The 121,896-nt window shown below is 53.3% G+C and overlaps 1 protein-coding gene across 8 annotated transcripts; it reads right to left on the bottom strand.

Annotated features, from left to right (window-relative positions):
• Positions 1-11,055: 11,055 nt before the first annotated feature.
• CACNA1E (calcium voltage-gated channel subunit alpha1 E) lies at positions 11,056-120,588 on the bottom strand. Of its 8 annotated transcripts, none has more exons than XM_038144565.1 (49): positions 120,162-120,562; positions 101,466-101,732; positions 93,009-93,114; positions 92,451-92,590; positions 81,602-81,705; positions 80,212-80,364; positions 79,487-79,668; positions 65,998-66,101; positions 54,990-55,105; positions 53,976-54,029; positions 53,515-53,640; positions 53,051-53,260; positions 51,695-51,807; positions 51,349-51,461; positions 51,103-51,234; positions 50,719-50,791; positions 50,227-50,344; positions 49,894-49,961; positions 48,208-48,305; positions 45,231-45,287; positions 43,779-44,363; positions 43,394-43,668; positions 42,645-42,804; positions 41,996-42,125; positions 41,417-41,476; positions 41,027-41,133; positions 37,240-37,251; positions 35,804-35,900; positions 34,542-34,702; positions 34,020-34,157; positions 33,288-33,489; positions 32,928-33,092; positions 32,331-32,441; positions 30,800-30,883; positions 30,592-30,717; positions 30,340-30,405; positions 28,560-28,651; positions 28,257-28,422; positions 27,926-28,053; positions 20,987-21,083; positions 19,192-19,297; positions 17,691-17,798; positions 17,093-17,193; positions 16,726-16,832; positions 16,058-16,166; positions 14,512-14,640; positions 12,947-13,127; positions 12,669-12,859; positions 11,242-11,781 (listed from the first exon to the last, which is right to left on the bottom strand). In XM_038144565.1, the coding sequence occupies exons 1-49, from the start codon at positions 120,560-120,562 to the stop codon at positions 11,242-11,244; spliced, it is 7,269 nt and encodes a 2,422-aa protein (XP_038000493.1). The 8 variants fall into 8 exon arrangements, 7 of the variants coding, with proteins under 7 accessions (XP_038000500.1, XP_038000493.1, XP_038000495.1 ...); XM_038144567.1 differs by lacking the exon at positions 20,987-21,083 and adding an exon at positions 25,508-25,604; XM_038144571.1 differs by lacking the exon at positions 120,162-120,562 and adding an exon at positions 102,268-102,673.
• Positions 120,589-121,896: the final 1,308 nt, after the last annotated feature.

Consider the following 121,896-nt stretch of genomic DNA (forward strand, 5'->3'; position numbering starts at 1 on the left):
AGCAAAACAGCGCTGGGTACAGTGGGGGAAGTTTTCCCTCCAACTGCACAACGATGGTTGGGGCGTACAGATATTTATAGGGGCACACATAAGCTTTTCTCAGCAGTTTCTCTTCTCAATTTTTACGTCACAATTCTATACACTATTGTGAGTTAGTTTTTCTCAGGGTATATCCCAGAAAGGTGTATCCCCAGATGGTGGGGTCCGACTTCCGAAAGAAGAAAGAGGTCTTCCAGCTGGTGCGGTGCAGACTCCAGATGTGGGGCCACCTTTTAATGGCAAAGACTATAAATCTCATTACAGTGATTTCCAGCTTCCCTTGGTCGAAGCCATCAATCCTTGGGTTGATGTTAATCTTCCTTTCTCAAGCTGCTTTTTACTGTTTTGCTAAGGTGTTGTGATAAGCATGTTTCCTTTACATATATTCTAAACTTATATTTTCAAAGCTCCTTACTACAAGCAATATTCTAAAATACTTCAAAAGGTTATTATTGCAAAGCTGTTTAATCCTTAGCTACGTGCAAAAAGTTCCTGTCTAGCAGCAACATCCTTAAAGCTTTATTTCAGATATAATATTTTTATTTTATTAAAAGTTAATTGCAAACAAAGGATAAGTTCAAAGGCCTTCTTCCATGCTTTACTCCCTCAGTTATTTTTTTTGGAATTCATCCTTTAATTGTCCTATGATCAGTTTCCACACATATCACAATCACAAGCACACATGCTGCCTGTGTGTACCTGACACGAAACACAGCTTTGCATCTCACACTGCCCGGGGAGGTGGTGGAGTCACCATCCCTGGGTGTGTTTAACAAAGCCTGGGTGTGGCACTGGGTGCCAGGGTTTAGCTGAGGTGCTGGGGCTGGGTTGGACTCCATGATCTGGGAGGTCTCTTCCAACCCTGTGAATTCTGTGAAGGGGTGACAGAGACAGAGCTTCTAAGGGCAGCAGCTTTACGACCAGGGGTGACAATGCAAAAAGGGTTTTCCCCTGAGAGCTCCTGGGCTCTGCAGCACCCAGGGAGGCTTTCCTGGGCACACTGTAGAGGGAAGCCAGCCCTACTCAGAGCCATCCCACCCAGACAGCGCTGGTTGTGTCAAACACCAAATCGCTGTCATTAGCACAGTCTGGAGGAGTCAGTGCAGGGAAAAAAGAGGCTAAGACAAGGAGAGTGCTGGCACATGTGACTGCTAATCCCATCTGCCCTAGGTCTTTCTGCCCTCCTGTGTCACAAAAGTGGGTGGGAAGACGTCCCTCTTCCCAAACCTTCATTTTTGAGTCAGAAATAACATGGACTCCAAAAGCAATCAGAAGGCAAAAAGCCTCATGTTTATTGAGACATCTTCTTTTACAGCCTCGTCTGACACAGGTGGATCTGGTAATTTAACCAATACATTTCACATGATTGGCTAATTAAGACAACACCCCTTGGGAGTAAACAACTTGTTACAAGTACTAGGTGCAGCTTGCTTAGAATTCTTTCTCTCCAGCTTTCTAGAGTTTCCCAGACCGATTCATGGGAAAGTTTATCTAGCTTTCCCTCTCTCTGACCTGACTATTGCATCCAGAAAACCAGCACTGGGCAAAGCAGGGATTTGCCAACATTCATCCAAAAAATATGAAGAGAAGAGTGTGAGCTTTTCCTGCCTTTTTAAAAATTTTTTTAACGTCTCCTTGTTCTTTGATCCAGTGGAACATCTCCCACCTCTGTGTGATGCTGAGGATGAGAATGTCTGTCCTGGCAGAGGGGATGTCCATCTTCCACAGGGACATGTGGGGACCTCAGAGCCCCTGTTCCCAGGGCTGTGGGTGGCATGGTGGCCGTGCCCTGTGTCCTGGGGAGTGTAAGAGCCGAAATGAGAGATGCGGGACTCCAGTTGGCTCTTCAAGATGCAGTTTATTACATTCAAGACATTACAGCAGTCCAGGGTTGTGGGCCTATAGCTGTCAGCTCCAGCTGCAGGCAGGCCTGGAAGCCCTTTGGTTTTGGTTACAATACATTATATACTTTTCTTTGCTGAGCATCTTAACACAGTTAACTTTTATCTATAGCCTATCACAACTACTATAATTACCGTATTCATGTTACTATTCTCTAATCACTACAAGTTAGTACATTACACTTTAAGCTAGAAGTTCTTTTTCAGTTTTCTTGCAGTGGAAAATTCTGAGACCTTTTTTTTTCTACTCGCAACATCGGCAGGCTTGTTTGTCTGTGCGATCTTACTGCTTGGTAAAAAGATCTTGTTTGAGGTGGGTTTATCCTTTGCTCTAAGCCATAAAAACCCCTTCTAACTAACATACCCTTTGCCTCCTTGGTTATCCACTAAGACTGGCTCAGCAGTTCTTTTCTTCTATATCAACACTTGCTTCCATCTCTATTCCTTCTTCAGATTCTACATTCAAAAATCTTTCTGCTAAGCATACGTATCTGTGAGACTTTCTTGTCAAACTTTCATCCTTCCCAACAGGGGAGGATGCAGGGATCCCTGCTCGTCTCCCCCGTGCCACTCCAGCTCCTGCTGCAGGAGGCAGCTGCAGCTATTCCGGCTGGGAGGTGGAAGAGGAGCCTTTGCCAAGGGGCAGAGGAGGCTCTGCTCGTTCGCAGCTCCTTCGCACAGCTCACACTGGTTTCCTAACGCGCTCCTGGCTGCTAAGGAGGTGAGACTTGCTGATCCAGCACAATGTCACATGCTGGAGGAAGAGGGGCTCAAGCTGGGACAAGTCCTGGAAAACCTATGGCTGTGTAAATGGGGGCCACACTTTGATCAGTGAGAAAAAACCAAAATAAAATTTTAAAATGAAAACAAACAACCCCCCTAAAAACCCCCAAAACCAAACAAACACCTAAAAAAAAAAAGAAAAACAAACAAAAGAAATGCTTGATTGCACTTCTTCCCTCCCACCCCGAAGTAAATTATTATAAAGGATATTTACAGGCCCCTGTCAACACTTCAGAGGCCAAGGGAAGGGGCAGCTGGGACTTGTGGCTCTGCTTGATGGTCCTGCACACTGCATCCCTCATCCAGAGGCCCCAGAGATGTACAAATCCCCTTTATTTGCCGTGATACCATAGGATTAAACTTTGCTGGGAAACATAACCGTGGATTTATTTTCTTCCCTGCTCTTCCTCTTTTGGAAGGAAAAAAAAAAACCTGAACAACTCCTCACATCATTCACGATGGCCATGATTCTGTAGATCTGTGAAAATCAGTCTGAAGATCACATCATCTGAGGCAGAGTGTTCCATAAATTCAGAGTCCCTGGGGAGCATGTGTGGGAGCCAGAGAGAGTCTGGCCTAGGCCTGGCTTTAAAAAATAACCCATCCTTATCCCTGATCCCTCTGCCTTGCACCCCAAGCATCACTGGTACCTCTGCTGAGGTCTGGAGCTGCCCACTGGGCGCGGCAGTGGGCATCCACTCATGGCAGGATCCCTGTGGCAGCTCATCCATGCACTGGGACACTGCAGGGACACCCAGCTCAGCCCTGCAATGCCTCTGTGGAGGCACCCCAAACAGAGCGCGGTTTGGGGTGATTTTGGCTGCAAATCACTCCTGCTGGGTTTCCACCCATTCACCCAGCCCTCCCAGCATCCAACTGCCCAATGTCAGGGACACTTGGAGAGCCCTGCTGTGGGGACTGGGAGGTGCCAGCTGGGGAAGGAGACCAAGTCATGCTTTTTGGCATTCATTTAGAAGCCAGAATTGTGTTGTTTGGGGTTATTTTTTATTATCTATGCAGAAATAGCAAAGTCAAATGAACAGTGGGCTCTTTCCTGCTCAGTGGAGTTCCAGCAGGAGATGGGATTGTGAGAGCAGACAAGCTCAGCCCTGCCTACCCCCTTGCTCCCTGCTGCCTCTCAAGCCAAAAGGTGACACAAAAGAGCTCCTAAAAACCTCCTGGGAGTCAGCAATACCAGCTGGCTCTTCTGTGCATGGTAGGGGGAAGTTTCCAGGGAATTCCATAGGATTTCACCTGCTCACCAGACCCCTGCTCCCCGTGGTGTCTGGCAAACACAGCCAGTGCAGATGTGCAGAACTACATCACTGAGCAAGGCAGATCAGTGCCAGGAGACAGAAATAAATGAGAAGAACAAAAAATAGAGGTGCTGAGCCAGGCCAGGCTGTTCCAGCCCTGCGGGGAGGACAGTCCCGGTGGGGAACACAGGGAAAAGGAGTGGGGTTGTATGGGGTGGTTTGTCAGTGGAGTGCTCACCTGTGGGGGATGCTCATCCATGGGATGATGCTCACCTGTGGGAGTGAGAGGAATGAGGGATTTTTCTTTACAAACGGACTCTGGGTCTGCTGGTAGATAAAACTAGCACTGAGAGATAGAAGAAACAATGGGAAGGATTCCACTGTTTGATGACTGGAATGAGAGAGATTTGTCTTTACAAACAAACCATGGGTCTGCTGCTAAAGAAAGTTAGATACAGAGAGGTGAAAGAAACAATGGGAAGAACCATAAATTCCACAGGAATTCCACTGGTTGACACAAGGAAAAGAAAAAGGGGATATACATTAAGGGGGGGTCTTAGGTAGTAGGCATTTTGGGAAGTCTGTACCTCTCAAGTAGCTCAGCCAATGGGGAAAGAGAGAGAGAAATTATGATAAAAATGAGGCTGCGTCCTCTGAAAATTTGAGAGACCCCACGGGAAATGCCCATGACATCTGCCTTTTTTTCCTATAAAGTTACAGGACTCCTCTGTCTCCTTTTCGGACATAAACCTCTGGTGTTTGTGGGTAAATGTTCCTGGCTCGAGGGAGATGCTCCTCCATGGGCGAATGCTGTCCCAAGGAACTGCCGGTGCTGGCAGCCCACGAGCCGGCAACTCCCCGTGGCTGCCGCTGTGAGTAAGCATCAGCCCCTCTTCAGAGCCCACGCACATCCTTGGTGTGCTGTAAGTGCCACCAGAGGAAGGAAAGGGAAGGAGGCGGACGAGAGCCACCCCGGCGGCTCCGATCTGAGCCATCAGCTGTGCCCCCAGCGGGAGCAAACCCTGCCCCCTCCTCCTTGAACCGATGGATTTTAAACACCTCGCTAGGATGGGGAAAAGGAAGAGAAAAGGTTTCATTTGTTCGAGTTCCTGCCCCCTCCTCTTGTCCTTTGCACCCCAAAGGAGCTTGGGTTTGGCTTCAGCAGCCTCATAGCCCTTGTTTTGCTGGAGGAGTGAGCAGAGTCACCAGCAGTTTGACCAAAGGACCAGAGCCAGGCTTTCCTTGCAGGGATGCACAATTGCTGACATGCTGCCTATAAAATAATTCAGGAAGCCTTTAGAGAAGTGCCCGTGCCTGCAGAGCTACAGACATACCCGGTGCCATGGGCTTTCATTTGGCTTTGCAGGAGGGAAAGCGAGGCAGAGAGAAAAAAAATCCAGCATGATGAGGAATCCATCCTTCTCTTCCCAGGAAGATCTTTTCCCAGGAGGAAGCCCCAGGTTTCGAGGTGATGACCTGCAGCTGTCCCAGGACAGGACTGTTCATGTCCCCCAGGCCACGCATAACGCAGGGCTGCCAGGGGCTGGGATTGCTCCCTCATCCCGGGAGCCTGAGCAGTTCTGCCAGGACAGGGGCTTGGAAGGGTCCTGAAGCACGCAGGGCAAGCTGAAAGGAGCACTTACAGACCAGGTTTTTGGGCTCTGGTGGCCCTGCCCCCAGTGGCTCCTCAAGGAGGAGCAGCCCCAGCACTTCTGGCAGCCGCATGTTTCTGGGGTACTTTTGTTCCCAATTTATCCCCTGTCTCCTGGAGCTATTATAAGCAGGTACAATCTGCATCTCCATTGTTATTCAGATGATGTACAGATAATTTTAACCTTTCTGTTCCATTTGTCAAGGGGCTTTTTTTAGCCTCTATGCCTGCCAAGCGGAGCTCTGGCTCTCCAACAGCAAAGGCTCCCTGTTTTGCAGCATCAGTTTCCCTTGTGAGGGTGAAGCTCTGCCTCTGCATTGCTCTGGGTGTCTTCTCTATGGCCCCATATATTTTAGAGGATTTGGGGAAATGAGCTAGAGCTGGTCATGCACTCAAGGAGCTGCATCCACCACTCATCCTCACATGAGCATCTGAGGTGGGGTTCCATGGGATGTCCATCAGAGACCCGCACACTCCAAAGGCTTTCAGAGCTTTTGGAGCAGCTCATACTTAAAACAGTCACTTTGAGGAATGTTAATGCAGTACTTCTGGCCCACACAGGAGGACATCCTCTCCTCAAACTGCTTCCAACAGCACTGCAGGCCTCAGAGCTGAAGGTGGCATTACCACCCTGCAGAGCCTTCCCCACCATCAGGACTGCAGATCACTTTTTTTGGCTATAAAATGGGAACTCAGTTCCCAGCCTGGAAAAATGCTGGGCTGTCATTGCATTCATTGCCTCGGGAAGTGCTCTCAAAGCTGGGCCATCTCCTGGAACTCCACACTTCCCACTGAAAACTTCTTATCACTTCATGAGCCAGAGAATTGAAAAGCAGATCTGTCAGCATTTGGGAAATAAAGGGAAATTTGCACCAAGTGAAGGGCAGGATAAAACCAGTCCCTACTACAGGTCATTTGGGCTTAGTCCTTGTGAAACACATAGGGTAAAGCTCAGCTCAGGGGCATCCAGAGAAGGCGACTGCCTTCATCCTCCCCTGAGCTCTTCTTGGCACAGTACAAGGAAAGAAGGACAGTGTTCTTGAAAAGCCATAAACCATCCCCGTCACCCCAGCTCAGCCTGGAGGCTGCCACAGGCTGCTGTCTCACTTCTGGCTGCCAGAGAACCTTTCATGCTTTAAACACTCCTGCAAAAAAAGAAGTCGTGACTTCAGCGTCTTTGCTTGAGGACTCACCCACAAGCTTTGGACCAGGCAACAACATCTGCAGCCACCTGAGATGGAGGGGTGGCCAAGCTCTTTGGATGCCCCCAAGGCACAGATCCCAGCAGGGTTTCCAAGCTCAATGTGCAGGCTGCTGCTCCCTTGCATTCCTGCAGTGACATGATGTCACCGTGATGCTCTTGGCCAGTTAGCTGCAGTGTCACCATTAACAGCTCCTCAGGCTCCTGCCCCTGGCTCTCCCAGCTCCCCCAGAGCCCAGTACCCCTCAGCCCCCATGCCTGCAAGCAGCCAGGTCCGAGCCACAGCTAACCTAGGATATCTCAAATATCCTTCCTGCCCCCCTCTTCCACAGCCCCCGCCCTGCCTGGGGTTGCAGAACACCCCATTGCATGTGATGGCAGTGCAAGCACAGGCTGTGTGCCTCTCCCTCCCCTCCCCTCCCATTTTCAGGGGTCCATGACATGACCCAGAGTCCCCATGCACCCCCCCCTCCCCCCAGCAAGGGGGCTGCCAATGAGACCAAGCCTGCAGCAGTTCTTTACAACAAGGTTTTATTTTTCTTTCCTTTTGACAAAAAACATTGAGGAGTTGTACATTGTTGGTGGTCAGCTCGGTTCCCTGTTTGGGTCCAAACGAGCAGCTTATGTTACAACATCCCACCCCAGAGCCTGGGGGATGAAGGCAGAGCATCTCCCACCCACCCTCCCACGGCCCCAGGAGACACCAGCCCCACGCCTGGGGGGGCTCTGCCATCCAAGGCCTCCTGGGGGGACAGGAGGATGGTGCTGGGACAGCCAGCCTGGAGGGGACAGCTGGGCTCTGTGTGCCAGGGCTGCCACAGCTCCTCACACACCCACCACAGCCCCCCAGGAGATTTGCAGGGCTTCAAATCCAGTCCCAGCACTGAACTGGGTACCAGTTGCATGCCACTGGTGAACTCCTACCTGGCCAGGGCATGTCCTGTGCAGGCAGAGGTTGAAATACATCCCCCCCTCCCCATCCTGCCTCCCGTGGCCCAGCATGGCCAGCAGCCACCGAGTGGCACAGTCCTGGTGTCTGGGAGGCTGCAGAAATTTCCAAAATTCCACAGAGGAGAGATTGCACAGCAGCAAAGCCAAGTCCAGCGCCTTGAAAAGCAAGGCACAGGCTTCAGTGGTGCCTCAGGGCTGGTTTGCCTCCCCCTCGGCACAGTCCTTCCCGTGGTTCTCCTGGGGGTTGTTTTTGGTTTCAGAGACACGCTGTGGAGGTGCCACCGTGTCCCCGCAGGTCCCTGCCTGTCCCCACCGCGGGAGCAGCGCTGCGGCTGCTTCAGGAGAGGTAAAAGCCGGGCGTTTTCAGACCCTTTCCGGGTGAAAAGGGGCTGTGTTTTGTTCCACACAGTTTCTGTACGTTAGTTAAACACAGGGCTGACATGCCAAAAAGCTCAGGTTCGGGCACCGCAGCCTGGGGTGGCATCCCCCCGGGGGGCGCCCCGGGGGCTGTGCCCCATCCTGTGCCACCACTGCGGAGCATCACCAACACCGCTCGCCGGCCCGATGCCCGGGGCTGGAGGAAAGAAAAGCGCCCAAAAAGCTCGAAATCCGCATGAAACGTGCCCCCGCTTGGAGAGCATCGCTGCCTCCCTCCCACCCGCCAGGCACAGACACAAAAAGCCGCCTCCTCTCCCCCCTCCGCGGGCTCTTACTCAGAGCCCGGCGCATTGTCAGACACCTTTCCGCATTTAGAAGGAGACGATACCGACACCTATATTTAGAGCAGGTATGGCATCGCCTTCCCCGGCCCCCAGCAGCACCGCTTCCCTGTCCCCGGTCCCACACGATCCCACGCTGCCCGCCAGACCCGGCTCTTCCAAATTCCAAAGCTCCAGAAGCTCCAAGGTGAAGCCACGAACTGCTCCTGGATGGCTGGAAGGGAACAGGTGATGCCCATGTCCCGAGCCACCAACAAGGTGGACCTTCCCCACGGCGGCATGGGACATGGTTTGTTCCCAACAGCCCAGAGGGGGGATATGCAGGATCTGAGACGAAGGCAGGGAGAGGTCTGCCTGTGGAATTTTTGGACCCCTGGGCAGGTGGAAGGTCTGTTTGGGAAGCAGCAGGGACAGCAGAGGTGCCCCCCACCATGAGGGACAGCTGGAGGCAGGAGAAGCTTTGGGCCCGGTAAGGGGGGCACAGAGGGCACTTTGGCCATGAGAAGGAGGGGGTTTGGTCCATGCACGAGCCCTGGAGCAGGAAGCCTTCAGAGCCCCTGGGATTTGCTTCTCACAAAGCAGAGCTCCCTCGGGGGAGCTCACAAAGCGATCAGGGCATGATCTGCACATGCAGGAGCAGGGCAGTTTGTGCATCTTTCCATCAGGAGAAGACATGAGCTATCCAGGACCAAAGCAAAGCCTGGCTAGAGCTGCTGCTCAGCTGGACAACAGCCCCAAAGACTCAGACCACAACAACCTGCAGCAAAGCAAAGCTGTGGGCAGGAGGAAGGGCAGGGTGAGGGCTGTGCTGCCTTCACCTGCCCATCCCCATGTCCCACCTCCACTCGTGGCCACCACACCCAGTCCAAACGCACCGAGCATCCCCCACCCCTCAGAACAAACCCTTCCCTGAGGCTCCAAAGGCACAGCACCCTCCAGCTCCCCAGGACCATGCTGGGGCTGGCACCAGACACAACTCATAGCAGAAACACACCACTAGTCACCAGGGTGAGCCACCCATCACCACGGGCCACCAGCAGCACCTCCCCGGGCTGGCAGGCACAGCACTGCCCCCACAGCATGGATCCTTGAGAGCTGACAGCACATAATTAGCAGATTAATGAATGATGCTGCTGGACTGGCCCTGTTCTGCATTCTCAGTGTTTGCAGGAGGGCTGAGCCACCCTGCTCAGGACAATGCTCCTTCCCCAAGTCTCCCCAGCTCTTGGACACCCACCTGCTCCCACACCGGGGCCATGGGGTTTGCACAGCCAGCCCCTCATGGCAGCCCTTCTCCAAAGGGATGCCAGGCCCCTGGAGAGGGCACAGGCCATGGCTGCAGGGGAAACTGAGGCAGGGCTGGTGCCAAAGCCTCTGCCCGGAGGAAAGATCTTAAAGATCTTTCTTAAAGATCATGCACTCACAACATCTTCACTCCCCTTCAGACATGGATTTCTTCTTTTCCTGGGAAAACAAGCAAAGAGGCCTCTGAGAGGGAGGTTTGCCATCAACCTCTTGGCAGTCTGTTCTCCCTGGGACAGCTCTGTCCTCATCCCTTGGGCATCCCCCTCCTGCAGGCACCGAGCTGCCCAAGGAGCCCTCACCACAGCCATCTCTAAGAGAGAAAATGCGATTCCCAGCGCTGGAAACACCTGGGAGAGGGAGCAAGGTGACATTCCCAATGCTCTGTACAGCAGCTCCCCAGGGAGGCTCAGTCTTGCCCCCACCAAAGCAGGGTGCAGGCAGCAGGAGCCCCAAGGGGCTCGCCAGCATTGTCAGGTAATTAAAACAAATCTATGTATGTGTATATCTTTATATATACAGCATATAAATATATATACACACACATCCCCCGTATATACACACACAGGCACACCTAGAGTTCTCCGTATATAAATAAATATATGTCGGTGGGATACAGGGTACATTCGGCAGCACTGAGCTCCCCACCCCCAGTACAAAGCAGTTTTGCCCGCTCTGGCAGCCAGAGCTGCTCTGGTCTGTCTGGGTGCATCCCAACGCCTCATCCCCTGCCCCCGCCATCGCATCTTGCCTCTTTTCCTGGCAGGATGAGACCCTCGGGAGGGAAATTCAAAGCCACAACAGCACAAGCCCAAGCAACAGAGCAAAGGGGGTCCTTTGCATCCCTTTGCTGGGATTCTCCAGCCATAGGGAGCAAAAAAACCCTCGGGATGAGCTTTCCCGGGGATCCCTCATGGGGCAGGGAGCAGGGCTGCAGCTGGGGGGGGGGCTCTCCCTTGTCCCCCAGCACACCAACCCGGCCAGGCTGCTCTGCTGCCCATCAAATGCTTCTCTGTGCAGAAAAAAAAAAAAAAAAGTGATAGTAATAAATGAAAGTCGACATATTTTAATTTTTTTTTTTTTGCACAAAGACTTTTTCCCCCCGTTTCTTTTCTTTTTCTTTTCCTTTTTTTTTTTGTTTTTGTTTGTTTTGTTTGTTTTGTTTAGGTTTTTTGGGGGTTTTTTCCCCTCTCCTTTTCCTTCCCCCTCTGTTCCGGTCGGTTTGGGGTGGTTTTTTTTGTTTTTTTTTTGTTTTTTTTTTTTTTTTTTGGTTGGTTGGTTGGTTTTTTTTTGTTTTCCCCCTGCGTTTGGTTTTGGTTTTTAGTTTCATTCCCAGGCGTGGCAAAGAGCATGCATTGGAGAAGGGCAGGGCGGGACGGGGGGCAGCCGAGGTGGGGTCGGGGCGCGGGTTTGAGGCTCGGGGCGGGGGGGGCAGCTTCTAGCACTTGTCATCTTCCTCGGTGTCGCTGAGCACGTCGATGCTGGCGCCGCACATGACGCCCTGCGCTGCCCCTCGCCGCCGCCGCCGGTAGTGCCCGTTGGGCATCTGCCAGCCGTGCCGCAGCGGCGGCGCCGAGCCGATGGTGTTGGAGCGGCCCAGGCTGGTGGCCACGGCCGCCTCGAAGGTGAGCGTCTCCTCCTCACCGCAGTCTGAGGCGTGCGAGTCGTCGTGCAGCGCCAGGTAGGGCTCCGAGATGTAGCGCTGCGGCGTGGACTGCCGGCTCTGCTTGCCCGCCGGAGAGCTGGAAGACTCGGCCGGACCGGCCGTGTTGGGATCCAGGGTGGAGGAGAGCAGGGGAGAGCCGCCCTCGCTCTCGTCGGCGGGAGGAGAGGTGTCCCCGGCGTGTCGCAGCATGGAGGCATAGGACAGGAGGGGACGCGGCTTGGGGGGCACCGGCGGCAGCTGGCGGCGGCCTCGCCGGGGCGTGCTGGTGTCCGAGATGGAGGGGATGGAGCTTTCGCTCAGGGAGCCCATGCCCTGAAACGCACCGGGACACGCTGGGGAATGCAGGCAGCACCACACCACACTGCACACCACAGCACACCACAGCACACACACACCACAGCACACACACACCACACTGCACACCACAGCACACCACACACCCTCTCCCTGCACACTGGGCTGCTGTGGAAGCTGCTCTGTCTTGAAAGGGCAATTCTGCCCCATCTCTGCCCCACGAGCTCATCGTGGTCTGCGGCTTCCTCACAAAGGGAAGCACACGGGCAAGCACCGATCTTCCTGGTGACCAGTGACACGATCCAAGGGAACAGCGTGAAGCTGTGCCAGTGGAGGTTTAGGTTGGATATTTGGAAAAAGTGCTTCATCCAGAGGGTGGTCAGGCATTGGAAAAGGCTTCCCAAGGAAGTGGTCACAGCACCAGGACTGACAGAGCTCAAGAAGCTTTCAGACAATGCTCTTGGGCACATGGTGGGATTCTGAGTTGGACTCAATGACACTTGTGCTCTGTTCCAACTCAGGATACTCTATGATTCTATAGAGTGGTGGTCAAAAGCAAAAAGCACTCCCAAACCCACCCTAGGAAGAGCTGATGGCTCACCATCTGCTGCTCTCCACGGGTGGCATCTCCATGGGTGGCTTCAAGCTCACTCAAGCACTGGCACCTCCAGGCTGGGACAGCTTGACCTTGGCAGGGAGTGGATGCCATAGCAGCAAGAGGATCAGCATGAGATCCACCCCTGTCCCTAAATACTTTGCAGGGTGCCTGAGCAGCCCCAACCTGCTCTGCTCACGGGAGACACAGAGATGCCACCACCAGGAGATGAGACGGTTCAGAGCTCCCAGAATTGGGGCTTATCTTCCCGTTTTTTCTTTACACTTAGGAAGGGATCTCTGTCACCCACCTGCCTGCTGGGTGTCTGTGATCTGCCCTCGCTGGGTGACCGGGACTCGCGCCGCCGCTCCGGCGACTCCTCCTGTGCCTGGGGACTCCTCTCCTCGGAGTTGCAGCGGGAGATGTCAGGAGACAGCAGGTGCTTGCGCTCTTTGGATCGGCCCCGCTCCCTGCCCGAGCGGTGCCCCTCGGACCGGTGGCCTGCAGGACACCCAAGTCAGTCCCCAGTGCCAGCCCCTCTGCAGCAGCTCAGCTCTGGAGGGTTTTTTGAGGGTTTTTTGGGCTCACCCGAGTCAGCATTGAGGCGCCGGGCAGACAGCTGGAGCGAGGAATGGTAGCTGCGCCGGCGGGACTTGTAGGTGTTGTCGCTGCTGCGCTCCATGGAAAACTCATCCAGCCAGGAGCTGTTGGGCCGCTTGTCCCGGATGGTGGAGAACGATCTCCGCATGGAGCTGGTGTCTGTCACCACCTGCAAGTAACCCCGGCCAGCCGGGGACAGCATTAGCGCCAGGCTGGGCTGGGGGTCAAGTGTGACTGGGTCACCCCCACCACGGGGATGGCCACACTGTGGGATGGGGAAATTCGGGATGGGGGGCAGTCAGCCTGAGAACAGCTTCCCCTCAGATAACCTCTGCACAAATCAGGGGTGGGAGGAAAGTGGGGTTTAGCCTTGGAGCTTGTGGGCTGCCCTTCCCCAGTGGGCTGGAGCTGTGCTGCACAGGCAAAGCCAAGCCCAGGGGCTGGGGGGAGAGCAGCAGCACCTCCTGCTGTGTGTGGGGACACGGAGGGCACCAGAGCATTGCCCCCAGGCTGCCTCCCCAGCATCCCTCCCCACTAGGAAAGCAGGGTCAAGAGGAGCAATCCTTGAAAAGATTGTTGTCAGAGAGGGGTCCCCCAGTGCCCCTTGCTCTGTGTTCATTTTTCCAGCTGCCACCACTTTTCCACACACCTCCCTACTCTTCCTTTATTCCCACATCCCCAACCCTTTCCCCTGCACTCATTCCCTATCTCCCCGCTCATGCTGTTGTTTTATCTTCCCTTTCCTTTTCTTTCTCCCTCCCATGCTTCTCCTTCCTACCTTCTCCCCTCGTTACACCCTGTGTTTTCACATGTTATAGGGAAAACATCACCTCCTTCCATACTTCCTTTGCTTAGTTCTAGCAGCTTTTTGCCACTGTAACCTCAGGCTGTTCTCCATCTCCTCTCACCTTTCCTTCTCCCATCCTCTCCTCCTGGTCATCTCCTTTGCTGCTGAATGACCAAGAAAGCCCACGAGACAAAGCCTCCCTTTGTCTTCACATCCCCACAAAGTGCCACACCAGGACTTGGTGCCTGCACCAAGGTGAGACAGCAGAGCCAGAGACTTCACAGCAACACCAAACCCCAAAAAACATCTGTGTCTTGGGGGAGGCTGAGCACAGGACAGAACAACAGAGAAACCAGGCAGACAGATGAGGAGGTGAGACGTGGCCTGGGTTCCCCTGGACAGACAGAGAAGGGCACGTGTTGGGATGATGGGAAAGGACAGGGAAGGCATTTCATCACCTGTGGTCATCTGACAGCTGGGCTGGGGCTCCTCAAACCTCAGCCAGTGCCCAGGGCTGGAGGAAAGGAGGGGGAGAACATGATCCTGGACCTCCCCCACGAGCCAGGAGATGGATCTCCCAGGCTGCTCTCTGCTGCCAGCAACCCCCTTGTAGGGCAACAGCAGCTCTCCCCCTTGTGCAGCACCCAAAGATGGGGAGAAGCTCCGGTATCAGGGTGCTGGGGATGCCATGGGGCTCAGCACAGAGAGAAGCCCCAGCGTTATCTGGCAGGCTTTGATCACCTGTTGGGGCTTTGCTTGGTTTTACCTGGGGATCCACAGTGAGACGAGGCATGGAGGAGGCCCTCCCAGAGACAGCATGGTCCTGAGTGTCCACGGGAAGGTAGCTGCCACGGTTAGAGGGCTGCACTCTTTGAAACTCCCTAACCTCTGGCTCCTGGAAATAAACACACAGCCAAGCTCTTGGGATGGGCTTGGAGCAGGGCAGCATGCTGCTTTGACCCTCTGGGCAGGGGACAGCCCTGCTTGCTCAGCCAGGGGCAGAATTTAAGTTGGCCAAGAACAGGTGGTAAAACACTAGCACGGGTTGCCCAGAGAGGTGGTGGATTCTCCCTCCCTGGAAGTGTTCAAGGCCAGGTTGGATGGGGCTCTGAGCAACCTGATCTGGTTGAAGATGTCCCTGCCCATGGCAGGAGGGTTGGAAATAGATGAGCTTTAAAAAGTCCTTTCTGACCCAAACTATTTGATGATTCTATGAAAAGCAGAGTCTAAGCCAGCAGAATTTATCACATTGCCACTGAAAAATACCCTCCAGTTCACAGTCCCCAGGTGAGCCCTGATGTGGTGCTTCAGGCTTGCCCGATGGCCAGCTGCCCTTGCACTTCTACAGTGACAGTGGGTTTGAAACCCTGCCTGCATCTGGGGGTACCCTGATTCCTCAGGATTTAACTCCTTCTTCTGCCAGGAGGGGACAAATGGATTTTCAAAAAAAATCAAAGCTTCCTGCCCACATCCCTGTTAAAAAAGCATATACTGCCCATAGCACTTAAATGCTTTGGTTAATTCCCAGATTTTAGGGGACTCTGTAGATGCTCACGTTCACTCACAGTGTCAAGGAGACGGACACAGAGTGACCATGGGGGTCACTGGAAGGTGACTTTATGGGGGCAGGGGGAGTCTGATCTGCCCCCTCTCCTCGTGGCTGGGGTGGCCGAGGCAGGGGACACCTGCCTGTGCCGTACACAGGTGACACAGAGCTACAGACCCTGGGGACACAGAGCGGGCTGGGGACGCACGGTGGTGCCACACTGCGTCGGGTGGTGCAGGAACGCAGACATATAGAGATGTGTGATATATATAGATGTGTGATATATATAAATATGTGAGATATATATATACACACACAGACAGACAGGAGGCCAGAGAGGGCTGCTCCTGCTGGAGACAAGTTTGACAGCTTGGCTGGGGACTGGGGATTCCACCACTGACAACAAAATGGACACGAATCCGAAAACATCAGATACCATCACTCAGCACGGGGTAACCCACTGACATGAGTGCTCAGTGGAAAAAATGGCCTGTGGAGAGAAGGATATTTTACTGCAGGACATTGGTCATGGCTCTCACCCCAAAAGCACTTGTGCTGCCTGGCCCCATGGGTCAGGGCAGGTGCAGGGATGGCTGTGTCCCCAGCGCCAGAGGCGAGGGACAGGACATCCAGGGATATTTGTCCCCTGTTTTGGATCTGTGCATCACCCAGCAGCTGCCATCCCTGAGCTGTGCTCACTCCCCACACCTCCCTGTACCCACCAGCATCCATGCTGGGGCTGCAGAGGAGCAGTGCATGACTTTACCAGAGACTGGTGCTCCTGGAGCTGCTCCTGGGCTGGATCCATGCATGCCAGCTGGAAGATCTCCTGTGGCGAGAGCGGGCTCAGCGAGGGGAACCCGCCTCGGCTGCTCCTGCAAACACAGCCCAGCTTCAGGGAGGCCGCGACCCTTGGATCGCCTCTCCTGCAGCTCAGAGCTGGGTAGCCCTGTGCCTGCTCCCCCAGGCTGTTGAGACCCCATGTTTGAGCAAACATCATCTTCCCTGAAGAGCTGAAGTGGTGCCCCAAGGCAGGAGAGGCCACCAGTGCCCCGAGTCCTGCAGCAGCATTGGGACATCCCAAGAGCAGTGACAGAAACCCTTATCACCTCATTCCCACCAGCCAGGGTGCTGGAATCCCTCACTGACCCTGCACTGCTCAACAGCTCCCGGGGTCCAGCTTCACCCTGGGTGAAGAATGCCAGGATGATCCTGCAGGAAGAGCATCCACAGACCCCTGGGCATCCCCTTTTCCCACTTCGGCTGCTGCTGGCGATGCTGACACACACCAGATACTTGGAATCCTGCAAAAGCTTTGTGCCAGGAGATTTCTCCCTGCTCCCAGCAGCAATTTAACCCTTTCTGCAGTCCAGTGCCAGCTCCAAGGAGGAAAGAAGGGCTGCAGGAACAGAAAAGTGACAAGGCAGCACTCACAGGCCTGAGAGGGTGTCCTGCTGGAGGTACGGCAGAGCCTTGGCATTGGAGATGATCTCCTGCGGCAGAGAGGACGGCTCCATGCGCTGGAACATGGGGGCATTTTTCTGCGTTGGAGAAAGGAAGAAACTGAGCCTGTAGGAAACATGGATGAACGTCCAGTGCTTCCCCAGCCAAGCTCCCACCACTCAGAAAGAGGACACCGTGCTTGTGTTCCCTGTCAAGGACTGAGGATGACCACAGACACGCCTTGTAGTCCCCAAACCCTGACCTGTGTTGTTGTTTTCATCCCAGCTGGCTGCATGTTTGGGCTGGGAGGTGGTGGGAAGCAGAGAGGGTGATCTGTCCTGCCCTGGCTGAGCCTCACCTGCTCCTCCAGCTGCTGCCGCTGCTTCTTCGCCTTGCTCTGCTTGTAGTAATCCATGATCATCATGGCTGCATATATTTTCCCAACAGTCAGGTCAGAGGCTGGGAGCATGAGAGGGAACAAAATGGGGTCACGTGTTGTAAGAGAAGGCACTGACCTGGATCTTGGGAAGAGCCCTGCTCTGGGATACCCTGGTGACCCTCAAACTCTTCTCACTGCTCCAAAAGAGAGAGTGCTGAGCACCCAGACACTCCCCACAGAGATAAAATAGGTGGAGACGGCCTGAAATCATTATCACCCTAAGCCACCAAGGCACACATCCTCATCATCTCATCAGGTGCGCTCAGCTCCCTGCCATGCTCCAGAGAGGATTCACAGGAAACTGTGGCTTTGGCAGGAGTAGATCCCTGCAAACTGGGTGCTTTTCCAGAGAGTTCCCAAGCAGCCAAGCAGAACAAGGCAGAACAAACCCTTCCCCCACTTCTCCTTGATATGGGGATGGGTCTGGCCAGTCCCCACCTTCCTTTGGGAAGAAGTTGCTGTGGGGATGAGAGGAGTTTGAAAGCAACGACAGCCCCTCCCCCCCTCCGAGACTCACTTTTTGGCATGGGTACCAACAAGTCAAGCATCTTCTGAGAGAGGTGAGGCCAAATGGTCAGGATCTCCTTTTGAAGCTCAGAGTCCAACTGCTGCCAATCTGCACCACCTTCAACAGCAGGGAGCAAAAACAGCCCAAACACATCAAACCTCGGCACCAGTGTCCAACCAGCCCCCCTTTCCCATCCTGAAGTGAGGTTCCACCTCAGCATCCATCTCTCTGGGCTGGGAGGGCCATCTTGCATCAGCGAGCCTGGTCTTCTGCTCCCACAGGGAAACCTTCCTACCATCCCTTCCATATGTGCCTCCATCTCCTCATCCCCTGCCCTCCCACTCAAAGCTGCCACCTTCAAGCTTGCCTTGGGTCCATCTCTGCAGCTCCAATCCTACTCCAGCCCACACACACCTGCTGCTGCCCCACTTTCTTTTTGCTGGTGAGCAGATCATGTGCTGGTGGAAGAGCAGCTCCGCTTGGTAAACCCTGAAATGTTCAGTGAGGCTGTGCACGGAGAGCAGAGTTCTCTGGCCAGGGCTTTGCTGAGCTTAGGAAGCCCCAAGAGCATCAGAAGCTGTCAACGTGCCCCAGCAGAGCCACCCAAGCACAGGGGCAATTTGGGTGAGCTGTAGGACACCCAGGTTCAAATCTCTGCTTTGTCTGGAGGGGTTTGAACCCATCCTTGTTGTTTGAGCATGGGGCTTTGGATGACATCTTACCCTGGGCTGGGTTTTTTCCCAATAGCTGAGCTGTTCCTAGGGGATGTTTTATTGAAAATGCCATGTTTCTGCAGGAAGTTTTTGATCTGATGAATCACAGCCTTTCCAGTAACAACAACAAAGGAGGTTTTCCTGCTCTGAACATTTTATCTTCCCTGAGAGGTTTCTTTTCCCCACAGCCTCAGGAAGCCAAGCATGTCTTTTCCACCCTTGGTTTGGCTTTTTACATGGGGAGGTGGGGGAATTCTCTCTCTCCTCCATTATACAGTGGACATCGAGCTGTTTCTTTTCTCTAGAAACAGCTTCTGATGAAGAATTCTCCACCTCTTCCCTAAAGAGATGGGGTTTTTTTTTAACAGAAAGTGGCAGAAATTTGCCTGTTCAATGTATTTGCTCCCATCCGTGTGCATCGAAATTAGCCAAATCCCAAATTAGCTGTGAGGTCCTCAGCCTGGTCAAAGAGAAAGGGACTTCTTTGTGAGGTGATAAGACAAGGAAGAAGGATTTTAAGCCGAGTGAGGGTAGATTGAGCTTGGATATTAGGAAGAAATTCAGAAGGTGGTGAGGCCCTGGAACAGATTGCCCAGAGAAGCTGTGGATGCCCCATCCCTGGAAGTGTCCAAGCCAGGCTGGATGGGTGGTGGGAGGTGTCCCTGCCCATGGCAGGGGGGTGGAACAGGATTGTCTTTAAGGCTCTTTCCAACACAAACCCATGCTGGGATTCTACAAAAGGACCATGGGCAGTCTGCAAAAGGCTGCAGAGTCCGCCTCTCTGCCACAGCCTTTACCTTTGGCAATTTTGATGTCCAAGGCCGTGCGGATCAGGGCCATGAGAGTGGAGGTGAAGTGGACTGTCATGTCCTCAGCCACGGGCATGTTCATCAGCACCAGTCTCTGCACAAGAGAGAGAAGAAAACAGCGGACGGAAAACAATATCGAAAAACACATCGACCAGGCTGGAGGAAAAGAAATTAAACATTAAACAAAAGGGCGTGGAAAAAAAAAGAATCAAAATTTAAAAAAAATAAATTAAAAGAAATAAAAAGCAACAAGGAGTGTCAAAACAGCACAGCCAAAAAATAAGGGCAAGGATCACCCCACCGCCCCCCCACCTCCCCGGCTCCTTCCACCCCAGGACACCGGCTCACTGCCTTCCAGGGCTCCTCCTGCACCCCAGGAACGGCCCCTGAGCCCCCCTCCCCATGGCACCGGGGCTGTCACAGCAGCCCCTGGTACTTTTGGGAAGACACACCTGATCCGTCAGGGATGCGGGCATGTGGGGTGTGCGGGAGGGGGAGATGGGCTCAGGTTTCCGTTCCTAGGTGGTTTGGCTTTCCAGCTCTCAACCCTTCCCAGCTGGGGCAGGGGAGAGGAGGGTCCCTAACCTTCAGGGACTTCTGATCGGCTGGATTCCTCTAGCATGCTACATCCTGGCACTCCCTTTTTGCGTCTTTCAGAGATGAAGTTTGCCAGCACATGCAGGGGGTCCAAATTATCCATGGGTAGGGAAGGGAAAGAAAGGGAAGGGGAGGGTGGAAAAAGTGCAGAAGGAAAGAGAAAAGGGCAACCAAGGCAGGTTAGACACGCCATGCTCCTTCCCCACCCTGGCAAGGCGGGGTGCAAACCGAAGTGACCAGATCCACTTTCCAGAGAGTATATTTTGCTTTGTTAATACCTTGGGTCAGCCCTTCCCTGCCCATTCCTTTTCACCCAGCTTCTCACATCCCTTTCCTGCTTTCAAGCCTCCCTTTTACCCCTGGAAAAGCGTGATGGTGGATGTACGCTTGTGTGAACACACACGTGAGAGCCGGAGAGGGTGGAAGCGTGTTTGGAAGTATGCAGGAACCCCTTTGTGCTAACCCTGCTAAAAGGCCAAGAACAACCCTAATTTCCTCCTTGACAACATATCCTCCTGTAGCTCTGGGCCTTGTCCTGGCAGCTGCTGCCCTCAGAAAGCTACACTGCTCCCACTGCACATCCTCCGCGGCTTCCCATGCTCCTGATCCGTGCCTACGCAGCTGGGACCTGACTGACAGCCACCACTCTGGGAGGGACAACTCAGCTGACATTGGAGGACCCCTGGCTTTGCCTTGCACTAGCAAGTGAAAGGGCTTGGATAGCCCCTGCTGATGGTCCTGGCTCCTCACGCACAGCAGGCCTGCTCCTATGGGATTTGGGATCTGTCCCACTGCTTCCCATCTCCATGGCCTCCTGCACCGGCTGGGATGAGAATGGTTCCAAGCCCCTGGGCACGAACTCCTGAGGACATCTCACCCTCATAACTGTGCTACAGGGCTGTTCCTCACCTCACCTCGCCTCGCCTCACCTCGCCTCGCCTCCTGCAGCCCTCCCACTACTGCTGATCCTGCCCCTCCTTTTCCCCTCGGAGCTGTGAGCGAGCACGGCAGTGTCACACACATGGGGACCAGCCAGCGTGGCCAGGGCTCTTGTGGGCACACCAGGCTCCCCTGGAGTGAGCCAAACACATGTTGGACACCCCAACAACTCCCCAGCTTCCCACCTCCCGCAGGTGCCCCGGCTCCTGCTGGGCTCTAACCCCCAGAGAAGGAAGGGTTGATCTACCTTATAGGCCACTTTGGAAGGACATCTCTTGCCGAGGCCTAGCGGTGGTGACATAAGAGTCAGCATTTCATACATCTCAGTGTAATGGATTCGGCCACTGCTCATGGAGGGGGAAGGGGAGGGAGGGAGGTGCAGAGAGAGGAGGCATTCCCAGAGAGCGGAAAAAACGTACGAACGGAAAATAGTACAGGAAAAAACAGGAGAGAAAAAAAAAATAAAAAAAAAAACAAACGGACAAACAGGAAAAGAACAGGAAACCCGTTAATCAAGGCAAATCATACATGAGATACTGTCCTGATGTGGATTTATAGCACTGCTCACACAGACCCAGGAATGCTGGCAGAAAGCGACTCGCCCCTCTCCTCTCTGCTGCTGGCCTCAAACACCTGTCTTGCTACCAGCCTGGGATGACTCCTCCGCTCTCAACCCCTCTCCTAAAGCCCTCCAGCAGCCCCCACCTCGTCCCACAGGTTCCAGGGCTGTGTGCGAGTGGTATAAATCAGATACACGGCACTCAAGCCATGGGTTATTTGAGATAAAGGTGGTTTGCACCACGGTGCTCTGTGGCCTCTGGAGCGTCTTCCCTCCCGGGGGTGCCTGGTATTTGCTTGGCATGGCCACCTAACCCATAGCCAAAGGCTGTGTATCCCCAGCTGGTGGGGTCTATGCAATTGGGAGGCAGCATCTTGCATAGAAGGCAGTGGGCCAGGGTCACTTGTCAAATAAAAATGCCCAGTTGCTTCCGTCTGGCTCTGCGGATGGACCACTTTCCCACCATGCACCAGTGCAAAAAAGGCATGCTGAATCGGCTGGAAAAAAAAAAAAACCAGGAGGAAAAGTTGGGCATGCCATGCTCCCGCCCTGGCTCTCTCCCACATGCGGCTGCAAGTTCCACCAGGTTGGAGTTTAAAGAGTCTCAGCAGAGGCAGCTGTTTGGGCCTTCCAACATTGGGGTTTGTTTGGGTTTCCCATGGGAGCACTTAGGGCGGGACACCCCCCCTGCCTTGCACTCCTCTGCTCCATAAGGACCTGCCTGGGATTGCTGAGTGAGGAATGCCACCAAAAATGGGCCATCCCAGGCTGCCCTCTGCCAGGCTGGGATAGCTGGGCTGTGCCTCCCTCTTTCTGCACGTCCACATCTCCCAGGGATCCTGGGCTTGATCACCTCTTCTTCCCCTCATGCCAGGCCCCCATCCTGCCACTGCAGACTTTGGGATGGTAAATGGGCTGGGGCAACCTCGTGACACCAAAGGCATTGACCCTCACTGCTGGACAGGAGCCCATCTCAGCTGGGGTGCCCTGTGAGAGAGGGCACTGCCAAAAAAGCTAAGCATCCCCACAGGATCTTGGCTTCTTCCCTAGAATGTGCTGAAAGCAGTGTGAAAAGGGTAGATGAGATCTCAGGGTTTGGAAGCAGCCCCCTGGTCAAAAAGGCCCCTACCAAGATATGTCCTGGCATTTCATGTGTGAACAGAACTGGTGACAGGACCTGTTTGGGGTGCAGGCACCCCAAAAGATGGTTGATAAGAACTCTGGAGAATGATGAGCAGGATGATCAAGAGGATATATCTAGGAGTCAGCAAGCAGTACCTTGGCAGGGCTAGATGAGCATCAGCACAGGTTGAGATGACTAAAATTTTCATACATTAATTCAGTGCAAAAAAGGAAGCAAGACAGTGATCTTCCAGCTATCCTTCCTTGCAGGGGGAATTTTGGGGAACCCAGCACAAAACAGGCACTGCCTTTTAGACTGAGATTCTCCACACAATGAAGAAGGAATGGAGTCCAGGAAAGGAAGACTTTGTCTCAGTGAACAAGAGGGATGCCATGAGAATTGCACACTTTGCTGCTCCTCAGAGCAGAGATCTTGGAGCTTTCTGAGCAGCACAGCTGTGCCCAGACACCATTTCCCCACAGAGTGAAGCACAGGCAGGCACATGGAATGGAATCCATCTGAGCAGGATTGATGCTTGTGAAGGCTGGCCTGGAACAGAGGCTGAACGGAGCTAAAGAATAAAGTGGGGATTTATTTAAAGGCCTCAATGGATCCACCTTGGGCAGCACAAGAGCCCAGCCAGGGATACATCCCAGGTGAACCCAAAATGGTCACAAAATGCATGACTGGTCACGGGGTCTCTCACTTTTATAAGTTCTGCTCCATTTGCATATGGAGTTAATTGTCCAGTTACAGCTCCAGCCCATGCAGTCACATCCTTCCTGTTTTTCTCTCTTCAGTCCACGTTGTTTGTGCTCTTGGGCTGAGATTTGGATCATTTGTCCTTGGTCCCCAGCTAGAGCAGGAATTGTTTTGTCTCCCTGCTCTGTGCAGAGAGCTCACCATCCCCTGATATGAAGCCCAGACCCACACACTAAAGCAGCACAGAATCTGAAAAACATAAAAGCTCAAACCTGAGGCATCGGGATGACTCCCAAGAGCTGGTCCAAGCACAGGCACACCCAGGATGGGGGATCTGACCCATCTATCTATATCTGGACAGATATATGACCCACAGCTACAGCACAAGGTGGCCACTAGGGATTAAACCCTGTAAAACCACCAGGCATTAATGGCTCGGCCCTGAGAGAAGCCCATGAGTGGCAGAGGAGGAAATGTGGGAGACGGGACATCTGTCCTCCTGTGGTTGGGAAATAAGTGCTGTGCCACACAGGCTGTTAGGAAGGGAGCAGCAGAGCACTGTGAGAGTAGACTCAGGAAGAGGTGAAGTCCACAGGGATATTATCGGTGGAGCATTCACCTGGCAGGCAGGGTAGGCCCACTGAACTGAAAGGTGTCTGCAAGCTGACTTGGCATTTTGGGATCTGGCAAGATGCAACAACCACAAGGATTTTTTTTTTTTTCATCTTTTGGGAATTGTTCCAGGGCAATAGGAATTCCTGAAAATCTTGTGTTCTTGAAGTATCTCCTGCACAGGGAGGAGGAGACTGAGGTAACACAAGGTAGAGATGGGGATGGTCTCCCCCACATGGCAACAGAAGCTGTTCTCAGTACTCTTTGCTTCTGCCTCTCCTTGAGTTTATCCACCTTCACTGCTCTGCCCATCCACAGTCAGCAGAAATCTGATTGCTCTGAGACTCCCTCTTCCAAGGAAGCATTGCAGGTAACCCTCTGAGCCCCAGGTGATACAGCTTGGGAGAGCAGCATCTGACAGTCGAGCCCTATTGAGAAGGGCTCAGCACTCCACCCAAAGATGTCTTCTGCCTGCAGCGACCTGAGCAAGTGTCCTCAGCCACGCTGCCATCTTCTGCCAGGGATGCAGCAGCAGAGAAGAGTGAAAAGACTCCAAGTAGCCCTTCCTGGAACAGATGACCCCATCTGAGATTCTTGCAAGAAATCTCCCGTTCCTAAATCCATCTTCCTAAATGAGGTGACCAATCTTCCCAGCCTTGTGTTCTTTGTGCTGCTTTGCCTCTGGCAAAACTGTCCCCACGTCCAGCTGTGGAGGGTGACAGAGCTGTTCCAGGGGTGGCATCTGGAAGGAAAGCTTTCTGATGTTTGCAGAAGGATGTGGTGACTTCACCATACTGCAGCAAGGAACCCTGCTCCTCTGTAGAGGCAAGAGCAAGGGCTGGGGTTGTCTGAGTTCCCTTGTGTGCCTCAAAAGCCGTGAGGGATGCAGAAGGAAGAGCAAGCTCTGTGAATCATCCTTTTGTGCCATAGGCACAGACAAAGGTGTCATGGCACTTCAGAGAATGCAGCAGATGTGGGATTTTGCTCAGCTGTCATCCCAAAATAAAATTTTTAAAAAGCCCCTTCAAGTCAGAGAGACACAAGGAGACCAAATCGCTGCCCTGGACTCATGGCCAGCAGCCAGGTGCTGGACTCATGGCCAGCAGCCAGGAGCTGAGCTCAAGGGAGAGGAGTTGCCAAGCTCCAGAGGTGTGCCCTGGTGTCACCATCTCCAAGGCAGATCCAGCAAGCTATGTGCAAGACCAGCAAAAGTCCTGCTCCTCAGAAACGTGATTGTTTGTCCTGCAAAGTGCCACACTTGAGGACAGGGCTGTTGGGTACAGCACAGCATCCACCAGGGACAGGGGTCACGGGTCACCCTGGCCTCCTCGTCCTCCCCCAGCCCTCACTGTCCAAAACAACAGCAAAGTCCCCAACATCCTCCAGCCTTTGCTCCCTCCTTCCCTCCTGAGGAGCAAACCCTCCCAAAAACCTCGTTGTCCCCTGTGAGATGCTTTGAGAAGTTGAGCAGGGACAGTGACATTTGGCCTGGTTCCTCTCGGGGCTCTCTGCACCGGTGGAACTGGGGTGGGGGGCTGGCTGGGGGGCACAATTTGTCACAACCCACACAGGAGGCTCTGAGCCCCCTTGCCCCACTGATGCCTGCCCTGGAGGGGAACAGCTGCTGGCTCTGGGAGGCAGTGGACCTCTTTAAACTCGAAGGAAAGCAACATCAGGGTTCCCTGGGGAGGCGCGGTGGCAGTGGAGCGGGAGAAGGAGGGGTGGATGGTGTGTCCCGTGGCCAGGTTGTGGCGGAGGACTGGGAGGCAAACCTTGCACGCCACCCTGTAGGGGCAGTTCTCTCCTAGGCCCAGAGGAGGCGAGATCACCCGTACTAATTTGTACATATCCTTATACGAGATCCTGCCGCTGCAAAGGAAGCACAGGTGGGTTAATAGGACACTGAGAGGGTGGAGGGGAGGATGGAGAGCTTAATGGGGGGATGCTGGGGCCATCTGTGGGGCAAGACCCCCAGCAGAGCACAGCTCTTCTCCTTCTGGCTCTGTCAGACCCAGAGAGAAGAAAAAGCTGTGATCATCAGCTACTGCCCTTTCCACCATGACAGTTGGCTCTTATCTCCTCACACTGTCCCATCCTCACCCTGGAGAAGGACAGTTTTGATGGTGGACACCATCCCACGACCCTTCCTCATTGTGCCTCTGACCCCTGCGCCTGGTGGGAGAGGGCTGGGATTTTACACAGGGTGAGCCTGCAGCTTGGTGGAGTTCTAACCCACAGAGTTGTGCCCCACCACATCACCAGAGCCCCTGTCCTCACACAGCCAACCCTCTGAGACCCACGAGGTTGGCAGCTGAGCCACTTGTGCCTCCAAGATCTGGGGAACCTGAGACAGGGAGGGATAATGTGACCAGCTGGTGGCTGTGGCACCTGGCTCTCTCCAGTCCAGTCCTGTGCTCTGACCACCAGCCCAGCTCTGCCAAGGGTGCACATTATGAGAAGCAAACCTCCCCAAACACACACCCCCCTTTCCTCCCACGGAAGCACATGTGCCCAGAGCCGGTGCAGCCATCCCAGGATACAGCCGTATCCTCTGGCACCACCGGAACGAGGAAGCAGCCGAGGCAAAGAGCTGGCAGGAGGGGGTGCAGGATGCTGAGCTCTCCACTCTGCTCCAGCCCAGAGCCCTTGGGGAAGCGTGGGGTGGAAGTGCTGAGGTGCAGCTGCTGCAGCCTCCTGGGCATCCTTGGACAAGCTTGAAGGGAAACCACACGGGGAGGCAAAGAGCGGCATCACTGTCCTACCCGGCACCTTTGCCTCTGGTTTCTTTCTCCTCGCTCCTCTCCCGTTCCCTTTCTATTGCTGGCCAGAGACAAAGAACCAACCAGACCCCAACCATGTGGAAAAAACCCATCCCTGCTCCCCCCTGGTGCCACAGTTTGCTGGTGCCACTGTCGGAATGCAGTGGGAGCTGTTGGGATGTACTCACCCGTTCCTGCCCTGGCACTGGGGCCAGGGCTGCCACCACTGTCTCCCGTGTCCCCTAACCACTGGCTACAAGCACAGCTTGGCAGGAATCAGAGGGGCACATGGCATGGACAGGACAGCGCAGGCTTGTTTTACAGCGGCTCCTGGACACCAAGGCCACCATCATGGGCGATCATAAACTGGCCACCAGCCACTATCAAGTACCCAGTGTAAACAAACCCTTCCCAAGAGCCACCCCAGAGCAAACACCTCATCTCATTTCTCTGGTTGGAGCTGATATTGGGAATAAAAAAATACCTTGGCTGGGGCTGGTCTCCTGAGGGCAGGACATGGAGGCAAAGAGTGTGTGGGGGTGCCAAGGCCAAGAGTTGCGATGGCACAGGTTCCCTGGCAGTGGTGGATCATGGCCCCAAAGAGTCCCTGGGCTCTGGAAAGGGCCACACAAGGCACCCTGGTGTGGCTGGGGCTGAGTGAAGGGCAAACACATTCCCAGAGCTTCCACAGGTCCCCCAGCACTCTAGAAATGCTTGGGACTGTCTGAGGAGGAGGAGCAGTGGAGATCAAGGCCTCTGCAGCAGCAGCAGGAGGAGCAGAGCCAAAATCTGGCCACCCAGGGTGTGTATGGGCCTTGTGAGCCCTCACCACTGCTGGGAACAGGCTGCTGCCTCCAAACAGGAGCCCTGTTCTCCAAGGTCTTCATCAGCAAGGGCAGGAGTGCAGCAGCCAAAGCCCTCCCACCTCCAGAGGGGTGAGTGGGCTGGCCAGCACAGAACACAGCTCCCCAAACATGTCCCAGAGAAGGTCCTGTGAAGGTGGTTTGGCAGGAGCCCAGCAGATCCCAACAGTGGGAACAAGCCCCCCTCAGCCCTGCCCTTATCAGGAGCTGTGAGTGCTGGGGAGGAAGGGATGGAGCCAGTCTCAGGGCAAAGGCTCCCAGCTGGTGCATGGGGACAGGAAAGGAGGCTGAGAGGGGACTGCCTGCTGGGCAGGGAGGAGAGGAAGAGCAGGAACGTCCAGCACTCAGGATGAACACCCCATGGCAAACTGAACATCACCCAAGACGCCTGTGCCACCAACCAGTACAAGAACCACCTGCTGCCCTTGTAATGACCACAGGTGACAGCAGCACATCCCTGACCATCCCAGACTCACTGAGAACTACACTTCCTGTAGGAGAACACAGAGACCCTGGTTTAAAACCAGCTCTGAGAGGTTACTTGGGAGAGAAGGAGCTGGCTACATACCACGCTGCTCGGTCATACTCTGCCCAGATCCGGACAAACTCATCCAGATGGTGAGGGCCCAGGATGGAGGAATCCCGTGTCAGGTATTCAAAGTTGTCCATGATGACTGCCACAAACAGGTTGAGCATCTAAATGAAAGGGGCAGAGAGAAGGGAAGGTGAAGGGAAAGGGAGTAGAGAAGGGAAGGGAGAGAGTGGGGGGAAAGTGGGGGAGAGAGGGAGCAGAGAAGGGAAGAGAAGAAAGAGTGATTGTGGGAAGGTGATGGAAAATGACCTGATGGCTGGGGTGCTGACAAGAGGGATTCACAGAGCCCTCAGAGGAGGCAACTCACCAGGAAGGAGCAGAAGAAGATGAAGGACACGAAGTAAACGTAGGCTAGATCAGTGCCGCAGCGCTCATTCTCGTTCTGCCCGGACGTGGCCGTGGTGTCTGGCTCACAGCCTTTGCCCTCCAGGCAGGACAGCATGATCTCCTGCCACGCCTCTCCAGTGGCACTCCTGCTCCCAACACAGCCCTGTCAGCAGCTCGTGGTGGCATGGGACGGAGCCAGGATGCCCCCAGGAGAAACCTCACCACCCCCTGACCAAATTAAACATCTCTGGCACGCAGAGGAACGTTTTCCACTGGTGCTCACCTGAAGAGGAGCATGAGGGAGCCCAGAAAGCTGCGGAAGTTGTTGTGCCGGTTAATGTGGCTTTCCTCATCAAGTTTGATATTGCCAAAAACCTGCAGAAGGGAGAAAAAGAGCTCAGCTCTTCAGGCAAGAGCTCGTCAGCCAGGGAAGCAGCTGCACGTTCGCATTCCCGTCCTTGAGAACATTCCAGATTGGGTTGGACAGGGCTCCGAGCAACCTGATCTAGCTGAAGATGTCCCTGCCATGGGGCTGGACAAGGTGGCCTTTAAAGTCCCTTCCAACCCAAAGCATTCCCTAACTCTGTGATTGCACGAAAAGTACCCCAGGAAACACAGGCTGGCACACAGCCAGCATGCCAAGGAGCTGATGCCAGGCAGCCATCGGGGAAGGAGACTCTCCTCTCCTTGGCAGGGATTTGCTGTGGGTGGCAAAGGCTGCAAGAGGCTGAGCTACCATGGAAACAGGAGCATGGAGGGCCTGGGATCAGCTGAGTCCAACCATTCCACATCCATCCCTCGATGCCATCTGAGCACCACATGGCACCCAGCGACCCCAGCCATGCTGGAGGTGCAAGGACAAGGTCCCACCGTCCTGGGTGGGTGCTGGGGCACACTCCTGGACATTCCCAGGAGCTTTTCCCTTGGTGGAGAAATGGTCTGTGAAGCTGGGGTCAGGCACAGCTCTGCAAACAGGGTGGGGAAGGGCTCAGGGATGAAGGGACAGGCCCCACCATCCCCAGGGCCAAGAGAGGCAACAAAGATCAAACTATGGGCAATATTCTAACAACAACCCGTAGCCAAGGCTGTGGTAAGACATACCGAACATTCGTAAAGTGCCTCAAATTGAAAATATGTGCTGTTATTACTGTTAAATATTTATTCCCCTTTCCCTGAACCTAAAAATATACCAACGGCAGAGTATTTTTTCCCTGTACAGGTTTTTTGGAATGTGTAATTGTAGAATATTTTCTGCCTCCAGCTATTTTGCTCAAATAACGCCCACAGACTTTACTGCCTGGGGATTTGTTCACAATGGTGTTAAAAAAAAAATCTAATACTACCACATGGCAGAGAGGGGGGCTGAGTCAGATGGTGGCTGTTTAGGAGAACACCTGGAGCCGATGCTGAGGTGAGTAGGACAGGGTGGCAAAAATCAGCCGCTGGAAGATCTTGTGCCAAGCAGCACAAGCCAGGGCCTCGGTCACCCCAAAATGAGGCATTGGGTACTGTGGCAGCTCATTGGGCAGCTCCACATCCCCAGTGCTCGCCGTCAAGGATGCTTTGTCACATCTCCAGCGTGGGATTTAGTCACAGCAGAGGCGAGCCAGCACTGCAGCACGTGTGGAGCTGAAGGATTTGGCTCACATGCCTCTTATTCACCAGCTGGAGCCCGTGACGCCAACCCCTCCCTGTGCTCTGCAGACCCCCCAGCAGCTGGGAGATCACAGCAGGGCCCCAAATGTGAGCACCCAAACAGACTGACAGCGGCACAGTTACAGGGACAAGATGGATGGCAGGCGCCCAGCTGAGTCCCCAGGGCCACATCTCCAAAGGTACCAGTTGGGAAGGCAGTTTTGGAGCTTGACTGAACAAGCCCATGGCAGTTTCCCCAGGGGCCTGCAGCTTCCAGAGAAGCTGTTCCATCCTCATCACCCTCTGGGCACTGCGACTGGGTGCAGCAATGACAGGCAGGCACAAGGCTGGCTCCTGTGTTCTATACTAGGGACATGTCAGTGTCACTGTCTGTGCCAGGGGGACACACACGGACACGTCTGTCTCACCTGCATCCCAATGATGGCGTAGATGAAGAAAAGCATGGCAATCAGCAGGCAGACGTAGGGGAGTGCCTGCAAGAGAAGCAGATGAGTCATCTCATCTATCACTCTGGTGATAGATGTACTCCAGAGGAGTACAGAACACACAGGTGAGCTGTGCTGGTCCATTTCTCCTACAAAGCCTTAGGAACAGCCCGTATTTGGGAGCAGCACCACATCCCTGTGGCCTGGGGAGAGGCCAGGACACACAAGACTGACCTTGAAGGACTGCACAAACGTCCAGAGCAGGATGCGGATGGTGTAACCCTGGCGGAGCAGCTTGATGAGCCGAGCAGCCCGGAAAAGCTTCAGGAAGCTCATGTTGAAGCTGCTGGTGTTCACCAGCTGGGAGGAAATGAGAGGGTGAGAGGGAGGTGGGAGCTCCTGCCACCACCCCACAGCCCACTGCTCCCAGCCCCTGCTTCACCTTGGTGTCCGTCAGGATAATCTCCGTTATGCTGCCGATGACCGTGATGAAGTCAAAGATGTTCCAGGTGTCCCGGAAATAATTCTGCAAAAGAAAGAGGGAGAGAGAGAACATGGATTTGAGCTCAGAGGTGGCATATCTGAAGGGTGCTGGGGCACGGGCCAAAGCTGCTCTGGACAGTAGTGGAGACCTCACAGCCCATTTGTATGCAGCCACAGTCCAGAACACTGTCCTGTGTCTGAGACAGTGAGCATGCCTGCAGCAAGCAGCTTTTACTGGGAGATGATTCATGCCTCCAACAGACCACCCTGGCAAATGGGAGCAGGAAAAGTCAGGCTGCAACAGCTCGCCACATGACCCTCACTGCCAGGAGGGTGCTTTGCCCTCTTCTTCACAGACACCTGGACACATCTCAGCCCCTGCTATTTGTGCAGCAGTGTGGGAAATAGTTCAGGTAAGAAGATTTTCAGAAAGCTGTAAAATCAGGCCTTAGGAACAGAAAGAACAGTGAAATTAGAACTAGCTACAGCTGCAAAGTCTGAAAGTAGAAAACGTTACAATAGTATAGCAAGCAAGGACATGAAACAATAGCTTGAGTTTTAGGCTTGGCTAAGACAGACCTTAAGACTGCAGAAAAATATGCTTAGCAAGATAGTAGAAGGTTTTAATCTTAATAATGAAGTATTGTGTATTGTTAATAGAGAGCAGACAAGCAAGCATTGAAGCAGGTGTACGTGTGCTTTTAATGATTGGCTAGAACAATTGTCTGTAAGCTTTAGCAATGTGCTATTGGCTAGAAAGTTTTTAAAATGCTCTGTAACAAAGAAATTTTCTTTGGCTGTTGTTGGCAAGACGTGAGCTTTTCCCATCTTTCTATTGTCTCAAGCATGTAATGAGGCTGATGCTGCAATAAAGCTCAAGGAATGTATCCCAACAGTCCTGTCCCATTCGTGAAAAACTCCGAACACACAGCAGCTGGCACAAGACCAAACGTGACCATGACTGGTGCTACTGGGAGCAAGGAGGGTGTCTAGAAATCCTCCTGCCAGTGGACTTTGTCTCCCATAAGCAGCAAAGAATAGCTGAAGAAACAGCAATCTGTGGTTTCAGATCCCAAATGAGCAGCTGGGAGCTTGAGGACTGTGAATCAGTCAGGTAGATCTCACTGCTGCTCAGGTACAGCACAAGGACAGAAGTGCAGCAGCACCTCCTGACTTGTGGGGACAAGAGAGCACAGCCCCCAGCATGTGCAGCAGCACTGGGCTCTGACAGAGCAGCAGCACAGAACATGCACAGTCCAGGCACAGAGCACAAGGCAAGAAGTAAAGCAGCAGTGTGGCTTCTTCCACCAGCAGCATCCAGCACTGGGAAGTGCAATGAGAACCAAAGGACTCCAGCCCAAAAGCAGCTCTCAGGCCAGGATCCAAAATAAGTAGCAGCAACCTCACATTATTAACACCTTCCCTCCATGATCTGTGCGCTGCCAAAGTGCAAATTAACACCCTCATACAGAACAGGAGCAGGCACTCACCAGGAAGCCAAAGGCAATGATCTTGAGTACGCACTCCAAGGAGAACACCATGGTGAAGGCAATGTTCAGGTACTTCAGGGCCAGCTCATAGGTGTATGGAGCAGAATAGTACTGATGGAAACAGAGACAGCACTAGCTAGGAGGAGGTCTGCCAGCCTCGTGGCTGATGACTGTCCCAGCACAGACCTGACACGGCCTATGTTTGCTGCCCTGGCTGCCTTCAGAATTCCTTCCTTTCCTCACCCCTCCCTCAGGACAGGCCTGTGGTGGTCCATGTTCCTTGCCTTGGGGGCATCAAGAAAATCATCCTTACTCTCTCCACCCCTCTCCCAGGACAGATGCCACTCCTTTTAAGAAGGAAGCACAGAGGAAATACAGATATGCCTGCAGTAGTTAAGAGGTCTAAATAATTTGGGTCATTTCCTTTAGAAAAGGTGCCACCCCCATTTCGGGTCCTGTGTTGTTTCATGGGGATGCGCCCGGGTAATTCACACACTGTCGCAAAGCATCTCCACAACCAAAATTCCCTCTACTCCCATCCTGACTGATTCTACTGCTCCAGACGAAGAGGACAGCCTCCCTCTGACCCCAGCTCACCTTCATCATGAGCACCACAGTGTTGAGGGCTATCATGGCCATGATGGTGTACTCGAAGGACGGGGACACCACGAAGTGCCACACGCGGTACTGGAAGGTGTGTCTATTCTGGGGCATGTATCGCGTCAGGGGCTTGGCACTGATGGCAAAGTCAATGCAGGCCCTCTGCAACAAAATAACACCATCAGACCCCCACAGACACCTGGGAGGAGCTGGTGGCTGCCACAAATCTTTCCTTCATGATCTGGGAAGGCAGCTGGCTAATGAGTTTCTCACCTTTTTGATAGCAAGGGAGTTCCAAGCTCCCAAATTGCTAAAAACCCCATGGAAATGTCCTAGTTCCCCCTCCCCAGACCATACCTCGTTCTTCTCCAGGCTGCACTCCTCCATCATTTTGTCTCCTTGCTCTTGGAATGTGATGATGATGAGAGCCACGAAAATGTTGACGAAGAAGAAAGGGAAGACCACAAAGTAGACGACATAAAAAATGGACATCTCCATGCGGTTGCTGCGGCTGGGCCCGCGGTCCTCCTCTGTCACATCCACTGAGTGCTGCAGCACCCTGTGGGCAGAGAGGTGAAGAAAAGCAACCAGGGATACATCCATCACTTCCAATGGGACCCAGGTCTGTCTGTCCATGCTTGTGTAATGACAAGGTAAAGCTCTGTCCTAATCTGCTTTCAAGGATGACCCATTTAAATGGCTACAACTTGTTTTATAGTGCTTTGCTGTGTCCCTGATGGAAAATGGATTTTCCTGTGCTCTGCACACAGAGAAAAAAATATTGCCCGAGCGCACATGAGCATTTAGAGAGGTCCAGTCCTACCGTTATCCCTAATAATTGACTTAAAATATGTCTCCAGGCCAGGCAGAAAAGACATTCTCCATCATTCACTCCCTAAGGAAGAAGCTAACCCCAGCCACGGCCCCCGCCTCATAGCAGGGCTAAAACTTATTTTGTGCTGGTATAATTTGTTATTCTCTCCACCTCCCTGCCCAGCTTCTCCTCTTCTGGTCTCACTGGGTGTAACCTGACCACCCCAACAGGGTGACCACCCCTATTCAAGGGGACAGATGGAGCAGAATACTCACTGGGGCCACCCCTCACCGGTGGACACCGTGAACAGGGTGAGCAGAGCCCAGATGATATTGTCATAGTGAAACTCATGCCGCTTCCACTCCCGGCATTTCACCTCCATCTTGTTCTTCTCATGGTCCACGTAGTTCCCTCTGCAAGGTGGAGAGGGAGCAGTGACCTTGGGTTTTTGGGCTGCCAGAGTATGGGATGGTGGGTTTGAACCCTGGGGGCCACATGGGTGTGTGCGGGGGTCACCTCTCCTCCCACAGGGAGAAGTTGGATAGCAACCATGAGGAAGGGGAGGGAGAAGGGGAAAGTAAAACAGAAGAGAGAAGGAGGAAAGAACAGGAGCAAATTAAGGGCTCTGCATGCCACAGAAGGATGGGCCACAGCAGTGGGGACGGGGCTTAGCCCATGCTGTCCCCAGGAGCAAGTCATGGCCAAGGACTTAACAGGGACCCACAGCAGACATGACCCAGCGCCTTGCCCTTGCCAGAGGGGTCAGAAGCACCAGAGCTACTCCACAGGGCACCCACATGCAGTCCTTCTGTGTGTCCTTGGAGCTGTCAGTGCAGTAGAAGAACTTCCCCTTGAAAAGCTGCACGGCGATGACGGCGAAGATGAACATGAAGAGCTTGTAGACAATGAGGATGTTGAAGACGTTCTTGAGAGATGTCACGACACAGTCAAAAACAGCCTGGAAGAGAGGGCAGAGCTCACCCTGGGGAACCCACAGCCCTGGACCAAGACCAGGTTACTTGCTGGGAAAAGAGGGAAAGAGCTGGGCCTTCTCCCTGGCCAAAAGTTATTTTGTGAACAAGATTAATATCCAGAGTACCCACAGCACACGTGTAGGCACTATGCAGCCCCTGAGACAGCGCCAGAGATGGATATTTGTGTCCTCAGTGTTCTCTGCAACCAGGGAAGCAGATGGGGGACCATCCTAATGATGCCATTAGCAGCACTCAAGACTAATTAGAGAGCACTTCATCATTTTGCATCACCCCGAATAACGAGGCAGAGCAAATACCTCTGCCTGCCACAGCAGCACGTTCCTTAGTGCTCTCAGCCCTGGCTCTCACAGCACTTCAAGTGGGGATTGTTTCCCAATCCCTATTTCATGATGGAGACAGGCACTTCCAGAAAGGAACGGACACGGGCTGACTCCATCCACTGATCAGGAAGAAAAGCTGGGGTCAACCCCCATGTTTCTGGGGTGCCACCCTGGGTCTCATCAATCGGCCAAACCACTTACAAGTGGAAAAAAAAGGGCTTACTTTGTCTCATACTCTTTTTGGCTCTGTACCCCATCAGCTAAGGCAGGGAAATTCATAATCCTACCTGTGATGCAGAAATACTGCCATTACTGAGATGGGAAATCCCTCTCCAGTGCAACACCGCGACAGCACAGCAGACAAAACCCCGAGCTGTTTGCAACCTGCTATGGTGGGATAGATGAAAAACTTTCCAAAGAGATTTGAGCTCTCCAAAACCAGGGCAGCCTATTTTTCAGAAGAACATCTGGGCTTTGCTCCATTTTGTCTACTCAAGCCCCACTTTCCCTGGCAGAGGAACTACTTCTGGACACCTTGCAGTGGTCCACACTTGCTTTTAAAAACTCACTGAACCTCCGGACACAAAGCAGCCTGAAGGGTGTGGTGGTTGCAGACAGGGCTCCTAGAACACCCCAAAAGCTTTGAAAACAACTTGTTTATTGCTCACGAGCAAATCACTGGGGTGGTCCCTGCTCCCAGGGAAGAGGAGAAGAGACTGTAAGGCAGGAGATGGAGCTCATTACCTTCAGCTTGGGCAGTCTCTTGATGGTTTTCAGGGGCCTCAAGACCCGCAGCACACGGAGAGACTTGATGGTCTTGATATCCCGGCCCTTGTTGGTCCTGCCATGTCGGAGGGAGGCACATACACCCAAAAATGGAACAGAGAGACAATAACCCTGTAGACTTGGGTGTCCTTGGGAGCTGAACTGCCAACAACACCCCCCCAGCACGTGTGAAGATGGGAACAGGAGGGGCACAAACACTACTGAGCTCTCAGCCCACCTAAATGCAGCTCCTCCAACACGTGCTGACAGCCAGCAGAGATGGAAAACAAGGCAATCCTCTCTTTCCCAGGATGACCTCAACAGTGACCTCAACAAACCCCTTGCTGTGGGAAGCAGTGCCAGGGCTGGGGCAGGCAGTGCCAGGAGCTTTTCAGGGCACTGGTTTTGCTTCCCTCCTTCAGGCACATGCTGTTTGCAAATGGGGCTTGCGCAGGGTCACCACCGCTGCAAATTGTTTCCTACCCATTGCAAGAAATGCAGAATAAAATGAGGGAGGTTTGCTCAATGGGGTTTACATTGCCAGGGAAATTGTGGGTGACTCAACCTTGGAAGTGTTCCAGGCAAAGTTAGATGGAGTCCTGACAGCCTGGTCTAGTGGAAGGTGTCCCTGACCGAGGCACAGGGGTTGGACCCTTGGGAGGGTCTCTGAGGTCTCTCCAGATGAGAGGGCTACTCTTGCCTTCACCCCAAGTCAGCTGAGGGAGGCGGAGCTTACCAGCAGAATTCTTTAGAAAAGCCCCCTCATGACCCTCATTTCATGAATATGATGATTATTCCCTAACCACAATACCAGTTTGGTTTTTTTTCTTGTCTTTTAACTAAAGACTGGATCTCAGGGTGGAGCAGCAAGGTCCTGGTGAAGGTGGCACAGCTTGGATCCACCAGGCACCCTTGAAAAACGTCAAGGAAATTACTTGCAACAACAGATGCTCCCAATTACACAGCTCCTTGGCAAGGGTTAATGCAACAGGGAGTACAATAATGGGCTTAATTATTACAAGATGTAAACAAACCCACTAATTAATAGCCCTCCCTAGGAGCACAGCCCTCACATGCATGGGAAGCAACTGTACAGACGGACCTAAAACTCACTTTGCTCCTGTTTTGCTCAGAAATAGGGCCTGGATAAAGGCCTGGGGCATCTGACTGAGGGCTAGGGTGAGGGTCTGAGGGCAGCACTCAGCTGGTGCAAGGTGTCACCAAGGACACCCCAACTGACACCTGCTGAGGGAGGATCCCTTCAGCCCTCAGGAGCGCCTGCGGAGCAGCGTGCTGCAGACACTGAAAACGCAGCTGAGGGTCAGCCCAGGTGTGGGATAGACTGGCCTCCATCTGCACCCCTCCCCCGCATTCCCAGGAGCAGCATCCCACAAGATCTTGAGCACCATAGTTACCCCAAAGCATTCCTGTCGGCGATCCAGCCCAGCAGCCACCGAGCAGCACCAGCAGAGAGATGGAAAAAGAGAGAGAGGAGGAAGGTAAGAAAAGGGTCAGGGGAGCTGCATGGGGACCGTGCAGCAGCTGCCCACCACCCCAGACCTCAGGAGAAAGGCATGGCCTGTAGACCATGTTGTACCCTTCAGCATGGGGCACATCCCCAGGGAGGGACTCATCCAGAAGCCCCTCCTGCCCTCCCTGCTGGAGGTTTTGGGTGGGGGGCACGTGGTGAAAGCTCTGCTGCAAGAGGAACCTGCATGGAGTGGGACAGTGGGCAACAGCAGGAAGGCACATGGTCCTCCTCAGCCAGGAGTTGTGGGGTCAGTGAGCCAAAGCCAGGTACTTCCAAGGGAACCTACCTGCAAGCCACAATAGTTCCCATCCAAATTCTGCTAAATCACCTCTACTGAAAGCTCCACTGAGCCTGAGCTGCAGTGCAGGATCTCCTGCAAGCCAGCAGGACGCTCAATTGGACAAGCCAAGGTGGGCTCCAAGGTCCCTGGTAACCTGATAACCAAGCCCCTGTCCCTGTTTGAGCCAAGTCCCTGCCACATGCACAGTGCTCAGCACTGGGGACAAAGCCTGTAAGTAAAATTTTTCCTAAAACACATAAAACTCGCCCCAGCCCCTGGCTGTGTGTCAGTCCAACATGTGAGAGGTGTGCTGAAAAGGTGACAATTTTTATCTTTGCAGCACTTCTGTGGTGGGACTTCTGCCCTGACCTGCCTCACCCCAGGTTATTTTGCAGTACCTAGGGGTCCTTCTTTCTTCCAGACCCTGGTGCCAATGGGCACAAGGAGATGCTGCAAGGAAAGAGGCCCTGCACACAAAGGGCTCTACACTGGCCACTCAACCTCTCCACCAACCTTTCCACCAGCCCTGGACAGTTCCGCAGAACTGCTGTGAACTGCAGCCTCAGAGGGAGGCAAAGGCAAGCAGGGTCTTTAGTTGTGGTTCTGGTTATTTCAGCTAATTTAATTTGAGCTCTTGGGAGATTTACAGCTTTTTATTTAGGCTGTGTATGGATTGATGCATTAGCTTTCCATGTGGAGAGCTACAGATGAACGGAGACAGCCTCTCTCAGGATTTGTGGCCTCTGAGGGAGCAGTGGACAAGCCACAATGGCTCACAAAGAGATGGCTTTGTGGGTGGACACTTGCTGATCAGTGATTTGAATGTGGCACAGACAGCCTGTGGGTGGTGGTGGCACTGCTGAACCAGCTCAATGATCTCCTGCTGTGCCCATGGCCACCCCTGTGGGAAAACAGAGTGCAGAGGGGAGGCAAGAGTGCCAGGAAATCTGCATGGCACATCCCAGCATTCCTACTGGGAAGTGCTGGACTTGGGCACCAGCTGCTCTCATCCAGGTAATCGCCACACTCCACAGGCACTGCTGTTCCCACCCAGCACCATGGAGGAGAAGGAGAAGGAGAAGAAGGAGGAGAACACTGCCCCTGCCCTGGCCTCACATCAAAGAGCTCACAGAGGGAGAATAAAAGGAGATACATTGGAACATCACCACCAGAGTTTTCCCCTGGAGATCAGCAGGGAGGCTGTGAGGGAGGGTGGCAGGCTGGGACATGGAGAGCTGGTGAATATACTGCAGCTCCTGCGGCTGTGGCAGTGCTGGACTGCTGAGGGGAGAGGCAGGTGTTCTTATAAATGCTTTATAATGTATGAACCCATCAGAAATCACCGTGGTGCCTTTGTTCCCTTCACTGCCGAAGCCATGAGCTCATCTTCTCCAGCAGGAGCCACACTGGAGGCGGGGCAGACGGACAGTCCTGCGGGTTTACATGACAAAAAGCCCTGTCCATGGCACAAGCAGCTCAGTATCGACCCCACTACAGCTGCAGGAGAGAGCAGGAGACACCAGTGCTTGCTGCAGACGTGTGTGGAGATGCCAAGGCCTTCTCCACAGGCAGGGCTTCGGTGCCACAGCCCATGGGGGTGCTCACCCTCGAGAATTCAGCTGCCCCATGCCCAGAGGGAACATCATTCCCTCAGGAGGAGGGGTGGGGGCAGGCAGGTGGCAAACAGGGCTGGAAGGTGCCGGGCAGCTCCCCCACATGCTTGGTGCTGCGCCCTGCCAGCAGGGCCACCGCAGCAATTGTGCCACCCTTGTGGGGCGAGGACAAGTAAACAATTCCTGTGCAATGGTGAGGACACCCCTCCACCCAGGAGCAGGCTGAGCCAACAACCTGTGTTCCTTCAGCCATCAAATTCTTGATGGAAGTCACCTTGGAAGGAAAAGGCTCCCTTGTCCTCCTCCTCAAACCACTCAGTGCGTCTTCAGGCTGCTGCTGCCCTTGAGCCATGCCAGACACACTCCAAGGGGCTGTCTCGGCAGAGCAGGGATAAGCCAGACCCTGGAGATCCTCAATCCACCCTCGTGGTGGCCTGTGTGGCCTTCCAGAGGCTCAGAGCATTGTTCCCAGGCAGCAAACCTGCCTCAAGCTCCTTCCCCTTGCTGGGGTCTGCGGTCAGCCCTCTGCCCTGCCCAGGGGCTGCTTCATCCCTGTGCTGGGTGAGCTGAATTCTCCTGTGCTCTCCCCAAGGAGACAGCAGGGGCTGGAAGCACCGGGTGAGGAATGGGGTGAGGATGGTGAGGAAGGCACAAGCAACGAGCCAGAGGGGCACAAGTGGTGAGAACCAGGAGAAGGAGCTGCTGCCCAGTCCGGGGTGAGGTGGGAGGGACGGGTTACGGGTTGTAATCCATCGAGGGACCTCATGGGCACCCCAAGAGCCCCACACAGTACCTGAGCTGTGGACAAGGCCAAGACTCCCGTCTGCGTGGCTGCCAGACCCTCCCCTGTCACCAGCCACTGCTGCCAGTGTCACAGGCACAAAGAGAGAAACACAGCATGACAAAGGAGCCTGAGCCTCTCCTCTCTGCTCCTCTCTGTCCTCAGGCACCAATGGGGCAGCACAGCCCTGGGGACCAGGTGATGCCCCTTCCCTGCAAGCATCACCTTGGCCCCACACATTCCTCCCTGAGCTCACTGCACCCCCTGCCCCAGCCAACAGTGCAGGGCACATCAGAGCAGCAGGAAACTCATCCCTGAGTGCTCCTGCCCTCCATGGCATGGGCACCATGGACATCCCAGTAGCCGCAGGTGCCACAAGCTCAGTGCCAGAGCCCAATCTCCAAGCAAAGCTCACGGGGGACGCTGCAGGGCAAGCACACAAGCCCTCTCCGTGATGCCTCAGAGGACACTGGCACAAACCCCACCAGGCCTCACCCCCATTCCTGCAGGGCTCCAGAGCAATGTCCCCCTCAGACCAGAGGAAAAGTCACCAGCCAGGGGTACCATTTCCAGCAAAAACGTGTTCAAAGGGCAGCTCCACCTGGCAGGCCGCTGCTTTTGCTGTCTCTGTGCACCCCAAGATGCATAGCAGGCATGTAACTCCAGCTCTGGCACCTTTAGGCCATTTCCCCCCTCTCTAACAGACCCTTCTGCTCTGTTTCAAATCCACTTGCACCACCAACTTCTTCCTAGCATCTCCAGCTTGCCCTGCCTTGCTTCCTGCCTGCTTTCTCACCAGCTTCTGACAAACAAGGAGAAACATATCTCTGGAGCAGCCACACGCCACTGCCAGGAGCCGCACCAGAAGCAGAGCAGAAGGGTACAGAGAAATAAAATACAAAAGGAAATCAGAATCTAGTAGCCATAACACAGTTTCATCCTTCTTCCAGCCCAGCCCAAGGAAGGCAGGGAGTTGATAAGGACAAGGGCCACTTACGCCAAGGCAAAAGCCACCAGCGCTCCCACCACCACAATGAAATCCAGGATGTTCCAGAGGTCTCGGAAGTAGGAGCCATCCTGCAGGATCAAGCCCTGATCAATCATCTGGAGGGGAGATACAGAGAGAAAAACAGGCAGGGAATGAGCAGCTCAGACACCAAGCAGAAGGGACAAGCTGGGGGACAGGGACACTGCAGACACATCGCAGTGTCCTGCATGAAGGACTTGGTATTTTGTGGAACCCTCGAGGCTGATAAAGGAGGTGCTGAACACTCTGGACCAGCACTGCTAAGAACCAGACTTTAAGGTCTCCACCATCTAAATTGAGGACCAGAACTGCAAAACTGAGCTATTTCCAAGGGATGCTGCATCCTCTCAGGGCTCTTACCTTGATCACCATCTCGAAGGTGAAGACACCAGTGAAGACGTAGTCAAAATACCTCAGCACCTGCAGAGGGCACAGGTGCTCTGTAGCTGCTGCTGAGCAAACTGTGCCCACCCAGACACCCAGCTACAGCAGCTTGCCTGGCTCAGAGGAAAAATGGGGTTGGTTTGATTGTCCCAATCCCAGCCTCATCCCTAAGAGTTCAGGACAGCCCCAAACCCAGCTTGTGCAGGCAGGAGGGAATCATTCCCCATGCAAATGGCTTGGAAATGATGCTGCTAGCCAGGATCACATGCCCCACACCAGTGCCTGTATCAGTATCTCCTCAGTCCAAGCCACTTTAGAGCTGACCAGGCATACTGGTCTTTCCTCAGGCTCTAAACCCCATGTGTGGGAAGCTGGGGCTCTAAACCCCACGTGTGAACCATGACTCCCATGGTTCACAAAGGAAGCTGATGGGGAAGAAATCAGATTCCACAGCACGGTGCAAGTGCCACCACCGGCTGCCCTGATCCTACAGAGCTAAAATCCTGCAGGAGCTCTGCCTGCACTGGTGGGGGAGCAGGAGGGGGTTGCAATCACTTTGTTGCGGTCGGAGTTGGTGAGGACAGGATCCTCAGCAGCAAGGGCGATGCTGCTGGCAGCGATCACCAGGAGGATGCACATCTCGAAGTAGCGCAGGTTCACGATGTAGTGGCAGGCCCTCCTCACCCTGCAAGGACACAGCCCACACCCCATCTGTGAGCCCCTGGCAGACCACAGCCACAGCCCTTGTGCAAAGCCCACCCCATAATGCCACCTTCCAGGGTGGGGAGATGGGCAGCAAAGCCTGAGGAGCAGCAGAAGGGAGCCCAAGGGGTGTTTGGGCTTGTTGATCCCTCTTCTCAGCTGTCTCAGCCCCACAGCAAGGCAGGGAGAGTCCCCAAGAAACTGGGGTGCTTACTCTTCCAGGCTGCTGAGTCTGGGGAAGAGCTACAGAGCAGCAGAAAACTGCAGGTAAATATAACAAACAATGAATAAAAATCCCAGTTTAGAAATCAGCAGTTGGGAGAGAGCCATGAGCCATGCCACAGAGAGAGAGCTATGTGGGGCTTGGGGAACTCTGTGGCTGCTTATCAAGCCTGTTTGGGAGACACTGAGCTCCCTTCTCACAGGGATTCCCTGGTTTTGGTGATGTCTGGGGTCCTTCCCCTTGCAGCCCTCCCCAGTCCCAGTGTGAAAAACGTCTCACGGGTTGGTGGTGCTGAAGATGAACATGGAGCTGTGCGGCACCATGGCTTTGCCCGTCTCACTCTTTTCCTTCTTCCTCTTCTTCTTCTCCATTTCTTCCTCATCCTCTTTGGTCTCAGCCTCCTTTAAGGGGCTGGCTTCGCCGTCTGTCTTGTTGCTAACTGCAGGAAAGCGAGAGCCTTTGCCCGACCTTGCACCCAGAAAACACCCTGGGGTGTTCCTGCCACCCGGACAACCCCCCTCTGAATTCCTACTTTTAATCCCTATGCTGTCACAGGAAGAGGGACTAGGCAGGAAAACACACCAGCTGCTGGGATGGAGCAGATAAAATGGGTTTAACAAGGCCAGTTTTCACCTTGCTGGTTAATTAATAACACTGTTTAAAGCAGCTCACCTTGACAGCCAGGATGCCACTAAGGGGTTTGAGTGACAGTGAGCTGCCGGAGGCTACAGATGTTCCAGGAAAAACAGGGAATGCGAGAGTTTTGCCCAGGCAGAGAGGAAGGGGAAATGATGGATCAGATGATGGGGTGGATGGGAAGAGGTGAGAAAGGGACACAGGCCCCAGGGGATGCTGGCGCATCAGCATTTGGGCTCCCCTGCAAAACTGGGGTGAGGTGCTGCAAGGAGCAGCACGGAGATCCCCCCATCTGATGGATGAGGACAGAAAAAGCCATGCACATGGCTTTCCATCCCCGCAGGTCCCCAAGGGCTGGGAGAGGGGCTCAGGAAAGAGAGACGGGTCCTCACTCTGTACCACAGCGGAGTCGTGGACATCGATCATGATGGTGGTGCTCTCGGTGGCCTTCTCGGTGTTGGGGGTGATGGAGGAGAGGTCGGGCTCACTGCGGCTCACGGTGCGGCTGGGCTCCAGCAGCGCCTGCTCGCTTGTGTCCGGGCTGCTGCAGTCCTGCTCCGTCAGGGTGCCCGTCTTCCCCTGGGAGAGCTCGGGTGCAATGTGTGAGGGGCTGCCCTTCTTGGTGGTCCCAATCAGATCGGCATCGCCAGCAGGGACTCCGTTTGTCCTGCAGTAGGGACAAGGAAGAAAAGGAGGTGTCAGGACACCATGGGGACAGGAGAAGAAGAGAATACAAGAAGCTGTGAGGATGGCAAGATGCCCTCTGCAGGTACCAACCTGATGGACTCTCCGCTCGCTTCTGGCTCCCCTGGAATCAGCGCCTCTGCCGCAGCCACGTCCCCATGCCGGTCCCCATCCTGTGTCCCCTCTGCAGTGCTGGCCTCCTCCAGCCCCATCTCCTGGCTGGCTGAGCGGCTCCCCAAGATGCCAGCCGTGTCCTTGCCTTCCATGCGGGCTCTGCGGTGCCGGCTGCGTCGCTGGCTCTGCCTCATCCTGGCCCTGTCCTCGATGCTGCCTCCTGCCCCATCCTGTTCCCCTGGCTCACAGTTCCCATGGCAAGACTTCTGCTGCCACACGTCCCGTTTGGCCCGGGGTGATGTCCTGTCCTCCCCACCGCCAGGGTTGGCCCCTGGGACTGGCTGCTCAGGTCCCTCGCACTCTCCCTTGCCCTGCTCCTCAGCACATTTCTCCAGGGTGACACCCTCCCCGGGTCTCTTCCTGCGGAAGATGCTGGCATGGGGATTGATGAGGGGTGGCTCGTCCTTGTTGATGCCCTCCTGGCTGGACATCTGCATGTGCCGTCGCAGTTGGCTCGTGCGCTGCTCCCACACCGACATGTGGTGCCTCCGGCGACGCTCCCGCCTGCAATAGGGGACGGCGAGGTGTCACCATCCCGGCTGCCCACAGGGTCCCCCTGGTGAAGCACCTACCCTGGATTTAATCTGGGAATCCGAGGCAGAAGGAAGTGCCACCACCAGGGTTACAGGCTGTGCTAAGGCTTTGTCAGTATCCCTCTGGTGCTGGTAATGGGGCTGGGAGTATGCTTGTGCCCCTTCAGGAAGCATCAGGCTGATGGATGACCAGTCCCAGCAGCCTTGCTGCTGCCCTGTAGCTTTCAGGCAACACATCCAGCTTCTGGGAGTAGCCAGCATCCTGGTTTGCACTATCCCAGACAGGCAGAGACCACCTTCCTCTTGTGTGACTGCCTGGGGGCACCTTAGATACAGGCCCTCTTGCTGCATCCAGGGACCTCTCCTCGCCTCTCTCCCAGCACATCCTGGGTATAAAGCCTGCCCTGAGGCTTGAGGAGCAGCGATTTTAAGGGGAAGGAGCTGCACTGGGCTTCTGGGTTACTCCACGAACCCTTTGCACCGTGGTAAAACAACACCCTGGAGAAGACAAGACGTGCCCTTCCCGACACCCCCGTGGCACAGAGAACACCCAGGAGCACACACCGGCACAGGCACTGCTCGCACCCACCGCACACCCACGGGCAGTGAGCAACGGGCGCCGGCACCGCGGCACTGCGCACAGGGTATCCGCACACAGCGAGGGGAGCACAGGGCACACGGATACAGCGCGCACACACACACACACACACACAATGAATTCCCACTCCCATCCCTGCCGGCCAGGCCGGAGGGGAGCGGGGTGTGCCCCGGCCCCGCGGACGGACGCACAGACAGCACAGGAGGCACAGACGGACACGCGCCCCCGCCGCCCACATACAGGTGGCTGCTGCGTGGCTCCCACATCGACATGTGGTGTCTCCTCCGCCTGTCTCTTCTGCGGAGGAAAAACAAACGGGTTCAATGCCCTCCTTCCACTTGTGTGGGCAGCGCACAGAGCTGTCCCCCCTCCCAGGGCAGGGCTCATCCTGGCCCTGCGCTTCCACGGTGAGCCCCCATGGGCGTGCTGGTCACGGGCTGCCCACACTCACGCTGGCACACTGTTCCCTGGGAGCCTTCCCCATGCCATGCACAGGGAGAGCAGTGCAGGCTCCAGTCCTTCAGAACCTCCAAGACATCCTTGGATACTTAACTGCTGTCTCAAACTTCTCCAAATTCACTTCTCCCAAAAAACACATGGCAATTGGAAAGAGGAAGCAATGCATCAGGCCAGCCCTGAGCTGCTCAGAGCCACCCCCATGAGCTGATGCTGCCCTGGGAGCACAGAGGGGAACATGAACTTCCCCAGCAAACACAAGGCACAAGGCCAGGTTGAGATGCCACAGAGCTGCTGCCATCTGAGCAGCCCCCACACAGAGCAAGTTAACAGGGTGAGATTCCAGGCTTTAACCTTTGCCTCAGCATAGAAAAGATTCGGATACACACAGCTCCAAGAACACTACCCTGAGAATATGCGATCATAGAAACACAGAACAACCTGAGTTCAAAGGGACCCACAAGGATCACTGAATCCAGCTCCCAGCCCTGCACAGGACAATCCCAAGAATCCCACCATGTGCCTGAGAGCACTGTCCAAATACTTCTTGAGCTCTGGCAGGCTCGCTGTTGTGACCACTTCCCAACAGTTTGAAGGCATTCCCCTTTGTCCTATCACTTGTCAAAAAAACACCTTGTCAGAAGTTCCTCTTCAGCTCTCTCAAGGTGCTCCAAGATCTCCAGGCTGAACAACCTCAATCCTCGCAGCTCACAGGAGAGATGCTCCAGTCATGCCAGTGATTATGGTGTACATGGATCCTTGTGCATAGGAAGGCCTCAGTGCCACACTCAAGGCAGGGCTGGAGCTGCCAGCACCCACAGCATTCCCTCAACAAGGCCGCAGAGCCTCCAGACGCATCCATGCAGCACGTCCGGCACCAATGCATGCTGGTGCATTGTTCAGCGCGCACCAACGCCCGCAGCGCCCACCTGGCAGCCCCGAGCCATCTGCACAGAGCTCCCATGGGCACCAGAGCCACCCTGGCAACATGGGAACACCCGTCCATGCCCACAGTGCCAGTGGGAACGCCCGCGCCAGCCTGCATGCACCAGGTACCCGCGGGGAAATGGTGCCACCAAAGGCAGAACCCAGCTCTGAGCTCCCTTCTGTGCCAGCTCTGCTCTGCCTTGGCCACCACTGTGTGGTCCCTCCACAAGCTCAGCACCACCAAAAGCACACCAAACCTGAGGATGACTATACCATCAAGCCTAACTCATGGCATCTACTGCCTGGGCCTGACCCCAATCCATCCTGGTGAGTGGGAAGAGCTGGAAAAAAGCCCCATGAATATCAATACCTCCCCTTTCAATGCCACCAGAACAACAAGGAAAGGTTGAAAAGATCTCTTTTCCCAACCAGCTCTATCTGGCAATGACTAGAGAGCTCTATCAGGGATGTGCAGTATGGGTAAATCCTTTACTGCCCTAATATATTCCATCTCCCCCTCTTCCTCTCTCCTATCTGTCCATTCCTCAGCCTCTCCCGCAGCCTAAAGCTCTCTATTCCCTCACTTTATCCAACACATTCCCCCTGGTATCCAGAAACAGAGCCAACATACAGACTTCACCACCTCTCCCCCAAACCTCTCTAGTACTTGGGCGGACAGATTTATTACGAACACCCCATCAGCCCCAACCAGGGTAAAATCTGTGGCTGCTGGGGGGATCAGGCAGGCCTTACAAGCACACCCCATTCCTGCTGCCCCTAAAACCATCAGGATGCAGGACCACAGCATCCCACCACTGCCAAACCACGGAGGGGGCTGTTCCCAAGGCTGCCTCAGACCCCCCCAAATCAGCACTCTCCTGAAGATAGCAGTTTCTCTCAGCAAATCTGCAAGAGATTCTGCCATGTACAAGCTTGGCTGGGTTTCAAAGCATAATGAAACCTAAAATTCCCTGGGAAGGGATTCTATTAAAAAAAAAAAAAAAAAAAAGAGGGGAAAAAAAATAACCCCTTCAGCTGTAATGTACTGTTTTGGGAAACAAATCAAAACGCCTCGTTCCAATGTTGACTTTGAAAGTTTTATGTGATTTAGACCATATGATACCACAAAATAAAGAGAAAAAAGGCAGCTAGGAAGAAAAAACAGAAATTTCTCCTGTTGAAATGCAGAGACAAGGCTTCTTAACACCATGCTGAAGGTTTATGTGGTTTGGGGCCTTTTTTTTCTCACCCAAATCAAATTTTTGAACAATCAAACATGGTTTCACAAACCCGCTCCATCTTTCCTAACTGCATTCGCTCCGAAGGAGGAAGCCCGAGGGAGATTTCTGACACCACTGCTCCCTTCTCCCCCAGCCCTGGCTGCTCTCCTGCAGCTCTGCCATGAAGAAACACTCCCCAGGAACAAATATCACCCCTCCTCAAGAATAACTTACAATATCTTCCTCCTCCCCAGCCTTCTAGCATCAGCCCTGAGTGCTTGAGCTCCATATTTGGGGCAGAAAACCTCTTTTAGAATATTTTTGCCATGCCCAAGCACTGAGGCCGCAGCTTGGTGTAGAGGGTGGCAATTTCAGGACCTCCCTAGAGAGCCGTCACCTCCCTAAAAGCACTCCTGCTCATGGGGAGCACACTCCTAGACCTCCATCCATCTTCAGGAAGATGCCCAGAGAGGGAGTCACCCCATTTGGGGACCCCTTTTTTGTTGTTGGTAACCCCCCCAGCCAGCCAGGCCAGGCTCTGCTGCAGCTCTGTGCCCTTCTAAGCCTGGCTGGGCTCGAGGGGGTCACCAGGGTGGTGATGGGGAGTCACTCACTCGATAGCAGGCATGTTTGGGGCAGACATGGGGCTGACTTCTTTGGCTTTCTGAAGGGCGTGCTTCTGGTTAAAGGCTTCCTCTTCCTCCTGCTCATCCTGCAGAGAAAAGAGGAGCATTGTTCAATGGGATGTTTGGGTTCTGAGGGAAAGCTCAGCCATTGGGAGCAGTGAGGGATGTGCAGGGCAACCCTTGATGCCAAGGCTCAAGGGATTGAGGGAGACCTGTACTTCTGATGCCTTAAGGTTAAGAGGATGAAGTGGGTATTTATTAAAGGCCTTCAATAGGTGCACTTTGGGCAGTCAAAAGCCTCGCAGAGCAGCTACACCCAAGATGGACAATGGCCACGAGTTTTTCAGACAATTATAATTTTGGTCCATTTACATATCAGGGTTAACCCTGCAATTACAGCTTCAGGTCATGAAGCCATTTACCCCCAGTTTGCTCCCCCAACTCACTTTTGTTTATACTTTTTGGGGCCTGAGGCAGTAGGGTGTCCTTGAGTTTCAGGCCCAGAGGTATTGTTTTGTCTGACCAAAATATGAAGACAGTAGCTAAGACTCTGTATGGAGTTTAGAGTTATACACTAACTCAGTACAGGATTTGAATAATACAAAATTTTAAGGCATCACTTCCAGAGACACTTCATTTCCCCTGTGCTCTGGGGATGCAGGTTCCCCACTACACCAGATCTTCCCCAAGGCATTAGGGTTGCTCAAGTAAGTGAACCCAGCCCACTCCAGGCACGAGCTGGGCTGAGCATGGTGGGACAACACCAGACAGTACAGACCAGCTCAGCCCTCCCTTCTTCACAGCCCCAGGGGCCAGACAGGCATCCCCCAAACCTAGTGGGAGGTAAGGCATCCATGAATGACCCCGGCAGAGACCGGATTGCTTTAATGAGTACGGTTGTGTCTCCGGAGCAAAGAATGTCATTAGGAGTCATTAGCGAGCATTCAGCCTTTTCAAAAACTCAGCGCTCTCTTAATTGATGCCCGTGGGACTCTCCCATCCCTCGCACCCCAGCGGCAACCGGCAGCCCCTGGAGGTGCCATCTGCACCCTCCCACCGTGGGAGGACCCCTGCACATACCCCTCAGGCAAACCAGCACCATGCCCCGTTTGGGGTCAGATTTACACCTGCGTGGAAGCCTCCCGGTGAGTCCCCAGGGATGTGAGTAATAGCACGGGTTCCACAAAAATCTGGGCACCCCAGGATCACTGGTCTGCTCCAAAGAATGGACACGACCCTTGCAGCTCTCTCCTACTCACTATTATCCAGATAGTGTCCCAACAATTTTGAGTTCCCCGAATATTCCCCAGCATGGTCTTAAAAGCAGCTGAGCACCAGCCTAAATTGCATCCTAAATCACATCTGCTGCCCTCATCTGTGGGCAAATGGGGAGTAAATATTGACACCACTGGAAAATGCTTCCCACTCCACATCTCCGGAGTGCTCAGGCAGATAATAGTCCCCACATCAGGTGCCACCCAACAGATGAGGGTTATCTCCATCTGACTGATGGCAAACAGGACTGGGGAGTTTAAATGGAGAAATAAAGCCCTACTTGAAGTCTGGGTGTTCCTGGAAGGTCCAGCAGGTTTAGGCGTTTTCCTAAATCAAAGCCTAAATGGCTTTGCCCCCACTCTCTACAGGGGAGAAGGAAAAGGAGCAGCAGGAACATACCTTGGTGAGCTCCTGAGCGTTGGCCAGGTTGTCCACGGCAATGGCCAAGAAGACGTTCAGCAGAGTATCTGAGAGCAGCTAAGGATGCACAAGCCGCGTGTTAAGGACATGTGTATCTGCAGCTCCCAAGGAGCCCAGCCAAAGGCACAAACTCCTCACCCATCCCACAGCCCTCAGTGCACCTCCCCACAGCCTCTTCTCTGCCTTTCGGACACCCACAGGTGCGTGGTGGGTGTCCCTCAGCTGGGAGGGGAAGAAGGGGAGGGGGATGCCTACAGAGGGGGTGAGGAGGTGGGGTTGTCAGCACTGAAAGCACAGAAGTCCAGTGGATACAGTTTCCAAACAAGGTGAGGACGATGAAGTAGATGGAGGACCACATCCCTGAGCGCACACCTCCCTGGGAGCGGATGCCATTGTACATCACCTCGTTCCAGTCCTCGCCTGTCAGGATCTGCGGGGACACAAGGCAGCAGCTCTGTCACCTGCATTGCCCATCACCTGCGCATCTGTGCCACCAACACGCAGGCACCATGTACAGGGACCCCGTGCAGTGCATAACCCAGCTCTGCAGCACCTGAGGGAGATCCCACTGCACACTGATGAGGATTTAAAGCCTCCTCAGAAGAGTTTTGAAATTCTTCACCTTCTGTAACAGAGGTGGAAGAGTTTTCACCTCTTTCATCCACTTTGTTGTGCAGGAGAGGGAGGAAGCAACAGCTGATAAAGGGGAACTTGTTTGGTGTAAAGAGCCCCTCCTAGCCACGGGGGAGAAACCAGGAGGTGCTAAGTCCCTTTGCTTGAGTCTCCAGGCAGCCCAGTTCTTACCTGAAACACCGTCATGATGGCTGCAGGGAAGGTGTCAAAGTTGGCTGACGGAGTCCCATCCATGAAGTTAAACCTGGAAAGGGAACCAGGTGGGTGAAATACCAATGTCACCAAACCCCTGACTGTTGCTGTGCTGCCAGTTCTCCTGTATTTAGGAGGACCTTTCCCCACTCTAGAAAAGGTCTCCTGAGCATTTGGTGGCAGAAACCAGAAGGTCTCCTGGCTAGAAGAGCCCACACCGCCCAAAAGCAGCCCTTGAGCAGGGATTTTTGTGGGGGAGGAGACTGAGGGGGAAGGTAGAGTCTTGCTGGGCCCCTGAAGAGGCTGTCATCACTTGGCTTTAACACCAAGAAGCTCCTGTTCCTCAGTCTTGAAATTACATACCTTCCTCCAAACAGCTGCATTCCCAGCAGGGCAAAGACTACAATGAAGAGGAAAAGGAGGAAGAGCAGACTGATAATAGATTTCATGGAGCTCATCAGCGAGACCACCAAATTCCTCAGGGATGCCCAGTACCTAGAAAGCAGAGATATTGCTGGAGCACTGCCAGTGATGCTGGAGAGCAGAAGGGACTGGATCTGGGCTGCAGCCACAGTCTGAGGGTAACAGGCACTGACGGTGGGTACGCACTTGGTTATTTTAAATATCCGCAGGAGACGAAGAGCTCGTAGGACACTGATCCCAAAGGAGGTTCCTGGTCTGAATATAGCCCAAACCACTTCAAAGATGCTTCCCACTGTGACCTGAGAAGCAGACACAGCCACAAGTCAAAGACAGGCTCAGGATGGGCTGCTGCAGGTAATCTTAACATCCTCTAAAACGAGGCACCCACCACCCAGTCCAGAGCCTGGTGTCTCAGGCAGTAAGTGCTCCCTGCCCACTGTGAGGGCCATCCCGATCCCCTGCTTGGTGCATTGCATTGCAGACCCCTGCCAAGCATCCCACTCACACCCACAGCATCCCTGGGGCCGCTCACCCCACAGTCGAAGCAGTTGAAGGAAGAATGGAAATAAAGGCGTGGCCCCATCCCGTACATCTTTAAGGACATCTCCAGAAGGAAGAGCCCAAGAAACAGAAACTCTGCATAGTCTGGAAGACAAAACCCAAGCATGCTTGAGGCACTGAGCTGTGTAAAGCACACTGCATGCACCCACCAGCTGAGCATCCAGCACACCGCAGAGATGGGACAAGTCAAGTACCACACTGCATCCCTAAATCTCAGGGTTTGGGATGAGGGAATTTGATCTGTGAGGAGAAAAACCATGTGTAACAGAGCATCAGGCTCATGCGTTAATCATTCAGGGAAGATGCACCAGTGTCCCAGGGGATTGAGAGGACCAGACATGGCCAGCACGGAGCAGAGCAGCTCTTTGACATTAAACCACAGTGTCTGAGGAGCCTACAAAGGCATAAACCACACAACTCTGTAGGGGAATATTATCAACCTGGATTAAAATCATTGCATGGCTGGAATTTGGCCAGGGAAACAGAGCCAAACAGCCAAGAGCTGGTGAAAAGCCTTTCCAACTTTTTCATGAACATTTAGCAGGCAAGAGCCTGGCTTTTCACCTTTCCCAGAAGATGCTTCTCACCATGACCAGCTGCCATACCACGCTGCAGCGTGCTGGGAGCTCGGCAGGCCTCAGCTTACTGCTGCAGATTTGGATAGAGCTGGGGCTTGACAGGGACATTTTCAAGGTGAGGAAGAATAATAAATCTGCTGCACTGCAGCAGCTCAGGAGTGACACATGTGGGGCTGACCACACTGCTCTGCAGTAGGCCACCCTGCAGTGCTTCCGAGACCTGACCTTGTGCCCTGGCCCATGCTGGGCTCAGGGAGGCTCCATAACTGGGAGTCTCCAAGCCTGGGATTCCCTCACCATGCTCTGCACAAGGATTTAACCAGGGTGTTCTGCTATGACCAGTCCCATCCTTGCAAATTTATATCTTTCCAGCAATGGCTTGTGCACATTCAAAGGTGGTTCTCTCCATCACCACTGTTCACAATTTTGGGATAAACTCCACTGAGACTGGCAGTGTTTCTCTCTCGTGACAAACACATCAGACTTGAAGGACACAGAGCCTCTGTGTTTGCTCAAAAGGCTGAGACAGCCCTCAGTGGCCATGGGGCCAAGGGCGAAGCTGAATTAAACACCTCCACATGGTCATTTGTTATCAACAATAACAACATAACCATGGATGGAGCTGAGCTTATTCCCCACCCAGCTCCACACCAGCACAACTGTGGTGGGACTCATCCCTGTGTGCCTCGAAGCAAGCCATGAAGGTGTGCTGCAACACTCTCCCACCTACACCAAGCCCCAGGACTCACAGAGGAAGTGGGTGAGCCAGGCTGGCTGGTTGTGATGGACGATGGCCACGCAGGCAGTGTTGAGAGCCACCAGGCTCAGGACGATCCAGTAGAAGACCTGGGATTTGACCATGTGGCGGACAGAGATGCGCAGGAGTCGCTCCTTGTGCCGTAAGTAGGAGGCACCATCCACCCTGGCGCCTTTGAGGCCAGAGTGACTCGAGGGGTTACCTAAAGGAAAAAGAAAGGGAACAAGGAGTTGGACGCTCCAGCCTCTCCTGTGATATGAGACAGGACAGATGGCTCACGGACATTGCTCTTATGGGGCACAACTCATCCAGAGAATTTTTATGTGGCAGCAGGAGGTTTGCCGCTAAACTAGCAGAGATGTCTGGTTTGTGACACTCTCGATGTGATTGGTGGGACTCCAGGAACCCAACCAGCTGACAGATCTTAGGGGGAAGCAAGCTGCAGACTGCACTGACCCAAGGTTGGATGGAGGGGTCTCCTCTGCGCCAGCCTCCTCTCGCCCACGGAGGAGATGTCAACACAGTGCTCATCACCCGACGTGGCATCCGTGCGGTTCCGCTTGATGGTGGCTCGCCTGAGCACTGGGAAGGCAAGAGGAACAAGTGTTGGAGTCTCAATGGCCCAACTCTGACAGTAGCCAGCCTGTTGGATCAGGACCTGGTGATCAGTACTCAGATCTGGTAACAGGATGAAGAGACTCAGGTGATCCTAGTCCAGAGTTGTCCCTTGCGGGGATCAGACACCTCCCAGCCTCCACACTCTCTCAGGAGTTACGGTGCCAATCTACCTCCCCTCACCCCTCTCTTGGGCTCCAGACCCCGCTGGGCCTCCCCATCACAGCTGGAGGGTCTGAGCCTCCAGCTCTAGGCAGGCAGAAGGAAGGGCAGGCAGATTTTAAGGGCATTGCTGGTCTTACCGTCTAAGGCTGAGGTCCCCGAATTTTTGTTCTCTTCAGCCAGCATGACTTCCTCTACGCAAAACACACAGTTCAGCATCAGGAGACAAGGCACTGTCACATGTCACTGCCTGCTACTTAAGAACTTCCCCCAGCCCAGAGGCTGGCTCTAGATTGCAAACTCTTACCAAGTATTGGTTAAGGGCCCAAAAGCAAATTCTGGAGGGTGACAAGTGGCAGCTACCAAACATCACATCAGAAAGAAGAATTACTTATGATCAGCCCTTCTCCCTCTACTGCCATTAAGCTCATGGAAGAAGTTGAAAATTCTAGGCAGGTCTGAGGCTCAAGCAACCCAGCCCAGGGCTAAAACTGAGGTCTGGTGCTCAGGAGTCATTTGAAGACATCCATCTTTTACAAGTCTGAATTCTGGATGAAAGTGTAAATCTTCCCTTCCTGGAGCTGAATGCACTGGCCTCATTCCTAGGAGGAGCAAGCAAGGGCATGGACTGTGGCAGTTTGGGGCCCAACACCCATGGGCTGTCATGCCTGGTGTCAGGAGGAAGCCTGGAAACTCCACTACCCCCAGCCCAGGTCCAGGAGTCCCAAGGTAGGAACCAGTAAGTTCATCCCCTCCAGATGGCTCCAGGAGGAGATTTAACTAGAAACCCCTTCTCCCTGTTGACTGCTTTTCTTTCCCACTGCCCACCGCTGCAGGGGACTCCAGCAAATGCCGGGAGAGAGGAAACCATGGCAGAGCACAGCTGACAGCTGTGTTGCTCACAGCCTCCCTGGAGATGTAGCGTGCTTCATGCACAGAATGTGACAATTTCATGCCACAGAACATGAGGACTCACCAGAGGTTGGTGATGTCCTTGCCTGCAGCCTGGTAGGACCAAGCTCACCCATGCACTCAACATCACCACATGAGCACCTTGGACATTTCAGAACTCAGGAATTCCTTTCTGTCCCTACCACCCCACACGACCAGCAGTCTGTTGTCCTCCCAGATGTCCCCTGGCCACCATCCTTTACCTGCTTTGTCTATCCACGCCCGGTAGCCATTGAGCTCCCGCTCGATCTGCTGCTGCCGCCGCAGCTTCATGAAGGCTCGGCGGTTCTCCACACGCTCTCTCTCTTTGGCAAACTCCCTGGGGAAGGGCAGATGGGAGGGCTGAGAGCAGGGCAGCAGGATGCCCAGGGGGCTGAGGAACCATGGCACAGAAAGCAGGGACCAAGGTGGTTGTTGTGGACAGGCACAGTTACCTCCAGCCAAAGTGTGGCCAGAGGATGGGTGAATGATCAGGGAGGAGAAAAGCAGGACTGGATGGATGTGAGCAAACACCCTGCTTGATTGCTCAGTCCTGCATGCTCCAGCTGGGAGCTGCTGCTGCTCAGGGAGGATGATCCCAGTGCCACCCAACTCCAGAGCCAGCTCAGCTTCTGTGTGTCCCTTCAGGGAATAAAAACTGGGCACTGTGAGGAGGCACTGAGGGATGGAGGAGGGAAGGTCCTGTCCCTTGCCTTCACCTCCTCCCCTGAATCCCTTTCCTTTCCAGCCTCTCCTTGGTGAGTTTTCCCAGGACTTGAGACATGCCTGTCCTCCTCTGGATCTCAGGGTGTCACAAGAGCTGTCCAGGTGTGATGACCAGCACAGAGACTCCCTGCATCTCCGGAACTCCAGCCCACACCCTCAGCCCCTTTCCAGTCCCAGGATGCTCCAAGGGAAGCATGATTACAAAGAGCAAATGGCACTGTTCTCTCTGTGAGAGGAACATCTCTCTCCCCAGAGACCAGCAGCAATTGCAGGCCTCAGAAAAATAAAAACTATTCCAAAGAACGGAAGGAGCTGGTCTGTCTGCTGCAGAGAGCGTTCAAGTGCATTACCCCAGCTGAGCTATTACACCCTGATGCTGTGTGGGCTTTTGCATGTGTGTGTGTGTGTGTGTGTGAGTGTGTTTGTGTGGAAAGCCCGGAATGTTCCCTGCATCTCTTGTTTCATATCTCCAGACAATTCAAGCGCTTTTAATTCCACCCCAGGAAGGTGAAGTTTCCTGCCGCTCTGGCATTAAGTGGCAAATGACTCCCCCTCCAGTACTGGCTTTCAGACTGAAATGAGACTTTCTTCCTGGGGCAGGGAAGCGGGGCGGGGAAACAAAAGGCAAGGAAGAGAAAAGCAGCCTAAGTGAAGGGAAGGGGGGTAGGAGGAGATGGGGGAGAAGGAAGGACCTTCCCAGCCAACAGTGAAATGCACTCTCAGTTTTGGGCATGCCATGCCAAAGCACCTCCTTGCTCTAGCTGGAGGAAAGGCAAGAGCATTTTGGCTGTGCAATTACCCCTCACCACCCTTTGTTTGCAAATTTGGGATGTCAAGGAATGAGAAAATGCTGTTTGGAGTCAGAGCTGATGGGGAAGTTGCCTGTCCTCTGGTTAGGTCCTCCAGTCCCCCCAAGCTCTGCCCCACAGGCCAGAATTCCATGGCAGCCTTGGCAGCACTTTTCCCAGACCCCATAGATACCAAATCCTAGAATGATTTGTGTTGGAAAGGACCTTAAAGACCATCTCATTCCTTGCCATGGACAGGGACACCTTCCATTACCCAAGGCTGCTGAGACTCCCATCCAACCTGGCCTTGAACTCTTCCAAGCCACAGCTTCTCTGGGCACCCTGTGCCAGGGCCCCACCACCCTCACAGGCAAGAATTTGTCCCCAGTATCTAATCCAACCCTGCTCTCTGTCAGTGGGTAGCCATCCCCCCTTGTCTTATAATTACATGACCTTGTCCAAAGTCCCTCTCAAGCTCTCTTGAAGCCTCTTTAGACCCTGGAAGGGGCTCTAAGGTCTCCCCAGAGTCCTCTCCACTCCAGGCTGAACAACCCCAGCTCTCTCAGCTTGTGGGAAACTTGGAGAACTTGGGAAGCTCCTCCTGATTTTTATCAGCTGGGAACCCAGCCACTCTGCTGCCTCCTGCTTTCCCATCCCTCTGTCCTCCAGCTCCTTTTGCTGCATGGCAAGAGAAACCACCAACATGTTCCCACAGTGAAAGCCACCCAGAAGGACCAGCTGAGCCTCAGGCCACCTCTTCCTGCAGAAGGGAATGGGGGCATTGGAAAAGGTGCTCATCAAGCAACACTTTCCCCCTTTTCCTGAGCCAGGCCTTTTGCTCATGGAGCACTAATTTACAGGAGGCTGGTGCCACACACACTCAGGGACAGGGTCCGTGCAGCTGCGCCAGTGTCTCGGAGGGAGCCACTTCCCACTCACTTGATCCCTAATGGAGCTTAATTGCTTTTGTCCATTAGAAGGAGGAAAGGGTGGCAGAAAGGGAGGGGGGGGGGGTGTTTAAAAAAAGTTAATCTCAACTTAATGAATTATTACATTTCAGAGAGACGTGTTCCCAAGGAGGGCAGCAGCGGGGGCTGGTGACATCTGAGAGTGGGTAGGCGATGCTGACAGATCAAGGATTGCTCAGAGCCAATTTGCAGCAGCGGGTAGAGATAATACTGTGTGTGAGTGAGAACAGGGCCAGCCATGGTGACTGACAACGCTTGGGAAGGCTCCAAGTCACAGGCAGGGCAGCCTGGCATCGCCCAGAGAGCGGGTGCTATCTCCCATTGAAGGGCTCTGCTCCTGCTCTCTTAGGGTTACATCACCAGGGATGGCCAAATTCTGCCCTGCAAAGAGCCCAGGGTGATGCTACCCCATGGGGTCCCTGCAAGGGGGCTCAGAGCATCCCCGAAGATCGCACACTCCACCTCTGCTTGTCCACCTGCATCTTCTGGCTCTAAATCCCGATGGCTCCAGCTTGAAAACATCCACCCCTGGCAGCCAAGATCCGTGATGCCAACCTTGTGCCACTACAGCCCCTCTCTGCCCAGCCTCGTGAAACCAAAGACACTCAGAGAGCTCTAGAGGCAATTGCTGAAGGCCCTGGTGGGGTTAGGGGATCAATGTGCCATCTGTCCTCCTGCTCCCCAGGGTGCCATTCCCTCACACCCTGTGCCCAGCCTGCTGGGGCAATGGGAGCACAGATGCTTCGCTCCTCCTCTGCCTGCAAATTCTCCTCCACAGCCTTGGCATTTTCCTCACGTGGCCTGAGGGCATCTCTACTCCTGGCAGGAGACCCTTGGGCACACCACCATGTTCAGCCACATTCCTCTCCAGGCCCCCCAGCCACCCTCACACCAGGAAAGAAATGGTTTTAGTCCAACGTTATCTGCCCTAAGGACTGGAAAGCCCATGTCTGGTTTCAAGGGGAGAACCACTTCTGGAAGCATCCAGCTTGAAAATGGGTCCCTTCTTGAGGAAAAACAAAAACAAACCACAAGAAAACAGGAAAATACCCTAAACAACCAATTACAAGAAAACCAAGAACCAAAAACAAGTTAAGAGAAAAGAGTATCAGAGCCACTGCAATCCATTTTTTTTTCTACATTTTAGGCCATTTTTGAGTTCAAAGCAGGTAAATAGTGCTGGTCACATCAATATTGTGGCCTCCATGCTTTGAGACAACAAACCATCTATCTTCAAACCCACCAATTCATCACCTCTCCCCTCTATTATAAAGATAATTCCAGCAAACCAGTTATCAAATCAGCCTTAAGACAACTTGAGGCAGCAGAAAGGACAGGATGTAGAGAAATCAGAGAAGTACTAGATTACACACTGAGGATGAGGCAGCAGCACCACTCTGCTATGAAAAAAATCCAAATATAATGGGATGCACAACAAGAGAAACCCTCTGTAAGACATCAGGTAACACTACTGTCTCCTCAGGTCTCGGCTCATGGCTCCACTTCAGGTTTGAGCACCATAATCCGAGGAAAAACTGCCTCTGAGCCTCCAGGAGGGTGTCAGAGGTGGTTATGGGACAGAACTGACAACAGACGGTGTGGCAAACACAGCTGAGACAGTTGCAAAGTGGGGGGATCAGATGGTATTTACCCAAGAGGTGTACAGGAACTGAAGTGAGAGTGTTGAACTGACTGAGCAGTCTGTAACCTGGAGCCTGAGCTTAAACAGATGGTGACAGCAGAACTGGCACTGCAGACTGGGATTATTGCGCTGAACCCATGGCAGAGGCAGCAGTAGGGTGTCTAAAAGGTACCAAAACCTCTGCAGGGGTTAGGTGCCTGCTCTGAAGGAGACCACAAGTTTTTCAGTGAGGGTAATTGCTTGATTTAAGTTCACTTGAAGTGCCAGAGTCAGAGAAGATCGAAGGCCAGGCTGGATGGAGCTCTGAGCAACCTGATCTCGTTGAAGATGTCCCTGCTCATTGCAGGGGTTAGACCAGATAGCCTTTAAAGGTCCCTTCCAACCCAAACCCTTCTGTGATTCCTTAACAAAGCTGTGCTGTCTCAAGAAAGTCTACTCTGAACTTGAAAGAGAGGGGACACAAGAAGAAAGGCAAACAGCAGCACCCCATTTCTTGTACTGCCTGTCCATCACCTTTGATCAGCCCCATGCACTGGGGCAGGAGCTCTGTGTCACCATGGGGTGACAGAGCTGCAGTGGGAGCGTGCAGCTGACGCTGCTGAGGAGAGCACATTTATAGAGAGCTGGCAGTCACACGAGCTGGGGAAGGGAAAGCTGACAAGCTGTTGGTGACATGAAATGGTGAAACGGGAAGGAGCTGGGAGATACCAGCCCTGACATGACCCGTTACATCACTGTCCCAGTTAAGAAGGGGCAGATGCTGATGGGTACCTTCTACCTTGTGGAAAGCTTGTGGTTGTTCACCTGGATTTCTCCAAGGCCAAGTGTGCTGATACCAAACTGAGTGGGGAAGTGATAACTTCCGAAGGGAGAACAATCCTGCAGGAAGACCTGGGCAGGCTGGAAGGGTGGGCTAACAAGAACCTTATGAAGAGAAGCTGAGGCTGCTCCATCCCTGGAAGTGTTCAAGGCTGGATGGGGCTGGGAACAACCTGGTCTAGGGGAAGTGTCCCTGTCCATGGCAGGAGGGTTGGAATGAGATGATCTTTACAAGGTCCTTTCCAACCCAGGCATTCTCTGATTCAAATGTAAGGTCTTGGACATGGGAAAACAAAATTCAGGAGGGCAGCACAGGCTGGGATCTACCCTGCTTGGGACCAGCTCTGTGGATAGGGACTTGCAGGTCCTGGGGACGAGTTCAGTATGAGTGGGCAGCAAAGAAAGCCAGCAGGTTTCTGGGCTGCATCAACCAGGGCAGAGAAGAGCGCTACAAACATTCTAGCTGTAGACTCTCATCATTTTTCCATAAGGATAACACCACCGAGGTTTGCATTGCTGTCCCGCTGCCCAGAGAACTCTGTCTGCAATGCTGCACCAAAGGCAGCAATAGCACGCTCAGCCCACGCTGCAAAGAAGCTGCAGAAGGGTGGCAGAGGGTCTGGTAGCCCCAGCAACAAGGAGCAGAGATTGGGAGCTTGAGATTGTGTTTCACTCTTATCAGACAGGGCTGGCATAAGCAGCGCAGCTTCAATGCTTCAAAAGCCCCGGGCTGTGTTCACAACCACTCCCACTGGCTCATGCAATGCTGGGAAAATGTCACTCCTCCCTTTCCCTCCAATGCTCCAGTTTTTGTCCCCTCTGTAAACAGAGAACATTTTTATAGTCTCCTTTTGCATGTGACAGCAATCCGCAGATGAAAGGTGTGTGGTCAGTACCGCAGATGAGATGTAGTATGGAAAGAAAATCCCACTTCAATTTTCAACCTTTCATCACATTAACTTCCCAGGAGCTTCCAGCACTCCAGTCGACACCTTCTTCACCTAACAGCACCCCCTTGCCAGGGTGGAGCTGCTCCTGGAGGAACTGGGCATCTCCAAAACCATCCACTGGCTCAAATCGCTGGAGCCACACAATTGCTGCCATCAACCAGGAGGACAGAAATTACCATAATCTGGAACAAACAACTCCAAAAGCAATCTGTAAGCAAGCACTGTCTGCTGAGTGCCTTGTTGAGAGGATCAAAACGGAGCCTTTTCACCCACAGCCCGCAGACCACAGGCAGTCCACGGAGCAGATTTGCAAGGAGGCAGGAATAAGAGCAATTTTGAAGCAACAGAGACATGCTGGCAAATAATTTGCCAGGAGAAATCAAAGGGGAAAGTCAGCGAGTCATCTTTTTGTTGTGGATTTTTTTTTCCCTTCTCACCCAGCTGGCTGTAAGAGGAGTCATTATTCCCTGTAACAGCAGAGGATCCGGCACAGCAGCCATGCATGCCTCTTGTCAGGCACCTTGTTTGCACAGGGCTTGGAGCCCTTGGCAGAAAGGCGGCCCAGCAGAGCACAGCAGAGAGGCATGAATATGTATGCCCACCTGCCTGCTGAATAGAGATGAAGGTCCCCCAGACTCCTCTGCCCGACCTGTGCTCAAAGACCACAGTGATGACAAAGAGCTTCCCCACAACCAACATGAGCATGGACATCGCTCATGGTGGTGCTGGGGGGCCTGGGAGGGGCATCACTGCCCCTCCCTGTGACACCCACTCCTCCCATCAAAAGGGGTCTCAGCCACTGAGTTCCCAAGCACAACACAAGTTCAGACATCTCACATCTCATCCCAGCCATGCCCTGAGATGCTACAACCATTCCAGAAAAAAGCCAACGTGAATGTTCCAAGCTTTCGTACTTCCAACCCCATATTTCTTGGGGGTAGAAGCACAGAGTCATTCAAGTTTGAAAAGCTGAGTATCCTCAAATCCACCATGTTTACCACTATAGAACATCCCTACATGTCACATCCACATGTTTTTTGAACACTTTCAGGGATGGTAGTGTGATGATCCCACTACTTCCCTGAGCAGCCTGGTCCAATGCCTGACCATTCTTACGGCAAAGAATTTTGTTTGTTGACATCTTGCTGGGAATTTATGGCCTCCCCACAAGCTTTCCTGTATTTCCTGCATGTCCCCCACTCCTTCCTCCAGGAATCCTTGAGACATTAATCCTCTTCCCAACATTTATGGCTTCAAAGCACCAGATCCCACTCAACTGTGTGGGGCCCAGATTTTTGTGTGGAGCTGGCAAACAGAACCCTCTTTCTACTGAAAATGTACACTTGTTCCCTCAACACCCTTATTATTAATTGCTACAAAACTTAATTTTATTCATCATTTGTTATGCATCCAAATTGGATGGGGAAAAAAATTCAAATTAACTGAAGTGAAAAGATTTCAGAAGATGGTACAGAAGGCTCCTGAAGGAACTGAAGAAAACTCTCCGGAGACTGGGAACGCAGTGCTAACCCAACCTGAAAGAAAGATCTTAAGACAAAGAAATCTTTCCAATTTGATCCTTTAATTATAACATTAGTAGTTTCTTTCAAAGGCTTAGTGTAAGAGCTGGGGGTGGGGGGCAGAAAAGACTTAAAGGGAGAAAAGACTTAACATCACCAGGATGAGTGGAAGCAATTAGGAGGATTTAAATTATTCTCTCGTTTGGTACAAGGCAGATAGATTTCATTTTTTCTTGCCACTGTGCTTGACTTCTTGCTCTGCTGTTAGCTTCCAGAGGTCTTCTCCTTGGCTGGCCTGAGGGCCCAGGTCTTCCCAGGCCAGGCAGCATCTCCTTCCACTCTGCACCCACTCTATTTCTGCAGACCAGTGACTGTAACAGCTCTGACGCCCTGGAAAGGGGCTGGATGCACAAGACTGGGTATGGGGATGGAGTGTCCCAGCTCTCAGCAGAAGGATGATGCTGCAAAGAATGGAGGAGGGTGATTGCAAACCAAATTTTTTCTGCAGAGGCTGCAGAAAGGGAGGTGGGAAACAGTCAAAATGCAGCCTGTTTGGTACTGAAGCTCTGTATGAGTCCTCAGGCTGTGGCCACTCCTGGGGTGGCACTACTGCCACTGGCACATGACATCAGCTGCAGGGACAGGGCAGTGTGGCTCTCACTGGGTCTCTGCTGCTCCAGAGAAAGAGCCCAAACACACACGTTCAATTTGTTTTATGTGAGAAACAGCTGAGGGAAAAAAAACCCTCCAAACCGCCACAATTTCACAAAAAAAGGGAGAGCAGATCTTTGCAAATCTCCAGCACATGCAATTCCTCAAGCCACAAGGCAGCCTCAGGTAGAAAATGGTATTTCAGTGGATGCTCCATCCTCAACATGCTCCATCCTCACTGGCTCCCACTGACTCTCCTCTGCCAGGATTATCTCAGTAGCTCGTGTAGCTTTAAAAGCTGAGCAGTCACATCTCCTTGGGCTCCATACCTGCTCCCAAAGAGGAACAGGGCCAATTTTTTTATCTTTTCCTGCTTTCAGTCAGAATTAATTGATCCGTAATTGCGCCCATAGAGAGGGAAAGTTAATAGACATGGTAATAAATGCCAAAGCCACAGCAGAACTGGCTCTCCAAGACCCTGGCTGGAGGAGCTCCATCTCTTCTTAATAGAGTCTGCATGAGATTCCAGTGCATGTGTGCCTGTTTGTATTTAAGGAGAAAAACTGAGGAGCCTGCCTATGATGAAAATCATTTCTTTTCCTCTCCCACATACTTTGTGCTTACAGAGCAGATGGATCCAGGCTGTTTACATCACAGAGGTCATGCCTCAGCTTAACAGTTGGGGAGCCGACTGTTGGGAGAGATGCTCATCGCAACCAGGAGACTGCTAAATCTGGGCTCCGGCAAACTTCTGCTGGTGGCAATTGAAACACACAAATGTCCTCCTGCAGCCTCTTCTCATTGGGGGCCCACCCTGGCTGTTGGGCTGTTTCCCCAAAGGGAGCCTCTGCTGAGACGAGGCGAGGGCAGAGGCAGCTCAGCAGCAGCTCCTGAGCGTGAACCTTGAGGAGAATGCTGGAAATCCCGAGTGGACCTTGTTATCCAGTGATGCAGATGATGCAGTTTGCAAGCTACGTGGGGCCAGCTTTCTTCAAGGAGCCTCCCAGTGGCCATGACTTCAGCTGAGCATGGCCTGGCTTCCCCAAAAGCACTGGTGTAACTGCCAGGGAAAGAATTCCTTCAGTGGAAGAGTTTCCATGGAGCCCATTCCCAAAGTGACCATCTCTTCTCAGTTCAGCACAGCCACACGATGAGTGGGAGTATCTGGCCAGGCCCTGCCTGTTCATTCAGCTGAGAGCTGGGCAATGGACAGGTCACACCTCCCTTCCCCCAGCAGGGCCAAGTACTCTCTTCCAGCACAAGAGGATTGTGGTGAGTGCTAAAAACAAGAAGAACTCAGCAAACAGAGCAAGGAGCAAGGCCCTTCCTGCTGCACTCGAGGACACACAGCATTTATGTGCACAAGTACCTTCTCCTGCCCTTAGGTCCTACTCCTCCACAGCTTCAGCAGTACCTTTGGATGATTCACCCAGCCAAGGTGCTGCATCCACTGAGCCACAGAGGAAGTGGCCGTGCCCAGGCAGGGGGACACGCACAGTGGCCTTGCCGTAGAGTGGCAGAGCCCAGCTGGCCACCTGAGGTCACCTCACTCAGCCCTCCGGGGAGCTGAGCAGTCCTGCTTTACCCTGGATGTCTGCCACGCCACAAGAGCATCTCTGTTGCCAATTAGGCCACCTACCCACTTGCATCTTTCCCCAGTACAAACCCTACTAGCAATAAACAAACAGTGGAAATGCCAGCCGGTGCCTGGGAAGAGTCCTAGACAAGCGCTTCCAACTCAGTGGGCATGGGAACAGCTGCCTCGGGCAGCCCTTGTGCAGGGAAGCACCAAGGTGGACCAGGGCATGGCCAGGCATTCCACCAGCCCCACTGTGGGCCTCTGGCCAGTGTCTGGCTTGTATCCCCAAGCTGCTTTCAGCATCACCCCAGCACCAAAAGCCTCGGTGTCCACACAACACACTACACTGACACGATCCAACGTTGTAATAACATTGTTCCGATCTTCCTAACTTTCCTTCTCCAGATTTTTGTAGGAAAGCTCTTGCTTGACATTGAGACCCAGTTGGACTTTGCCCAAATGCCCAAGCTGGATGTGGCATAAGAAGTACAAATTCCATCTAAGGCTGCTTGGATATCTTCGTCCTCTATAAGAATTCCCTCCCTGCAAGGCAAAGTGAGGCCCTTCCTGCAGCCTGTCCCCAGAGCCCCTGGACCCAGCCAGACTCCAGAATGAGAGCTGGGAAAATTCAGCCCAACAACAGACCCCAACCTGCCACTCTAGAAACTCCTGAAATCACCACCATCACACTAGGACTTCCAGGGACACTCAAGAAAGGGACAGAGACGACCAAGGCCATTTTCCACCCTGACCCTTGCACCTAAGGGCTTTCCATCTGGCCAAACCAGCGCTGTGATGACTTTTGCATTTTGCCATGATGCATAATTAGCTAAAAAATGACCTGCTTCAGTCAGAACAGAGGAGCCCACATCTTCCCCCAGTGCAGGAGAGGGCACGCTCTCGCTGTTTACCAGCCCCTGCCAGCAGCTGAGGATGTGCTGGTGCAACCACAGTTCATTGTCATGGAGACAAGAAGAGTTTTTGTCTCCAAATCCAGCTTAATGGCTTGGATTAAAATTGCCTTCCCCTTGAGAAGTGCAGGAAAGGGACAGTTGCTTTGTCCCTACTTCCTTATCTTATATCTTTTTATCCATATCTTATCTTCTGGGATTATCCACGTGCACCCCAAGCATCCCTGTCCTCACTAGCTTGTACCCCACCAGTGCAGGGCACATCCTGCTGGTCACAACACAGAGGTGTTCTGTATCACTCCCCAAACCCATCCCAACCCACACACACCCCACCACCAACAGCTTGGACTCAAACACATTTTCACAGACCACCACCCCCCCTCCCATGTCTCTCCCCTCTTGCAGGAGCCAAGCAGCCAGAAGATCTCCAGTGACCATTTCTCGCACGGGAACCAAAAGCAAAAGATCTTCAGCAAGGTGAAATAACAGTAATAATAAATATCTTCAAGGCTGTCCCTTTCCCAGCTCCCCAGGTTGAGGAAGAACCAAGCACAGCCAGGGAGCAATCCCTTGCTGTGGGGCAGGCAGGTATGGAGGGGATGGAGGGACACAGGACCAGCCTGAGGTGCCACAAAGGTGTGACAGGCACAGCCCGGAGGGAATGACCACTCTGCTTACCCTGACAGCACTCCCAGGACAAGATTGAGGACGAAGAAGGATCCAATGATGATGAGGGGGATGAAGTACAGCCAGTTCCAGGTGGCTCCTAAGGCATCATTGGTCTGGAGGGGAAAGAAAAAAAACACATGTGACATCACCTCCAACACCAGCGACGGGGCAGAGGAAGGATGTGTTAATTTCAGTGCTCCAGGCTGACCACACCAGGCTCCTCAGGGTGACTTAGCCATGCCTGCCAAGCCTTGGTGGGCACCCTTCCCCACCACAAGAGCCCTGGCACCCCTCAGCACCCTGCCCCAGCCATACTCTCCAGTCTCCAGCCCTCATCAGGCAGGATAGCTCTACTCTGCCCCCTCCAACCATCCCTGCAGAGACTGTAAGAGATGGGTATAGCTGGAGGTGCAGGGTCCTGCAGCCCAAAACTGGGGTGCTGAGAGCGAGGGGTCACCCTGAGCATGTTTTTCCCAGCATTTTGGTTCAGGGCTCCCATGCACATCCACTAGGATGGGGCAAAGCAGCCCACAGAAGCAAGGTCTGCCCTGCACAGATTTATAGGGTGCCTTAAGACCAGGGAAGGTGGCATCTAAAGAAGAGGCAGGCAGTGTTTGTCCCTTCATGCATGGTGGGAAACCTCCAAACAGGCATTTTGCTGCTGGCATTGTCACTGACACGTTGCAGAAACCCTCCCACCACAGGCACATCCCCCAAAGCCACAGAGCTGAGACCAGACGGGAGCTCTGAGCACGGGGCACAGCCCGACAGCTGCAAAGGCTCCTGATGAGCCCTGCTCAATCCCTCCAGACATTAATCCACCAGAGGTTTTAATAAAGCAGTGACCCTCTGTCCCTCCCAGGCCCCATTTGTCCTCGGGTGTCAGGCACAGTGCGCATGACGCCGGGCTGAGGGTGATGCGGCAGAACGTGACTGTCTGGGGGAGGTGGTATCAATCTTCTTGCAATGAAAGACTCTTTCTCTTTTCTCTCTCTTCCCCCCTCTCCCTGTGCTAATTAAGCCCTCATCTTCATCTGAGTCATTGGCACCACATCTCCTGGTCGGCCAGCGCAGGAGCTGAGGCGAGGCTTTGCGACGGGAGAAGCGTGGTTCCGAGGAGCAAAGAAAGTATGTGCTGGAGCCTTCCTCCAGTGGAAACTTCAGCTGGGTGTCCCCATCACCCTGACACCGAGCCCAAGGCAGGAAGGGTGACACCAGCCCAGCCCAGCATAGGCACTGACCACAGCACTGGTACAGGGAATGTGGGCAGCGATCTCAGTGACAAGGCATGCAACAGGCATAAAGGCTCTGAAAGCAGATGGAAGAACTCACTGCTCTCCCCCTTTGGCACTAGGGAAACCACACATATCCTCTCAAGATCCTGCTCTTTCAACAGCCACAGTTCACCTCCAGCTCCTTTCTTTAGAGCCATGGGAGAAGCAGGCACAGGGAGGAAGAAAAGATGCACGGGAATTCCTGACAGCCAATGTTCACCACAGCCCTCCAGAGACACCCAGGGCACTGTGCTCTGCTCTGGCAGCACCATCTCCCATGGCATCGGTCTTCAAGGCATCGTGCAACCCTCAGCCCAAGCTTGGCAGGGCTTCAGCGCACTGCCAAGATGCCACTGGGTACCTGCCACTCATGTCAGGATTGCTTGCCTTTGAAACTGGCTCCTGCCCAAAAAAACACGGGCTTTTCCCGTGGTCTTTGTCCCAGGGAATACAAAACACAGGAGCTCCTTTCCTACAGAAGAACAAGACATCTTCCCTGCAGAACTGAGCTATCACCATCCCTTCTTTAGCCATCTCAGCAGGAGAGAGAGGGGGAAATAGGCAGTTTTCCCAGAGTTATCAGTGCCCAGAACTCTTCCCTCTCCATTTTTCAGGCACAGCAAAGCTGGTGGCACTGAGGACCTGCAGCAGGGACAGCTGAGGTGGGGAATTGGCAGGATTCTGGTGGCATGGGCTAACTGTGATCCCAACCTCTGTGCATTTGAGTGCCTGGCTCCTCTGGAGGCAGAGACAAAGGGGCTTGAAGAGATTTTTAAGGGGGTTTGGGAGGTCACAGAATCACTTGCACCCAGCAGCTGCAGGAGGGGCACTTCTAGGGCAGAGGAGGAGAGGGGGAGCTGTGGCCATGGACCTACATACTCAAGGACACAGCACTGGCCACAGTGAGCTCAGGGATGGTCCCAACCACCCAGGCTGCCACCAGCAGCCCCAGGAACAGCACGGCCACCAGCAGCCATATGGGTCCCCCTGGCTGGTGCCAGCTTTGCTGGCATCCCCAGCCCCAACATGAAATTTCTCAGGGGACATCCCAGTGCTCCCTACAAACCCAGGACCTGGTGGTGCCCAGTCTGGATGCAGTGGCTCCAGACTATCATCTGGTACTTGCTCAGCCACTCAGGCTGCCAAAAACTCACTATCCCCACTGGAAGCCTCCTCAAGCAGATGCCCCAATGGCTGCTGTAATTTCCAGCCTAAATTTATTTGTGGTCATTTTCTATACCGCACCGTTCTTTTGCCAGCACTGGTCTTTGGCTGAAATAACTCTTCCTTCCTCTTTCCATCCTATCTAGGATGATCTATTTCTAGACAGCAATCACAGCCATCTCCAGCCTCTGCTTTGCTGGCCAAAACAAGGTTCTTCCAGTTCTCTCTTGCCCAACTGTCTCTCCTGTCCTATTTTATCCACTAGACCCCTTCCTGCTCCAGCCCAAGCTCAGTTCATTCTTCCTGGACACAGGAGACCTGAGGAGCAATTTGATGGGTCACACTCCATCCCTGCGTGATGCCACAGAGACTTCACCATCTCACCTGCATCCCACCATCCTCCCTCCTCCTTTGTGCCACCCCTGCCCTGCAGGCACCTTGTGGCCACCCCGATGACACCCGTTCACCCTCTCCTCCTCCATGCCGCTGCTTCCCAGCCAACAAGACCTGAGTTCCAAGGAGAGATCTTTGCTTCTCCTCAACAAGTGCTTGGATTTCTATCTCACTGCATCCAACATCTCAAAGGCCTCCCAGCCCAGGATGGCAGCCTCTGTCCCTCCAGCTTGGGGAAGCCAGTGGATGATGGAGGCAGGAAAGCCCATGACTCATCCCCAAGGACTCCACGAGTCAATGACATCCCCTCTGTCCCCTCAACACAATCCCAGCACTGCTCACTTCCCTGCCAGACTCACAGAGCCCCTCATCGGGGTGGTGTGTCTTGTTGGGACTCAGATGTTTATTAGTTCTTATCTCTGTTACAGTCTCACAGACCCTGAGCTCTACAGCACTTCACTCTAACAAACTAAAAAATGGAGCCGTGTCTCTCTCTTTACAAGGCCTTTTCAGGATAAACTGTCCAACTAAGAAATGACACCTAAATTATTTTTACTTTTAACCCAATAATCAACCACCCATGGCCCACAATGCGGACTTTTTTATCCAATTACACAAAACCACCCAAACCCATGGAGAAGAAGGTGAAGAAGAAGGACCAGCCTCTGTCCTAAAACATCCATCTTGCTTTGTATAAATTACTATATTCTAAAACTTTAAACTCTAAGTTTTCCACCCTGTGATATTACACACTTCTATTTAAACTACACACCCACAATCCCAGTTCTATCATTCGGTTTTGGAAGCCTTCTCCAAGGCCTCAGGTCAAATGCAGTGTTCTCTTGGGGGTCAGTGCCTGTCAGCAGAGAAAGTCTAAAATTCTCAGCAACCAGGGGTTCCAACTCGTCCCCTTCCCCTCTCCCCCTCCCCAATACATTTTCCCACAGCAAACCCTTTATGACAAGGAGCAGCCCTACGACGTCTCCAGGCCTGTGACGCCAGGTTAGCCCGGCATGACCTACCTTTGACAAACCCATTATTCACTTTTCTCCCTTGCCTCCCAAATCTGTTCTGAAATGGCATGAGATCGAGGCCAGCCTCGCAGTCCTATTCCTGCCTGCCTTACTTTTCCTCCCCTCCTCCCCCCGATTTTAAATATAGGCACCGCATTCGCTATTCTCCAGTCAGATGGTGCCTCCCCCAACTCGATGGAGCTGTTAAAAATACTTGTTACCAGACCTGCCATTTCATGTGCCAGCTCCCTCTGAGCTGGGGGGGAAGTCATCCCAAGCACCCAGGCTGGTGGGCACAGTGGTCTCAGCACTGGGCTTCCATGGCTTCCACCTTGGCCGTGCCCTCATTGCTGGTATCGTGCCTTTTGCTGTTTTGTGTTGACCAAAAGTGGGGCTGAAATGTCCATCCATGCCCGAATCTCTCCAGATGTCATTTCACTGGGCCTTGCTTTCACCTGCAGAGTTGAGGAACTGCTCGCTGCTCCTCCAGGAGATCTGTGCCAGCACAGCTTTGCCACAGCCCTCATAGCACTTCCCAGCTTTTTTGGCACTAAGATGTTGTCTTGATGGAGCAGCCTCTTTTACCATTCCTTTGGGGCATCATTTGTTCTCGATATCCCTGTGTAGTTCATCATCTTGGTCCACTGTGCCTTCCCACAGTTTTTTTTTTCCCTTTGTTGAAGGTATCAGGATGTTGCTGTTTGCAGAATTCAGGGTAGACACAGGAATTTTAATCCCTAAATTACACCAACTCCTTTAATGAAGAAATTCCAGGTTCCTGCCCTGCTCCCTGCACAGATGAGCAGGTCCCATCACTCACCCAAGCACTTTGAGACAGGCTTTTTATATTCCTTTGGGAAATGGAGGAGCTGCTTGGTGCCAAATCTTTGCTGCGTCTTCCCTTCCCTTTGAGAGGCCTCCTTCTCATTATGCACCCCACCACCCACCAAACTCTTCTGTGGCCACCAGACCAAGAACCACCATGCTCACACGTTGGCATGACCCCTCCTGCTGCCAGGAATGCCCTCTGAGCCTACAAATGACACCACCAAGGTGTGGGAGCAGGACCCTCCTGAGGGAAAGAGCCCCCAGCAGCTCCTGCTTCTCAACCCCCAAGCACAAGGTTATTTTTTAGGCAGCTCTTGTGGTGTTTGTTTGGTTTTTTTTTTTTGGGTTTTTTTTTTTTTCCCCCCCAAAGGGCAGGAAAAGGCGCAGGAAGCTGCAAAAGCAGGTCTCACTCGGGGGGCCAGAAATCTAAAGAAATCTAAATATATCCTCAAGTTGAATGCACAGCACAAGCTCACAGCCCACACATCCCCTCCCTCGGGCTGCAGTGCATGGGAACCTTCAGGATTTCTTTGCTATAAGGGAAGGGAGGGGGGAAAACCTCAATAAACCCCTTAAACTCAGTCTGTCCTGGCTAAAAATAAACAGAGAGCAGGTTCAGTCTGTGCAGGGAGCCTTCGTGGCTTACTCCGTTGCTCACCAGGGAGCAGTTCCCTCACTGGGGAGGGGAACTGGGGACCTGTGGGCACCCAAAGCTTTCAGGGAGCAGCAGGATGTGGATTTCATTCACAGAGAGGTTTGGGGATGATGGGAAAAGCCATGGATCTCAAAGACCTTTGCCCTGGGAGATGTGCCTGCCTTCCCCAGCACTTCTCAGGTGCTTGCAGAGTGGGACAGGAGGTGCAAAACCACCACGGTTTCCAGGATTTGCACTCCAAATAGTTGGCTTGGCAACTTCCAATGGTCTTTGCCTGGTGGTGACACCCATCATGGCCCTGCCATGGGTGATTGTGTCCCCCAGCATCACCTCCCCAGCCCCTGACCTGCTCCTCAGCTGCATCCACCTGAGAATCACACACACGCCAGCAGCCACAGCCTCACAGCCCAGCAAAAGGGGGAGAAAATGAATTATAAAAATTCCTCTCAGCAGATTCCCTGGCCTAAGCAGCTCCCTGCAGACCCTGACACCTGCTGCTGCTCTCCCCAGCACAGTAACAGATCTCCTTGTTCCCTTTAATGGCAGTAATTGAATCTCCTGCATGCAAGGCCATGCTTCACTCCCTGCCTGGGATCCATCAGTGACCCTGGCACTGGACAAGATCTGAATGGAAATGCTTTGCTTTCCCAAATCAGGTTAACAAGGAAATGGGTGCATTTCCTCTGCAAGGCCAGGACTGGCCTGGGGTGGGACACATCCTGCCGCAGTCAGGTGTCATGGTCGGCGGGCAGGGTGGGCACCTCCTGCCCCATTGCCTCCCTCCAGCACTGCCCTTCACTGGCCCTGGGAAGCTCTGGGATGCCAGGGACAGGCAGGAATAACGCCAGAGGAGGACACAAAGCTCAGCATAATCTTCTCTCTGACTGTGTGCAGAGAGGGAGGGAGTGGGGAAACAGGAAAAGGACACGATGCATTTCACTTTTCTGTTTCCTAAATGGAATGCCAAAAACGCACTGCTAGAAGCATTACTAAAAATCAAGCATTTTCAAAATATTTGAAATAGGCACTGAGACCAATGGTGCTGCTCTCCTCCAACCCACCAAGAAATTGCACCCAGATGCCCCAGCATCGATGCACAAACCCAGTCCTCGCGTGTGCTCCCTGCTCTGCCTCTCCCCACAGTCATCCCTCACTGTGATCCCTCCACTTTTGCTCCCAAACTTTCACTTTCCCCCCCCACCTTCCCCTCCTGCGCCTTCCCCAGCACCCCCCTAACCGCTCCTCAGGCAGGATGAACTTTTCCTGTTGAAGCATTTGCAAAGCTTCACGGTTTTCTCCAGTGCAGACCAATGGGCCAGCGCTGCTGCCTCTCCAGCTGGACACTGCAGCAGGGCCTGGCTTCCACAGGGTCACCTTTGGGGCTGTTTTCTCACAGGGCCTGGATCCCTGCTTTGTTTTGGGCATGTTGCAAGCCCAGAGAGGCAGCTTGGGCCCCACAATATGATTTTCATTGTTCTATGACATTCCTACATGGAGAAACATCCCCAGCTTCAGCTGTGCTGTTCTGGGGCAACAGACCCTTGCACAAACTCACTCACAGACCCCAACAGCCCCACAACCCAGCCCTGGGGCACAGGAGCAAATCTACCCAGAGCTCTGGAACTAGCTTTCCAACATCTCATTGTCACATTCATATTTTCTGAAAAATCCCTTTGCCCAGGATTTGCTCCTGGGAACCTGAGAAGCCTCAGAGAAAAAGGAAAACAATAATTATCTCATTTGCTTCTCCTGTGTTTTGCTGCTTTGGAATGTGGTTGGAGATTGTTTACCTACAGGTGATTGTTTCATTGGTTTCATGTGAATTGTTTTGACTCAATGGCCAACCAGGGTCAGGCTGTGTTGGGACTCTGGAGAGAGAGTCACCAGTTTTCATTATTATCTTTTCAGCCTTCTGTGAGTATCCTTTCTGTATTCTTTAGTACAGTTTAGTATAGTATTCTTTAATATAATATGGCATCATAAAATAATAAATCAGCCTTCTGAGAACATGGAGTCAGATTCATCATTCCTCCCTGCCATGAGGGACCCCTCAAATGCAACACCTCACCAACAGCAGCACCAAGCCTGCTAATGGAGTTACAAATCCTGGGCTTAACAAAGACGAGCAAGAGACCTGGTGGCTGAGACCTCCTGCCACCTCCCACCCTTAAGCCTGGAGCTGCTGGGTGATGCCAGAGCACCCCTGGTACCCCCAGGAGCCCCCTCAGCTCCCCCAGTGCTTCCAGCAGACCTCCTTGGGGTGAGACCTTCCCGTGCAGGCAGGGAGGAGGGTGTGGGCAGGGAGCTTTTGATAGAACATGCCTGGAAGATGGTATCCAGCAGACACAGTTTGTTTCTTGCTGTGTCATTTCATTGCATACACACACACACATACACACAGAGGGAAAAAGGGGAAGAAAAGGGAAAAAAAAAAAGAAACAAAAAAAGGCAGGAACATTTGGCAAGCTGGTGAGGGTCTGGCTTTGCTGAGTGTGGAGAAAGAAAGTGCTCTGTTTTTCCAAAGGGAGGAGAGGGGAGAGCAGGCTGACTGCCACACACATGCCTGGCAGCACCCACGGCTGGCAGCACGGGCACCAACTGGAGTAATTTTGGGGCAAAACAGCTCATTTTTTGAGTTCAGAAGGGTTTGAACCTTCGGGGTGGAACCTGCAGCCTCCTTTCTGAATCTGCTCTAACTGTGCTTAAATCAGCATTTTGGAGGAGGCGGGAGGAAAGGGCTCTGTCCCGCGGTGTCACAAGCACTGGGCACTTTTTGGCAGCTCCCGTTCCCACAGCCGAGTCCATCCCCGCTGTGCCCGGCACGGCCGGGAGCCGCCAGGAATAGCTGCAGAGGCATCACGGGCTCTGCTCGCTGCCGAGCTGCTCCGAGCTCTGGGCGCTGATTAAATTTTCATACCTCCCTGCCAGGATATTCTGTGCGCATTGTGTTTTAATTTCAAGCACATAAGAAGAGACTTCTGTTCTCCTCACAAGCGTGCTGGCTAGAGACCCTGGTGCTGTCCCAGAGCACAGAGGGCTAAAGAGCCAGGTGGTTTCCCTCTTTTTGCCACCCCTCCCACCTCTCTCTCCTCCTCCTCCTCCTCTTCCTCCTCTTCCCAGCTCCTTGCTGGGAGCCACTGTTATGCATCACACTCCCAGCTTCCTGCTATACCGAGCTCCTCCAGCCCATCATTGCAGTGTCAGGGCTGGTTTTGGGATCTTTGCACCACCAGCAGAGCTCCCACAACCCTTGGTGCATGGCTGGCGCTGCTGCAGCTCTTGCCCCGGGACCCCAGGAGACAGACAGCAGTGTCCAGAGGATCTACAGCAGCTCCTGGAAGTACTGGGGCTCAGGGAGGTTCCCAAGCTCATCTCAGGCCTGAGGAAACTCCCCAAAAAGAGGAAAATCCTCTCTAGTCAAGTAAATTTTGCTGGTCAAGGCAATTTTGCTGCCTCTATGGAAAGGCAGACACTGTCCTCACTCTCCAAAAGGCTGAGGAGGAATCCCCCCAGAGCTGCACCATGCTCAGGTCTCACTCACACTGCCCACACAAAAGTGCTTCAGGGAGGGCAGCTGAGTGCTGAGCACCCCAAGGGATGGCTGTGAAACCCCAGGAATTGATGCCAACATGCAATGAGCATTTTTGTACACACACACATGGAAAAACAACTGTTCTGCAACAAATTCCTCCTCTGACCCTCTCCAAGGGTGACTGGGGCAAATAGAGATGGGGGAGGAAGCAGAAGAACCAAGCCTTGCTCACATCTCTGACCCATGTGCTCTGGCATGACCAGTGATATCAACACACTTCCCTTCCCCAGCGTCCCAAACCAGGCTGGCCTGAGCAGCCCCTGTTTCAAAAAGGATGGATGTGCCACTGCATTGCAAAGGCAGCCTCCAGCAGAAGACCTTCAGTACTTTAATTGTAAGAAAGATGAGGACAAACATTTCAGCAGGGCCTGTTAACACAGGGCAAGGGGTAGGGGTTTCAATCTGAAAGAGGATTTATTTAAATTAGATATAAGGAAGAGTTTAAAGTGCTGGAATGGTCTGCCTGGGGAGGTGGTGGAGTCACCATCCCTGGATGTGTTTAAACAAGTCTGGTTGTGGCACTGGGTGCCAGGGTTTAGTTGAGGTGTTGGGGTTGGGTTGGACTCGATGACCTCATCCAACCTGGTCATTCTGCAATTCTGTGAATTTCTTTTCAAGGAGGGCGGTCTCACACTGGCACAGGTTGCCCAGAGAGGTGTTGGGTGCCCCATCCCTGGAAGTGGTCAAGGCCAGGTTGGATGGGGCTCTGGGAAACCTGGACTAAGGGAAGGTGTCCCTGCCCATGGCAGAGGGGTTGGACTGGCTGATCTCTAAAAGCCATCTTCCAACCCAAACCATTCTGTGACCCTGTGATCTCAAGTTTGGTGCTTCAGACACAAAACCCGTCTGAGCCAACTTGTGCAAACCCAGCCCTGCCCCTGGCAGCACAAAATGACTTCTGCACACGGTGAGATTCACCAAAACCCGTCAGCACCCCACGCCTAGAGGACATCCCAGACACTGAGGGGATCCTCCCCTCCTGGCCCCAGCACCTCCAGCATGCTGGAAGCAGGTGGGGGTTGAGTCACAAATGCTGCAAACCCCCATCCTTGCAGCAGCTCCTGTTTCCCAGCCGCTCCTGCAGCGTGCCCGCACACACAGCTCACACTTGGCACCCAACCCACAGCCCTGCAGCCTCCTGGTTCTCTGCTGCAGCTGCCCAGCTCTGCATGGGGCTGCAAGACCCAGACCCACCTCCCCCGAGGCCATGGACACAGCTCTGCCCTCCACTGCTGCATTTTGGGAGGTGTTTTTGGAAGCCACCAGCAGCTTGGTGCTCTTTCCCCCAGCAAACACTCCCCTCCTGCTGCAGAAGCACCCAGAAGGCTCTGAGTACTCAGCCCTGGCATCTCCTAAGGCTCCCTGTGCTGTTTGGCCCTCCTGCTTCCCTGTGGTCCCAATCCCTGGTGTGAGGAGAGGATGAGGAGTTCAGCCTGACGGGCAGATCCACGCAGGGAAAGGCTCAGAGCCTGTGAGCAGTGCTAGCAGCAGTCCCAGCAGTGTTTGGGCTGGGAAAGCCTCTAAGGTCATCCAGTCCAACCATCAACCCAGCACCGCCAAGGCCACCGCTCATCCGTGAAATAGGAGCTTCCTTGAGCTTGGTCTCATAAGCTCTTGGAGATCTATTTCACACCCAAGATAGCTCAGCTACCTTTGGATGCATAAAATTAGTAGGATGCCTTCTGTTGCAGTGTTAGAAACAAAAGGGTTTTAATAAAAGGCAAAATAACAAACTCCTTTCAGAGAAAAACCAATTTAGGTGCAAGAGGTCTTTACTTCTAGTAAAACAGTAGCATTGTTTGATGACAAATGCATCCCTGCCCCAGGCCAGCACAGAGGCAGAGAAGCAGGACAGGGAGCCTCTGTCCCTACAAAAATCAGGCTTGGTCTGTAGCCAGCCCAGGGAAAGGACATCTGCTCCAGGACAACAAGAAAACCAAAATACTTCTTAGCCTCTTTTTGAGACCACAGAGGCAGTCCCAAAGCCAAACTCCCCTCCATAAGAAATCAAAGTCTCCCAGGTTCTCAGGGACAGAAGGTGGAAAAGCAACAACACCCCACAATACTTTTATTTCAACCCATACTGTGATTTCTACTTCATGAAGGCAAAGCTGACATGAAGAAAGCAAAAAACAAGCACAGGGATGAAATAATCCATGTGGAAATTAGCTTGTTGTAATGCTGCCTGCAAATTCCAGAAGCCACACTTGTAGACTTGGTGGAATGGTGGAAAAACAGATCTTAAAATCATTATAACAGTCACACAGGGGAATTCTATAGTAAGCAATTTCTTTGAGAGATTACTAAAGTGGTTTTCCTGCCATCTCCATCTCCCCTGCAGCGCTAATCCACAAGGACACAGCCCCCCATTGCTTTATCCCAGTGGGAAAGTGGAGCCCCCCCAAACCTGGGACACGGCCTGGGCATGGTTAGCAGCAGGAGCCTGCACTGCCTTGCTGCCCCAGTTGATGAAGGTGATGGCAGAGCACCCCTGTGGTATCCCAGCCCTCCTCCTGCATCCCCCAGGGACTGCATCCCTCATCTTCTTATAAAAAAAAAAAAAAAATTCATTTTTCTGTTTCCAAGTAGCAAAAGGACCGAGCACCCACAACCTTTGCAGCTTAAGCCCCCTGAGAGTCCCTGGGGAGGACAGGAGGTGCAGCCCAGCAATGCTGGGAACACCAGCTCTGGCCACCCCACAAGGTGAATCAGCAGCATTTAATGCTACCAAGGCCACAAACTCTCATTTAATTAAAAGCCAAGGAGGGTCCCTGCTCCTTTCCATAACTGGTCAGTAACAGCTGGTTCTTTGCAGAGGAACAGGGAAGGGAGGCACCTTATTTATGGTCCTGGCTGTTGGGAACGTGGTGACAGAGTGTGACAGTGACATCAGTGACAGAGCACCTCTGCCCAGCTTTGCTGATTGGGCTGAGAAGATGATTTGGATTCCCACAGGAGTCCCAGAAAGCCCCCAGTTTAGCAGCTAGGGTAGTAAATACGGGTTCCTGTAGGGTAGGCACAGCTTTCAGAGAGCCCAGCTCCTGGGTTTTCAGACCCAGGTGATGAATCAGCAAATCCCAGACACTGAAGGGATCAGCTCCTGCCTTCCCAGCAAAGAACACCCCGAGCAGCAGGAGACCAGATTCACTCAAACAAACCCCTGAGGTCCATCAGACCATAAACTGCCCATCTGTTCCCCATGCCCTCACACCCCACCAGCAGGACTCCAGCACGGGCAGCACTGCTGCTGATTGCTGCAGGCTCTGAAGGCTGGGAAGGGGGAGACATGGGGAACACTGATGGAAGCAGGTTTTGCAGGGAGACAGCCATTAACACAAGAGCAAGGCTCAGGGCAGGTGGCTGGCACCAGCCCCAGGCATGCACAGGCTACACATGATACACTGGCAAACCATCTTCCCTGATATACTCAATTATACCTGGGTAACAGGTGCTGTGGGTGAATCTCTAATCCCATGGACACACCAGAAACAGACACAAAATTGAAGTTTTTTGGTCTGAACTCTCCGGTGGTTCAATCCTGCTTAATTCCCCCACTGACACAGCAAGATCCTGACACTGCTGTCTCCTTCAGGAAGAGGAAAACCAGATCTTCGTGGAAAGGTCAAGCCTTTGCAATGAACTCTCCCCTTTCTACTCCAGTCTAGGTTTCACAATCCATCTGTCCACCCACGCCATCCTGCACCCCCAGAGGGACCCTGTGACAGACTCAGCAAGAAAGGGGGCCCCAATGCTGACAGGCTGGGGTTTAAAAACAGCCTTTCCCCCAATGCCACAGTCCCTCCTGCAGCAGTCTCCCCACCACATACCATCCAATTTGCCTCCTGCAGAGCACTGCCACTCTGCAAATCCCCAGGCATTATGGGAACCGGGGTATAAAAACATTCCCGGTGCAGTGATGCCAAAATTGATGCTGAAATTAGGCTGGGAATAGAACAGGCACGGTTGCTCCTAGCCCACAAACTCAAACATGCTTATATGGCCAGTTGCCCACAGCAATATGGCACTCAGGGATCGCCTGGAGCTTTTTATCCAGCTTTGCCCTCAAGCTGCTCTCTGCACACCCCAAGAGCTTGGGCATCAGCAGCTGCAAACCACAAGAACTCAGCCCAGCCACTCCCTGCTCCATCAGCACAAAGATCCCAGTTCCCTGCTGGACACTGAAATGCTGTCCCTGCCCCAGAAAACGGGTCTAAGCCCAGCTCTGAGGCTTTCCCAGGCCACCAGACATCCTCTGCCGTTCTGCAATGCCCAGAAAATGTGTCCACTCTCACAGAGCTGCCCTGGGGAGCACAGGAGGAGTAGGCAAGGAAGGAAGCCTCCCCAGGCACAGCATTCAAGCAGGAGGATCGTTGCAGGACATGCCTATGAGGTTTTGCTCTCAGAAATGAGTCAGAGATAGGGACCAGGCCCTTAAAGCTCCCTTTGCCTGGAGGCATGGAACACATCCAAATTCTGGAAAGATTAACCCCATTTCCATCACGAAGGAAGCTCTGGATCTTCTGAGCTTCCAGCTCACAGAAACAGCCTCCAGCTCCCCACCCAGAGCAGCACTACTCACGTTGTACAGGACTGTGGTCCACCCTTCCATGGTGATGCACTGGAAGACGGTCAGCACAGCAAAGAGGATGTTGTCAAACTGCGTGATCCCATCGTTGGGACCGATCCACTCCCGGCACTCGTAGCCCGGGGGGCAACCCTGCACCCCGCAGGGATGGGGAGGGTCCAGCTCCTCTAGTTCACCTGCAGCACACAGCAGAGAGCCAAAGGAGGCAGAGGTGAGGGACAGCTCATCCCAGCTCTTTTCCACTTGTGGGATGTGGAGGGGGTGCCTGTCACATTCATATTTTCTGGAAAATCCCTTTGCCCAGGATTTTTCTCCTGGGAACCTGAGAAGCCTCAGAGAAAAAGGAAAACAATAATTATCTCATTTGCTTCTCCTGTGTTTTGCTGCTTTGGAATGTGGTTGGAGATTGTTTACCTACAGGTGATTGTTTCATTGGTTTCATGTGAATTGTTTTGACTCAATGGCCAACCAGGGTCAGGCTGTGTTGGGACTCTGGAGAGAGAGTCACCAGTTTTCCTTATTATCTTTTCAGCCTTCTGTGAGTATCCTTTCTGTATTCTTTAGTACTCTTTAGTACAGTTTAGTATAGTATTCTTTAATATAATAAGGCATCATAAAATAATAAATTAGCCTTCTGAGAACATGGAGTCAGATTCATCATTCCCTCCTGCCACGAGGGCAGCCCGCAAATACAATAGGAGCCCAGCACTTGTCCCCACCTGAATTGTTTGTGTAGCAGGCTCGGTGCAGCTTCCCACTGTAGAACTCCAGGCCGATGATGGCAAACATGAGGATAGCAAAAAAGAGCAGCAGGCCGATCTGCAGGAGAGGCACCATGGCCTTCATGATGGATTTCAGGACAATCTGCAAGCCTGGGAAAGGAGAGGAGAGAAAGGGCACAGCTCAGAGCAGCGATGCAAACCCCCTCCCAGGGACACATCCATCCCAACTCTGGCAGGAGGAACAGGGGGAGCAGAGAGGATGGACAGCCAGCAGAGAGATGCAAGTGGCCAGCACAGCCTGGAAGAGCCCTCTGAGCAGGAGGATCCTAGAGGAAAGCACCATTGCAGGGGAGGGAAAGCCAAGGTACAGAGCAACCTCCAGCAGAGGTTGTTTCTAGTCCCCACTCCAATGTCCAGCCTGTCCTTGCCCCACCTGGACTTGGTGGAACATGGCTTGTGCATCTCTGTCCCCCTTGCTGCCCTCAGGACATGGATCCAGCCCTGCCAGTGCCCAGGGCAGGAGGGACAGGAGGACTGGTGCCAGCAGCAGCCTAGTTTCTTTATTTATCCCCGTGCCAACAAATGAAATCTTGCAACAAAATGAAAAAAAACAAAACAAAACAAAACAAAAACAAAAACAAACAAACAAAAAAAAACCAACCAAAAAAAACCCACCAAGAAATCTCCCTTGAACAAACCCCAGTCTGGAAAGGATCCACCCACTGCCTTCTGGCCAGGGAAGAGGAACTGCCAGCGGGCTCTGCTGGGGACAGAGCCACCCAGGGACATCAAGTCCTGCCACCTTTAAGTTCCCACTAGATGGAAAGGTGGGATTGATCCCTCAGGTTTGAGCTTTTATATTATTCAGATTCTGTGCTGCTTTAGTGTGTGGGTCTGGGCTTCATATCAGGGGATGGTGAGCTCTCTGCACAGAGCAGGGAGACAAAACAATTCCTGCTCCAGCTGGGCACCAAGGACAAATGATCCAGATCTCAGGCCCAAGAGCATAAACACTGTGGGCTGAAGAGAGAAAAACAAGAAGGATGGGACTGCATGGGCTAAAGCTGGAATTGGACAATTAACTCCAATATGCAAATGGAGCAGAACTTATAAAAGTGTCAGACCCCGTGACCGCTTGTACATTTTTTGTGACCATTTTGGGTTCATCTTGGATGTAGCCCTGGCTGGGCTCTTGTGCTGCCCAAGGTGGATCTATTGAGGCCTTTTAATAATCCCTACTTTGTTCTTTAGCTCTGTCTAGTCTCTGTTCTAGGTCAGCCTTCAAAAGGCATCAGGACAAGGTGGCACAAGGACCCCCCTGTCACCCCAGGAACATCAGGGACAGATGCAGACACCCAGGGAGGAAGATCAGGAGCATCCAACTTACTGGGAATGCCTGAGACGAGCTTCAGCGGCCTGAGCACGCGCACGGCCCGCAGCGTCCGCAGGTCCACGTGGGTGTTGAAGTGTGTCCCGGCTGTGGCAAGGATGCTGTGGGCACACAGGACAGAGCAGAGTTAGCCCAGGGAAAGCCACTTCAGTGCCATGTTGACAAACCAGGCCGGGGGAAGCCACGAGCCTGAGATTAAGAGTGCCATGCTCTCCTGACTGAGCTAGCCGGGCTACAGCCCATCGAGGGGACTTTCTGAGTCTGTCATCTCTTGGGAGCAGCAAGAGGTTTTATTATGTAATATTGTTCTTTTTTTGTGCTTGTGCCTGTTAAACAAACATGTTTTTTCCCACTTTTCTCCAAGGAAGTCTTTTCCTGAACCAGCTGGGGAAGACACGGAGCTTCTCAAGCCATGTCCTTGAGCAGGTACAGAGATGGTACAACTCCTCCCAAAGGTCAGTGAGCCTCCTTTGCTGCTCACACCCAAGTTCATGGGCAGCTATGACCAGACAAAGCCATGCAGGGACCCCCCAGCCCCAGCAGCCCCCCATGAGCACCCCCCACACCCCAGGATGGCTGGGGACAGCCCCACATCACCCACACATCCCATCTGGGGTCTCAGGGATCGTGCAGGATCCCTCCCAGGAAGGTGGCACATGGGCCAGCAGGAGCAGCAGGACAGCACCTCAGGGCTGTGAGTCCCTCCCCTCCATGCTCCTGTGGCAGCACCTCCAGCCACCAGCTGCCCTGGCTTTTTCCACGCAGGGAGCTTCCTCAGAGTCCCACCTCTGGGATTGCTGAGAAGGAGCTGAGAACCTCTCACACATTCCAAAATCTATAGTAATGAAAGTTTGATGACCTTGGAAGGCAAGCAGCAAGCACAGGAAGGACTGCAGAGGTTTTCTTTTAAAACACAAAGATTTTTTTTTTTCCAAGCCCATCTCTGGAAAACAAATTGGGGCAAGGAGGGAGCTGGTGCACACTGAGTCCAGCAGTGGAAACTGTCGGGGCCCCTGCACCTGCTCTGGGATGCTGAGGGATGCTGCACCTCAGGGAAGCTAGGAGAATCCTCTCCCATCCAGGCTTGGACCCCAGGTGCTGGGCTAGGAGCAGAGAAGGTGCAGTAGAGCAGCAGGGGGTGGGAGAGGAGGGGATGGGGAGGAGAACGGGACAGAGGGAGGCAGCAACCTCGGAGTTGTTTGCAGCAATCCAAAAACTGAGGGAAATTGGGTCATTGTTCCACTAATTCATCTAATTACAGGCGAGAGCAGCTCTCTGGCGTGCTGAGCAATTAGCACTCTTTCTCTCACCCTCTCCCTGAGGTACAGCAGGTACCAACCTGTCCCTCCAGAAAGGCAGCTGGGTTTCCTAGGATACCCTGGCAGCTCTCACATCTGCAAACTGGGTTGTTTCAGCTCCTTTTCCCAGCCTTCTCTTCCTCCCTGCCCCAGTGCAAGGCCCCAGCAGCAGTGGGATGCGTCACCCACAACCCCCTGTGTATACACTGCTTATCCCTGATATTTACAGAGATCTTTTACCCTTGCTGGCACAATCCCTTTCCCCAGAGCCCCTTCCACACCCAGTCTCCATGCCCCAGTCCGTGCCCAGCCCCTGCTGCTCACAGGACTGACAGGAGTGCAGAAAAGGGACTTAATTAAGTCAGGAGCAGCCAGAGGCTGGGGGAGAGCTGTGCTGGTTAATTGGTTGTAAGATCAAAATCAATAAGTATGATAAAGCACGGCCACTCAGAAGCAGGAGGGAGGGAAAAAAGCCCCGTCACTTCCCAACCCTTCACCCACCCTGCCAGTGAGAGCAGGGTATCCCAGCGCTCCCCAAAATACCAGCACAGGGGACACACTGTGCCATCACCTTGCTGGAAACCCTCCTTCAGCTTTTGCTCCTCCAGCCCCTGGAGTGTCCCAGCCCCTGGAGTGCTGCCAGTCTGGAGTGGCACCAGCCAAAGGGGCAGGAGCAGCCCCAGCACTGACTCCAGCCTGGACTGAGCAGCTCCGGGAGGCCAGGGATGCTCTCGGGCAGCATGCAGGCTCCAGCCCAGCCCAGCCCACCTGAAGGTCCTGCAGCAGAGCAGCATTGGGATGGGCAGCTCTCATCACCGTGGTGCCACACGGATGGAGGTGGAGCCCTCGCAGCCTCACCACTCCTCTGGTCCCCGGGGCAGGAGCAGCACCCGGCTGCAAAGTCCTCGGCTAACCCAGATTTGTTTGAAGGGCTCCGGAGCGCCGTGCTGAGCCTCCAGGTAAGGCTCGGGTGATTTCAGGGCACTCCTTCCCTGCGCTCTAAATTAGCTGCTAAGAATGGTACTCCTCTGTGGCAAGGTGACATGCTCCTTGTCCTCTCCGGGGGACAGGAGACATCACAAGCTCTTTGGGAAGGAAGTTTGGACAGATCACCAGACCGAGGCGGTGGCACTCGGAGCTGTCACCCGAGCGGTTACAAAAAGCTGACCCACTGCTATGACACAGGTGCCTGCACATCCTCCTGCAGGCAGCGAGGACTGAGGGCACTCTGCTCCCAGCCAGCCCAGAGCCTCTGGGCACGGGCTGAGCAGCCCTACATCAACCTTACACCTAAATAAAGCAGCTGGGAAAAGCAAACCAAGCTTCCAGGCACGCCAGGCTGGCTGCCAGCTGCTTTTCCCAAGCCCTTCTGTGGCTGGAAGTTACACACATCTCCTCTCCTGGATAATCAGGCTTTGCTGGTAGGCACAGACATCGCTGCTAATTATAAATCCAATGCTCCAAACACACCTTGTTACTTCGGACTTCAGTATATCTCACCTGGCAATTGTTCATTAACCCTCTAACCATGCCTTTTATTAATAAATTTTTTTTATAAACCCTATCAGCCAGAACTTTCTGAATTAAGGTTTCTCACAGCTCCTGAGAGGGGACTCAGGCTGTGACAGACCTTTGTGCTGCCACAGGGCAGCAGCTCTGGTATCTGTATAACAATTTAAATCCTTTTTGATCACCTACAATATCCACGTCTGATGTGCTAATAATTATTCTTTATTTTTAGGCAAGGACCCAAACTAAAATTACATCTCACCATCCAAGTTATTTGAAAAAAGCTGCCAGATTTAGGCTATAAAAATCCCAATGATCTCATGCTTTTCATCATATGTACTGGAGGAAAAAAAGAAGGGGGGGAAAAAAGTGAAGGCGTTTTTATAGGTCACCCAGGCAAAGGGGTTAGTTTTACTTCAGAGGAAAGGGGGAAGAGAGACTTCAGGTGGAGAAAAGAGCAGAGAGGAGCTTTTGGAAGGATGCAAATGAGAGAGGAGGCAGGATGGGAAATATATGCTAATCCCCCGAAGTATAATTGAATAGTGAGCAATCACCAGCAGACAAAAACACTCTTTCAGGAGAGGAAAAAAATAATAATCCATTGCTTGGTGTTTGCAACCAGAATGATTCTTTGATTTTATTTATTTGGAGGCTCTGGGGAGGAGGGCGAGCTCCCGCTGGGGCCACCACACCTGCGGGCTTTGGGGCTCGGCACAGCCCGGCTCAGCCCCCGGCCCCGCTCCCGCTCGCAGCAGCTGAGCAGAGAACACGGCCTCGCCTCCAGGTGAGGACCTGCACCTTCAGATCTCTTCCCCCAGGGGTCAAAAGAAGGAAAAAAGCCCCAAGAATAATCTTATTTTAAAGGATTCCCTGCTTTTTGGGACCGTGCAGAATAAAGCACGAGTGATGCTCGTTGACGCTGCCCGCGCGAAGTCAACGCCGAATTCGGGCACTATCCCACTCTTCAGCAGCCATCGTGGCCCCTGTGCCTGTGCATTGCTGGGCTCCCGTCCCCATCATCATCCCATCCCATCCCATCCCATCCGCAGCTCTCAGCCCTAAGGGACAGCACACACAGCTCAGGCCACACTGCAAAGAGCTTCACATCAGAGAGTCCAAGCAAAGGCTGAACCCCAAATGATTAGATTGACCCTCGATTCACCCCCCCGCCTGACCCCAAACTGAGCCCCCCTCAAGCATTCCCCTCAGGGAGCTCTGCTGAAGCTCACACAGACAAACTGTCCCAGCAAAGGGTGTGCTGGGTGGAGAGAGGCATAGGCTGAGACAGACTAATCTCAGCCCAAAATCTGGGGCAGGCAGGGTGCTGGCTGGCATGCAAATTAATATTTATAATTAAGTGGAAAGGCCCCTGAAGGCTTGCACTGCCACCTGACTCTACAAGGGAGACTACTTCATAATTAATACACTGGTCAAACTTTCTGGCTCACAGAAAGTGAGTTACCTCATGAACTCACCCCATTCCTGCCCTGTTTGGGGGTGAATCAATGGGGTGAATCCATCCCTGCCCTCTCTGGAGGCAGCATCATGTGCAGCAGGACATCCTCACAGTTCTTGGGTGCCAACCTGGCTCAAGGCAGGGCCAGCAGGGTCAGGTCACCCACTCTGAGGATGCCACAGCAGAGCACAGCCTTGGGGACACCAAGGTACAGGGACACCAGGGCCAAGTCCTGCCCTTGGCACAGTTCAGAGCAACGTCAAAGCCTCCACCACCTCCCTTGCTCTTTCTAGGTTTCGGGGCTGTGACCCAGGTGGATTGAGCTGCTGCACAGCTCCTACTCCTGCCCCTCCCAGCAGCTTGGAGAGGTCTGGATGGGCACAAGTGACTCCCTGAGTGGTGTGATGAGGCTGAAGGACAAAATCTGCCTTTACCAGCTTTTGATGTGGGGGGTGAGATGATCCCCCAAGGCCACCCCTTCCTGGAGAGACACCCAGGATTTGGGGCATGAGGGAGCATCCCCTGTCCTGGACCCTGCGGGTTGGCCAAACCCCACTTCTCCCTCCTTCCTCCATGCCCACCCTCCCTCTCAGCAGATACAGGATTTGGCAAGGTGAGAGGATGCTGATAAAACTGCATTTGCACACACAGGACCTGGTGGAAAACTAAAGCCACGGACAGCAGACAGGAGAGCTGGCCCCACCAGAGAAACAGAGCAGGCAAGGGCTGATCACAGCAGGGCCTGTCTGAGCTTGTGCCAAAGGAGAGGTAGGAGGCCCAAAACACCCACCTGTGTGAGCCCACCTTCTCATCGATGATGAGGAGGGAACAACCCCCTTCCCTCAGGCCATGCCCCCCACCCCATCTCCCAGAGCAATGCACATGACACTGAAAAGAAGGATCTACCCCACAGGACAGTGAGGGTATCCCCCCAGAGCAGGAGCTCTGCCAGGGTGTTGGGGTGCAGCAGGAGCCCCTGGGGACCACAGGGGTGCCTGGCAGGGGAGGCAGTGCCCCCAGGGACCAGCAGCCACGTGGGAGGGACTGACTCACTCTGCGGCTTCAGGAAACAAACGGTGCGGGAAGGATGAAGCCGGGATCGCGTGAGCGGCACACGGGACGGATCCTGCGCTGGGAGAAGGGGGTGCCTGGCTCCCCCAAAGCCAGAGTCAGAGCTCTGCCTGCCCAGGTGATGCCTCAGGTTTGAGGTTTTCTATTTTTCAGATTCTGTGCTGCTTTAGTGTGTGGGTCTGGGCTTCATATCAGGGGATGGTGAGCTCTCTGCACAGAGCAGGGAGACAAAACAATTCCTGCTCTAGCTGGGCACCAAGGACAAATGATCCAGATCTCAGGCCCAAGGGCATAAACAATGTGGAATGAAGAGAGAAAAACAAGAAGGATGGGACTTCTTGGGCTAAAGCTGCAATTAAACCATTAACTCCAATATGCCAATAGACCAAAACTTATAAAAGTATAACACCCCGTGACCGGTCATCCATTTTGTGACCATTTTGGGTTGTGCTGCCCAAGGTGGATCTATGGAAGCCTCCTAATAAATCCCTACTTTGTTCTTTAGTTCTGTCTAGTCTCTGTTCTAAGTCAACCTTCACAAGGCATCACAGGGATCTCCACCCCCAATTCACAGCAAGGGGAAGCCTTTTCCCTCCTCACCAGCCCCTGACCCAGCCAGAGAAGTGGTGCTGCCCTTTGTGCAAGGTGCTGGTCCCAGGGCCGTGGCATATGGCACATGAATCATTCACCAAGCTGGGAAATTAATTATTCATCCAAACGAAAGACCAAACATTTTACTAATTGTCCTGAAAGGAAAGAGCTAGGAAAGGGGGCAGGCATCAGGTTGGATACTGCCAACACTCATGAAATAAAAAAGAAGGAAAGAGGGGGGAAAAATTCTTGTAGGGTGTGATCAAAGTATTGCTGGGCTTTTGGACCTGGGGTTGTCTCTTTGCTGGTTTATCCCTATAGCACAGCACTTCTTCAAGGGGCTCAGGTTCCAGCAGGATAACCACATCAGGATGCTGCACTTGTGCTCTGATTCCACACTTGTTCTCCAAACCTCTCATCCACTCCCTCAAGCTTCCTTGCCTGGGTGTGCCCTGCACTCCCTGGGTTATGGAAATGCAGGTGTGGGCACTGTGGGAAGAGCCTGTGTGCTCCCACACCTGTGGGGCCAGCACCCCAAACCACCAGGGCACGCAGCACCTCAGTATTCACTGATGCAGCTGCTGCCAGCACCTGATCAAGGATCCCCCTTCCATCTCTGGAACTATAAGACTGAAAAGAGCATCCAAACACACAGAACTGGGCTTGTGTGAGGTGCACTAAATACCTGAGGGCAAAACATTCCTGCCTATCCTACGGGGGAGATCGGGGGAACCATAAAAAGGGAACTTCCCAGGACAGTCATCTCAAAATCCAGGCAGCATCAAAACCAGCAAAAAAGCCAAGCTGCTGTCCTCATCCCTGGGCTCACCTTGCAACACTGCAGCACAGCAGGGAACACCTTCCTTGGAATGATTCCATCCTGTTTCCCACCAGCCACAGCAGGAAATCAGGGCACAAGCATGCACAGGATTTCCCTGGGAGGTCAGAGAGAGACACCAGGGTCACAGCTGCTGCTTGGATTTTGGGACAGGACTTGGAAAGCCAGGCTTTCCTGATCGGGCTTTGTTAAGGGCATGGCAGGCAGTGCTAGCAATCCTTCACTCCCGCTTTCCCTTGGCCACGCTCCACCCCACAAAACCCTCTAATGAAAACCACCATGCCCAAGGGCTTCACAAAAGGCACCCAGGTGTAGAGGGTTGTTAAACCCTCCCAAAAACCCTAACAGCAGCCCTTCCTTTTAGTGACCCTGGTGTTTTTATCCAGCTTTTACAGTGGCTGCTTCCCCAGCTCCTGAGCAGAACAGCTTCACAAGGGCCTTTTGATTACCGTTTGGATTTTTTTTCCCCCATTGTGAGCAGAGTTTCCCCACCCCTTCACCTCTCATGTGTTATTGTATCACTGCTATAAAAAAAAAAAAAGCCAATGGTGCTTTGATAATGCTCAGGCAACAGAGTGTGTGAAGCACACACTCACCTGGATATTTTGCAGAGGGAGTTTAACCCTTCCTGTTCCATCTAGTTGGGTGTAGGACAAAGCAGGCAGCTGTAGGATCCTTGAGCTCCATTCCCAATGGCATCCAGGGAGCTACTGCTCCAGTTGCTGGTGGCTGAAGTTCTTTCAGCCTCACTGTCTCAGAACCACTGATTAAGAGGTCACCGCCCTTCCCCTACCCTTTCTGACCATTTCTGAGCTATTTTCCCTTTTGGTCCAGGTCACACTGCATCAAGCAGGTCCCAAATCCAGCCTCAGCACCCAGCTGGCTCTGGTTGTCACAGAGGCAAAGGTGAGTATCCCCAAATCAGGGGAAATGCAGATGTTCCCCTCGCTGGTTCTGCCTCAGAATGAGTAAAGGTATTTTATGCACACTTTCATATAAAATTATTTTTAGCTGGGGAATACAGGCTGGTTTTTTAGGCAGCAATGATGATTTGGAAACTGCAGGTTACAAAGAGAGCAGGTTTACAAATATGAGTATTAGTTCCCCAGTGGAAGCTTTAGCATCAGGGAGTTTTAGGTGGGTGTTGATTTTCACTGAGATGAAAAAAAAATTGATTTATTGACAGAAGAAGCAAACACCAGTTGAACTCTAGTCAGTGTCATCTACTCCTGCACAAGGTCCCAGGAGGCCACTCATGGGAGAAATCCCTCATTAGGCTTATTTCCAGCAGGGAGAGGGTTAAAAAAATCCACTTCTCACAGAAATCCCAGCATGGCATCTCCGACCATGACGCCACCTGCACTAAGGATCTCTCCCATCAGATACACAGTAAAAAAATTATTCCACCTACAGTAAGGACCTCTCCCATAAGACACACGGCAAAAAGATAAGTCCCGAAAGGAGCAGTAACACCCTGTGTCACAGCTGGAGGGACGAGGGTCAGTGAGTGGGATGCTGGCTCCCTCTGGGTTGGATGCTGGGATGGGTCCTGCTCACATGGATGTTTTCTCTGGCTCATCATGGGATGCACCAGCATCCAAACCCACTAGAGCACACCCATGAGGCAAGCACTACCCTGCACTTCTGATCACAGCATTCCCTCCACCACAGCCACAACCTTTCAGTAAGCCACAACAAGATCCCCACAGCCACCAAATCTCCCAAATCTCCATCCAGACACTTTTATATTCTCCGAGCAGAAAGTTTGAGCCCGCAGAGGCAATCCCAAAGCTCCGCCTCCTTACGCAACCGACACAGAACGAGCCGCCAAGTGCAAACCTTCTCCCACAAGCTGTTTGCAAGTCATTTGCCAGCCAAGGATTATTTGCTGCAGGAATTTGCCAATAATTCAGCGGATTAAACAGGCTGAGAGTTTCCTGCATGGGAGGTGCAGCCGTGGCACTGAGGAACAGCAGATTTGGCAGCACCACAGCGCAAAAGCGAGAGATGAACAGGAGAAGGAGCGTGTGACCTGGTGCAGCTGATCCCAGTGACCCCAAAGCCAGCCCAGGGTGAAAATGCATGGGTTGCCTCCTCCACCCACCATGTGATAGAATTTGCCCAACAGGTTGGTGAGGCAGGCAGTGCTGGGGCAAAGCCAGCAGGTGAAGGGGCATTCCTTGGGCAGGGTTCCACTCTGCTGAGCAAACATCAGGATCCCGGGGGGGGGTCTAATGGTGGAGAAGCAGATACTGGAGAGCTGCACCCTATGACTGGCAGTCCTGGGGGGACCATGGGCACCTCCTGTCGGGGTGGGCAGCATGGTGCTTACAGCCCTTCATGGACAGTTGATTCCCTGGCACAGGGCCCGGCTCAGCCCAGCACCGCGAGGAGCTGGCGAGGCTTCTGCCAGTGAGTAATTGCTGAGCGCTGACTCAGCACCAGCTCGGTTACAGCAGCGAGCCCAGAGCTGTGGGCAGGGCAGGAAGAGGCCCCTGGTGAACCCCTGCTCCCAGCCCAGTGCTGCCCCTTGCCCCATGCCCCAAAGGATGCCCAGGTCAGGATGCAGGTGATGGGCATTTCCCAGCCCCCCAGCTGCTTCCCACACACTCAGCCCAGCAAGGCCAAAAGACACCCTTGTTGCTACCAAAGTGTGTCCTATGCTGTCCCCAGAGGTGAGAGTGCCTGTCCCCAGGAATGTGAGCACCTTTGCCCAGCCCAGGAGCCATAGAACCCTCTCCATGAGTCACTCTGCAGACGTGGGAGAGCAGCAGCCTCCCATGTGAGGGCTGCACCTCCCACAGGCTGCTGGCTTGCTGCCCATCAGAAGCATCACCCGCCACCAGCACACCCTCCATTCCCAGGTGACATGTTCCCACTCCCCAGCAAGGCCATCCAGGTCCCCACTGGACCAAGGGAGTCAAAATGTCCCCAGCCATGCTTTCCTCCAGCCTCCTCTGGTGCACAGTCCCAACCTGCACCTCTCCTCCGCAGACAACCAGCACCCACCACCACACCCTAGCAGAAGCAGGCTCTGCATTCCCCCTCCTCCTCCAAACACCCAACCAGGTGTCACATCCCACACGGTGCCACCAGTCTGCAAGCCAAGAGTCAAGACTGTGCAGCAGGAAGCTCTGTAGAGACCCCAGGCATCCTGCCTGGTCACCATGCCTCAGTTTCCCAGCCAGCCCCGCAACTGCTCTGTGCCCAGCAAAGCTCATGGAGCACTCAGACCCCCAGGATGCATTGGTTTGTACACATCAAACCAGCCCCTCTGAGTGTGACATTTCCATCAGCAGGCAAAAAGAAACATCCACAATCCAGGCACCACCTGCCCTCCACACAGAGAGGGGCCCAGGGGGTCACCCTGGCTGGGCTTCTGCTCAAGCTGACTTCCAGTGTGGGCTAACACAAGCCCAAATGCCCCTGCCTGTTTCTGTGTCACCAGGACAGCCTAGCACACCGCAAGCAGGGCTCAAATCTGGGCCATGTCCCTGGCAGGTGACACCACCAGTGACACGAGCAGCACACCTGAAGCTCTGTGTGCTACCACCCCCAGCACCACTCCTGCATGCTGGGATGATGAGCAGCATCACCTGGGAACGTGACTCTACCTGGACCTCATTCCCAAACCTCCAGCACCAGGGCAAGCCTGGAAAATGCTTGGGAAGGCAAGAGGAGAAGAGATTTCCCCTCTCCCCATGTACAGAGGGTTTGAATAGAATCTCTGCCAGATCACATCCAGTTGCTTATCAGGTCATGCCACCACCTTATCCTCACCTTGCCTTGTATTCAGGTGCATGACAGGCCACGACCAAGTGAGGAAAGCTAGACACGGTGGCCTCAGAGCCAGCCCTACTGCCCCTGCAGGGAACCTTGTCCCACCATCAGCTCCCACAGCAAAGCCATCACAGCACCTCCAGCACAGGCAATGATCCTCCCCTCCCTCCCTCATCAGGACAACAAAACAACACTGACAACAGCAAACCAGGGGCTCTCTCCACGTCCTGGAGCTTGTGTCCTCACCAGCATGAGTCCCCAAGCCCAACCCAGCCCACCAGTGGCCCCACAGCACCCACTCACCCGCTGAGGACCACGATGAAGTCCATGACGTTCCAGCCGTTGCGCAGGTATGAGCCCTTGTGGAAAACAAACCCCAGGGCCACAATCTTAATCCCAGCCTCGAAGCAGAAAATCCCAATGAAGTAGGGCTCTGTCTTCTCCTGCCAGAGTGAAATCAGTGACCCAGTGAGAGGGGGAGACTGAGCAAACACAGCACCAGGCATTTCACGTTGACCCAACTTGTGTCCCATTCCACCTCCCCAGACCCATCATCTCCTCTGGGAGCTTTCCCAGCCCTTTCTCAGCCAGCAGCAACCTCAGAAATAAAAAGCGTGTCATAGCCACCCTCAGGTTGCCCAGTCCTTCCCTACCAATTTTTAAGAGGCTTAAACCTTCCTGAACCCTTTCCATGGAGAAGGAATATGTTACAACGGCCCCAGGAAGGCTGGAGGAGCTAGTCCCAGAGGAAACCTCCTGTCTGGCCACCCCAAAATCAGAAGAAATTGCCTGGTAGGACTGGGTGGCTGCCGTTGGCTCAGCCCCTAGCCCAGCAGAGAGGGATGGACACGGGGTACTCACTAATCTCCGTGACATGGGTGTCTTGTCATCCTCGGGGAGGTGCTGCTCCAGGGCCAGCACGATGCAGTTGGCAATGATGGTCGCCAGGATCATGTACTCGAAGGGAGTGGAGGGGAGTTAAGGAGCAGAGAAGAGCTGGGTGACACCCCCAACCCTCCAGCCCACCCTTGGTTTCACCTCCTCAGCCACTGCTGCTGTTTTCCCCACGGGAACATCCACACACACTGCCCCCAGGCAGGAGAGTGAAGCCCACCCTGGTGTTGTTTGGAAATGAGAGGGGTGAGAGCTGCCCAATACCTTCCTCCCTACAGACCTGCTGGACCTCATCACCTCCTCCCCAAGCTCACAGGACATCTTTGTTGGGATGAAAACTTCCATAGGAGAGATGCTACTTGTTCAAGGAGCCCAGAAGGTGGACACAAGGTTTGAAGCAGTACAACCAGGTTGGGCTTTGCCTGGAAGAAGGTTTGGCACGGTCCTTGGCAGGATCTGGGAGGCTCTCCCTGGCATGGCACACTGCTGGCCAGGGCTGGCATGTTCCTGTTTTCTTTCTCTTTTCCACCACTCATCAGCAGGAGACGGGGCTCAGAAAGGGGAGGTGTCACAAGGTATGGGTTGTCCTCGTTATAAAACATCCCCATGGGAGGAAGCACCCACACAGCCTGAGGAGGATGAAGCATCCCTTGCAAGTCCTGGGGATCTAACCTAGATCAGTCCACCTTGTGCCCTTGCCAAGCACCCTGTGGGCAGCAGGATGAGCCCAGGTGGCACTGGGAGCTGCAGAGCACTTGGCTCAGCATTCACAGCTCCAGACACTGATGGCACCTAGGTCTGAGCTTCAGCTCAGGCAGGATATCTCCCTGTGGAGATATCCCAGCTCAGCCACATCCCAGCAAGACCCCAAGGGGCAGCACCACCTTGTCAAAAGGACCTGGTTGGACCCTTATGAACAATCCTAAATCCTGCATCCACATCTAGGTGTTACACAGGCCTTCTCCAGGAGCCACCCTGAGCCAGGACAAGTGGCAGCAGGTGCTGTTGTCTGAGGAGCTAAGGAAGGAAAGGGCAGGCTGATGCCATGGAAAGCACCCCAAATTCAGCTTCCTCCTGCCTTTTGATTCATGGAATCGAGGCAGTGACACGGAACTCTCTCCTGCCTGGCCCAGGGCCGAGCTCTGAAAACAAAGCACTTCCAAATGACAGGATGGCCATATCTTTCCAACTTCCCATCCATCTTTCCCAATTCTTCACAATAAAAGCCCTGTTGTCCTCAATCACTGAATGTGGAGCGATATAGCAGCAGGCAGCACACTCCTGATTCTGCTCCCTCCTTGCCAAAACAGTTCTATTACTGTCACCACTGGCACAAGCAGCCACACAGGGAGGGGACTGCCACCTTCCCAAAGCTTGTGTCTGTGGAAAGGGGATGTGATCCCACCTGGGATGGACTTGCCCATGAAGGAATCGTCCACACTCCCACCATCCCAAGCTAGCTAAGCCCTTCCCCACCAGACCAGGCTTCTCCACACACAACACCCTCAGGCCGACATATTTCAGGCAAGGAGGTGTCCAACACCCATCCCATTAGCTCTAGGAAAAGGGGTGATTTTCTTTTCCAACCTTATCTTTTGACCACTAGCTACAGTGAAATGCTTTCAACCAGTGAGCCCACAGGCAAGAGAAGACACCTGAGTGCCAACCATGAGCATGGGAAAAGTGAAAACATGGAGTGACCCCAGCCCAGTGACGCTGGGCACGCTGGCAAAGTAGGAGCAGGGATGGGCACGGAAACAGGTCCCCAGAGAGATAGCCAGGAGAGGCAGCCAGGGAGAGCCTGTGGGATCTGGAATGTATTTAACCCAGGCAGGAAGAAGAGCCAGGAAAGATACATCCAAGGCATTTAAAAAGCTACTCAGTGAAATTAATGGTTGCTACGTTCGAGGCAAACCCAAAGAGAGAGGCTGCAGAGCTCCCGGCTGCTGGTTCAAACCTCGCTGCCAGCCAGGCACGGAGCAGCTCCCTTGTGCTTGGGGAGGGGGGCCAGACTCCAAAAGTTTTCCTCTGAGGCTCAACACAAGTGAGTATTTCCCTGCATGGCCCCAGCAAAGTCCTCTCCCTGCACCCCACCTCTGGCCGCACGCTCCAGCCGATCGCGGCGCTTGGCCCAGCGCCACCAGCCTATTTGGGATCTTTTGTATCATTTTCCTGAAAGTCTGCAAGCAATTAGCACTGGCTTAAGAGACAAACAGCGTGTTAGTGGGGCGGGGCAGCAGCTCCCCAGGCACCAGGCACATTTGCCTAGATGAGAAGTGTGGGAACAGTGCAGAGCGTCCGTCTGTCCGCCCCGGCGCAGCCCAGCATCCCGCACTGCTCCCTGCCACAGCCACTGTTCCCGTAGGAGGGACACCCAGGTGGGAAAAACCCAACTGCAGCAGCGTGGAAGCCCTGCTCAGAGGGGCCTGGGGGGCTCAGCACCACCTGGCGACAACATCTGGTTGAAAGCACAAGGACAATGCACATCTGTCACACCCCTGCACAGGACCACGCTCCTGCTGCACCTCCAGCGAGTGGGTGAACAGATATCACCAAGCCAAGGAATGGTTTGAGCTGGAAGGGACCTTAAAGACATCTCATTCCAACCTGCCATGGACAGGGACAACTCCCACTAGGCAAGGGTGCTCAGAGCCCCATCCAACCTGGCTGAGCAATCTCTCTCCAAAGCACTGACCTAAGCACGAGGTCACTGCCAAAAGTGATTCCCCAAGCCCCACTGGCCCAGTTTCTCCAGGAGCTGAGCCTGGGTTATCACATCCAGAGTTGTGTGAGACATCAACCCCATGGAAACCAGCCCCCATAGCTCCAGCTGCGCCAGGTTTTGTGTTCCAAGAGGAAAAGAACCTCCCAAGGGACAGCAGGAACATCTGGCTGAACTGAGGGATATTTTATCCCCACTCTTTACTTCTGCCAAGCAAGCATCCTCCCAGTCGGGGCCTCTGGACAACCCTCTATCAGTGCTTTGTTTTCTCCCACATCAGATGAATAATTACAAAACCTCTCAGCCACCCAAAATGCAAAGTAGCCCTCACCTCCCTCCAGGCCAAGTAATGAGAGCCCATCTCCCTCCAGCCTTCTCCTCCTCCTCTTCCATCTGGCTTCTCCTGAAGGATCATTAGGGAGCCGATAAAAATAGGTTTTCTTATTGATTTATCTCCTTTACCCAATGCTCTCTCCCCTGCACCATTGACTTGTTTCCTTAGCAACTGGCTGATCCCTGTGCACGCTACACCTGCAGCTCCATGCTTTCTTCAGGAGGTCTTTGAGGCAGGGACAGTGACCCCAGGCCATGGGGGCACCCCCCAGACCACCTGGAGCAGGAGCTCGTTGGCGGGTCTGTCAGAAAGATCTTCCTGCTCTGACCTTCCTCTTCACCTTCCTTACCCGCCAGAAGCCCAGGCCAGCCTACTCAGAATACCCACCTGGCTAAGGCAGGGAGTGAGCCCAGCTCCAGTCCCTGAGGGATTTATGGGCTTATGGTGCTGGGTCTATGGGTTTATGGTGCTGATGGGACATTGACGCAATCTCCGCAGGAGGCTGGGTACAAAATAAATCCCTCCCCATATGCAGGCAAGGACAGGAGCTATGGAGAGATCTCCTCCACCCCTTCCCAGTCCCTTCTCTCCACTCCTGGGCAGGAAGGTGAGGAAGGAGCAGAGGAGCCAGAGGAGTGAGGCCTTGGGGAATCCTACCTTCCAGCGCCACCAAAAGAGCAGGAGCAACTTGAGCCCTGTCCACACCTGCATCATCCAAGTTTTCCAACATCTAGAAAGTCATGTCTCTATTTCCCACCTCTCCCCATGCCTCCCTGGGGATCTGCTGCTCCAAGGGGCTTTCCCTGCTCCTCATGTCAATGAGAAAAAGTTCCTACACCTGTGGACTTCATCTTGCGGGTCCCAATCCCAGCACTACTGCCTGTCACACGGACATGGCATGACAGGACCAAAGATCCACATCTTCAGTATCCACTCTCAGGATGCCCCAATCATCCTCCTCTCAGCTCCACACCCCAGCAGGAAAGAGAGCACTTTCTCTCCAAGGCTGTTTTCACAAAATCACAGAATGGTTTGGGTTGGAAGGGGCATTAAAGTCATCTGGTTCCAACACTCTGCCATGGGCAGGGATACCTTCCACTAGACCAGGTTGCTCAGAGCCCCATCCTATCAGACATTGAACAATTCCAGGAAGTTCACAACCTCTCTGGGCAAGTGAGGTTTTTGGTTTCCAAGAAAAAAAACGAAAATGCCAAGTAGAGCAAAGTCTATGAGTGGCCCTAATTCAACTCTGGGATTCTCTATCCCCACAGTGCCTCCCTGGCTTGTCCCTGATGACACAAGGGATTTTCCTCCACTGATAAGACTATGCACAGAGTTGTGGCCTCTCCTGGCTCTCTCTATCCCTGTGTCCTGGCACCCAGTGCTCCCAGCCCACCCCTGCTGGGGGGGATTGACAGAAAGCAACATGCAGACCCCAAATCCTCCCACTTGGAACCTGAGCCAACTGCTGTGTGCCTGCTACACAGAGGCTCAAGAGAGTGAACATTGGCTTGGGATGTGCTTGTGTCCTGGAGCACCCAGCCTGCCTCAATCCCACTACACAGAAACAGGAGACCACCCTCCCTTTCTGCAGTCACAGCTGTTGCTGCTTTTACAGCTCCAAAATGCAGTGGTGTGGTTTCCATCAAGGGTTAAACCGAAGGCAGTGGCTGCCAGGAGTCCAACGGGGCAGAGCTGCCCACACTGCTGCTGCTCCCGTAGGGATGCAGGATGCAGGATGTGGGATGCCTGCCTGCCACGTGCAAACAGCTCCATGGAGAAGCATCTCCTTCTCCCCCACCTCACCCTGGAAATCAAATCTCTCTCCTCTCCTCCTCCTTTTTTTTTTTTTTTTTTTAACAAGAAAGGACCACATCATGTGATTTTCCTGCCTTAACATCAGTTTTTTAACTTTGGTTGCCACAGCAACAGAATGCAACTTGGCATCACCATGACAACAGCTGCCTCTGTTTAAATTCACCATCTGACAGGCAGCCTCGCTCTCCCCGGCTGTCAAAAAGATGGACCTGCCATTACACCTACTCGCCCCTCCCAAAAAAAAACGCTTCTAAAATCTGATGAATGGAGGGCACAGAAAACAGGCTGGGAGCAGGGGGAGGGGTAAATGTTCTTGGGGAGGGCAAGGACGGAGCTGCCCAAGGATGGCACAGCATGGCGCAGGTTCTTCCCTTGGGAAGGGGAGACTTGCTGGAATTTTGGCCGGGGAAGAGCCAAGGCAGAGGAGATGCTTGGCCAGGTGGGGTGTGACATCACCAGGGTCCCCGAGGGGCACTGCCTACACAGCATCAGGTCACAGGGAGAGTCATGGTGAGCAAAACAGCTCAGCCACTCACGGGTGTGCTTCCCACAGAGCAAAATCCCCCTGGCTGTTGGGATGGGGCTCTGAGGGCACTCCAACTGCTCCAGGCCAGCCCAACACCAGATTCAACCCCCAAAGGGGATGAGATAGGTGAAATCCCTCAGCACAGAGAACATGGACATCCTCTTCCCCTGCCACACTGGGGGTAGGTGCAGTGGACAGCCTGCAGCCAGATACTGTCCTTAGGGACACAGCCGGGGACACAGCCAGAGCCACACAATGTCATCTGGCCTTCCTGGGGCGGGAGAGGGATCTTATCCAGGTCAAATGTGATTAAGTGGATGAGGAACAGAGCAGATATAGATGAGCTGCAGCCCATCTCGTATACTAACTGAATTGGAGCCTTCCAGGCAGCCAAACAAATGAAATCAGGGTGAAAGGCCTGGCCATTGGCAGGAGGAGAGCAAGCAAGAGGACAAGGCTGTGTTTCCCAAGGAGAAGAGAAGGAGATGTTCCCTTACAGCCAAAACAGCAGCTGCCCTGTGGTTTGGGCAGGACCAGTTTTAAAAGAGCAGCTCCAGTGGAGGTTTCCAGTGAGCTTTCCAGTGAGGAACTCAGCAAAGGCTTGCCTCCCATGGAGCTGCATTCCAATCCCAGTTGCTTGTATTTCTCCTCCTTCTCCTCCATGCATCATCCCTATTTACACTGGGAAGCCAAACTGCAGAGGCTGCTGGTTATAATTACACAGTTACCCAGCAGATATCCAGGCCTGAATCACCAGATATTTTTAGCCCTATTACCTAGTCAACCAGAGCTGGATGAAGAAGAGCCTCCACTCCACCCTGCACTCCTCTCCAGTCCCTTTGGCTTTCCTCGGTGCTGTGCCCACCCTGACCCACAGCACCAGGACTGATACCCTCCCAGGGTCAGCAGCTTCTACTGACCATGGCCAAGATCCAGTGCTCTCCTCCCCAAAATGCTCTGGCCCAGGAGCGGTGCCATGGGATCCAGGCCAGGCAGCTGAGGTGCTCACATGGTTTTCCTGGCCCTGCCAAAAGGCACCAGCTGCCTGTGCCATGCTACAACTACAAAGATGGGAACAACTGGCCTGGCCAGCCTAACCAAACTCATCACCAAAAGGCCTTGCTTGCTTCCAAGCCCTCAAAACTACAGCAGTGCAGTGAAACACCCAGGGTGGATGCGTTTTTCTGGGAAAGAGATGGCAGCGGGGCGGGGGATAGGCAGGAATACTGAGCTCCCGCGCCTGGAGCACGCCTGTTCCCAGCACTCACATGGGAATATGTCACTTACTTCTGGAAAAAAAAAAAAACCAAAACCACAAAATGAGCCCATCTCCGTCATGCATTGCAAATTCCAGGGGAGAATAATGCTGGGGAGTTCTGCTCATGTGGTGGTGGTGGTGGAGCTCCAGTCTCTAGGAGACAGCGGCTGTCTGAAGATGATACATCACGCCGGCACGGGACCCCAGCCCACGCCGGGAGTGCTAGGCCAGTGGCAGCACCCCAGCTTCTTCTGGCTCCCAACAAAAGCTGGAGGGACGAGAGCCCTCCCACATCATGCTGGAAAAGCACATGAATAATTTGGTATATTCTGGAAAAGCAGGCAGCTGGCCTGACCCCTGCCCTGCAGGGCTCTGCGCTGAGCCGCCACGGCCCCGAGCTCGCCACCGCACAAGTGCTCCTGCAGCCGCCCACCCCACTCCTGGCACTGCCAGGAGGAGCAGATTTGGGGATGCCGGGGGAATTCAGCCCCTCCAAGCCAGCCCTTCACAGCCAGGTCACCCCCTCAAGCCTGGAGCTGTCACAGCTCCCCAGGCAGGACCGATTCCTGCCTGGCAGAGGCTTGACCTGACATGTCGGAGCTGCAAAGGGACAATTCCCTTGCCATGCTCTGCAGTACTTGTGACCTGTCCTGCATCCCTGGGCCTCACCAGAGGCTTTCCCCCATGGTACCTGTTGCACCAAACCAAGGCATTGCTGCCTGGCACCAGAGAAAGCTCTCCTGTGCCCACCAGAGGATCCAGGAACTCCACCAACAAGTTGGAGGGAGAGAAAGCGGCGGCAGCAGGAGCTGCATGGAATCACTGCTGCAGAACACGGCACGGGGAGGCTCCTACAGCTACAGCGTGGCCACGCTGAAGTTTTCAGGCTCAGATCCTCCGCCGGGGCAAAGTCCTGGAGGTGTCTCATGGGGCGGCAGGCAGCAAGCCCAGGTTGAGGGATGTGGTGCTGGGCAGCAGCCAAGGTACCCAGGGGCACCCACAGGGAGGGTAGGAGGAGAGAGAGGTGCATGGGGAGGTATGAAAGGAAGGAGGAACAGGGGAAGGAGTGGGAGAGATCTGCACCCTGCACCCTGCATTACGAGAGGGGTCCCTGTGATAAAATCGTGGCTCCCCATGCCAGCATCCCCAAAAAAGGCCATGGGGCACAGCCAGAGGCTTCCAACATCCTTCCCTCTGCCGCAGGGAGGGGGCAACCAGTTCCCAGAGCCACCATGGGGGACCGGGGGCTGCAGGGCGAGGACAGCTGTGCCCCCGCCAGGCACAATCTGCAGCAAAGAGGGCACGCACAGGAGGGACAGAGCCACCACCCAGCAGGGACTGGAGATCCATGGGGCTCCCAGGTGGCTCAGGGTGGGGTGGGGTGACAAAACTCCACAAGACATTGAGGCTCAGAGAAAAGGCCACTACTTCCCACCTCCCCAGGTACACACACAGAGCATCCCAAAGCACGCAGGGATCAGAGCACCCGTCCCTAATAGCATGGGGAGCTAATAAATCCAAGCCTCAGGAGGGGCTGGGGGACTCCCGCGAGGGGAGAAAGGGCTCAGCTCCTGTCAGGAGCAGGCAAGGAGCCGAGGACAGGAGGGGGAGCAGCAACAGGGCGAGGAGAGCATCCCCAGGGGCCGGGGCATCCCTCTGGGCACACCTTACCTGCCCGATAGTGCCACACACACGTGTCCTGTGCAGCCCCCGAGGCAAATCCGGGCAGCCCAGCTGGGGGCTCACGGGGGCTGCAGAAAGGATATGGCCAGTCGATGAGCTTCTTGGCGTATTTCCTGACTATGTTCTCTTCCCCAAAGAGAAAGAGCGATCTGTTGACGGTGAAGCAGTTCTGCCGGACAGGGATGGGATTGTACAGAGCCATAGTCCGGGCTCTCTGCGCTTTGGTTTGCTTGAAGGCTCCCGGGCTCCCTCCCGCAGGGGCAGGAGCTCCTTGCCGGCTCCGGTTCTGCTCGGAGCCCCCATCTCCGGAGCCCAGCCTGCCGGCCACTGCCTCCCCAAAGCGAGCCATCCTGGAAGAAAACACACAGGTGAGCCAAAGCAGCAGCACCGAGGCGGCGGCAGGGCGGGGGGGGGGGGAGGGTGGGAAAGAAGAGGGAGGGGGTTGCGGGGCGCAGTCCCAACCACAGCCCCCTCCTCCTCTCCGGGTGATGCTCAGCTCCGTCTCTCCTCTATCCCTCCGGGGGAGCGGGGACCCGCGTGGAGGAGAGGCGGCAGCGTGCGGCACCGGCTCGGCACGGGGGGCACCGAGCCTCCGGCCCCCCCAGAACGGCCACCCGGGCAGCGGGGCGGGCAGCGAGCCCTCCTCCTCCTCCTCCTCCTCCGTGCCCAGCGGAGGCCGCAGCCGCTCAGTCCCTAGGCACCTTCCCCCACGAAGCAAGGGGTTAAACCCAGCCACATCCTCCCCACCGCTGTGCCTGAGAGCCCAAAGCAGCCCCTTTGAAACCCCCAGCCCCGCCGCAAGGCGAGCAGAGAGCTCAGCAAGGGCAGGGAGCCGAGTCCTTGCAGCCACTCCGCGGCAAAGGAAGACACAATTCGGAACAGCACCCAGCGCAGCCGCGGCCGGGGGAACAGGTTGCAGCGTGGTCCAGCCTAGTTGGAGCCAAGTGTCCAACTCCTTCCTCCCGACTCCATCTTCAGCATCCTGCGGGAGCCTGGACGCCCATCTGCCGGCTCGCAGGGGCAGCGGGCAGGGGCGGAGGGCTGAGCCCCCGGGCGGGCACCTGCGGTGGGCAGGGATGCCCAGCCCTTCGCTGCCAGGGCAGAAGCACGCTTCCTGCGGCGGCGTCGGCTTCCCGCAGGAGCCGGGCCACAAAATTAAAGGCTGCCGCGCCTCTGCAGCTCGGGGACAGCTCTCTTTAATGAAGTCAGTGGCAACACAGGCGCACACCAGCGCGCACACACGCGCAACACGCCCGGCTCGCTGCCTCGCTCCATCCAGCGCGTTCTTTTGGCAAGCACGGGAGCTGCCGCAAAGGAAAATCAGAGGCGAGGGGTGGGTCTGAAGGGAACAAAGGCAATGGGGGAGCCCTCACCCTGCCAGAAGCGCGCTCACACTCTCCCCCACCCCCCCACCCCCCGCCCTGGTTGCAGAGGGCTTTCCAGCACACGGGTGCTCCTAGGTAAGTGGCTAAATTGGGGTCCGGGGGGGGGCTCCCCGCCCTGCATCTCCCCCAGCCCACCTCAGCCCGCACCGAGCTTCTCTCCCTAGCTACACCATCATCATCATCCTCTCCCCATCCCTGGGACACTTCGAGGCTGCCAGAGCCGCCCGATGCCAGCGAGTGCCCGGGGAGTGCCCTTCTGCTCACTCGCATACAGATGAGTCTCCACACCTCGGTTTTTCGTCCTTTTGACACACGATGTTATCTGGAAAAAGCAGCTCATCCAAGAGGTGTAAACAACCCGGGCTGGATGTGCCCCTGCAGGAGCTTCCGTGAGGGTGGGGGGTGACCCTGCTCCCCCGCTCCAGGCATCCCACTAAGGGCAGGGGAGTGGGGACACTGCTGGTGCTGCAGCCATACGTGTGCCAAGGTCACCCAGGGTCCCCTGGGATTGTGCTGGGCTGTGCCCCGGTGTGGGGGCTGCCCACCCACCCACCCACCTTTGGGGAACCCACCCTGCCCTCCTGGCGCACACAGGGTACCCTCAGCCCCCCAGGGATGTCCCCAAGTCCTCTTGGCACAGCAGGGCACAGCACACAACACACCCTGCAAGCTGTTCACACGCAGGGTCTCCCACCCCTCCCGCTGAGCCCTGAGGCCACAGAGCTCCCCAGGGCCTTTGACACTCTCCAGCTGCATTTCCCACACCCATGGCTCCAGCCAGCAGCACAAGACATCCAGTGTCCCTGTCATGCTCTTCCCTCATCCACCCTACCCCACCAACAACCTGCTCTGCAAGCACAGTGCCTGCTGCCCTGTCCCCCACACCTGCTGTGTGGCAGCCTGGACTGCTTGAAGCATTTAAATTTTAAAAAATAAACAAATAAAGCTCCTAATCATATAAATTTTAGCTCGTTTGGGCCAGGGGCTTCTCCCTCCGTGCAGCCTGGCAACACCTGACCAGGGACTTCCCCACTCTGCAGGCACTACGGTGGCTGAAGGACCACAGGGTTTGTTTTTTGGCAATGGGTGCATTGCCAGGAGCCCTTGGGCTGTCTGGGTGAGAAGAGGAAGGACCAGATCCTCCTCAGCAAGATAACAGAGGAGCGTTTGCAAAAAGAGTTGTGGGATCACTGTCCCAACCTCAGCCAGCACAGAGAGCCCACCAGCTCTCTGTGACACCCAGCCCTTCTCAACTCTCTCCTTCCAATTGTCTTTATAATCAAAGTGGGTTATCTGGGGGGTGTACAACAAGCCCCTGGTTACCTCGCAACCATCCTACAGCACAGAGTGGAGCAGATACTCAGATCCCTCCCAAAACACTTCCCAGGTCACCAGCCAGCCACAGTGACCCTGGCTTTTCATTCTACTAACATCAGGCAAGGAGGTGGCCACAGCAGCTACCAGCTAATTACAGTCCCTTCCATCCAGTCCAGGCAAGACACTGCCCTAAACTAATCAATTATTATTTGTAGTTCACCCCACTTCCTCATCTTCCTTCTCCTCCTCCCCCACCACCAACGCTGCTCTTGCCACCCTTCAGCCCTTTAAGGCACTGTTAATTAAGCCCGAGGCTGGGCTGATTGCCAAGAGCAGATCCTCAGCCTTGCAGAACTCCTGCTCCTGCTGCCCCCAGCCCTCTCCCATCCCTGCCTGCACGGCAAGGCCTCACCCAGCTGAAATGCAGGCTCTGTGTGGTATCCACACCCCCAGGAGGATGGGGACGGCTGCACCCAGCACTGCCCCTGCATCCCCTGCTTGGCTCAGGGCAAGGGGTGAGGGGGAGGAAGGCAGCCTTCCTCCTCCATTCCCTGAAAGCAGGGATGCAGCCCTTACCTGGACACCTCTGTTGGGGCACTGGGCTGTCCCCTGAACCCAGAGCTGGCTCTCACCTCTGCAGCGCACTCATTGCTGCAGAGCAGAGCTCAGGATGACCCTGCTGGGAGCCTCTCTCCTGCTCAGATGGTGCTAAAGGATGGGATGTTTATGAGAAAGCAGCTCCTTAAGAGAAGATTGAAAGCCAAAAGGAAATTAAAAAAAAAAAAAAAGTCTCTGGCTATGCCAAAAGATGCAGGCTCTGTTTCCCAGGATGTTTATTGCCATCCTCATCTTGACCCTCACCCAGCACGCTAGGATTTGTGAGTCAGGGAGAAGTGTGGCTGATGCCCACATGATTCAACGTGGTACAGGGATTCAGAGCCAGCTCTGTGGGGCTGTTTGGGTTTTTGTCAGGGGAGGAAATGCGAGAAGACAGGGAACAGCAGGTGCCAGGACAGGAAGGGGCTTGGGATGAGCTCGGTTTTACAGAGACAGGCTAACACTCCTCTGGTCTCCAGCAAGCTCTGAGGAGGACCAGCTGAGGGACCTGATGGGGGGGGGGGGGCTCAGCCTGGAGAAAAGGAGGCCTAGGAGAGACCTTATTGCTCCTGAAAGGAGGCTGCAGCAAGGTGAGGTTTGGTCTCTTCTGTTAAGCAACAAGTGACAGGACAAGAGGAAACAGCTTCCAGTCACACCAGGGGATGTTCAGGCTGGATTTTAGGGAAGGTGCCTTGTCCAAAAATGTTGTCTAGCCCTGGAACAGGCAGCCCAGGGAAGTGGTGGAGTCACCAGCCCCAGAAGAATTTGAAAGATGTGCACATGTAGCACTTGGGGACACGCCTGAGAGGTGGCCTCGGCAGAGCTGGGTTGGTGATTGGACTCAATGAGTTTAAAAGCCTTTTCCAATCCAAATGATCCCACAGTTCTGTGATTCTCACACCAATACTGCCAATTCAAGTCCCCTCCTTGCTCTTCCCCCATCTCTCCCAGCCACCCCAGCACGGCCGGACATCCCCGGGGACACGGGCTTGTCCCCTCCCGGGCATCCTGAGCCCCGGTGTCGCATCCCCCCCCGCCTCCCCCTCCGCGGGGCCGCTGCCGCTCCGGCATTGCCATCTAGTGGCAGCTGTCCCCTCCTTGGGCCACCCTAGCCTCGGGCTTCCCCTCGGCCGGGCCCTTCCCGAGGGACGCTCGGATCAGATGCGAACCCCCCCGAGCAGTTCCCGCATGCCTTTGTGCAGCCATCGGAGCACCCCGAAATCTCCTATCTGTGCATTGCTGGGTGAAGGCACCCCAACCCCCCCCCAAACCAAAACCAAAACAAAACAAACAAAAACCCTCCTCCAAAACAAAAACAACAACAACAAAACAAAAACAAATAAAAACAAACAAAAAACCCCACAAAAAACAAAAAAAACCCACCAAAACAAAAAAATAAGAAAAAACACAAAAAAACCCCACAAAAAACTCACAACAAACAAACAAACCAAAAGAAAATTTAAAATAACAATACGCAAAAAAACCCCAAACAATCAAAACCCCCAAACAAACAAACTAAACCAAAAAAAGCCCAAACAACCAAAAAAAAAAAGGCAAAAAAACCTCCCCAGGAAATAGTGTTAAAAGCATCCTCTGCCAAGCCCTGGGATGCTCAGAAAGCCAGAGCTGCTCCTCAGCTTGGAGGGAGCACCAGGCAGGGAAGAAGTCCTTGAGTAGAGCTTGAGAGTTGGGGCTGTTCAGCCTGGAGAAGAGAAGGTTCTAGGGAGAGTTTAGAGCCCCTTCCAGTGCCTAAAGGGACTCCGAGAGCTGGAGAAGGACCTTGGACAATGGCCTGGAGTGAAAGGACAAGGGGGAATGGCTTCAAACTGACAGAGGGCAGGGTGAAATGGGATACTGGGAAGAAATTCTTGACTGTCAGGATGGGGACAGGTTGCCCAGAGAAGCTGTGGCTGCCCCATCCCTGGAAATGTCCAAGGTTGGATGGGGCTTGGAATAACGTGGTCTAGGGGAGGGTGTCTCTGTCTATGGCAGAGGGGTTGGAGCAAATGATCTTTGAGGTGCCTTCAAATTTAGGCCATTCTATAATTCTAATACAGGGTCTGAAGAGGGAGGACAGGCTCCCCTTCCATGACTGATATTCCCAGGAGATCTGATGGACTGCACTCATCTTAGAAAGTGCCTTTTGGCATCATGATTTATTTTTTAAATATGGCTATGCTGAGACGAAAAAAATAAAATTTAAAAAAAAAAAAAGGATCAAATGAGAACCATCTCCAGTGTGCTCTGGCCAAATTCCAAATTGGGACTGAGTAGCTGTGACTCAGAAGTGTGTTTATAACCATGCAGGAATGCAAGGTTTTTTCCAGGAATAGTTTCATTACCTGCTGGATTAGGAGGAGGATGAGGATGCAAAGGAGAAGTTCTGCTGAGCCCAGCACCTCTGCAGCAGCAGAGACACAGAATCCCTGGGCTGGAACACTCCAGCCTCTGCCTGATGCTCATCTGTGCAGATGTTGGCAGCTGTGGCACAGGCCAGGACAGTCCTGATGGCATTTCTTGTGCCAGCAAAGCCCTGCAGATGCTCTGCAGCACATCACAGAGCAAGGCAGCTCTCACCCACCCAGGGAAAGTGGTTCCTCTCTGCCACATGGTCCCACTTTTTTCCAACAACCTCAGCAGGATGATTCTTCTTCAGCCCTGACAGAGATGGGCACCACCATCCTCACAACCACCAGGACATGTTCCCAACACCAACCCAGTGCTGGAATTCTCTGGGATTTCTCCACTGAGGGGTCAGAGGGCTGGGAGAGAATGGAGAGCCAGCAAATCTCACACCAGGCTGTGAATTCGGTACTTCCTCTCCTGCCCTGGGCTGCAGCAGCCACTCAATGTCACACAGCAGCTGTGGCAGGAGAACTTGGATGTGTGAGGCTGGAAGTGGAATTATCTGTGTGCTGCCATGAAACATCCCCATGTCCACAGACACTGCTGCTTTAATCACCAGGACCCATGAGTCCAGTCTTGACATCTTCAAAATCAATAGGACAATAATCTTGTAAAGCTCTCTTTTGCTGGGATAAAGGAATAATTCTCTGGGAAAGGAGATTTTGGTGGCTGTATCTCCCCCCAGACAAGCTTTTTCAGGTGATGGAGACACAGAAGAAGCAGTGCCAGAACAGCTCTCACCCAGGCTTCCCCCTGCAGCCCCTTCCCAAGACTCCAGCTGCAGCACACCTTGCTTTCCCACCCCTTTCCTGACCTCTCTTCAGGTGTCTGCCTAAGACAATCCAGCCCAGAGCATCCCTGGTCCCACCTCTTAAAATGCCTGCCAGTTCTCAGTTTTGCTGAACAAAACACAACACAAACCTGAAGCAAAATGCCACACAAACACGAGTGCAGCAGGTCCCACTCAAGGTTCCCAAACCCACAACATCCTACCAGAACCCATCAGGGCCTCCAGCTACCCTAGGGGTGAGAGGCCAGGGCTGATTAGCCCTGGGAGCATCCATCCCTTCCTCTCCTCCCCTGCATGCAGATGCTTCACAGTGAGCTGTGGTGACATCTTTCTGTGCAAGCAAAGAGGACACATGTTAATGGTGTCTTTGATGTCATGATGATTTTTTTTTAATTTTTTTTTGTGGTTTTAACATGCATATTTGTAAATTTTTAAGTTTCATAATTTAGCATAGTTTTGTATTTTGTTAAGCTAAAAAAACAAACATCTTAAAAACTTCGCAGTTAGAAGCTAGAAAGTGTTATACTATTTTGAAAAATTAAATTTCTCTTAAAATACATCTTATAAATTAAGATTAAACTCATTTAAGGGAGATGTGGCCCCACACTACACTGCTGCAGGGCAGCTCATGCATCAGAGCCACTGATACAGCAAAATATTGTTGCATCTTGAATTAAAGGTGGATTTAGCAACCAAATGGTGGGATCACAGAATGGATTAGGTTGAGAAGGACCTTTAAAGGCCATCTAGTCCAGTTCCCAATCTTCAACCTTTAAATGATGGCAGGCTGGGAGAAGATCAAAGGACAGCAAAGGAACCTGCAGTCCTGGGCACTTATGGGGACACAGCAGGGAAGTGCATTCAGCCCCACACAACCCACAGGAGCTGATTTTGGTGCTCACTCTGTCCCTGTGAAGCTCAGTGCCTGCACCAACCCACCCCCACGGGCTGCTCAGCACTTTGCACTCCCCAAAAACACCCAACCAAAATCCAGAGCCACCTTTGTGGGTGCATGGCAGTACACAAAGAAGCTCAGGGGGGCTGCTGACACCTCAAGCAGAGGCAGGTGAGACCCATCATCCCAAAACTGCTGAGAAAAGGGACAGCATTGCAGGGATGCTTCCCCCAGCCTGACACTGCCCAGTCTCCCCTTTCCTACCCAAACACCCCACTCTGAGAGCTCCTGGCAGTGCAGAGCTCCTCAGGCTAACCATGCCTTAACCCAGGAGGCTTTGTGGCTCAATTGAAGGGCCCTGGAATAATCAGCCATTAATAAATTGGCTGGAGTGCCCTGCTGCTTTATTTAGCTTTGCCAGCCCAGGCTCTAATTAGCATTTGCAGTCACATCCTGGCTGCTCTGGGCAGGCGTGCAGCAATCCCCCCTCTCAGGGAACAGCTGTCCACCCTCCCCTCTTTGCGATCACATTAAAGAGAATTTCCATGCCTGCTTCCAACCCCCAAATCCCTCCACAGAACCTATCCCCTCAGCCAAAAGCTGTGGAGCATCCCAGGCTCACACTGGCAGGAGGTGAGATCACACCTCTCCACCCCTCTCCATCTCACACAGGTCCAGCTTTGGGCAAGGCACTTCCAGAGAGGTCCACTTGAGAAGATCCAGTGGGGGGAAAATAGGGATATTTCAGAATGGCCCTGCTCAAAATACTGGGACTGAGCAGCATGGAGAAAGGGAGAGCAAAGAGATGAGGAACGGACGGAGCAGAGACCCGGGGGGAGATTCCCCTTCTTGCCACCAAAGAACCAGACACCAAGCTGCCAAATTTCACATGTGTGCGGGAACAAGCTCAAAATACTTCCTCAGAGCCATCCATAGACAGCCAACAGCAGCAAACTTATTTCTAGCCTGTCAAAGCATTGGAGAAGGATTTCTAAAAGCATTTTTTCAACCGCTGCACTACCCAAAGCAAAAGAAATCCCCCAGCATCCTCATGAACCCTCTGACACAGCAGTGTTAACTCCTGCAAAGCCAGCAGGAGATTTTCTTCTCCCTTATACCCTTTTTCTTCTCCTCTTCACCCCTCCAAGAGGCAGGTCCATGCCTGAGGAGCATCCAGTGCTTTCTCTGATCTCTGCCCACCCTGCAAGGCTCAAGTTGGATAAGCACAGCAGAGCACCCACTGCCAGGGGGTGGGATGGCAGAGGAGTCTCCTTCCTGCCTTTAGGCTGCAAATACCCCTTGCAATAAAAAGAAAGCTGGACCAGAACTCTACTAACTCCATCTCCAACCTAATGCAGCCAAACTCACAGGCTCAGCTTTCTCCAAAGCAACCCTGCTAGCAAACAAGGGTGGCTTTGACAAAACCGTGTTGTCAGGACAAGCACCAGGAGAAGACAGAGATGTTGAAAATTTTTTTTTTTCCAGCAGGTCTGAACTTGCACTGAGCAGCTGATGCTCAAGACAGCCAGAAAAGTCCCATCCCTCGCATGCAGCCAGGAAGGAGGTGCTGCTTCCCTCTCCCAAACCTGTGAAAGAGAAGAGGCCAAGGAGCAAAACCTCTCTCTGAGAGCTCCTCAGTGCTGGGAGGTGTGAAAAACGTCCCCCTTGCTGCAGTGACAGGCAGGCAGCTCAGCAGCCTCCCTGAAGGCAAACACCCTCAGCAGCCAAGGCTGAGCACAGCTCCCAGGATTCCTCAATGGGAGAAAAGTTCATTGAGGAATTTTTAGGCATAATTCCACCCGGGAAAATGCAAGGGTGTGGCATTCACATTCTCCGAAAAAATCCCTTCGCCCAGGACTTTTCTCCTGGGAAGCTGAGAAGCCTCAGAGAAAAGGAAAACAATTCTTATCTCATTTGCTTCTCTGGTGTTGTGCTCATGTGTGGAATGTGTTAGGAGATTGTTTACCCACAGGTGATTGTTTCATTGGACTCTGCTGTGAGTTGTTTTGACTCTTTGGCCAATTGGGGCCAAGCTGTGCTGGGACTCTGGAGAGAGTCACGAGTTTTCATTATTATCTTTTTAGCATTTTAGTAAGTATCCTTTCTGTATTCTCTAGTTAGTATAGTATTCTTTAATATAATAGAGTATCATAAAATAATAAATTAGCCTTCTGAGAACGTGGAGTCAGATTCATCCTTCCTGTCTTCATCTGGGGGGAATGCAAATATAAAACAAGGGAAAGGAAGTTACAGCATATCAGGTGTTGTCTCACAGGTTGTGGAGGGATGGGGAGAAAAGCAACCCCTGTGAGGCTACTCTGGTGACTAATGAAAGAGTTGGGATTTGTAGCAGAGCTCATGGAGATGAGGCAGGTTCCATCACAGCACCATCCTCCGTGGTCAGGTGTTTGGAGCTTGCCAAACAAGCTGGTCGGCACCACCCAGGGAAGGTGGGACAACACCAACTGGGATTTCAGGTGGGTTTTGGGAAGGACAATGTCCCACTGACCTCCTTCCCCATGGCTGGGATAAGCACCAGAACATTTGAAAGCTGCTTTAGTACAATGCCAGGGACCTTCCTGAAGTTTTACAGAGTCATGGAATGGTTTGTGTTGCAAGGAACCTTAAAGATCATCCCATTCCAACCCTTTCCATGGGCAGGGACGCCTTCCACCAGACAACACTGTTCCAAGCCCCATCCAGCCTGGCTTTGGACACTTGCAGGGATGGGACATCCACAACTTCTCTGAGCAACCTGTGCCAGGGCCTCACCACCCTCAGCCAAGAAAATGCCATTTTGGGAGTGCCCAGTGAACCATCCTCTGCATTTCAAAATGGAAAACGTTGAATTAATTGAAAAATAAGTGATTGTCTGATGAAACTAGATACCTGCTGAGGTCCCTGAATTAATCTATTACACTGTTATCCCTGACATACAAACAGGGGGTGAGGGTGGGAGGGGCAAGGCAGGTACTACACAGAAGAAACCAAGAGTAGTAAATTACATTAACCCTACCAATTGGAGAGGCTGGAAAACGTCTCTGTCACAAACAGCAGCCAGCCTCCCATCAGAATCACACAGGGACAGCTGGGGTCTGCCTGGGAGAGGGGAAGAGGCTGAATTATTCCAGGGGAGGGAAGGGACGAGGATGAAAACGAGCAGGAAATAACAGAAGTTTGGTTGCTGCACTGAATCACGCTCTGCCAGTGCAGGGAGACGCTGAAAACCAGGCTCTGCTGAAGCAGAGGGCTGTGCTGCCATCCAGAGGGACTTCAGCAGCCTGGAGAAACAGCAGAGGAGCAGCGTGGAGTTCAGCTCCACATGAAACACCAAACCCTGCACTTGGGGAAGAACAAATGCTGGCTGGGAAAGGGCTGGGCAGGGAGAGCCCCACAGAATTCACAGCATGACCAGGTTGTAAGAGACCTTCAAGATCATGGAGTCCAACCCAGCCCCAGCACCTCAGCTAAACCCTGGCACCCAGTGCCACACCCAGGCTTTGTTAAACACACCCAGGGATGGTGACTGCACCACCTCCCCGGGCAGCCATTCCAGAACTTTATCACCCTTTCTGTAAAAAACTTTTTCCCAATATCCAACCTGTGTTTCCCTGGGTGCAGCTTGAGGCTGTGTGCTCTGCTTCTGTCAGTGCTGCCTGGAGAAAGAGACAAACCCCACTGAGCACAACCACCTTTCAGGAGCTGTGCAGAGTGATAAGGTCACCCCTGAGTCTCCTTCTCTCCAGGCTGAACGACCCCAGCTGCCTCAGTCATTCCTCACAGGATTTCTGTTCCCAGCCCCTCACCAGCCTCGTTGCCTCCTCTGCATATGCTCAAACATCTCAACATCCTTCCCAAACTGAGGGGCCAGAACCAGACACAGCACTCAGGGTGTGCCCTCACCAGTGCCAAAGACAAGTCCCAAGGGACCTCATGGTCACCAGCGCTGTGCTCGTGAAAAAAGTGGGCCAGCAGCCCCCTGGGGTGTGTCAGGCAAAGCTGGTGGGTCTACCCCTTTCATTTAGCCCTGGTGACACATCCAGAGTGCTGTGCCCCACAGGACAGGGGACGTGGGCTACTGGAGCAACTCCAGCCAAGGTGATGAAAGGACAGGAGCTGGCAGGCTGCTCAGCCTGGCTGGAAGAGGCTCACAGAGGATCTGATCCATGCACAGAGCATATGACGGGGGAAAGAGGCAGAGCTCCTGTCTGCAGCACCCAGAGACTGGACTTCAGACAACAGGCACAAACTGCCATAAAACAAATTCTGCCTGCACAGAGGAATAAACTTTGCCACTGTGAGGGCAACTAAACATTTGGGACAAGCTACCCAGAGAGCCTGTGGACTCTGCATTTTTGGAGGTATTCAAAACCCACCTGGACGTGCTGCTGGGAGAAACCTGGAGGGCTTTGGAGCCTATTCTAGGTGACCCTGCCTGAGGTTCTTTGCCACTTCACTGCCCCACGATAATTCTGTGTTTCTGAGCCATGGCCAGTCCCAGGCCAAGGGGGAAGCTCCTTCCAAAGGCTGGTTCCTGGAAAGCACAGACCACAGTTTGAACACTGCTCCAAGAAGTGCTAACAAAGCTTCCCAACCTGCAGCTGAGGAAAGCAGGAGCTGCCAGGATGCAGTGGAAAAACACAAGGCAGCAGGTCCTGAGTGGAGGCATCTCCTGGGAATCACCTGAGGAGCTCCCTAGAACCACTTCTGAGCCTGTATTATTTCTGAATAAACTTAAGAACAATCTGCCTTAACAGAAATCAGCCTTAACAGAAAAATGCTCTTAATTAACTCAATGGAATAATAAAACATAACACTACAATGAAAACAACAACATGAGAAATTTACTGGAGAAACTAAAAAGGGTATAACTAGCGTATTATGATTTTAGGAGATTCTATTTTGCTTGCAACAACTTGTGGCTTCATCAAAAGCAAAGCAATCATTATGTTCCCTTTTGTCCATATTGGCCCATCTTAGTCTAAAACTGTCTTTTTCCATTCCATATTTAATGATTTTGTTCTGCTGGTGGGACTCCTGTCTCCCTCCCTCTGTAGAAATATTAAATAATGCCTCCTGGGAGGCATCTCCTGGGAACTACCTTGTCCTTCCATGCTCAGCTCCTGAGGAACTCCCCGGAACCACTTCTGAGCCTGCACTGGCTTGGACCTTCCTCGAGTGCCCACCCCTCTGGCAGCCCCTGGGAGGCTCTGCAGTCACTGGAATTAACTCAGGGAATTCCTGGAGGGTGTGCCAGAAACCCAGGCTTTGAGGAAATTGGGTGAAGGATGCTGCTATTTCCATGCTATTGCCAGGATATTCAGCGGAACTTGAGTTCATGCCAGGTCAGAAAAACAAACTCCTCCCCAGGATGCAAACCTTGATCAGCACTAGAGGGAAGCAGGGACAGCACATGGAGGTTCAGGGCAGATACCTTTTGGAGAGGTGTTTCTCTGCTGCTCAAGGCAAGGTGCCATGACAAAAGCCACATTTCAGTGCACCCATTGCCAAGTTTAGTACATCCAGAGTCCCTTTCAGTGCCTGCACTGCTCTTCATGCAGGGGGAAACATAAGCAGAGCCATATTAACAAAGAGACACTCCTTAGGCTTAGAGAAGTTAATTGCTTTGCAGGGGTTTCTAGAAGACTTGGAAGCATGGGTGGATCTACAGGAAGGATGCTCTCAGTTATGGCATTCCCAGCATCACCTGCCACCAAGACCTCAGGGCTTTGACCTGCAGAGCCCCCAGAGCTCCGCCTGAGCTGCCCCAACCCTATTTCCCAGGCCTCCCAAAGCCCTGGGGTGATGATATCAGACATGTGAAGAGGAGCCCACTGTGGGGAAGGACAGAAGATGGTGCTGTGTTGGAACCCCTGGTTGCTGAGAATTTTAGACTTTCTCTGCTGCCAGGCACTGACCCCCAAGAAAACACTGCCATTTGACCTGAGACTGTGGAGAAGGCTTCCAAAACTGAATGATAGAACTGGGATTGTGGGTGTGTAGTTTAAATAGAAGTGTGTAATATCACAGGGTGGAAAACTTAAGAGTTTAAGGTTTTAGAATATAGTAATATCTATAAAGCAAAATGGATGTTTTAGGACAGAGGCTGGTCCTTCTTCTTCACCTTCTTCTCCATGGGTTTGGGTGGTTTTTTGTGATTGGATAAAAAAGTCCACATTGAAAGGCACAGGGGGTTGGTTATTGGGTCAAAAGTAAAAATAATTTAGGTGTCATTTCTTAATTGGACAGTTTATCCTTAAAAGGCCTTGTAGAGAGAGAGACAGGGCTCCATTTTTACCTTGTTAAAGTATTGAAAAACTCACAATTTGTGAGACTGTAACATAGATAAGAACTAATAAACATCTGAGTCTGAACAAGAAATACTGTCTCTCAATATAATCCCAACCTTGGCAGAGAAAAGAAGCAAAAGAATCCACAGTGCTGAGGAATATGCTGGGAGACAGCAATGGAGCTGGCAGCCCAGCACACACCAAAAGGGTGCTTTCTCTCATTCAGCACCAGTAAAAAGAAATTTAAAAAAAATTGTAAGGGAAAAAAACCCCTCAACTTCATCTGTAATCTGGGGTGCAGAATGTGCACATAACCAGACAGAGGCTGCCAAATCATAAAAAGCCAGTGAGATCTGTGAGCAGCACCCTGCCTGTCTGCAGCCTGTTCTGTTCTGTTCTCTCCTGCTTCCCATCCAACCACACGGAGGCAGAGCTGCAGAGCACCCCAGCCCCAGAGGCTCCCCACGGGAGCAGCACAAAGCTCCCTGGAGCAGGGATTTGCTGGGTCTTCTCTTCCTGGGAGCTCCCTAGGCTCCCAAGAAAAACCAGACCTCGCAAATTCACAGCACCAGAGATGTGAATTAAGATGCTGCAAGACAGGACATCACTTTTATTTACATTATCCTTTGGGGTCACTATGCTGGGGGCAGAGTGCTTTGCTTCCCAGACCCTCCACCCACCCCTCAGTGTTGGGATACTGGGACACACAAGACAGATGATGGACTTTGGACCTGGCTAGCTTAAGAGATTTGGTAACAGGATGCCTTGGCAATAGCAAACAGAACTTTGAGGATTAAATCAAGATTGCAAGAAGATTCAACCAGATGGATTTACTGGAAAAAGAAAACTACATCAGACTTCTGCAAGCAAGAGATGTTTAAAATGTATAAGTTTGTTTACGTGATCTTTAACCCAATCACTGTAGTAAAACATTACTAGCCTTCCTAGAAGTATAAAAGTATATAAGTATAAAAGCAGTTGTACTCCACAATAAAATCAGGTTCTTTGGCCACGTCAAAGACTTCCCCATTTCTCCTCGCTGATACCTCAGGTGCTCAAAGGCTGAATTACAGGTCCAACCTTCACTGTGCCACAAGTCTGCTGCTTTCCCCCCAGCCTCCTCCATTCCCTGCCCAACACCTGCCTGGACCCAGGCTTTTCCATGCATCCTGGCTGTAAATATCATCCCAAAATGAGGGCACAGCTTGCATTCCCCAAACTGCACAAGCCAAGCTTAACGAGTCTCCATGCACATGTGGGTTTCAGCCATGCAAAGCAGGGTTGGGTCCTGTGTGCTTCAAATTCAGACTGAAGCCTTTCTGGGATGTGCTCCCTGTGTGGCTCTGCCTGTCCTTACCATCAGCTAAGGAAGCAGCTGCTCCTCCTGAAGAAGCCACAGGAGGTTCCCTGTTGGCTTATTTTGATGAGGAGCTTTTCTTCTGAGCTGTCTCCAAGCCTGACACTATCCAAAGGATGCTGCCAGGCATCCAGAGCAAAGACAGCAGTGCTTCTGCCTTGGAGCACTGCAGATCTCTCCTACCTGGAGAGATACCTCCATCCCTGACCCCAATATGTGAGCACAGGGATGGGGGGCAGGGCAGCAGGCTGGCACTCTGGAAGAATGGGGTTTATTGTCTGCCCTGGGCTGAAGTCCCTCAGACATGAACAAGGTGGGCTGGTATATTCGTTTTTCACCATAAATTTAATGCTCCCCCAGAGCCACTGCCCCACAGGCACTTTGTGTTTTTGTGTTTTCTGTTCTCTGCCTTGGTTTCCTCTCAGAAAAAAAAAAAAAAAAAAAAAAAAAAAAAAAAAAAAACAAAACCAAAAAAAAAAACAAAAACAGGGAAAACAGCTTTTTGCCCTTCCTATTCCTATTCTACTTGTGGAATTGTTTCTCTGGCAAAAGGCAGCAGAGGTGGAGGTTTTAATGAGGGTCAGACTTGCCAACACTGGTGAGCACAAAGAGCCTTTCTTCACTACTCTCAGAGCAACCCAGATCGAGAGCAGCTTAACCACATCTGGCTACACACCAGGAATGCCACATCTGCAAGGACAGGGGAGCAGAGGGCTCATGCAGCAGAACAGAGGCACATGCAGCATCTTTGATTGTGCCCAGCACCCTGCAGACCACCCAGCCACAGCCTGCAGCTGCTCACATATTTTCCATGCTTCCCATGTCCCATTTAATGCCCACCATCATGCTGGAGCTATGGGAGAATACCCCCCTCACTGCTAACCAGAGCCAGACTGCTCCAGTGAAAGCCCCCAGGGTGATCCAAGGCACATGAGATGGGCCCTTTGGAAAATGAAATCACTGGGAAATTGCTTTATTACTAATAAAATTACACATAAGGAAATCAATTTGCCTTTTCTCACCCATAGGGTATCCATCTGTTCCCAGAAAACATCTCTGGTTCTGGGGTTGCTGGTTCTGCACACCTGCCTGGGCGCTGGCAAAGCTTTGAGGGGGGGAACACTGATGGCTTGTCCCAGAAGGATAGAATGGTTTGGATTGGAAGGGATCTTAAAGATCATCTTGTTTCAGCCTCCTTGCCACAGGCAGGGTCACCTTCCATCTGACCAGGGTGCTCCAAGCCCCATCCAACATGACCTTGAACATTTCCAGAGATCCAGGGGCAGCCACAGCTTCTCTGGGCAACCTGTGGTGGGCCTCCCTACTCTCACAGTCAAGAATTCTTAACCTTAAACCCACTCACTTCCAGTTTAAAGCCATTCTCCCCCACCCTACCACTGCCTGCCTCACCAAAAGTCCCTCACCTCCTGATGTTTGAGTCTGATGCTAAAGCAGGAACCTCTGGCATGTAGTTTTTGTAGGTTGATGGGGTAGCAGGGCACAGAAGTCTGGGAAAGGAACAGATCAAGCCCCTTGGTGCTCACCAACATCCCAGGAAGATGCGTGGCAGAGGCAGGTAGTGCGGCTCTCTGGTCCTCAGTGGGACATGGGGTCTGCAAAGCCCAAGGGCCAGAGCCTATCATCCTCCCCAGCATCACAGACTTCCAGAAAACCATCACAAAGCAGGATGAAATGAAAAACCAAATCACCCAGGAGCTGGGAAATGCAAAGCCAGGACCCTTCCAGCCTGGGGAAACATCCTCTTAAACCACATCGGGATGGCAGCAGTGCCTGGTGCTGAGCATTCCCACTGTGTTAAAAACAGAAATACTGGACTTAGGGGCTTTTTTTTGAAATACTGGGTTGCTGGATGGAGCAACTGAGGGCAGCCAAAGGTGGGCACATCCCACCAGCAGGAGCAGGAAGGAAGAGCTCCAGCTCCATGTCCCTGCCACCAAACAGAGCTGTGGAGCTGCAGGCTGCTAATTAGTGAGCCGACAATTAACACAGCCACCCCTCTGCTTCCTGCCCCGCCATGATGAATAAATCATGCACCCCCAGGGGGCTGCAAAAGATAACGAGGCACTGAGCACCTGCTGAGCCCATATGGCAATTTATCATTTCCCCTGCAAAGTCGCCTGAGTGCCTGAGTCGCTGGCCAGGAGGATCCCCGGGCACAAAGGGATGAGCAGGGCCAGGGAGAGCCCAGCCTCGGCCATGGGCTGCTCTCCAAAAAAAAGCAGGAGCAGCCTCAGCCTTATCACAAGTGGTTTTATCATGGAAACCATCCCAAAGAAACCCTACCAGCCTCACACAAGCAGAGTGCTGACCTAGATCTTGCCAAAGCAACGTGCCACATCTAATTAATTCAGGGGCTTCCATCTCCCATCTCCTTTGGGTGTTTTAATAAACATTATTCCCCAAATCGGGTTCTGGAGGCAGGGAACTGCTCCAGACCAATGACAGTGGAGTAGGATGTGCTGCAACAGCTTATCCCAGGAAATCTGGCTGATTGCTGGGCAGGCACTGGGAGGGGAAGCTTTTATTTATTGTTGTTAATATTAATATAATTATTTTATTGGTATATATGATTAATATTAATGTTATTATAATAAATAATATTTATTAACAATAATATTCTGTTATTTCATAGTGGGACTGAAGCACGTGGCTGCAGCCTTGTCACACAGTGAGTGTGGGGTGAGAGAGGCTAATCCAGGACTTGGAGCTGGGCTTTTCTCACAGCACCAACGCAAACCGTGAGAATAAGTAGATTAAAGGAAAGTAATAAATAAAGCCTGTGGGTTCTAGCTCTTGTTTCCTCAAGTTTGTTAATGTCCCAGGTTGCTCTGATTCAGAAAGACTTGGGTGCTTTTTAGAATTGAGTAGAAATCATGGAAAAAGCCTCTAAGATCAAGTCCAACCATTAGCTCAGCATTTCCAAATCCCACAAAAAATGCCCCCAACCACCATATCTACAGATAATCCCCTCTCAGCTGGGTCAAGCCACAGCAAAAGCAGAAAGGCAACAGCCCCAAACGTTATCTAAATACCCAGATACAGCCAAGGGAAAGGAGGACTTCCGAAGCAGAGAGCTTCCAACTTTCACCTACCACCCCCCAGTTTGGGGACAGCCATTCCCATGGGATGCCACCCTCCAGCTCAGAGCCAGGAGATGGAGCACAGCTGGCCCTGGCCACCCCTACAGGGATCCAAAAGGACACCCCCACACCCTCCTAGCAGCCCCACACAGGATGGGGAAGGCTCCCACTTCCCCCAGCTGCCCACCCGGGCTGGGCGGTATTGTATTTGTAGGGATGTCCCGACAAAGGCAGGAATGATGCATCTGACTCCACGTTCTCAGAAGGCTAATTTATTATTTTATGATACTCTATTATATTAAAGAATACTATACTAACTATACTAAAGAATACAGAAAGGATACTTACTAAAATGCTAAAAAGATAATAATGAAAACTCGTGACTCTCTCCAGAGTCCCGACACAGCTTGGCCCCAATTGGCCAAAGAGTCAAAACAACTCACAGCAGAACCCAATGAAACAATCACCTGTGGGTAAACAATCTCCAAACACATTCCACATGAGCAAAACAGAGGAGAAGCAAATGAGATAAGAATTGTTTTCCTTTTCTCTGAGGCTTCTCAGCTTCCCAGGAGAAAAGTCCTGGGCGAAGGAATTTTTTCAGAGAATGTGAACACCACAGGGGGCTCTCTGGTACTTACTCCCACTCCTTCCTCCGCGCCTGGGGCGTGCTCTGCATCTTGTGTGCCTCGTGTGCCTTGATGATGTCCCTCTGCTCGATGAGCCCTCCCCGCCGGCGTTTGATCACCTCAGGGCTCACGGCCACCAGCTGGGCCAGTCCCAGCTCCGTGGCACCGCCTGCCTCGCCATCGCAGCAGCGGGAATCATACAGCGCTTCGAAGGAGGCGGCGCGGGACACCAGGGCCTGGGCCAGGCTCTGGGGCTCCAGCAGGTTGCAGGACTGGGTGTTCTGCATCAGGCCCAGGCGGTGTTGGCGCCACGTCTCCTCCTCGGGCAGGGCCAGGATGCAGCGGGACGAGGCGGCGTCCAGTTCAGCCGCCCTCGCCGGGGCGCTCATGGCGCACGTCCCGAATCCCAGCATGGCTGCTGCTGCTGGGGCTCATCACTCTGGAAGGGAACAGGACAGAGGGAGGCTCAGGGGTTTGCTGGTTTTGCCCCACAATTCCCTCCATTCCTCCCACATCAACCATTTCTCCTTGGTTTGCTGGGCTGGACCCTGTCACAGCAGGACACACATCACTGGATTCCCAAGGTTAGGGCAAGGGGCAGCACCTCCTGCCTCCCTCAACTGAACCCAACTGAACTTCTTGAACCTGCAGCTCCCTGACCCAGTAGCCAGCCCTCCCTGGAGCAGCACAGCTCAATGAGATGGGAAAAAGATTTGGGACACGTGGATTAAGCCACGCTGGGCTCCTTCCATTTGGTTGGTTTTCCTCTATGCGACACTCTGACTGGAGCATCCAGATCCCCCTTCAGCCCCACAGCCAAGGGACAGCCAGGCAGCCCTAGAGACAGGCAGCACTTCAGGAGGCTGGATGGGGAAATACCAGCATGGCTTTGAGCTGGGACCTGCACATGGGAGCCAAAGACAGGGAACAGTGCCAGGAGCACCACACGGAGCAGTGCTCCTTGGCCAAGCAAAGCAGGTGATGCCCTACAGACAGGAGATGCCCGTGGCCAAGACTATACCCAAAGCCATTGTGAAATGCTTTATTTTCGTGTTGGAAAAGCTCTGTTTGGCCTCTTATTGGTGCAGGAAATGCTTTGATTTGGCAGTCCCAGAAATTCCCTGTCCAGTGTTTGCCCATGATGAAGGTGAAAAAGGGGATGAGAGAAAGCAGAAGGCAGCCAAGGCCATTGCTCCCTTCCTTACTCCATCCCTAATGCAGGAGAAAGCAACCCACCAAGGAAAAGGAGGATTTGAATCCCCCAGTCATGCAGCAAGCTAAGCAAATCATCATCTTAACCCCTTCCTGGGGCATCGTTTGGAGATACCTCCAGAGCAAACAGGGATGGTGAGAAGAGAGGATGGGATAAAGGCTGGGGAACACCACAAAAAAAGCAAAAAATAAAAAGCAAAAATAAATTAAATATAGGGGGAAAATATTAACAGTAGCTGAGGGGACAAAAGCAATCCTAGTCAAAATAAGCCTGCCATTCCTCACAAGGGGAAGGGATAGAGGGCCCTGGGGAACATCCCATTTCCTTCAGGTAATGCCCTGTAAATAGAAGGCATCCAAAGTCACCCTCTGATTTAAACTAGTCCTGCCCAAGGGGCACTCAGCCCTTGGCAAGCTCTCCAGAAAGAAGGCAACTGCCAGCAAGAGCCTCAGCAAATTAATTAGCATATTGATAAGAGGAGTTTGGCTGCTCCCACTGCGAGCTATAAACGGATCCTCCACTCCACTACTTTGC

The sequence above is a fragment of the Motacilla alba genome, chromosome 8 (genome assembly GCF_015832195.1).
Source record: "Motacilla alba alba isolate MOTALB_02 chromosome 8, Motacilla_alba_V1.0_pri, whole genome shotgun sequence".
In the NCBI taxonomy this organism is placed as follows: domain Eukaryota; kingdom Metazoa; phylum Chordata; class Aves; order Passeriformes; family Motacillidae; genus Motacilla; species Motacilla alba.

Excerpts from the sequence above, each read along its gene's own strand:
- CACNA1E (XM_038144565.1), bottom strand. The coding sequence starts at position 120,562 with ATGCTGGGATTCGGGACGTGCGCCATGAGCGCCCCGGCGAGGGCGGCT. Across the intron at positions 53,641-53,975 it reads GGGGACCTCAGCCTTAGACG|TGCTCAGGCGAGCCACCATC; the intron begins GTAAGACCAGCA and ends TTGCCTTCCCAG. Across the intron at positions 44,364-45,230 it reads GAGCCACGCAGCAGCCACCT|GCGGGAGCGTCGCCGGAGGC; the intron begins GTATGTGGGCGG and ends CCCCTATTGCAG.